General features: G+C 57.7%; 5 protein-coding genes and 1 long non-coding RNA gene across 6 annotated transcripts; 4 read left to right on the top strand and 2 right to left on the bottom strand.

The window, feature by feature from the left end:
- The first annotated feature begins 706 nt into the window (after positions 1–706).
- LOC116435412 (vasoactive intestinal polypeptide receptor 1-like) lies at positions 707–11,196 on the top strand. The gene is made up of 13 exons (XM_032091734.1): positions 707–979; positions 2,707–2,812; positions 5,602–5,709; positions 6,718–6,827; positions 7,012–7,109; positions 7,562–7,694; positions 8,290–8,443; positions 8,948–9,008; positions 9,382–9,448; positions 9,553–9,644; positions 9,839–9,968; positions 10,235–10,276; positions 10,460–11,196. The coding sequence occupies exons 1-13, from the start codon at positions 911–913 to the stop codon at positions 10,550–10,552; spliced, it is 1,263 nt and encodes a 420-aa protein (XP_031947625.1). The 5' UTR covers positions 707–910; the 3' UTR covers positions 10,553–11,196.
- Positions 11,197–16,983: 5,787 nt separating this feature from the next.
- Positions 16,984–58,775, top strand: SCN4A (sodium voltage-gated channel alpha subunit 4). Its single transcript, XM_032091691.1, has 26 exons — positions 16,984–17,164; positions 24,794–25,092; positions 25,381–25,499; positions 26,446–26,535; positions 27,176–27,304; positions 27,403–27,494; positions 29,041–29,370; positions 31,006–31,069; positions 31,663–31,804; positions 32,561–32,773; positions 34,802–34,957; positions 35,181–35,304; positions 36,444–36,682; positions 38,340–38,513; positions 38,788–39,144; positions 42,758–43,189; positions 47,541–47,670; positions 47,983–48,137; positions 49,290–49,463; positions 50,113–50,235; positions 50,468–50,746; positions 51,956–52,009; positions 53,472–53,609; positions 54,160–54,264; positions 54,939–55,209; positions 55,642–58,775. The coding sequence occupies exons 2-26, from the start codon at positions 24,829–24,831 to the stop codon at positions 56,829–56,831; spliced, it is 5,544 nt and encodes a 1,847-aa protein (XP_031947582.1). The 5' UTR covers positions 16,984–17,164; positions 24,794–24,828; the 3' UTR covers positions 56,832–58,775.
- A 2,530-nt stretch (positions 58,776–61,305) lies between these two features.
- On the top strand, positions 61,306–67,881 carry CD79B (CD79b molecule). The gene is made up of 6 exons (XM_032091706.1): positions 61,306–61,481; positions 63,265–63,306; positions 64,171–64,479; positions 64,998–65,116; positions 65,392–65,433; positions 65,756–67,881. The coding sequence occupies exons 1-6, from the start codon at positions 61,415–61,417 to the stop codon at positions 65,852–65,854; spliced, it is 678 nt and encodes a 225-aa protein (XP_031947597.1). The 5' UTR covers positions 61,306–61,414; the 3' UTR covers positions 65,855–67,881.
- Positions 67,882–70,615: 2,734 nt separating this feature from the next.
- LOC116435408 (somatotropin-like) lies at positions 70,616–74,897 on the top strand. Its single transcript, XM_032091733.1, has 5 exons — positions 70,616–70,722; positions 71,621–71,784; positions 72,428–72,544; positions 72,891–73,052; positions 74,644–74,897. The coding sequence occupies exons 1-5, from the start codon at positions 70,713–70,715 to the stop codon at positions 74,842–74,844; spliced, it is 654 nt and encodes a 217-aa protein (XP_031947624.1). The 5' UTR covers positions 70,616–70,712; the 3' UTR covers positions 74,845–74,897.
- Positions 74,898–92,852: 17,955 nt separating this feature from the next.
- Positions 92,853–94,265, bottom strand: LOC116435414. Its single transcript, XR_004236778.1, has 2 exons — positions 94,180–94,265; positions 92,853–93,421 (listed from the first exon to the last, which is right to left on the bottom strand). It is a non-coding gene; the product is annotated as an uncharacterized LOC116435414 (long non-coding RNA).
- Positions 94,266–97,800: 3,535 nt separating this feature from the next.
- On the bottom strand, positions 97,801–100,544 carry LOC116435427 (leucine-rich repeat-containing protein 37A3-like). Its single transcript, XM_032091764.1, has 5 exons — positions 99,705–100,544; positions 99,224–99,295; positions 98,978–99,049; positions 98,468–98,548; positions 97,801–98,190 (listed from the first exon to the last, which is right to left on the bottom strand). Exons 1-5 carry the CDS (start codon positions 99,830–99,832, stop codon positions 98,115–98,117), a joined length of 429 nt encoding a protein of 142 aa, XP_031947655.1. The 5' UTR covers positions 99,833–100,544; the 3' UTR covers positions 97,801–98,114.
- Between the last annotated feature and the right edge of the window lie 19,442 nt (positions 100,545–119,986).

Genomic DNA, 119,986 nt, shown 5'->3' with positions numbered 1-119,986 from the left:
GTGTTCCCTGCTCTGTGTCCATCCCAGGTTGTTCCTGGGGTCTCCCAAACCCTGCTCTGCTCTGGCACCGACCGCACCCGGCACCCACCAAAACCCCAAAATCATGACCCCAAACCCAGAGCTGGGCAGAGTTGGGGTCGTTTTGAGGAGCGGGTGGGGCTGTCACACCCCCAGAGCCCATCCCAGGACTTTCTGGGCAAGGGGGAGTTTTGGGGAGGGGTTCGGGGGTGTCCCCGGAGGAGAGGCAGGGTGGGCACGGGGACAGGGCTGCGACAGGGACGCAGCGCTGCCGGTCACCCTGGGGCCAGCAGATCCGCGCTGGGCAGGGCTGGAAGGAGCGTCCCTGTCCCCGCCTGGGCACGGATGTGACCCTTGGCACCCCTCACCCCATCCCGGCTGCGCCCCCACCTCCCACAGCCTTTCTCCAGCGCTTTTCCAGCCCGGCCGCACCCAGGGAGCCGGGAAGGGCTCGGTGTCCCCGCTGTGCGTGCCCCGGGGCCCAGCCGCGGGTCCCGTGTCGCCGGTGGGTGCGGGGGGCAGAGCCAGCCTGGGGGGCAGGACCAGCCTGGGGGGCAGGACCAGCCTGGGGGTCCCTCCCGAGCTGCTCCATCCAACCCCGGCGTGGGGAGGGGAGCGGAGGGAGGAGCTCCAGATCCCAGATCCCAAATCCCGGAGCGGTGACATCCCGGCTCGCGGACAGCCCCGGCAGGGGGGGACAGCGGCAGGGGACAGCCACACCCGGGCGGCACCGAGAGCCGCGGCAGGGAAGGGTCCTGAGGGCCACGGGGCAGGGCTGGGGAGGGAAGGGGGAGAGGGGAGGAAGGTGCTGGGGCACCCCCGGGTCACGCAGGAGGAGCCGGGCTGTCCCCAACCCCTCGGGGACACAGCCGGGACCGCTCTGGGTGCAGCCATGGCGGGTCCCTGGCAGCCCCCCCGGCCCCGCTCGCTGCTGCTCCTGCTGCTCCTCCCCACGCTGCAGGTGAGTGGCCCTGGGGAGAACGCGGGGACAGGGCGGGGGGACCGCCAGCGCCAGCCACCCCAGGGCCCGGGAGCGGTGACGGGTCCTCCTGCCCAGGGTGGGAGCTGCCCATCCCATCCCATCCCATCCCATCCCATTCCATCCCATCTCATCCCATCCCATCTGTTGTGCTCCCGACCCGGGGGACGCCCCGAGCCCCCCCTGGGCACTTTCCCACAGCTCCTGGGGACAATGAGGTGCCAAGGGTGGTGCTGGGACCCCGCAGGACCGGGCAGCGCTCAGGGCAGAGGTCCCAGGGGTTCAGATCCCAGGGGTGATCCCGTGGGAACGGATCCTCCATCCCACACCACTCCCAGGTCCTGCACCCCTCGGAGGAGCCCAAACTCCCTGGGGAGCATCCACAGGCACAAGGATTGGGGTGGCAGGGGATGCAGGGCACAGAGACAGCCATGGGTGTTCCCCATCCTGGGACAGAGCCGTGGGAACGGCTGGCACCAAATCCCTGCGGGAATGGGGGGGACATGGGGGTGGGTGTGCTGCCAGAGTGAGGGAAACACCCCTGAACCCAGGCTGCTCCAGGGGAAGGGGGGAAAGGGAAGGGAAAAGGGAAAAGGGAAAAGGGAAAAGGGAAAAGGGAAAAGGGAAAAGGGAAAGGAAAAGGAAAAGGAAAAGGAAAAGGAAAAGGAAAAGGCTGGGCTGTGGGAGCACTGGAGGCTTGGAGGGTTTTAGAGGAGACCGATGGCATCAGGCCCCTTCTGGGGGGAAACTGAGGCACAGCAGGAACTCCCTGCCCTGCAGGGAGCTCGGAAGGAGCCCTGCACGTTCCCTGCTCCTGCTCCAGCATCCAGGCCCTGCTGCCATAAACAGCAAGTCAAACCCAGCAGCTCTGCAGCCAAAAGGGGCTGAGACCCCTCTGCCCCATCCAGGTCCTCCATCACTGGCAGGAATTCCTGGGCCTTCCCGGTGCTGTGCCCGGAGCCATCCCCAAAATGCCTTTTCCAGGCTGGAAATTCCCTTGGAATCTTGTGTTCAGCAGGAAAAGGAAACAAAATCTCCTGGGGGAGGTGAAGGGACCCTAAGGAGTGGCTGCAGAGCCAGGACAGGGCAGGGCAGGGCTCAGCCAAGGGATGCTCCATGTTCCATGCTCCTCTCCCTTGGGAAGTTCATGGATCCACCCTCATCCCTCTGTTTCTCCAGCTTTTACATCTCTGCCCCCTCACCTAAAACAATTGGCACCCCAGTCCCAGGTCTGGGCCCCAAATCCCTGGCCCAGACATCCTGAATCCGGATGGTGCAGCCCCCACTGCATCGCCCTGGGCAGGGATGCTTGGGAATGGACACGGGTGGGAATAGGCTCGGGCATAGGCTCAGATCCTCAGGAATTGGCACTCAGAATTCCTGGCCTGCTCTCACTTCAGCCTCAGTCTCCCATTCTCCAGCTGGGAGCTGAGGAGGCAAATCCCAAAGTGGCGATTCCCAGACAATCCAATCCCTGCACACTGAGCCACCACAGCTCTCACATTTTTGGGATCCGGACGTTCTCCCTGGTGTTCCCATCACCAGAACTGGGAATGCGGGGTTTGCCATGCCCGCATCCCACTGGGATAGCGGGAGGTGCTGGTGCCCATGGCGGGGGGATGGAATGGGATGGGATTTGGGGTCCCTTCCAACCCAACCCATCCCACAGCTCCATGATTGTCCTGGCTGCCCTTTCCCCCTCTCCCAAGGTGCGAGGGACTCATCCCGACTGCTCCGTCGTCCTCCACTTCCAGAAGCGAGAAGCGGAATGTCTGGAGAGGATCCGGAGCGAGAGCCAAACCCCTGGGCAGGAAGGTGAGGCTGAGCCTGAGATCAGCTCCCTCGGGAGCAGGGAGGAATTCCTGAGGGGTCCCTGGAGGGTGATCCATGGCAGGGGATTGCAGAGCACGAATGGATGAGGAAAAGCAGGGATTTCCAGGAAAATGGAGAGCAGCACCAAGGCAAAGGTCAAGGAGAATTCCTGGAGAGCCCCAGAAACGCTGCTGGAATGGGATAGGGGGGATTGAGCAGCAGGGACTCAGTCCTGGTGGATTCAGGGAATCAGGGAATGGTTTGGGTCAGAGTGACCTCAAAGCCCACCCAGCCCCACCCCCTGCCCTGGCAGGGACACCTCCCACTGTCCCAGGCTGCTCCCAGCCCCAATGTCCAGCCTGGCCTGGGCACTGCCAGGGATCCAGGGGCAGCCCCAGCTGCTCTGGGCACCCTGTGCCAGGGCCTGCCCATCCTCCCAGGGAACAATTCCCAATTCCCAATATCCCATCCAGCCCTGCCCTCTGGCACTGGGATCCATTCCCTGTGTCCTGTCCCTCCATCCCCTGTCCCCAGTCCCTCTGCAGCTCTCCTGGAGCCCCTTTAGGCCCTGCAAGGGGCTCTGAGGTTTCTCACCCGCACAGGGAGGGATTCATGGAATATGGCAGTGCTGGAGCCCCCTCCACCCCCACATGCCAGGGCTGTGGCCACCAGCACCAGGGTCACTCCACGGTGTCACCATCCCACACCTGCTCCCCTTCCTAATTCAGGAAATTTTACTGCCGAACATTTTCTGAGCAACTCCATTTTCCCATGTCTGGGGTTTTCAATTCACCAATTCACCCACTGAAAACCCAATTTTCAAGTGCTGCTTTTGGACATCCTTTCTTCAATTGTGTCTCAATTTCCATCCAAAAGCAGAATGGCCCAAAAATCCCGGGCAAAAATTGTCACCTGGAGAATAAGGAATGCGTCATTCCAGGGGCTTCATCTCACAGCAATGGAAAAATTAAGCAATAAATGCAGAAGAAGGTGCGTAATTGCTGAAGTAACTCTGCAGAGATGTCATTCATCCTTCAGCTTAGCAGGGAAAAGCCAAAGTGATTGGAAAAGGTCTGTTCTGCAGCCCGGATTGTGCCAGCCAAGGGGAAGGAATCTCACTGCAGGAAAATATCCGAGAAGCAGGAATGCAGAATTAAAATCTGGATTCAATCCTGGGCTTCCTGCTGCCCCCCTGCCCACCCGAGCTGCATCCACCCCTTTCCCTGCCTGTGCCAGCGTGGGGAGCGTGACCCGAGGATGGGCTCAGATCCCATGGACAGGGTGGGAGGAGGCCTCTAGGATCTCCTTATTCCTGCCCAATATCCCACCCATCCCTGCCCTCTGGCACTGGGATCCATTCCCTGTGTCCTGTCCCTCCATGCCCTGTCCCCAGTCCCTCTCCAGCTCTCCTGGAGCCCCTTTAGGCCCTGCAAGGGGCTCGGAGCTCTCCCTGGAGCTTCTCCTCTCCAGGTGAGCACCTCCAGCTCTCCCAGCCTTTCCTCATGGCAGAGCTCTGCCATTCCCTGCACCTTTTCCATGGCATCCTCTGGGCTGTGGGGGCTACAAATTCCAGAGGAGGCTCTGGAGATGCTCCAAAGGCTCCTCTGGAGCCAGGCTGGGAGAGCTGGGGGTGTCCACCTGGAGAGGAGAAGCTCCAGGGAGAGCTCAGAGCCCCCTCCAGGGCCTAAAGGGGCTCCAGGAGAGCTGGAGAGAGACTGGGGACAGGGCATGGAGGGACAGGACACAGGGAATGGATCCCAGTGCCAGAGGGCAGGGCTGGATGGGAGATTGGGCAGGAATTGTTCCCTGGGAGGATGGGCAGGCCCTGGCACAGGGTGCCCAGAGCAGCTGGGGCTGCCCCTGCATCCCTGGCAGTGCCCAGGCCAGGCTGGACATTGGGGCTGGGAGCAGCCTGGGGCAGTGGGAGGTGTCCCTGCCAGGGCAGGGCTGGCACTAGGTGGGCTTTGAGGTCCCTCTGGCCCAACCCATTCCAGGATTCCCTGATTCCACAACCCCAAGAAAAGAAGTGACCGCTCTCAGTGATGATCCCAATCTCTGCTCACTTCCCTGATTCTCCAGAGCAAAAATTAATCCCCACCTTGGCACCGTGGATGCAAATCCCTCCCTGCCTGGACTGACACCCCCAGGCTGAAATCAGAGGAAACTCAGGGGCCTTGTCCAGTTCCACATTCCGTGGCTGGGAATGGGTGAGCTCCGGGTGGATAATGTGGATCTGCCAGGTCCAGAGCTGTGCTGGGACAGGAGCTGGCCTGGCATGGGATGTCCTTGTCACAGATTCATCCAGGCCCCGAGTCTGCCTGGCCGTGCTCATTCCCAAGAAAACTGGAGAGTGATTTAAACAGGAAATCGGTGCTGGAGAGGGAAGCAAAAGCTGCTTAAGCTGATCACTCACAGAGAGCCTTGCACGGCTCTCTCCTGTCCGTGGGGACGCGTCCCGAGCTGAGCTGAGCCTCCAGGTGCAAAAACCCAGCATAAATCTGCGTTATTTTAGGAGCCACGGGCAAATCCAGCCCAGCCCATACCCGGGGTATTCCCACGGGAGCTCGGTCGGACGCAGCCCCGGGAAACGCCGGGTCCGGGGCTAAGAGGGGGTCCCAGCGGCGGGGAAGGAGGTTCCCGGGGCCGGAGCCGGGATGGTCCCGGTTCCCGCGGGGCTCGGCCCGGCCCCGGATCGGGGAATGGTCCCGGTTGCAGCCGCGCGGGGCCGGGGCTGCGGGGTCACCCGCACGTCCCCTCCCGGTGTCACCAGCTGTCCCCTCCCTCCCCCCCAGGCTGCCCGACGGAGTGGGACGGGGTGAGCTGCTGGCCCGCCCTGCCTCTCGGCCAGTCCCGAGCTGTCGCCTGTCCTGACATCCTGCACGTCTTCAAGAATTCCAAAGGTCTGAATCCAGCCGGGATCGCTCCTCCCGCGGGACCCACCCACCCTGCCTGGGACCCCTGTGCCACCCCAGCCCTGACCCCGCAGCTCCTGCCCCTCCAGAATAAATGTCCTTGCAGCAAACTGCAGTCCAGGCAGGGGCTGGGAAAAGCAGAGAACCAGGGAGCTGCCGCAGCAGGACCCAAATCCTTCCATCCCTGTGTGGGTGGAGCCCGCGGGGACCTCACCCTCCATCCTGGTGACACCGGGACAGTCCGCAAATCCTTTGATCACTCTGTGGGAGGGCCTCACCCTCCATCCCGGTGACGCCAGGACGGTTCCCTTGCTGCTTGGTGCCCTCCTGTCCCACGCACCATCCCAGGGCTCCTGAGCTGCCTCCACCCCTCTTGGTGGAGACCCCACCCAGAGCACCCGAGCGCTGCCGCAGTCTCCGAGCGCTTCCTCGGAGAAAGAAATTACTCCTGTAATTTGGAAAATGTTGGAAAATGTTTGCTTTGGGGTAGGAACAGCTCGGGAGAGGCTCGATGGGGCCCTCACAGGATGAATGAGCAATTTTATAGCCTCAGTTCCCAATTCCCTCCCACTGCAGGGATCCGTGCTTGTTTTCACACCCTGCCCGAAGTTTTCCTGTCAGCTCCAGGCACGGGGCCAGAGGGGGTGATGGGATCCAGGAGGGATGGGGTAGAGATGGGATCTGGATGGATCGGGCAGTGATGGGATCCAGGAGGAGCAATGGGATCTGGGAAGGACAGGGCAGTGATGGGATCCAGGAGGAGCAATGGGATCTGGGAAGGACGGGGCAGTGATGGGACCCAGGAGGAGCAATGGGATCTGGGAAGGACGGGGCAGTGATGGGACCCAGGAGGGAGTGATGGGATCCAGTGGGGGTGGGCCAGCCGGGCCACTTGGGTTCCACGCTGCTGTCCCAGTCTGTCCCAGGCCGGGCACTTTGGGGATGCCACCAGAGGTGACACCCTCGGCTCCCCTGAGGTCCCTCCCTGTCCTGCAGGGCTGATCCAGAGGAACTGCACCGAGTGGGGATGGAGCCTCCCCAGCCCCCCCTACCACAGCGCCTGCCGGCTGGAGACCCTCGGCAGCAACAACGACACCGAGGCCACGGCACGTGGGACCCCTGGGGCTGCGGGGAGCTGTCCCCACGTTCCCCTTCCCCACACGGAGATGCTCCCAGGGTTTTCCCATTTGGCCTCATCCTTGGGGGGCAAGGGCTGTCACCTCCCTGCTTGTGCCACACCAGCCCTTCCCAGTCGGTGTCCCCTCACTCCGCTGGTGCTGTCCCTTCCAGAGAGGCCACTTTGTCACCATGAAGGTGCTCTACACCTGCGGCTACTCCACGTCGCTGGCAGCGCTGCTCCTGGCCATCGGCATCTTCTCCTGCTTCGGGTAGGGCTGGGAGCTGCTCCAGCTCCAGGGGCTGGAGGGACACGGGATAAATCCCCACAGGGGTGGCTGCCCTCGGCCTGTCCCCTCCCAGAGCAGCCAGGATCCATCCCTGCCGACAGGACCACCGGGAAGGCAGGAGAGGAACGGCAGCGTTGTCCTTCTCTGGTGGCGCAGACCAAACCCTCGGGTGGCCCTGTCGAGTTCTGGGTTTGCAGATCTCCCTGTGCTGCAGATTTGGGCTCTCCAGAGGTTTCTGGGATGTTCCCCTTGTCCCTGAGCAGCCCCAAGCACAGCACAGCCCCGTCCTTCCTGGTTTTAGAGCAGGAAAACTTCTCCAGGGCTTTGTGACCATCACCAGCAGTGACCCCTGGGCTGGGCTCCGGCCAGGGAAGGAGACACCAAAGCACCGTCTCTGCTCCTGCTCGGGCACAGCCCATCCCTCCCTCCTGCAGGAAACTGCACTGCACCAGGAATTCCATCCACATCCACTTCTTCACCTCCTTTATCCTGCGGGCCACCGCCGTGTTCATCAAGGACGGCGTCCTCTTCTCGGATGAGTCCATCGACCACTGCACGATGTCCACGGTAAATCCCAAACCACAGCCTGGGAACGGGGCAGGGAGAGCAGCAGGAGCTCGTGGGAAGGGCTTGGTGGGGCTCGGGGTGGATTTTGTATGGAAGAGGAGAGAGAGAGGCTCTGAGGTGGAGGAAATCCTGCCGTGGGGAGGTTCAGCATTTCTGCATTTCTGTCTGCACAGGGAACAGGTTCTGTCCCCAAAGCTGCCCCTGGCCTCAGGCTGAGTGTCCCCAGTGGTGTCCCCAGTGGGGCCAAAGCTCAGCACAACCCCAGCAGCACCAGGTACTGCTCAGATTTGGGGTTTTCAATCAAAACAGGAACCCCTGAGTGAGGATACGACACCGAGAGCACCACGGACACAACCACGGGGTTCTTAAAGGTCCCACAAAACCAGCCCGTGGTCACCTGCCCGTGGGGCACAGGCAGAGCAGAACCTGGTGCAGATGGTGTGAGGGACTGGGGCAGAGTCCCTGGGGCTGTACTGAAGGGTCATCACTGAAAGGTCATCACAGGTGTCCTCAGGAGGGGCATGGGGAGGGTGACACCCCCTGTGTCCCAGCACAGGCTCTGTGCACCCTGAGCGTCCCCCTCCTCCCCTGGCAGGTGACCTGCAAAGCAGCCATCGCCTTCTTCCAGTACTCAGTGCTGGCCAACTTCTACTGGCTGCTGGTGGAGGGGCTGTACCTGCAGACGCTGCTGCTGCTCACCTTCACCTGCGACAGGAGCTACACCTGGGGCTACGTCCTCGTCGGCTGGGGTGGGCGTGGGGACACCCCGGACACCCCCGGCACATCCACGGGCAGGAACCACCTGGGAATGGCCAGATCCGAGACCCACCTGGCCAGAAGTCGCCAGCCTGAGGTCCCATGGGCTGCTCCCAGCACGGCCCCACCCCAGCATGTCCCTGGCTGGCCTTGGTGGGCACCCACCCACTCCTGCCAGCCCCTGGAGCTGCTGGGGAAGCGTGGCCTGATCCAGGACAGGTCCTCCCTTCATCCCACACCCAGCCGGGGCTGGGAACACCCATGCCAGGCGCTGGGTGGGTGTGAGAGCACACGGGGGCAGGAGGGTGGCCGGGAGGTGACACAGACACAGCGCCATCAGTGGCACCATTTCCTTCTCCTGGAGAAGGTGGGAAGGTTGTTACCTTCCTGCCACATCCAGAACTGACCGGGACACGCGTTTCTGGGGACAGAGGGGTGGCACAGGGACCCCCCAGAGCACTGGAGGGACCATCCCTGCCTGTGTCCTGTCCTTGCAGGTGTCCCCATGGTCACAGTCGGGGTGTGGGTGATCACCAGGCTCCAGTACGACAACCACGGGTAAGAGCAGCTGCCCTCGGCCCTCTCCAGGCCACCTCGGCCCTCTCCAGGCCACTTCAGCCCTCTCCAGGCCACCTCGGCCCTCTCCAGGCCACCTCAGCCCTCTCCAGGCCACCTCGGCCCTCTCCAGGCCACCTCAGCCCTCTCCAGGCCACCTTGGCCACGTGTCCCAGTCCAAGTCCTGGGGGTGAACCTTTGGCTCAGGAGGGGAGGACGGGGCCAGCACTTTATGGAAATGTTATTTCTGTTCTCTGCTGGGTCCCGGGGCAAGAGGGGTGCAAAGGGGGCAGGGGGCTGGCCAAAGAGGTGGCAGAGGGACAGCTGGGCCACACAGGTCCCAGTGGGTGCCAGAGCCACCTCTCCTGTCCCGTAGGTGCTGGGATGACTACTCCAGCCCGTACTGGTGGGTGATCAAGGCTCCCATCCTCCTGGCCATATTTGTGAGTGTGTTCCCTGCGAGTCCCAGCCCCGAGCCAGGGGTCCCACAGGGCCGGGGGCCCAGCCAGGGGCTGTGCAGAGCCTGAGACGTGGCTTCCCGGGCCAGGTGAACTTCCTCATCTTCCTCAACGTCACCAGGATGTTGGCACAGAAGATCCGGTGCCCAGACCTCAGCAAAACCCACAAGCAGCAGTACCTGTAAGGGGCAGGGCTGTGCCCACCCGGGGTCTGGGCTCCCAGGCCAGAGGGACCCTCCTGGGAGGAGCACAGAGGACAATCTTGCAGCCTCCAAGGCCTGCCTTGCACACAGAACCCACTTGGGGTTAAGACCAAGATTTTGGGGAGGCCTGGTGGGGCAGCAGGAGCACCCAGACCCCTCTCACCCCCCACAGGAGGTTGACCAAGTCCACGCTGCTCCTCATCCCCCTCTTCGGGGTGCACTATGTGGTGTTCGCGCTCTTCCCTGAGCACGTGGGCGTGGACGCCCGGCTCTACTTCGAGCTGGTGCTCGGCTCCTACCAGGTGAGGTGGGCAGGGGAAGCCCCCATGCTCCCACCCCAAACCCCAGCAGGAGCCCCGGGGACGTGGGGCTTTGGCCCCTTTTGGGAGAGGGTGTCCCCCAACCCCTGGGGCAGGGCACAAGGGCTGGGCCTGGAGAAGCTGGCACTGATTTCCTCTGCCCTGGGGTGGGTCGGAGCTGTGGGAGGAGGTAAAGGCAGGGGGGAGACGAGCACAGAGGGGTCTGGCCCCTTCCTCTGGGTGAAAACTGCTCCTCCTGTCCTCTCCAGGGCTTCCTGGTGGCTCTGCTCTACTGTTTCCTCAACGGGGAGGTGAGTGCGTGTGTCCCCCCCCAAGCCCCGGGCACCACGGCGGGCACAGGGACACGCCGAGGGTGCCCCAAAGCCACACATGGGCACAGGGACACTTCCCCTGCCCCCCCGCCCCCCCAGCCCCCTCGGCTGGGTGCTGCCCGGTGTCCCTGGGTGCCAGCACGGCCCGTGGCATTGGTGCAGGTCCGGGCTGAGATCAGGAGGAACTGGGGCAAGTGGCAAAGGTCCATGGAGAGCAACGTCTTCAACCTGGCCACCCAGGACTTCACAGCGTGACTGGCACGGCACTCCAGGAGAGTGGAGCTGCTGGAGGTGCAGCTCCATGGCTGTGGTCCCAGAAAGACCCAAACCCCCCGATTTTGGCAGTTCTGGGTCTGGCACCCTCAGAGGGTGGTGAGAACAGCCATGGGAGAGGCTCTGCCCGCTCAGTGCTGGTGGATCTGGCACCCTGTGGTGGCATCTCACCCACCCGGAGCTCTCCTTGCTTCGGGGCAGAGTTTCGGGCAAAGGGAAGGGAAGTTCTCCACTTTTCTGGGCAGGAGACACAAAACCCCTTTTTCGAAGGACAGCTGGTGGGTTTTGCTTGCACTGGAAGGGAGATGAGCTGCCCCGACACTGAAGGGATTCACTGATGGATATTTTCCCCCTTCCTTGCTTTATAAAATCATTTCCCTGCTAGGAAGAGTCCTAAACACAGCCAGGAGCCACCCTGGGGATGGGGGAAGGATATGGAGAGAGGCAAAACCCCACAGCTCCACAGGAGCCCCCAGTGGCCTCAGTTCCTCCCCGCGTCCCTCCCTCCCGTGTCTGATTGAGCTGGAGCTGTTCCCTTGCCATGAGAGCTCTCCCAGCCCTTGAGGAATGGGACTCCCCTGGCTTCCCTGGGGTTCATTTTCCAGGGATAGGAAGGGTTTTGCCAATAAAATCTCGTTCTCAAGTCCCGCCTCACTTTTCAGAGGGTTGGTTTGCTCCACAAACCCGGAGAATTTGGGACTGGGGGTGCTGCAGGATGGAAATCCTGCCCATGGTGGAATGCCTGGAAGTAGCTCCCAGGCAATCTCTGCTCTTGCCCTGCCTGGTGAAGCTCACAGGGAGGAGATGGAGGAGGAAGGTGAGGAAGAGCCCCACGAGCTGTCCCAGAGGTCCTGGGGTACCCTGTCCCCTCTGGGCCAGCACTGCCACCACCACCCCCCAGCCTGGCCCTGTTCCCTCACTGTGAACATCCTTTGTCCTCCCAGACTGAGCTCCTGCCCTGGCAAACGGCGCCTCCAGGAGTGAGAGAGGCCCCAGATGCCCTTTTCCCAAACTTCCTGGCCTCTCCCATGCTCCCGCGACTGGAGCCACCCGATCCCGGCCTCGCTTCTCACTCTGCCTGGGCTGTCATTTCTCCGTGGCGCCACGTGTCCTTCCCTAAATAAACCCCACTCGCTGGCCCCTGTCCAGACTGCAGGATCTCCAGAGATCCCATCTGGGAGGGCACTGAGAGGGGAACGGAGCCCCAGAGCTGCTTTGGGGTGAGATGGGAGATGTTCCATTAGAAAACCCTCCAGAGCCAGCACATCCTGAACCACCGGGAAGCCTCCGGAGGAGCTCAAGAGCTGTCAAATAAATCCCCATCTGCAGCCAGGAAGGGACCTCAGGTGAACAGAACCTCTCTCCATCATCAGTGATGATGGCATGATTGGCAGGGATGGGGCAGCAGCGGGTTGAGCCAGGCCGGGGGATGCTCACTGGGAACATCTGCTTCCATAGGACTTTGAAAAACTCTGGATTTGCACCTATTTCCAGCTGCAAAGGGGCTTCCGGGGTGATAAATGACCCCAAAGGACCCTCTGGGGTTTGCTGGGCTCTGAACCCCATGGCCTCCATGCAGGACAGGAGCCCAGTGTGGGTCCAGGAGGGGACTGGGAATCACCCTCAGAATGCAGGGAAGGTTTTCCAAAGGCTCTTCAGCTGCAAAAGGTCATGGAAAGGGATCTTAAAGGGTTGGAAAAGACCTAAAAGCTCATGGGCAGGGACACCTCCCACTGTCCCAGGCTGCTCCCAGCCCCAATGTCCAGCCTGGCCTGGGACACTGCCAGGGATCCAGGGGCAGCCCCAGCTGCTCTGGGCACCCTGTGCCAGGGCCTGCCCACCCTCCCAGGGAGGAATTTCTTCCAAAGATCCTCACGATCTTAGGGATTTTTCCCAACGGAACCGATCCTGAGGCTGTGTTTGGGAGGGCTGAGCCCGGGCACAGCAGGGTCGCTTTCCCGCATCCCTTCTCCAGCGTGGCCGGCAGTGCCACAGCCCGGCACCCCCATCACCCACGAGGTCCCCGCGGGGCCAGAGCGGTGTCTGGGGACGGGGATGTTGTGCCTGGAGCCGGAGGGTGGCACTGCGGCCCCTCCACAGCGGCGACAGCGGCCCGGGGTGGCAGCGCTGGAGCGCGGTGTCCCCGCGGAGCGCGCCGGGCACAGCGGGGGCACCCCGGGGTGACAGCGACCACTGACCCCCGGCCCCGAGAGCCCCAGCGAGTGAGGTAAGGGTCACACTGCTCTGGCCACTCGGGAAGAGCTGGGACAGCCCGGCCAGGTGCGGGTTAACCAGCGATGGGAACGGGAGTGGGGCCGGGGGCTGGGAGCGCCGCGCCTGATGCCGCTGTCCGTGCCCGCATTCCCCGCTCCTCCGGAGCTGCCAGGGCTCCCTGCCTGGGCGCACAGGGTGCCCTGGGCTTCCGTCTACGCCTTCATCCCACTCCGGGATGGTCCCGCCTTCGCAGCTCGGGGAATTCGCCCTCCCCGTGTCCCAGCACAGCGGGAGCTCCCACCTTTCCCTGTGCGGGCAGCTCCGCCTGTGCCCAGGGACCCGCAGAGCCCCGGGGACGCTGCCAGTCCCACGGCGGGGACAGTGCTGGCAGCGCAGGAGAGCTGCAGAGGGACTGGGGACAAGGCATGGAGGGACAGGACACAGGGAATGGCTTCCCAGTGCCAGAGGGCAGGGATGGATGGGATATTGGGCAGGAATTGTTCCCTGGGAGGGTGGGCAGGCCCTGGCACAGGGTGCCCAGAGCAGCTGGGGCTGCCCCTGGATCCCTGGCAGTGTCCAAGGCCAGGCTGGACACTGGGGCTTGGAGCAGCCTGGGACAGTGGGAGGTGTCCCTGCCAGGGCAGGGGGTGGCACTGGAGGGGCTTTAAGGTCCCTTCCAACCAAATCCATTCCATGACCCTGTGGTGGATCCAGCACCGCAAGCCAGGGCACCCCAAACCACCCACAGTCCCCAAGGTTGGACCAAGCATTGCCCTGATCCCACCCTGGAAACACAAGGACACATTTTTCCCACCCGGATCAGTGCTGTCGGTACCTCTGGATACTCCAAGCTCCCATTCCCGTTGGGATTCAGTTGGTTTTGCCGACAGAACTGTGCCTCTGTGCCCTGCTGGGGACCCCGGGTGTCCCCACCATCCACAGGGCAGGAGCCACATCCCAGGGGTTCCACCCTCACTCCAGGCTTGCTTTTAGTCTGCGAAAAGCAAAAATGGATCTGCACAGCTTGAAAAGTCCTCCCGTGGTGACTGGGCTGGGCTTGGGGCAGCTGCTGGGAGCCACCAAACATCCCCTGAATTCCCTTGTGACCAACAGAGGGAGTGGAAATCCCCGCAGCCACAGCAGGAGGGTGTCCCTGTCCCTGTCCCCGTCCCTGTCCTTGTCCCCAACCCTGCCCCTTTCCCTGTCCCCGTCCCTGTCCCTTTCCCTTTCCCTGTCCCCGTCCCCATCCCTGTCCCTGTCCCTGCTGTCCCCCCAGCCAAGCCTGCTGGCCCGGGATGCGCAGGGAATGCTCCGTGCCCAGGGATCGTGGCTGTTCTGCTGCTGAGCCCCCAGCGGGCTCCCAGTGCCAGCCCTGTCCCACAGCCGCCCCTGGGAGCTGATCCCGGCTATTCCCTCCCTCCTTCCCTCGGCTTTATCCCTCCGAGCCTGCTCAGGGCTCCAAGCCAGCCAGAAGAGCCCTGATTTTGAACTGAAGAAATCCAAATTATGCCTCCCAAAGAACACCTTTGGAATCCCTGCACGGAGCGAATCCTGCACCAGTTTTCCCTGGAGAGCTGAAACAGCTCCGGCTCTGCCTCATTCCCACAGCCTCACACAGGAAAGGAAAATCACGGAGGGAGAAGCAGAATCAATCCAAGGAACTTCACTTCCCAGGTCCCCGGGTGTCAGGGCTGCGGGCCCAGCCATGGCTGGATGGATTGTGGAGGATGTGGGGAGGACAGGGGCGAGGGGCTGAGCGGGGCAGGGGATTCCCATGGGATTCCAGGCTGAGAAGGGCAGGGCCTGCAGCTCCACTGAAGCCACCCCAGCACTGGGAAGCTCCTCCGGGGTGTTTTGGGGCTGGAAAAGCAGAAATGATTCCCAGAGACAGTGGTTTTGGGGAGGTGACAAACCCCTCTGGCCAGGCTGAGTGTTGGGGTGGCTGCTGCACCCCAAACACGGCCCCGAGCACCCCAAAAGGGGTGACCCTGCAAGCTGGGTGCCCCTCCAGCCTCTCCTCCCGACCCTGGGTGCACCCCGAGCACCCTACCAACCCCAGAAGTGCCTGGGCTTGGCAGGAGCATCCAAAGGCCCTGTCAGGAAGGGCAAAAGGGGGGACAAATCCCTTCTTCTGTGTCACCCCAGTTCTGGCTCACGGGGGTCCCCGTGGGCAGGACATGTGAGGGACAGGGCCCTCGGACGCTCCGGGGATGTTCTGGTGCAGGAGGGTGGGCGGGGGGACAAAGAAGTGACAGTCACCCCTGGTTTGCCAGCGAGGGGAGGAGCGTGGCTGCTCCCGGGTGCTGAACAATGGCAATGCCGCTCCCGCAGAGCCACGGGCTCGGGGACAGAGGTGGCAGCGACCGTGGCACCGAGTGCCCCCCGCCCTCGCAGTTGTCCCCTGCTCTTTGCAGTCGCCTGTCACCGATGGGGAGGCGCTGGCCAAGGTCGCTCCCACCTCTCCTCCACCTCCCCGCGTCCCACGGGCGCCACAGCCAGCCCAGAGCCACCTCCACACCTGGGACACCGCGCTGTGCCCGGGCGGGCGCGGGGCAGGGGGGTCCCCGCGGGCAGGAGCCGGGGCCGGGGGCGATGGGGCCGCGGGGGCTCCGGGCCCGGCAGAGCCGTGATTGGCGCGGCGGGGGACGAATGCCACGGCTGAGACGGGCCAGGCTACCTGAAGGACCCCGCATGTCCTCAGGTTTCACTCATGACCATCTGACAGCAGCAGCAGCTGCGCTGCCAACTCGCCGAGCCAAAGCCTCCAGGAGCCGAAGGAGAGGGAAATTCGGGCCCTAAAAGGTCTCTCCGTGGGAATTCGCACTCTCCACCCAACAGTAAGTACTGGGGTCAGCCCTGGGCTGCTGCCAGGGCCCCCGGGCAGGGGCTGCAGGGCCTTGGTGTCCCCAGGTTTGTCGTTGCCACTGTGCCTGGAGTGGCACCGGCAGTGTCCGGGGGTTTGCGGTCCGAGCGCTGGAGGTGGATGGGACCAGGACAGACCCAGCTGTCTCTGGGGGTGTTTAGGGCTGGAGGCACCTGCTGGACCCCCCTGCATGGAAAACTGTCCGGGACAGGGGAGAAAGTCCCCACAAGGCTGCAGGCAGAGCACGGGGACGAGGGTGGCAGCAGCCAGTGGGCCCGTGGTGGCCACAGAGCTGTGTCAGGGTGAGAGGGGACAGTCGGGGACGTGACGGGCAGTGGGTTCCCGAGCCACCTTCCCTGCTGCAGTAAAGGAGCCACAGGCAGGGCTCACAAGTCGCAAGGCTCCTTTCTCCTGGCTTCTCCTCCTGGAGGTCTAAATATAAACCCCGGCCTGGGCAAGCCAAGGTTGCAGGAAAGGTCTGCGGGTGCTCCCAGTGTCTCCTTTCGGGAAGGGCCCTGTCCCTGCAGAGCCCCCGTCCCCCGTGGGGCAGCGGGGAGGGACCCCGAGGGCAGAGGGGGGGGATGGGACCCCTGTGCCGTGCGGGAATGTCGGGGATGGGGTGGCAGGGAACGGGAGGCTGTTCCCACACCGGGCTGCGGGTGCACAGGCACAACCAAAGGGTGCCAGGGTGAGCCCAGGGTGGGGTTCAGGGCTCAGATCCTCCCCATGGGAACCAGGCAGCGCCAGGATGAGCCCAGGGTGGGGTTCAGGGCTGGATCCCCCGTGGGAATCAGGCAGTGCCAGGCTGGGGTTCAGACCGGGTTTTTGGGTGCTGCATCCCCCCTGTGCCAGCTCCCATCACTCACTGCACGGGCAGGGCCTGCTGTGCACCCCAGAGCCGTTTTGGGGTTTATCCAGGGGCACTCAGCCCCCATTCCCCCCATTCCCCCCATTCCCCCCATTCCCCCCATTCCCCTATCCCGCACTCCCGGGCCGGTGCGGAGCTGCAGAGGGAAGTTTGCCGAGGAGCACAAGCATTTCCTGCCCTGCCCGCACGGGCACTGCTGGAGCTGTCAGGGATCCGCCTGCGGCAGGCGGGGGATGGAACTGCGGCTACGAGCGAGGAACAACAATTCCATAAAGCCCTGGGGACAGCAGGACATCCCCGTCAGTCCCGTTATCCCGGCGAGATCCTGGGTGGGCTGATGCAGTGCTGGAACTGCCTCCCCTGGTCCTTTCCAGGAAAAATGCAGGATTTATAATGGTTTGAGGGGGAAGGAGCCTATTTACAGGAGCTGATTAACGAGCACCAAGTCCCGCCTTGTCTCTGCTGTGCTAATATTTAAATAGCATTTTCTATTTTCTGATGCGTGCAGAAGGGTCCAGTTCAGGCAAAGGGCTCAGTGGAGTCCCTTGGGCAGCTCCAGCTGCACTCGGGGAAGTTTGCTGAATCTGGGCTAGGAGAGCGAGCGGCAGAGCCCTGAGGAGACGCCCAGGACCGCTTCTGTTCGCAGCAGGTTGGACTCACGAGGTTCTGTTTGCAGCAGGTTGGATTAATGAGGTGCAGGGGAGAAAGGGGGAGAAGGTGGGGGATGCTTCCAGGAGTTGTGAGGGAGAAGATCCCAATTTAGCTCCGGAGCGAGCAGAGGATGCTCAGCCACCACGCCTGTGCCTGTGCCGCTGCCCCCCTCCTGGGATTCATAAATCCCTGGGAACATCCTATCTTCGGGTCCCCCTTCTGCATTTCCAGGTGGAACTGAGTGAGATCCCTTGGGATGTGAGGCTCAGCATCTGGGACAGCTCCAGGTGCCCCGTGCCGGTCCTGGTGTTCAGGTGTCCGGTCCAGGGAATTGGGATCCAGAGGCTACCGTGGGAAAAGGGGCATCCTCAGGCCCCGGGAAGCTGCAGGACTCCCAATATTGCAAATCCCACAGGAGCAGCAGCAGCTCCTGGTGCTGTGTTGGGGATTCCTGCGGGAGCTGCTGTCGCTCCTGGCATCCCCCGGCGGTGGGGGCACCGCTGCCCCCCGTGCCCCCCGAGCCTGGCGGGCTGCGAGGGCCCAGCAGGTCACTCCAGCCCCACGCCATCCTCCCCTCCCCCACGCTGTCCCCTCGCTGTCCCCTCGCTGTCCCCTCGCTGCCTTCCCGGCACGGCTCAGATCTTTTCCGAGCCTGACATGGGAGCTGCTGGCAGGGAGGAGCCGCAGCTCTGGATGACACCCGAGTGCAGGGTGGGCAGGGGGCAAGCGCAGGGTCCCCACTTTAACCCTTCCCTGGCTGCTCAAGCCTCCAGCACTGCCAACCCCCCCCCCAAAATAACCCCAAGCCGCCACCCAGGCCGGTGTCCCCTTTCCAGCAACGCCCTGTCCCGCAGCCGGGACAGCAGCAGTGGGGCTGGGGTGGCATCCCCGGCTCCAGGCGGGAACGGGTCAGTGCGTGGCTGCAGGATGGTGCAACCTCCTATTTCCATCTGCGGCCGGGGAGAGTATCCCAGGATTTCACAGCTCCCGGCTGTGTGTGCCACCCCCGCCCTGAGCACAGCAGGTACAGCCTCGGGGCACCGAGTCCAGGGAACTCCCGGGCAGCAGCGACCCGGGAACTGTCGGGAATTCATTCCCGCGTGGGTTTGGTGCCGGTGCAGGAGCGGAGCCGCCTCTGCAGGGCTGGATTTTTGGGGATGGTGTCCCTGGAAGGGCTGATGCCCCCTTGGAGGTTCAGCACGGAGGATTTGGCTCTCCAAAGGATGATGGGCTGGGCGAGTCTTTGCAAGGAGGGAGCAGCACCGGTTCTGGCAGGTGCAGAGCACCCAAAGCAGCGCAGAGCCCAGGGAAGGTGCTGCTGGAACGGGACACAGGGAACTGTGCATCCATCCTGTGCCATGGAAATCCCCCAGAGCTGGCACAGCTGCTGGCTGTCCTCGTCCCAGAGAGCTGCCCGAGGCTGGAGCGGGTTGGCTGCTGCCAGGAAAAGGCTGGAGAGCACTGGGAGGTCTCCCCTCTGCTCGAGACGGGAAAAGAGCAGCAGAGCAGCATCGTTCCCTCGGCAGGGAATTCATTCTCCGTGTGCTTAAAACCATGGGATCAGGGAATGGGTTGGGTTGGAAGGACCTTAAAGCCCATCCCATTCCATGGGCAGGGACATCTTCCCTTTCCATCCCTTCCTGTGCCATTTAAGAGCTCAGGACTTCCATCCCTGGAGAAATTGCGGTCCCTTAATTCCACGCTGTAACTCCGCTATAAAAACCATCTGGAAAGATGCAGGAAATGTCCAGAATTTCCTTTTACACACAGATGGCTCTCAGGACACTGCTGGGGGATGCTGGAATTCCACCACCACGGTGCTTCTGGAGGCTCACTGGGTTTTTGGGCTGCTTTAAAGGCAGAGGGAGGGTGAGCACTGTCCCAGGCTGCTCACAGCCCCAATGTCCAGCCTGGCCTGGGGCACTGCCAGGGATCCAGGGGCAGCCCCAGCTGCTCTGGGCACCCTGTGCCAGGGCCTGCCCACCCTCCCAGGGAACAATTCCTGCCCGATATCCCACCCAGCCCTGCCCGCTGGCACTGGGAAGCCATTCCTTGTGTCCTGCCCCTGTTCTCATTCTCTCTCCAGCCCACGCAGCCACCCCAGCCCCGCTGTGCTGCTGCCCTGGGTGACCCGTGGGTGACACACAGTGGCCTCGGCTGGGGGCCTGTGGTGGCACCTGAGGAGCAGGAGCTGCTGCAGCACCTCAGCGTCCCTGCTCAGCTGGGAAAAGGCTCCCAGCAGTGCTGGGCCGGCTCTGGAATAATTTCCCAAGGGCTTCCAGCAGACATCCCTTTGGCTGGGAGGGGGGTGGATTCCAGGCGGCCCCGGGGTGACGGATGCGCTCGGAAACATCCCACATTCCTGCTGGCACTCTCGGCTCGGGCCACGCTGCAGGCAGAGCGACAACCCCCGCCCAGAGCCGGGTGAAGAGCCACGGTGGTGGCAGGACCCAGCACTGGGGACGTGTCACCCACGGGAGCCACCGCTGTGGGAGGGGTCTGAGCCACGCAGCCCCGAGCGCTTAAAAACCTCTGGAATTCAAAGGATGATGCTGGAAAATGAAAAATTAATTTTTTTTCTCACTTTCTCAGTCTTCTGAGCCCACCACTATCTTAAAATGGGGTGGGAAAAGGCTTGGGGATGACTTAATTTCCTTAATGGTGTTGTTTTCTTGTGAAAATCACCTCCCTCTGCCTTTAAAGCAGCCCAAAAACCCAGCGAGCCTCCAGAAGCACCGTGGTGGTGGAATTCCAGCATCCCTCAGCAGTGTCCTGAGAGCCATCTGTGTGTAAAAGGAAATTCTGGACATTTCCTGCATCTTTCCAAATGTTTTTTGTAGCGGAGTTACAGCGTGGAATTAAGGGACCACAATTTCTCCAGGGATGGAAGCCCTGAGCTCTTAAATGGCACAGGAAGGGATGGAAATTTGTTTATAAAACGGTTGATTTTGTCTGGCACGACTGAGGGTGTTTCTCCGAGTTCCTGAGAGAAATTCCCACAATCCTGAAAGTTCCAAAGCCCTGTCCCGCCCCTGGGAAACCGCAGGACCCGAGGTGAATCTGCCCCACCTGCAGGATTGAAGTTCCCCACCCCCTGTGGATAAAAAAATCCATTTCACGTCAGATTTTTTCAATCTTCTCCCTTTTTTTCCTAAAACTTGTGGGAAATACAGTAAGAACTAAACAAACAAACACCTCATAGGGTTTTTTTGGGCTGTGGCATCCCCAGGGCCATTCCAGGAGGGTTTTCTGCAGCCCTCAGGCTTCCCAGTGCAGCTCCTGTCACCTGCAGGCTCCTGGTGCCCTGACCACACCAAGTGCCCGGGTTTGGAGCAAATTTGTGTTTTCCTGGCAGCCTAATCCATGGAATTTGGGGGTTTTAAAAGCCTTTTTAATGCATGCAGGGGTGGAGAGGGGTTTTCATGGACACACAGCAGGGTTGGGAGAGCACGACCCATGGAATGGCTCAGGGATCTTAGAACCATGGAATGGTTTGGGTCGGAAGGGACCTTAAAAACCATTTAATTCCACCCCCCTGCCATGGGCAGGGACACCTCTCACTGCCCCAGGCTGCTCCCAGCCCCAATGTCCAGCCTGGCCTGGGACACTGCCAGGGATCCAGGGGCAGCCCCAGCTGCTCTGGGCACCCTGTGCCAGGGCCTGCCCACCCTCCCAGGGAACAATTCCCAATTCCCAATATCCCATCCAGCCCTGCCCTCTGGCACTGGGATCCATTCCCTGTGTCCTGTCCCTCCATGCCTTGTCCCCCAGTCCCTCTGCAGCTCTCCTGGAGCCCCTTTAGGCCCTGCAAGGGGCTTTGAGCTCTCCCTGGAGCTTCTCCAGGTGAACACTCCAGAGGGGCTCCAGCCCTGGAGCAGCTCCGTGGCCTCCTCTGGACCCATCCCAGCAGCTCCACATCCCTGTGATGTCGGGATGGATGCAGAATCCCCCCTCCCTTGCCCTGCTGCCCCGGGAACGCAGCCCGGGACAGGACCGGGAGGCGCAGCTGCTGCCGGCGGAGCGGGGATGTGCAGGGGAGGGGATGCTGTCCCTGGCAGCGCTGGGGACAACCCCGAGCTCCCAGGCTGAGCAGTGACTCAGCCCCAAACCCTGCGGGCCCAGCCGGGCCCCGCTGCCCCTCCCTGCCCCGCCCGGTGCCCTGCTGGGCACAGTCGGGGTGCCGAGGAGGGGTTTTCCTGCGGGCATCAGCCCTGGGCGCTGCTGGGGTGGCAGCGGTGCCTCGGGGAGCTTCTGGGAGCACGGAGGGGGTGCTGCGGGGTTGAGCTGGGCCGCTTTGGGCCGCGAGTGTGCCAGGCTCTGGTTTCCTGAGCGCTGAGCTCACACAGCTCCAGAGCGAGCCCAGCCCCGTGCCCGCCTGGCACCGCCTGTCCCCTTGGCCGCCCTGGTCACACGAGTGCCTTGTCCCACTAATCCCCGCCGCAGGGGCCCCGGCCTGGCTCTGCTGCTCCCACTGAGTGAAGCTCATTTACACCTGCTCGGGGCCGTGCCGGGGTTTTCTCTCTCGGGCTCGTGTCCGGGTTGGTCTCTCCGGCTTTTTTTCCAGAGTGTCTCAAGAGGATGAACTTTTCAGGGCAGGTTTGCAGGTGAACCACCTCCGAGCAGCTCCTTGAGCTGGGTTTGGACGGTCAGGGCATCCCACTGCTGTTCCCGATACCCGCGGGGCTGGGATCTCCCAGGAGCAGCCTCTGCCCTTGGGACACCCCAGATGTGCCCGTCCTCACCAGCCCAGCCCTGAGTGCGCTGAGGGAAGAGCTGCATCGCTCTGGGCTGGGTCCGAGGGAAACCCCAGCGTTGCAGATGCTCCCCCAGAGCACAGGAGACTCCAGGTTTGCAGCTGATCTCCCAGGAAATGCCTTGGGGAGGGAGAGGCTGGAGCCTGGATCAGGCGGGTGGGGGCAGATCCCAACCCCCCTGTGTCCCCCAGAGCCAAGAACGTTCTTCCCCAGCCCACAGGAGGTTATTTTCGGGGCAGGAAGGAAGAGTCTGGATGGGGTGACTCAGACAGGACCTGCCACCCTCTGTCCTGGTTATCCAGAACCCCTTACACCGCACCCCGGGGAGCTCCCAAACCAGCCCTGTTATTTTGGAGCCTGATTCCTTTGTGTGACCTCAGCGCAGCAAAAGTATCAGGGGGAACTGAATTTCTCTGCAAGTGCAGCCCAGGAGCTCCCGAGCCAGGAGCTGCTCCCAGTTCCCTGCTGGCAATTCCTGATGCAGGAACTGGGCAGGTGAGGTGTTCATCCAGGACATGCCACAGGCAGAGTGTCCCAAAGCCGCAGCTCACCTGTGTCACAGCAAAAGGAGCCATTCAGCTTAGCTGGGGGACCAGAATTTCAAAAGCAAATAAATCAATGCTTCATAGAGAGATTTGAAGTGATCGATTTCCCAGCAGGAAAGCTGATGGGGCAGGGATCTTCCCTAACCAGGGACTCTTGGAGGACTCAGGTCCTGGAGAGCCTGGCCAGAGCTCCAAGGGGCCTCGTGGGTGATTTGTGCCCAGGGCAGCACCTGTCACTGGGCCTGAGCTGCCTTTACCTATGGAGGCGCAAAGAGTTTGATCTGGGTTATTTATAGGAGCTGCTAAAAATGTGCCAGGATGTGCCAGGCCAGGGGCAGGGGCTGGTGCCAGGGTGGGACCCTTCCCCTGGGCTGGTGGGACCCGGCCGTGTGCCCCACACTGTGCCCGCCCCCACTGTGCCCACCCGTGTGCCCCACACTGTGCCCGCCCGCATTGCTGTGGGACTGGGCTCACTGGGGACAGAGGGCTGCTGGGCTGGGCCCCTCACAGAGCCTGGGCTTGGCTTTGGTTCCGAATTTGGGAAGCACCTAGAGATGCTGGTGGCTTCAGGACTGTGGTGTGTGGGATCTGCACATGGGATTGGTGCTGCTCCCTGGAGCCATCCCACCCTCTCTGGGTAGCCCCAAAGGGGTCAGAGCAGGACCAGGAGCTGCAAAAGACCCCAAAAAGCCACAAAGAATTCCCATGCCAGAGACAACACTCCCTTTGAGCCTCGCAGTGTGACCTCAGGCAGTGCTGCCCCACCGCAGCATCTCCCTCGGCGGTGCCAGCCCTGCTCCTGGCGCTGCCAGGCGCTGCTCCATCGGCCTGGGAGCGGCTCGGCGGCTCCAGCCCAGCGACAGGGAGAGGGGACACGGGCAGGAGCAGCGCTGGGGCTGCTCCTCCTGCTCCCGCCGGGACAGGAATGAGCAGAGTCACGGGGCTGCAGAAACCCGAGCCCGGCGCTGATCGCTGGTGGCAGCTGAGGCAGAGCCACCTCCGCCGGCGGGGACAGCACTGGGGGACCGGAGCGGCAGCACCGGGCGGGAGGGTCCAGGAAAACACGGACCCTGCAGCGAGGGTGGGACAGCAGCGCTGTGGCACGGCCCAGGGCACGGGCTGGTCCTGACAGCTCTGCAAATCCCCATCTCCAGAGAAACTGAGGCTGCCCAGAGCAGCGAGCTCCTGTGAGTCCTCAGAGCTGCCAGAGATGAGGCGGGAAGGGCCCCCATGGGCTCCGTGGGTGCTGCTGGAGCTGCTCCCTCTGGACTCGGTGATCCCGATGGATCCATTCCAGCTGGAGGTGCTCTGCGATCCCACGCACCAGCGCATTCCCGGTGGGATTTGGGGTGATACAGCCAGACACAGCCCTGGGCTTTCAGGCTTTTTTGAGCTCCCTGTCATCGAGGGCAAGGTCCCAGAGCTGCTCAAGTGGAGCAGGAACTGGGTGTGAGTCCAGAGTAACTCCATGAGAAGCAGCACTGGCGGCACCTCTGTTGCCCTGCTCGGGCATTTTCCCCACCCAGAGACACCTGGGGGCCAAAATTCCCTTTTCTTTGCTTTGATGAGGTCCCACCTCTGGGGTTCATCCCCCCCTCTGTGGGGGACCTGCTCCGGGCTCTGTTTTGCGGCAGTTCGGTCACAGGTTGGGCTGGAGCCGGACTCTGCTTTGCCGTGACGTGAATCAGTTTGTGCCATTAAATAACCCCGTTCAGCAGGGACAAAACTCTCCCTAAAACAGACAGAACCAGAGAATCCTTCAGGTTGGAAAAGCCCTCTGGGATCATCAAGCCCAACTGCTCTCCCAGCACTGCCGAGGCCACTGCTGACCCCTGTCCCCAGGTGCCACATCCACACGGCTCTTAAACCCTTCCAGGGATGGGGACTCCACCCCTGCCCTGGGCAGCCTGTTCCAAAGTCTGGCCAACTTTTCCATGAATAAATTTTGCCAATCTCCAACCTAAACCTCCCCTGGCCCAGCCTGAGGCCGTTCCCTCTCCTCCTGTCCCTGTTCCCTGCCAGTAGAGCCTGACCCCCCCCCCCCCGGCTGCCCCCTCCTGTCAGGGACTTGTGCAGAGCCACAAGGTCCCCCCTGAGCCTCCTTTGCTCCAGGCTGAGCCCCTTTCCCAGCTCCAAATGGGAATAGGGGTCTGGGAGGAGCAGGAACACACGGGGTGCCCCGTGATCCATGCGCGATAACCTTCCCTGCGAGATCAGTACTTCAGCCACAAACCCATTCGCTAAAACCCCCCTGAGATCCTGCCACCAAATGCCACCAAATGCCCCCAAGATGTCCCTGGCTGGTATTTCAGCCCCTTGTCCCCGCAGGCTGGGCGCGGCTGGCCCAGAAGCAGAATGAGAGGATGGCCGGCCTGCCGCACATCCCGGGCCCCGAAAACCTGCGCCCCTTCACCCCGGCCTCACTGGCCGCCATCGAGCAGCGCATGGCCGAGGCCGAGGCGCTCCGGATAAAGCGGCAGCAGGTGGAGATGCCCGAGGAAGAGGAGGTCAAGCCCAGCAGTGACCTGGAAGCCGGCAAGAACCTGCCCCTCATCTATGGTGACCCACCCCTGGAGCTCATCGGGATCCCCCTGGAGGACCTGGACCCTTTCTACAAGGACAAGAAGGTAAAGGGGCAGAGCTTTGCCCGTGGTAGGCCTGGCCTTAGGTGTAAGTCCCAAGCAAAAGACCCAAGCAGGACCTCCTGTGCTTTCCACTGTGCTCACCTGAGCCCATCCTGGTGATCCACCACCCCAGACTGCTGCGGTTGCTTCTCTTCCAAAGCAGAGAGCACCTCCAAGCCTTTGGAGCTCCAAACACGCAGCGAGATCTCCCCTCTGAAGGCAGCCCTTGGTCCGTGGTGTTTTGGGGGGTGCAGAAGGACTAACCCAGCCCCTCCTCTCTTTTCTCCACAGACGTTCATAGTCCTCAACAAGGGCAAGTCCATCTTCCGCTTCTCGGCCACCCCTGCCCTCTACATGCTGGGGCCCTTCCACCCCATCCGCAGAGGAGCCATCAAAGTCCTCATCCATTCATATCCTTGATCTCCGGGATGCTGCTCCACGGCCAGGTCAAATCCTGGTGCTCAGAGTCCAAACAGCCCCACGAGAGGGACGAGAGAAGGGGTCCATGGTGGTGTGGTGAGGAAACCTCCTGGGCCCCCACCACAGCCAGGACCTGCTGTCCAGTGCTCTAGTCTGAGGAGTAGGTGCTTGATGGGCATCTTGGTGGCACCAAGAGCTCGCTCTTGGTTGGAGAAGGGAGGAATCAGTTTGGATGGAGAAGGGAAGAAGCCCAAGCAGTGAAGCTTCCCAGGGAGAGGTTGAAGGGTTTTGAGGTCTGGGGAGACTTGGGAAGGAAGGGAGATGTTTATGGGTCAGGGGATCTGGTCCCACTGGGTGAGCAGGGCAGCTCCAAGGAGGCTTCGGGAGAGGGAAGCAGAAGAACCAGGACAGAGAGGGAAAGGCAGGAAAGGAGCCCAAGAGCACGAGGGGCACTGCAGAGTGGGTGGGAAGTGATCCCAGCAGAGCTCCGGTGGCACTGGGGGTTCGTGGCCAGGAGGGAGGAGGAAAAGAGGGAGGCTTTGTGGCAGAGGGGTCTCAGCCTAAGAGGTAGAGCTTTCTAGAAAGAGGTTGAAGGTTTCTGAGGTCTGGAGAGACTTGGACAGGAAGGGAAAGCTGTATCCCAAGGTGATGGAGAGGAAGGAGCACGGGGGGCAAAAAGGGAGGCAGAGCCAGCACCATGGAGCTGGGACGGGAAGCAGAAAGGAAGGGAAGGGGCCGGGACCATGCACGGGAGCAGAGAGGAAAAGAGGCAAGTGTGAGCACAGGACTGAGGCGGGAGAGCGGCAGGAGGGGCAGAGCAGGGTGAGGGACCACAGTGGCAGCCAGGACAAGAGGAGCAGGGACACTTGGCTTCCTGACCATGGGAAGGGGGGATCCAGGCACCATGCAGAGCATTTGTCCTTGACCAGGTTTTAAATTATTCAGCATGTTCATCATGATCACCATTTTAACCAACTGCGTGTTTATGACGCTGAGCAACCCCCCGGCATGGTCCAAGAACGTGGAGTGAGTCCTGAGACCTCCCCCGGCCATGGGGACAGCCCAGCCTGGCAATGTCCCCCACGAGGGACAGGACCAAGGCCGAGAGAGGGGGGTGGGGATGCAGGCACCCTTCAGAGCAGGAGAGGTGTCACTGGGCAGTGCTGGTGGCCCTCAGAAGGGATGTCCACGCTCTGCACTGGGCATTGCAGAGTGAGAACGTTTCAGCTGCCCAAAATCTGGTGGGGTGCCCGTGTCAGGAGAGCCCTGAAGAGCAGGTTGGGCTGGGCTGGGCCAGCACTGACAGTGTGGAGAGGCTGAGCTGATCCACCTGTCCAGGGACCATAGACGACCCACAGGACCGGGGAAATCCATCATTTTCTGCCGTGGTTCTGCACATTCAGATCTCAGCAGGGCTTTACAGAGAGCGTGGGGGTGGTGGGACATCAGCAGGGACAGAGGTGTTGCAGCAGAGTCACCAGAGGGATTGGTACCTCGAGATGTCCCAACCCACCTTACGAGGTGAGGTGAAAACCTCTCCCAGTGCTGAAGCACCCCAAAAACCCACCAGCCCTCAAACTCAGCTCCTCAAGATATTCCCCCTGGGAGGGGTGGACAAAACCCTGGACCCGGGCGAGCGTCCCCCGAGTGACCAGTCCCGTTTCAGATACACCTTCACTGGGATCTACACCTTCGAGTCTCTCATCAAGATCCTGTCGAGAGGCTTCTGCATCGACAACTTCACATTCCTGCGTGACCCGTGGAACTGGCTGGACTTCATGGTCATCTCCATGGCGTGAGTCCGGTGGGATGGGGAGGACAGGAGGGAAATTTGGAGGAACGAGGAGTGTTCCTGGAAGAGCCCCTGGAGCCCTTCCCTCTCCTGTCCCACAGCTACATTACCGAGTTCGTGGACCTGGGGAACATCTCTGCTCTCAGGACCTTCCGTGTCCTCCGTGCCTTGAAAACCATCACGGTGATACCAGGTGGGACTTAGAGAAGGGGCCTCCCCTCCGTGCCTTCCCCTGAGCTCAGGTATTTCCACCGTTCCCAGCAATTCCTGGTTCTTTTGGCAGTGCCAAGAGAAAACAGAGGAAATGAGGTATTCGATAAATTTTCCACATAATTCGGCTTTTGGGTCAGGTCCTGCTGATTTTACATCTTGACACCAGCTGCACTCACCAGGCAGCCCCTGTAGAGGCAGATGTGATGTTTTTAAGGCTCCTTGGAGATGAATTGAGGGAATTTGTGCTCCCGGTGGGTTTATGGGTTTGATAAACCAAATCACTCCATTTTTGAAGCCACAGGCTCAGTTTTGTTGGCTGTTCTGGTGCTGAGGCTGAGATATTTAATGGGTATTGGTTTAACATCACCCAAAACATCCAGACTCGTGTGAGGAGCACCTTATCAAATCCCTCTGATTGCTGATTTCCACATTTGATACCATTTCAACACCCTGCTTTCAACACCTGGTGCAAGCACACAGAAATCTGAGATTGAACTGAAAATGAAAATTCCTCGTGGTGAATAAATCCTCGTGGTGTCCCTGCAGGCTCCAGATCGTGAGGGTTCACATTTGAATGTTTTTTTCCTTCATCAAACAGGCTAAAAATTGCACTGAGCAAAACATAAACTGCTGCTTCTTTCTGGAACGACATCCCCAAGGGCTCTGCAGAAATAGCAGTGGCAAAAATAAGCTGGTTTAGAATATCTGACCTCGGTCAGGCCCTTGGTGAACAGGATTTTACCTAAATAGTTTGGGGAACGAGGAGCTGGCAGGAGGACAGGGCTAAAAATCATTTCCTTGGAGAATATCTCCATGTGAGAAAGCTCTGGGCTCAGAGAAGCTCTAAAGATCAACATTGGGATGTCCCAGCACTGCCCATCATCCATGTAGACCTTGGCTGATAGGATCCATCCTCCATGGAAAAATCCCACTGAGGATCTGTGGATGAGCCCCCTCTGGAGAGGGAACAGCGGTGTTGGGGGGAGAGATGAGTTAATGGAGATGCAGATGTCACTTTGTCACCTTCACTTGGGATTTTCCAGCTTGAAGGGATCAGGATGAAGGGTCTGGCTGGTCTCCCAACCACCCAGGGACAGCAGTTGGAACACGGAGGCTTTTCTGGAGCTGGGAGAAGTGCTCAGCATCATCCAACTGGGCCAGCAAAGAGCTTCTCCATGTTCCACTCTAAAGTGGTTCACTCCAGTGGTTTGGGACAAGAATTGCCAGATCATGGCATTTAGGGAAAAAAGAAACTCCGAAGGAACTGATGGCTGCGCAGCTGGCGTGGCTTTGGCTTGGATATCCCAAGGCTGGGATGGGGAAGTCACCAGCACCTAGGGTGACAGTTTTGGGGGGCCCAGCCATGTGTGGGACACAGCTGGGATGTGATGTGAGCATAGAGCTGGGGGCCTGAACTCGGTGATGACACCCGTCCCCACCAGAGCCAGCACCTTCTGGGGACACCACAGCCTGCTCCCCACAAGCGACAAACGAGCGCTCAGCTCAGTGGTGACGCCTCTCCCCAGGGCTGAAGACGATCGTGGGGGCTCTGATCCAGTCGGTGAAGAAGCTCTCGGACGTGATGATCCTCACGGTTTTCTGCCTGAGCGTCTTCGCCCTCATCGGCCTCCAGCTCTTCATGGGCAACCTCCGGCAGAAGTGTGTGCGGTGGCCACCCCCCAACATCACCTTCCTGGAGGATTTGGGATTGGACAACAACACCTTGGTCAACTCAACCTTCTACAACTTCATGGATGACTTCACCGAGAACTTCACTGGGGAATTCACTGGGAACTTCACCGGGAACTTCACCAGCAACAACACCTTTGACTTCGAGGCCTACATCAACGACGAAGGTAAAGCTCCTGCAGCCCCTTCTCCTCCAGCCCCTCACCCTGGTTTGCTCCTCAGGTTCCTGCTCTTCCTGCCCACTCCACGGCTTGCTCACACGGATCTTCCTGCCAAGGCTGGTGGGTGGAACAGCCCATGCACCCTCACAGAAGGGACAGATGAGATCAAATCCCCCTGGGCAGGGAAAACAGGGTCCAACTGGGCAAGCTGAGCTCTTCCAGGAAGGTTTCACAACAGGAAGGTTTGGATGGACCAGTGCCTCCATCTCTCTCACTTGCTGGTGAGGGTTGATGTCCCATCAGGGTGGTCACAGCAGGGAGACCAAACCCTTGAGGAGCAGGTGGAACTTTGGGTGGAAAACCAGAGAAAATGATGAAGGAATGACATTTTTAACCCACTTTTCACTATCTGGATCCTTCCCCAGGTACCACAGTGCCCAGTGAACCCTTTATGCAACACCACAAAAGCCACAGCGGGGGAGGGAGGGAGAGGTGGGACCAACACCCATGAAGTCCTCATGAAGGTCTCCAAGGTGCTCCTTTCCTACCCCTTCTTTGAAAATCTTGCCCGAAGTGTGGTGGGTTTTATGGTCGTTCTTCAGTTTTCAGTTTTTAAACTCCATGAAAATGTAAAAATCTCAGCAAATCTGCCTGGTAGAGCTGCAGGGTGTCAGGGTGCTCCACAGGGATGTTCCACATCTCAGGACACGCAGCAGAGCTCAGAAGGCTGGGTTGGGTCTCAGTGGAGCTACTTGGCCCATCAATCAGCTCTGGCCTTCATTACAGGAAGGTTTTGGTAGGGGGCAAGTTCAGTCCATAGGATCTGATGAGCTCCGTGCAAAGAGCAGCAGCCCAAGGCCACGAATGCAGCAGAGCAGCTGTTGGGGCCAGGCCAAAAACCTGGAATTGCACAAACAGGATATTTCCTCCCTGAGCCCCCACGGGATAAAGAAAAGCCTCATGGCAGAAGCCAGGCAGGGCCAGGGAGGGTCCAGGAAGCTCCAGAAGCCCCCATGTGGCTCCTGGGAGGGCTGTGCTGGGTGATGTTCAGGACTGGATCCAGCTGCCCTCTGCCACATCCAGGTGTGGGTGTCGCCAGGTGCGCCTCTGCATCCCTGGGGCAGGTGACCTGTGGTGGCACTGCTTGGCAGCTCCTGTGGCTCTGGATCTGTGCTGGAGCTGTAAGGAGGAGCTTTAAGGACCCCTGGTCCTTAAAGGACCGGGGATGGGAGCAGGAGCAGTTTTCCCAGGTTCTTCTGGGACTCCTGCAGTGCCCCATGCTTGGTGCTTCCTGGGAATGCCCCGATTTCCCAGGAAAACAGGCCAGCCCTGATCCTTTGACCTCATGTTAACCCATTTTCCAGGCAGCCTGGCCCTGGCCAGATCCAAAGCTGTTTCCAGGCTTGGGAAGAACCTGGCTGGATTGATGAAACAACCCCAGGAGCTCCCTGAGACAGAGCCAAGACAAACAGTGAAGTCAACAGAGAGTAGATACCCCTATGCCCGACACTGGGAGTCAGCAGGGTTGGGATTCAAGGGATTTCCCTGACAGGAAGTTGCACCCAGGAATTTGAAATCAATGTTTGTGCTTATTTGTTTGTTTGTTTGTTTTTATTCCTTGCTCTTTCCCCACCTGCAAAGGGAATTACTACTTCCTGGAGGGAGCCCTCGACGCGCTGCTCTGTGGGAACAGCAGCGACGCCGGGTGAGTGAGACCCCCTCCCTCTGGATCCCTGGGAGGGGACAGGGAGCTGGCACAGCTCGTGGGACCCCTGGGGCTTGGGATGGGGCAGGGTTGGGGTGGGAATGTGGCTCTGCAGTCCGGGAATCCCAATGAATCAGCTTGGGGAGCATCCTGAGGGTATCATCCCAATGATTGGATCATCCCAATGGTATCAGCTTGAGGGGGTATTGATTCAGGCATCCCAACTGTATCAGCTTTGGGGCTATCAGTCGGAGCATCCTGAGGGTATCAGCTTGAGGGGGCATCAGTCAGAGCATCCCAATGGTGTCGGCTTGAGGGTATCAGTCTGGGCATCACAACTGCATCAGCTTCGGGTGGAATCAGTTCAGGCATCCCAAATTCATCAGCTTCAGGGGCCTCAGTCTGAGCATCCTGCCTGTATCAGCTATGGGGGGTATCAGGGATCAGGTGGGGGCAGAGTGTATCAATCCAGGCATCCCCCTTGTCTCATCCTGGAGGGGGGGGGGGTCCCCCCGCTGCCCCCCACTCTCCAGGGATGGGTTTGGCTGCGGGGCTGTGCCAGGGTCTCATCCCTGCTGCCCCACCCCCGGCAGGAAGTGCCCTGAGGGCTACGAGTGCATGAAGGCCGGGAGGAACCCCAACTACGGCTACACCAGCTACGACACCTTCAGCTGGGCCTTCCTGGCCCTCTTCCGCCTCATGACCCAGGACTACTGGGAGAACCTCTTCCAGCTGGTAGGCACCGCCCTTCCGTCCCTGGGCAGGCATTCCTCTCGTTTCAATGCTGCCCCTGAGGGAAAAAGTCACTGACTGGAAGCTTGTGGGACCATGTCCTGTGGTTTGTGGATCCAGCCAGGGTCAGTGGAGATGGGGAAGGTCCCATCCACTTCCCTAACATGAGGGTGCAGTGTATTTCCCAGGGTGCTGTCAGCTCTATCACAGAAATCAGGGATTTAAAAGATTATCCAGAGCATCTCTGGCTCGAGCCGAGGGACGGGATAAGGAGGGGAAGCCAGGTCACTTGTCCAGTGACCAGGACAAGGCCATTGAGTTGTCCACCACAAAACCCCAGCTGATCCCAGCTCCAGAGGCTGTCCAGGTAAAAGGGATCCTACATCTAAGGCTACCCCTGTCCTCTGGCAAGGTGTGCCCAGATGATCAGAGTCAGAAAAGGACCACGTTGGCCTGAAGGTGAGACCTGAGAAGGTGGGGGCTGAGGGACATCAGCCCCTCCCAGCAAAGCGAGTCAGTGATGGAATATTGGTCCCACCTCCATCGCTCCCAACCCTCGGGAACCTAGGGAACCAAGGCTGCTCTCTGCCTCCCACCCAGTGCCAGGGCCTGCAGGAAGGTCCATTGGGCAACCCTTGGAGAAGACAGGAGCAAAATATTTCCCTCCTGCCACAACCGGGAGGGTGTCCCGGGGTGGCACCTTCTCTTGGGAGCGTCACCAAAGTGACATCGTGACATCCCTGCCACCTCTTCCCACAGACACTGCGGGCAGCAGGGAAAACCTACATGATCTTCTTCGTGGTGGTCATCTTCCTGGGCTCCTTCTACCTCATCAACCTCATCCTGGCCGTGGTGGCCATGGCTTATGCCGAGCAGAATGACGCCACCATGCTGGAGGAGCAGCAGAAGGAGGAGGAATTCCAGCAGCTCCTGGAGCAGCTGAAGAAGCAGCAAGAGGAGCAGGAAAAGCAGGTGGGTGGGAAGGGTGAGGGCCAAAATGAGGGAGGGGTCTTGGGAATAGGAGAGGGAATGGAGGCAGCAACAAGCATGGTGTAAAACCCAAAGAAAAACTCCGTTTGGTCAATAGCAAGTAAAGAAAAAATGGAGGAACTATTTTGGGCATCACATCTGAATCAAAAACCTGAGATACTCTCACGGGTAGGGACAAAAAAAGGCTGAAAAATCAAATTTCCACATCCAAATCCCAGCCCAGGGAGCACTGGGAGGCAGCAGAGAGGAGCAGCACAAGGATGAGGTGTTGTTTGAGAGGAAGAAGAGGCGAGGGACAAAAAAGGCCTCAGAAGTCCCAATGGATCTCCTGCAGCACAGCAGGAGGCCTGGCAGGAGCCCAGCTCGGTGTCACCAGGGCACGAGGGAGGCATCCAGGGAAGGTGGGGCAGCTGCAGCACAGCTCAACGTGTCAGCAAACCCGGGCTTTGGAGACAAAACCGAGGGCTCGAGACACCCCGAGCCTCACCAGGGAGGCCCTGGTGTCCTTACGGGAGCCAAGGAAACCTGGAACGGTGGAAGTGTCCACGCTCATTGCAGGAGGGTTGGAAATTAATCCAGGTCCCTTCCAACCCAAAGCACTCTAAGATTCCAAAAACACCAGGTGGGAAGGGACCTCCAGGATCATCTGTTCCAACCCTGCTCGGCCAAAGCACAACCTGGATGAGAGACGTCCCACTGTGGTCCCAGGATGTTACCTTCGTCCCTTTCCCATCCTTGGGAATGTTTTTCAGTACAACATTCCCATAAAAACATGGCCAAGAGCCTCTGGTGCTGCAGCCCAGCCGTTTTCCATCTCTCATCACCATTTTGGTCCACGTCAGCACCATCCGCAGGAGACATCCCTGGAAATCTCTCTGTCTTGGGCAGGACAGCACCTCCCTCACGTGTAGAGACACAAATCAGTGTTTGACTCTCTCCAGAGCCTCTTATCTCTCAGTTCTTATCTGTCCAGAGCCACAACACCCCCTGGGAAGTGGCTTCTTCTTCTCTGGCTGCTGCTGTTTGCAGGAAGGGTCTGAGCCAGCCCTGCCCGAGGGTTGGGGACTCTGGGGCTGGGGTCAGGCTGGTGCTGAGGCCCCTTCCCTGAGCAAAACAACCAGGGCAGCGCCCAAAGGCTTTGTTAAGGGATGTTTTCCTTTGGAGTCACACAGAGAAATGGAAAACACCGAGAGAATGAGGCTGAGAGCGAGGGCAAAGCACCCACAAGAAATGGGGGCTTGGATCTATTTAATATCCCATGATGAAAGGTGGAAAATGTCCTGGATTTCGGCAATGTGCTGTGAGAACAGAGAATTTCCCACTCCTCTGTGGCATCCTCAGTGCTACCAGAGGGTGTAATAAACTCCAAATTTTAATAGCACTGTTGGAAAGAAAAAGACAAAAAAAAAGATAAATAATTGTACATGCAATGGAAATGTGATAATACAGCATTTTGGGGGGAAAAAATTAGATTTTGATCCAAACATTCTCAAATTCAGTGCAAGCCCAAAACTCCTGGAGGCCACATTTCAGCAAGAGCCTTGAGGATTTTGCTTGTTGGCCATTTTGGATGAGAGCTCATTGCAAAGGGCAGAGTTTCCTGCTTGAAGAACCAAGGTTTGCTCAGTTTTGGCCTTAGGAATTACCACCCCTGAGCAAATCCCAACAGATCTAACTCAGCTGTGGAGTGCTCAGTGCAGGGGGAAAGGGAAAGGGAGAGGGAGAGGGGCAGGGAGAGGGAGAGGGAGAGGGAGAGGGAGAGGGTGAGGGAGAGGGAGAGGGAGAGGGAAAGGGAAAGGCTTGGAAATCCCAGGATGGTTTGGGTTGGAAGGGACCTGAAAGCTCAGCCAGTCCCACCCCTGCCATGGGACACCTCCCACTACCCCAGGTTGCTCCAAGCCTCATCCATCCAACACTTCCAGGGATGGAAGGAACCCCCTGGAGCCCTCGGCCACTGTGGGATGTCCCCGTGGCTGTGGACACAGGGCTGACGGGGCCGGGGTTGTGCAGTTGCAGGAGCGCACGTCCAGCAGCGATTCCCTGCCCAGCAGCGTGGCCGGAAAGGGGCACGACTCGGACCTCAACAGTGACCAGGACAAGGCCAAGGACTGCAACGGGCAGGTGGTGCCCAAGATCACCCTGCAGAGATCCAACACCGTGATCGATGTAGGTGCCAGCTCTGTCCCTGCCATCCCTGAGGGTGCCCGCCCTCACCGACCTCCTGAGGGGACAGGCTTGTGCCCACCTCGCCGTGGGTTGGGTCCTACAAGCCTTTTTGGGGTCCCCACCTTGCACCCGGAGGTGTCTCCAGACCATTCCCTGTTTTCTGCCTGCTCTGTCTTTCAGAGCATGGAATAAAACTCTGCATCCCTCCCTCCTCTCCTCCCAGTTCAACCCCACCTATGAGCCGGAGAAGTCAGACCTCAATCACCTCACTGTGGGCAACCAAGAAGGGCCAGGGCTGGAGAAGAGGGTGGGAAGTGCCATCAGTGTCATCTCCAACGCTGTGGAAGGTACGTCCCCCTGGCTGAGGGTCCTGGTCAGTGCTGGAGGGCCTAGGCTGGGGACAGTGGCCATCCCAAATTCCCAGCCCCATATGAGGGATGACTCCAGCCCCGGCGTCTCCGTACAGGGCCAGTGATGCTCATACAAGGCTTTTCATCCCAGCTCACTGAGATGATGCCTGGCAGCAATAATCCAATATCTCACACAGATTAATGGGATGGCAGCTGATTAGAGGAGTCTCCAGAGCCAACTGGGAACTCTTGAGCAGCTTCCCAGGAGCTGCTGGGTCAGCTTCAGCAGAAAGCACCATGAACGCAGCAGTTCATGCCCCCTGTCCCCCCTGAGAAGGGGCATGAAACCCTCTGGTCACCCCAGAGCAGTTCCCTTGGGTGTCCTGGCAATCTCAGGGCAGCAAGGACACCTCAAATCCTGCCCAGAGGCTGAGAGCAGGATTGGATCCACAGTTCTCTGCCTGATCTGCCTTTCCATCCCACTCCAGTTTGGAGGGCAATGGCTGCATCATCTCTGTGCCTGGGCACGGGAAGGCTCCTCCTTTTAGCCGCCATATTTTTTGGGTGCCAGAATACAAGAAAGACCTAAAACTTCTAGAAAGTGTCCAAAGGAGGGCTGAGAAGATGATGAAGGATCTGGAGGAGCCACATGAGGAGCAGCTGAGGTCACTTGGTTTATTCAGATGGAGAAGAGGAGCCTGAGGTCAGACCTCAGCTCCTCCCAAGGAGCAGCTCCAATCTCTGCTCCCTGGGACAGGGACAGGACGCAGGGAACAGCTGGAGCTGTTCCAGGGGGGTTTGGGATGGAGAGCAGGGAAAGGTTCTTCCCCCAGAGGGTGCTGGGCACTGCCCAGGCTCCCCAGGGAATGGTCCCGGCCCCGAGGCTGCCAGAGCTGCAGGAGCGCTGGGACAGCGCTGCCAGGGATGCCCAGGGTGGGGTTGTTGGAGGGTCTGGGCAGGGCCAAGAACTGGATCAATGATCCCTGTGGATCTCTTCCAGCTCAGGATATTCCACGATATTAACATCATAGATCGTCCAGAGCCAGTCCAGGGCCTCAGGAGAACTTCTGAGGGTCAGCACTTGCCCACCCAGGTGAGGACAAGATAATGCCACACTTTTCCTTTCCCGCCCTCAGAGCTGGAAGAAGCTCACCAGAAATGCCCACCCTGGTGGTACAAATTTGCCCACACATTCCTGGTCTGGAATTGCTGCCCTCCGTGGGTGAAGCTGAAGGAGTTTGTCAAGCTGGTGGTGATGGACCCCTTCGTGGACCTGGGCATCACCATCTGCATCGTGCTCAACACCCTCTTCATGGCCATGGAGCACTATCCCATGACGGAGGAGTTCGAGAACGTGCTGAGCGTGGGGAACCTGGTAGGGAGCTCCATCCTTCCCCTTTCGAGCCCGGCAGCCCCACCACCCGTCCTGGAGGGCAGATCCCCTGTGCTGGGTGTGAAACATCCCAGCCGCTGGCAAAGCCCCGCAGGGCTCTGCCCACAGCACCCTGCACAGGGCTGGGCTGCGCGACGGCCCCGACCAGGGGGATTGATGTGGGATTGGGATCCATCCTTCCCTGCTCCCCTCCTGCTGCAGTCCCTGCCTGGCTTGGCACATCCTGAGCCACCCTCTGCTTCACACCCCTGCTGCCAGCCCTGGGTGACACCACGGTGTCCCTGAAATGTTGGGAGGCCACGGGGCAGAGCGGAGGGTGCTCCGGACTGTGGGAACAAACAGGTGCCCACTGAGCAGGAAGCAACAATGCAGCATCAAAATTAACAATAACCAGGGATTTTCCCAGTGGAATGGCTGCAAACTCGGCTGCCCTGATTTTATAGGTGCATTTAGTGGCTGCTCCTGCTCGGAGAGCTGGTGACAAACGGCTCTGAGCTGGATGGATCTGCTGGTGGGACAAGCCCGGGAGCCCCCTGGCAGCGGTGGGAAATGCCCCAAGGAATGGGAGAGCTCCCCTCTCCTCTGCTGCCGCTTTGCCCTGCCCCAGCACCTGCCGGGCACTGGCAGCGCAGCCCTGGAGTGACAGACGCCGCTGCCCGGGCGGGCGGGACCGGCTCTGGTTTCATTCAGGAAATACAAGGGGGATTAATGGGCCGGTGCTCAAGGCACGGCCGGGCTGAGACGGCTCCAGCCCTTCCTTGGAGCCAGGAGCGGATTCCGGCTGCGTGTGCACCCCGGAGGGATGATCTGCTGGGGAAGGGCCAGGTGGGGATGGGAGCAGGAGGAGGAGATCCCACCGAGCCAGGATTCCCGCACATCGCCTGTCTGTGCCACCGCAGGGTGTACAGGACAAGGGTAGGAGTCAGCCGGGAGCAGCAGGACAGGGACACTGTGGGCTGGCATGGAAGGGACACGTGGGGACAATCCCCTGGGATACTGGAGCAGGACAGGGACACTGTGGGCTGGCATGCTGGGGGCACATGGGCACCGTACCCTGGGATGCAGGAGTAGCAGCCTCCCTGCTCAGCAAGGGACAGCCTTGTGTGTCCCCACACCATCCCCAGCCAGGGCAAATCTGCCCCCAGGCCCTCTGCATGTGCTGTGCCGTGGAATTGCAGTGGAGATGCCGATTGGCACCTGGCTGGGCCCTCTCTGCAGTGACACAACACTGCAGGTGCTGTTGAGGTCCCGGAAAGGAGCAATGTGCAAAATCCAGCTCAGCTGTCACAGGGCTCAGGGAGGGACAGGGGCGTCCCAGTAGCAGCCCAGTTCCCAGTGCTGGGCATCTGTGACTTCCCAGTCATTCCAAAGGCGTCTCTTTACCAAGGAAATTTTATTTTTAATTTCCAGCTGCCAACACTCGCCTTTGTGTCCCTCCAGAGAAATCAGCCACCAGTACTCCCAGTCTGGTTTCACCAGCCACACTGGGCAGCATCTGGGGAGCTCGTTCCCAACTGGGACTGGCCCTAATGGGGTGAAATGTTTTGGGAATACACCAAAAAAGAGGGATGCTGCCCACCCCACCCCCCAGCTCAGCCCTGGTTTACAAACAAGTGACCAAGGGTGCTGCTTCCCACAGGTCTTCACAGGGATCTTCACGGCGGAGATGGTCCTGAAGCTCATTGCTCTGGATCCCTACGAGTATTTCCAGCAGGGCTGGAACATCTTCGACAGCTTCATCGTCACTCTGAGCCTGGTGGAGCTGGGCTTGGCCAACGTGCAGGGGCTCTCCGTGCTCCGCTCCTTCCGCCTGGTGCGTGCCGGGGACACCTGGGGGGTGACAGGGTGGGGGTGGCTTCTTCAGCCTCCTTCATGATGGGAGGGACCATCTCGGCCCCTGTTAAAGAAAACAAACACTGATTCAAGTTAAATATTTAGGGCAGTCAGAGTCAGAGCAGCTGGGGGTTTAACCCCTCCTGCCTCGATCAAACAGCCCCGAGAGGGTCAAATGGCAGTGTCACAGCCTTGCTGGCACCTGGTGGCAAAGACACTGCCAGCCACCTCCCTTCTCTCCTCGCCCCCTGCAGCTGAGGGTTTTCAAGCTGGCCAAGTCCTGGCCCACCCTCAACATGCTCATCAAGATCATCGGCAACTCCGTGGGCGCCCTGGGCAACCTCACGCTGGTCCTGGCCATCATCGTCTTCATCTTCGCCGTGGTGGGGATGCAGCTCTTCGGCAAGAGCTACATCGAGTGCGTGTGCAAGATCTCGGTGGACTGCACCCTGCCTCGCTGGCACATGAACGACTTCTTCCACTCCTTCCTCATCGTCTTCCGCATCCTCTGCGGGGAGTGGATCGAGACCATGTGGGACTGCATGGAGGTGGCTGGCCAGACCATGTGCCTCATCGTCTTCATGATGGTCATGGTCATCGGGAACCTCGTGGTGAGCCTGGGGGCTGGGGGACCCTCGCTGGGGGAGGGACAGAGGGGGCTGTGGGGTGGCAACTGCTCTGTCCAGCTCAGCTTTTCCACAGGGCTGTGCCCGTGGGCAGGGTCTGGTGGGAGCTGGACGGGAGCACAGGGATTCTCCTCACTCCACAGGCCCTTGGGATGGGCTGTGCCAGCCCTGTGTGAAACAGAGGGGGAAATGATTCCTGAGGGACCTTCAGCTGAAATCAGACCAGGAACTGGGGGGAAATTGAGGCACGGAAAACAATAACGGGCTTTAGGCAGAGGCAGGAGCAACTCTGGGATAAAACAGAGCTCAGCTTCAAGCTGCCCTGTGTCCTCCACTTGGCTTTTCCAGCTTTCCTGCTCCACTTCCCACTCTCCTGATGAAGGATGGAGGCAGAGCTCCATCTATCCCTCCATCCATCCCTCCATCCATCCCTCCATCCATCCATCCATCCATCCATCCATCCATCCTTCCCTCATCCATCCATCCCTCCATCCATGGATCCATCCATCCATCCATCCATCCCTCATCCATCCATCCATCCATCCATCCATCCCTCATCCATCCATCCATCCATCCATCCATCCATCCATCCATCCCACCCTTTGCTCCAGCTGCTTTTGGGAGCAGCCCCCCCGCAGGCTCCTGCAGGTCCCCAACCCCCCCAGTCCTCACCGTGCTCGGGGTGGCCTCTGGTGATGCCCAACCTCCTTCCCTGTGTCTGTGGGACCCCCTGCTCCCCTCACCCCCGTCCTGCCCCCGCCCTCCCCGCTCCCCTGGCTGCCTGTGCTGCCTGAACCGCAGGTTCGCGGGTTCCAGGCGAGTGTGAAATCCTTTCTAAACTTGGTAACCCCTTCGCTGGCAGCTCTGGAGCTTGTTTTGCAGCCTGCGTGGGCCCTGCTCTCCCTTCTTGAGGAGCAGGGCAGGGGAGGGAAGCGCCGGCTCGCTCCTATTACTTGCCAGGGTTGTGTAATCCCTTTGGAATTTGCTTTGAAAACCTATCTGTCCCCGGGAGCTGCTGACCCCTGTCCCCAGGGAGGCTGTGAAAGGAGCCCGGGGAGAAACCCAGAGCAGCCCCCGGCTCGGGTCAGCTTGGAGTGTCCCACTTTGAGGGCAGAAAGTTGGGATTTGGGTGCTGCTTGGCGCCCCTGGCTCGTGCCGGGGATTTGGGGCTCTGGAGGGGAGCCCCTGGCTGCAGACCTCGCCCCAGGTCTGTGCTGGCTGGTGCTGGGCAGGTGAGGGGAGCAGCCCCGTGTCCCCCCGGGCTGCCCATCTCCCACCGGTCAGCAGTGGTTTGTGATCCACCTTTCCAGGCTGGGTCAGGCTGAAAATCACCCGTGAGGAGTGTAAGGAGCAGGAGTCTCTCCAGAACCATCTGCAGGGAGCGCAGGAGTTTGGACTGGGAACCCCAGCTGGGGCTCCGTGCAAAGCCCTCCCTAAAAGGGCTCTGGGAACTTTCCCTCGTCTGGAGCTCATTTTGGGAGTGGCCCAGTCCATCCACCTCTCCAGGAGACTGCTCTGGAGAAGACACGGGGGCAGCAATTTCAGCTGGTGGGGTCAGCAATAGCCCTCCCAGAGGTGCCGGTGCCCCAGAGGTGCCGGTGTCCCCCTCCCAGAGGTGCAGGTGTCCCTCTCCCAGAGGTGCCGGTGTCCCCCTCCCAGAGGTGCAGGTATCCCTCTCCCAGAGGTGCCGGTGTCCCAGAGGTGCAGGTGTCCCTCTCCCAGAGGTGCCAGTGTCCCAGAGGTGCAGGTGTCCCCCTCCCAGAGGCGCCGGTGTCCCCCTCCCAGAGGTGCAGGTGTCCCTCTCCCAGAGGTGCCGGTGTCCCAGAGGTGCAGGTGTCCCTACCCCAGAGGTGCCAGTGTCCCAGAGGTGCCAGTGTCCCAGAGGTGCCAGTGTCCCTCTCCCAGAGGTGCCAACGTCCCCTCCCAGAGGTGCAGGTGTCCCCATCCCAGGGGTGCCGGTGTCCCAGGGGTGCAGGTGTCCCTGTTCCAGAGGTGCAGGTGTCCCCATCCCAGAGGTGTGGGTGTCCCCATCCCTGAGCTGCACCCCAGTCCTCGGGGCAGCTCTGCAGCTCCTGCACGGGCTCCATTTACAGCCCAGCAGAGAAACACGGAGCAGAAACACAGCCAGAGCCCTCTCTGCCCTCCTCCTCCTCTCTGCCAGGCTCTCCTGGCCGCGCCTCAGGTATTTCCGAGTCCTGGAGCCCGTCCCAGAGGCTCCCGAGTGTCCCCGTGCAGGGAGGTGTGTGTTTCTCCGCGCTTCCCCTGCGCAGGAAGGTGACCCATCCTTTGCTGTTGATGACACTTTGAGCATTTCCTTTGGGGTTATTCAGGGAAAAGGGAGGAAGTCAGTCGGGTGACAAGGTAACAGAGTCCTGTCCAACAAAGCCAGAGCCAGCGGCACCCGTGAACTGTAACTGGTGCTTAACCAGGGCATTCAACTGCTGGGCCCGCAGGGATTTATTTAAAGACGTGGTTTAAGGCACATGGCATGAGCCATGTGAAAACAGCGGTGTCCTTGGATAGCAGCTAATTCCCGTCTCAGATGCGCTGCTGGCACCGCACAACTCAGCACAAACACCGACAGCTGTGGGCTGGCTCTGTCCCTGCTCCGCTCCGCGGGGGTGCCTGTCCCACTCCTCGGCTCCCGAGCTGCTCCAGGTTTCTGGCAGGCAACAACCCCAGCTGTGCCTGGCGAGGCTGTGGAGGGGTCCAGTCACGTTTCGGGATGGTGAAGTAGAAGGGGAAGCACAAGAGCCCATGCTTGGGGTTACACAGAGCATTTACTGGCTCGTGCTGAGGTGAAATATCACTCTGATGGAGCAGAGCAATTTCTGGGAGACAGGGATCAGGTCACAGCGGGGGCTGAGGCTCCTCCGTGGCTCCAGGGTGTTGGAGACCCTCAGGAGCTTGCTGAGCATCGGAGCTACCAAAGGCAGGGAAGAGGAGAGGACGAGCTGCAGCTGAGAGGACAAGCAGGAGATTTCATCCTGGGGAGAAAAGGGACAGAATCACAGAATCATGAAATCCCAGACCGTTTCAGGGTGGAAGGGACCTTAAAGCCCACCCAGATCCACCCCCTGCCATGGGCAGGGACACCTTCCACTATCCCAGTTTGCTCCAAGCCCTGTCCAGCATGGCCTGGGACACTGCCAGGGATCCAGGGGCAGCCACAAGAGCTGAGCTGCAGCCCTGGGGGTGCTGGACCCAGCACCAGAGGCTTGGGGAATCCCCCATGGGATTCCTGGAGCTCCAGGAGGCCAAAGGAAGGGACACACTCATGGATCCACAGCAGAGCTTGAAAGGAGCTGAAAGCGTGACTGGCATCACTTGCAGAGGGATCTGTAGGACCGTGGGAGCCCAGGGTGAGGTTGAGGGTGTCAGAGCCCAGGGGGGTTGAGGAGGAGCATGGCCATGTCCTCCAAGAACTGGGACTGGCACCTCTGCAGTGCCCAGAGCTGCTGAGGGCAGGGCAGAGCCCGTGAGACGCTCAGTGAAGGGGTTTCTCCACAGCCACGAGTGATCCCTGCAGCTCCAGAGGGAGATCCTGAGGCTCAGGACCTGCTGGACCTCAGAGCTGGCGTTCGCTTTGTCCCCCCAGGTGCTAAACCTGTTCCTGGCTCTGCTGCTGAGCTCCTTCAGTGCCGACAGCCTGGCGGTGTCAGACGACGACGGGGAGATGAACAACCTGCAGATCGCCATCGGCCGCATCACCCGCGGCATCGCCTTCGCCAAGGCCATGCTGCTCGCGCTGCTCCGCCGGCTCTGGAAGGGCAAGAAGGTGGCACCAGAGGAAGAGCAGGACCCCAGTAAAAGGGACAACTCCGTGCTCAACCATGTGGACACGGCCCCAGAGCCCAAGCCAGGGTACCTGGATGGTATCACAGGGAAGGAGCACATCTTCATGGATGAGCTGGACCACATGAACTTCATCAACAACCCCAACCTGACGGTGCAGGTCCCCATCGCCTCTGAGGAGTCCGACCTCTACGAGGAGACCAGCACCCAGTCCGACACCGAGGACACCACCAAGGTAAGGAAGGTGGAGGGAAGGGAAGGGTTTCACCCCAAAACCGTGACTGCCCCACTCCTGCTGCGCTGTCCAAGGAATGATGTTGGTTTGGGTCACTTTTCACTTCCTCACAGGGCCAAACTTGGGGCTTTCCAAGCTGGTATTTCCCAGTGTAAGCTGGAGTGGGAGGGGAGGGTCCGAGCAGGGCTTCGGCTGTTTTGGGTCAGACTGTGGGGTTATTGCCAGTGCCAGAGGGCCCCACAGCACCACAGGGGCGGTGCAAGGGTCAGAGTGCTCAGTTTGGGGTTAAAGATGTTGCAGAGGAATCCGATGCCTGGAAATCTGCTGATGGCACTATCATCGGATCCACTGCTAAGCCTCAGAAAGCATCATCCTGGGGGGCCTGAACCAGATGGAGGAGCTTAGCAGGGGTGAACACGAAGCGAGGGACGTGGGATCCAAAGCTGAGACAGCTGAGCCCGGTCTCCAGGGGACTGCTGGGGTCCACTGGGAGGGTGGCAGGGGCACAAGAAACTTGGGAACACCCAAGTGGACACAGAAGGGTGATGGTGTGGTGGGAAATTACTGCTCACTCCAAGGTCCTGGGGACGCAGGGGGCAGCTGGAGGTGCTGAGGGGGACAGGATCAGCCTGGGAAGGGGGTTTGTATGGACAATAGGACAACTCTGAGCAGGGATTTGTCATGACCGGATGACAAACGTGTGCCCAGGAGCTGAGGGAACTCTGGGAAACTCTGTCCCAACCAGCCCTGCCAGCTCCAGGGGACATCTGGTGCTGCTGAACACCTGGATGGGGCTGCACAGGGAGCCTTTTCCAGGCTGGAAAAGGAAGCAGAGCTCCCAAAACTGCAGAGCCTCTCCCCTCCCTCCCATCTGCGGGCTCCTCACAGCTCAGCACAGCAACAGGGACCCAGCTTGGAACAGCGTGGGGCAAGCAGAGGAGACAACCCCAATTATCTCGTGTTATCTGGGAAAGGAGGGGGTTTTCAGCATTTGGGGTGCAGGAGGGGCACAGGAGGAAAGGTGGGGCTGGCCATCGTCACTGTGAATTCACTGCCAAGCCCCACAGGGGGGACAAACGTGTGGAGCACCTTGCTCAAGGGAACGGGCCAGGGGGGTTGCTGCTCTCAGCTCCCTCAGTGTTGCCACCAGGAGGGCTGAGCGTTGGCATTTTCCCCCAAATTTTTCCTGCCACAACCCCAGTCCCACAGCAGCAGCGCCCAGCACAGCGGGTGCGCTGCAGAGGTGATGCCAATGCCAACCTGGCCACAATGGCAGGGGGGACCCCACACCCTGCCAGCTCCATGGGGTCCCCAGGGACCTCACCTCCCTGCCACCACGAAGTGCTTCCCAGCAGGTGGGAAAACCTTGGTGTGCAGCCATTGGCCCTGTCCTGGCACAGCTCTGGGCTGGGTTTAGCTGATGGCACCGGCTCCGAAATACTGCATGGAAAAACTCTGAGAGCCATCCCCGGCACATGCAGGGGGAAAAGAACACCTCTCAACCCGTAAAGACCAGTTCAGCCCATCGGGGCTGTCAGGTTTGGTGCCTAAATTCAGTCAAAGCTGACTCAGGTGGGAGCCAAGGGCGTGCATTAAAAACAGGGGCCCAGCCCAGGCAGGGGAAACGATGGGCTTCGATTTGTCATAGAATGACAAATTGGTCTCAAAGACCATCCAGTTCCAATCCCCTGCCATGGCAGGGACAGCTCCCACTGCCCCAGGCTGCTCCCAGCCTGGCCTGGGCACTGCCAGGGATCCAGGGGCAGCCCCAGCTGCTCTGGGCACCCTGTGCCAGGGCCTGCCCACCCTCCCAGGGAACAATTCCTTCCCAATATCCCATCCATCCCTGCCCTCTGGCACTGGGATCCATTCCCTGTGTCCTGTCCCTCCATGCCTTGTCCCCAGTCCCTCTCCAGCTCTCTTGGAGCCCCTTTAGGCCCTGCAAGGGGCTCGAAGCTCTCCCAGACCTTTCCCTGCTCCAGGCTGAACATCTTCCGCTCTCCCAGCCTGTCTATATAAGATGAAATGACAATTAGCAGCCAGGTGCTAATTGCTGGGAGCCCTGCGCTGTTCCGGGGGGAGTCGGTGCCAGCCGGGTGTGTTCACACACCGGGAATCAGCTCCAGATGGAGCCAGAGCCCCGCGCAGCGCCCGCTCCGGGGACACTCCCGCCGTGACGATCCCAAACCCCGGGGCTTCTCCGCACGGGCTGCTCAGACAACGCTGGGAAATCCTCTCCGCTTCCAGAGCAGCTCCTTTCCAAGGAAAAGCTCTTCTTCGGGGAAATGACAGCGGCAGGATCATCGCAGCTGCAATTTCGCAATCTGGCGGTGGATTTCTGTTTTGCAGCTCAAAGCAGCGAGGAGGCGCCAGCCCGGTCTGCGGCTCCGCAGAATCAGTGCCGGGGCCCAGGGCTCTTCCAGGGGCTTTTCCCCTGGGGATCCCACCCTGCAGGGCAGGGTGATGTGTCCCGGGATGTGGTGCAGCACAGGGGTGTTGTCAGTGGGGCTGAGGGAGCTGGAAAGGGGCTCAGCCTGGAGCAAAGGAGGCTCAGGGGGAATTTCTGGCTCTGCACAAGTCCCTGACAGGAGGGGGCAGCCGCGGGGGGTCGGGCTCTGCTGCCAGGGAACAGGGACAGGAGGAGAGGGAACGGCCTCAGGCTGGGCCAGGGGAGGTTTAGGTTGGAGATTAAGGAAAATTTCTTCACTGAAAGGAGTGTCCAGCCCTGGCACAGCTGCCCAGGGCAGGGGTGGAGTCCCCATCCCTGGAGGGGTTTAAGAGCCGTGTGGATGTGGCACCTGGGGACAGGGGTCAGCGGTGGCCTCGGCAGTGCTGGACTCGATGGTCTCAGAAGGCTTTTCCAGCCTGAACAATTCCATGATTCTCAGTGCTGTGGATTGTGGGGTCCTGGGGTGAGTCAGGGCGTCCAGCACCAAGGATGGGAAAGCTCTGCATTGGGGGAAAGCCCCAGCCGGGCTGGAGAGGCTGTACCGGGTGTGTAATGGAAATTGCCCTCCAAACCTGCTGGTTCCAGGAGTGGGACGGCTCAGGAGCCCCAAGGGATGGGTTTTATCCCTGTCCCCACCCAAGAGAACCTGCCCCGAGCTCCACCCACAGAACTCCTGGATTCCATGAGCCGTCCAAGGCCCTTTTGGACCTTCCCCCACATCTCCAGGGCAGTTGCACTGGTTTGTCCCCACCCTGACCTTTTGTAAGGCTTGTCCTGGAGGCAGGTGGCTCCTGTGTGTCCTTCCCTGGGGTCACAGCTTGCCTGGCTCCGTGCTGAGACTCCCAAATCCCCCTGCCCCTCCTGCCCCTCCCGCCCAGCCTCACTGAGGGTGGTCCCCGTGGCCCTTGGGAGCCACCAGCTGACAGCTGGTGCCACCCCTGCTGCTGTGTCCTCTCCTGCATGTCCCCAAAGGTCCCCAAAGCAACATCTCGCGGAGATGCGGCTGCGGCCCCTGAAGCAGCAGGCAGTGACGGTGCCTCAGTTTACCCCCAGGGCTTTTCCCTGGTTTTTGGAGGCTGGAGCAGCTCCTTTGTGCACTACCAAAAGCAGGAGCAGCCTGGGGGGAGGATTATCTCCTTCCCGTGTAAGCCAACACCTTCCTGTGCTGGAAATACCCACCCAGGATCCTCTGGTTCCTGCTGCTCCCAGGTAGGAGAGGCAGGGCTGGGGAATCTGCTGGTTCCTCTAGTGCTGCACGAGGGCTTCTCGGAACGCAAAAAAAAAAAAAAGGAGGAAAAAGAATCCCAGGGGATTTGCCAAGGTTTTCTCTTGTTATCAGCCCCTCTGGGCCTTGCTGAGTGGTGTCTGGGAAGGCAGCCAAGCGGAGTTGTGGAGCAGGATGGAGCTGGAGAGGTATTTGGGATGCAGGTTTTGAACTTGGGTGAACCTCGGGCTGAGGGCCCTTTGGCACGAGCCGAGCCAGAGGGAGGAGAGAGGAGAGGCTGCTTGGGTTTCTGCACCAAAGAGGGGCTGGCAGAGCAATTCCTGGATGGGGACACACAGAGGAGGAGGAGGAGGTGAGAAAATCAGCCTGAGGTGGTGGCACGGGTGGATGCGAGATGGAGCTGCTGTGCTGGGAGGAAGGCTGGGATCAGGGACCTTCTGTTCCTCTGAACCCGGGTGAAAAGCAAAGCTCAGATACCACCAATCCTCCAGGGTTTGCAGCCCTGGATGACTCAGCAGCTTCTGGGCTGTGTGTCCATGGAGGGGGACTCGGAGCATCCTCCAAACAAGGGGGTCCCAGCACCCACCTGGTCCTGCCTGGGCTCTCTGGGGGAGGAGGAGCATGGCTGGAGGCAGCCAAAGCCCCGGAGCCCAGCCTGAATTCCTGTCCCTCTGCAGAACCCCCTGTCCAGCGACAACGCCTCGTCCGTGTGCAGCACAGTGGATTACAAACCCCCCGCGCCCGAGGAGGAGGAGGTGGCCGAGGCGGCCGAGGAGAGCAACGAGCCCGAGGAATGTTTCACCGAAGGTGAGGGGCAGAGCAGGGCTGGAGACCCTGTGGGCAGGGGGAGATGGGTGTGGAGAGGGGAAAAGGGCGTGGAGGGGCCACTGCCAGCCCATTCTTGCAGCACAAGGACCCCCAGGCTCCCCGAGCTCAGCCAGAACTCCAAATCCTCCTGTACCACCACAGAGATGTCCCCATGGAGCTCCCCTCATGCACCCACCTAAGCCCAGCAGGATCCTGGTCCAACCTCCGCCAGGGATGGTTTAAAATGCCAATAAAACTGGGAATAGTGGGACCACCCTGGCTAGGAGTGACCCCCAGGCCCTGTGTCCCCAGGCTGTGTGAAGAGGTTTCCCTGCCTCTACGTGGACATCACCAGTGAGAAGGGGAAGATTTGGTGGAACCTCAGGAAGACCTGCTTCCGCATCGTGGAGCACGACTGGTTCGAGACCTTCATCGTCTTCATGATCCTCCTCAGCAGTGGGGCACTGGTAGGTGCCACCTTTCCCCCTGTCCCAAGGGCTCTGCAGCAGCTCCCCAGCCTGGGGGAGCCCAGGGAGGTGACAGAGCCCAGGACCTGGGCATCTCCTGTGCCGAGTGACCCAGCTGTGGGCAGATGTTTGACTTCAAACTCCATCTGGCTCAGGTCAGACCAAGGTACAGCCTTGTGAGGGGATCTAAACATCCTCCAGGAGTTGTGGTACGCCCTGGTCACCCCTCCCCAGCATCTCTGGACCATGTGGTCCATGGGCTTGAGGGGATGCCACTGCCTACAGCCCCCACTCCTGCTCTTATGCCAACTATGAACCACCTGAACCATTTATTCATCTTCGTGTGGGTCCTCATTTCACCACCGCCAGCACCGGCTGCTGGGAGGTGCTTGACAAGCAGTTCATGGTTTTTATTTTGCTGCTCAGCACCTCCATCAGCGCCTTGTGCCCCCTCTCAGAACCCAGGTGTTCCATTAAATCAGCCTAATTCATCATCTGTGTGTTGGCCTGGTGCTGGTGCCGAGTGTTTGGGCCGGATTTAACCCAGGAAACACCAACTTCTCTTCAGGTTTGGAGGTGAAGAGAGAGGGAAGGAGAACAGAGGGACTGAGAGGGTTTTCAGACACACTTTACATGTCTGCAGCTCGCTCTGAGGTGGTTTGGGGATGTCTGAGGTTGTAGCTGGTGCAGGAATTGAAAGCTGAGCTACGCCAGCTGTGCAACACCTGGTCACCACGCCCCTACCTCTGACTGCTTACCCAACACAGGGGTGTAGCACTCACCCAAACTCCTCAGGGCATTTTCAAACCTCCCAAAGCATCCCAAGGTGTGGGTAGGCATCCTGGGGTTTGAGTTGAGACACCCAGGAACTGGCTGCAGCTGGACTTTGGCTTCAGTGAAGCTTCGCTTTGGGTCCAACCCCACAAAGCCAACAGGGACTTGCAAACAGGAGTTGGACCCCACGTTGATCAGGTCCATGAATAAATGCCAGCCATCCTTAGGCTCCCAGCTTCCCGAGCCCTGGGGAAAGCAGGGGGATGCCAGCGGGGGTGTGCCCTGGGATGCCACAGGTCCCGTGGAAGGATGACTGTCCCGTAGCTCTGTGGGGTCCCGTGGAAGGATGACTGTCACATAGCTCCACGCCCCTTGCAGGCTTTCGAGGACATCTACATCGAGCAGCACAAGGTGATCCGCACCATCCTGGAATACGCAGACAAGGTCTTCTCCTACGTCTTCGTCATCGAGATGCTGCTCAAGTGGGTGGCCTACGGCTTCAAGGTGTACTTCACCAATGCCTGGTGCTGGCTGGATTTCCTCATTGTGGATGTACGTGATGAGCAGGGCCAAGCCAAGGGGCTTGGGGGCGTTGGGGGCTGTTGTAAACGAACCCAGATTGTATTCTGGAGGATAAAGGGGTGGCTGTGGAATGAGAGCTTAGAACATTACTTAAAATAATGGTCCCGACAGGAAGGACCACTTCATTCCACTTTCAAACCCTTCTGTTTTACACCCAAGCCAAGAACAGCCCCTGCTGTTCCACCAGAAAAGTAAAGCTGTGAAGAGACACAAGGGCTCCCAAGTGCTCCATGACAGAGCAATCTGTCCTTCCTGTCCTTTCTGTGTCCACATCAATTCCACCCTCACACTCAAGAGGTGTCACCCTGCCCCTGGATCCCTGGAAGTGTCCCAGGCCAGGTTGGACGGGGCTTGGAGCAGCCTGGGATAGTGGAAGGTGTCCCTGCCCATGGCAGGGGGTGGAACTGAATGGTCTTTAAGGACCCTTCCAACCCAAACCACTCTGGGATTCTGTGACCCTTGAGGTGTCTGGTCACCAGGGACCCCAAGGACTTGATGTCTGTGTCCTGGGGCTAGAGGATGACCACCAGCCTGAGGGACCCAGGAGAGAGGGAAGGGCAGGAGCTGCAGTTGTGTTTCCACCTGAGGTGCGGCTGATCACTTGGGCTGCTCCTTCCAGGTGTCCCTCATCAGCCTGACAGCAAACTGGCTGGGATACTCCGAGCTGGGAGCCATCAAATCCCTGCGGACACTGAGGGCTCTGCGACCCCTGCGTGCCCTGTCCCGGTTTGAGGGCATGAGGGTAAGTGCGTCCCCATGTGCTGCTGGCCCTGACAGGGACATGAGAGCCTTCAGCAGTCCCCTACACCAGGGACATCCCAGTTGGTTTTCAGGGGCCTCCAGATCGGTGGGATCAATGCTAAGGTCCCTTTGGTCCAGTCTGACCCCGCTCGGTGCTGCTGGGAAGGGCAAGGTTGGGGCATGGGAACATGAAGGCCCCATCCAGGCCCCCAAGGTGTTTTCTCCCCTTGCAGGTGGTGGTGAACGCCCTGCTGGGCGCCATCCCCTCCATCATGAACGTCCTGCTGGTCTGCCTCATCTTCTGGCTGATCTTCAGCATCATGGGGGTGAACCTGTTCGCGGGGAAGTACTACAGGTGTGTCAACACCACCACGGGCGAGCTCTTCGACATTGACGTGGTCAACAACAAGAGCGACTGCATGGCCCTGCTCCACACCAACGAGGTCAGATGGGTCAACGTCAAGGTCAACTTCGACAACGTGGGCTTGGGATACCTGTCCCTGCTGCAGGTGGTACGTCACAACATCCGGTGTCACCGTCCAAGACGCGTGGAGCCCTAGCAGGGCAGTGGGATGAGCATCAGGGCTGACGTGGGATGGGGTTTCTTAGCTGCTTCTTAGCTCCAAAGCTGGTTTTTAACACCAAAAAAAAAACCCTTAGGAAGGGGTTTTCTCCTAGCCAAGGAGGAAAAGAGACAGGGTAGAAGATGGGAGGGGAAGGTGTCACCAGGGAACTGCTACAGATGGGTGCAGACAGCACCAAGGCTGGCGTGGCAGAGCAGCCTCTGCACAGCACGGGGTGCAGGAGTCAGGAGGAGAGGCTCTGTCACCCCTGCACCCTTTGGAAAGTTCAGTCTGCTCCAGCCGTAGGTTGTGGGGCTTTGCGTGGGGCGGGTGACGACTGGAAAAAGGGCGCACGTGTCCCCTGTGGGCAGCCGGGTTCCACTGAACTCCCCACAGCTGGGCCGGGCAGCAAAGGGGAACTGCTCACCACAGCTTTAATAAAAATATAGGTGTGAGCTCTGTTATGGGGCGGGCTGGGGCTACTCCCATCGCATCCAGGGGAACTGGTGGCTGCAGCATCGGAAAATAACCCCAGCTGATGACCCTGCTTCTAAATTCAGCTTCCTCTTCAGCCTTGTTGTTCCATCAGATTCAGGAAACAAGATGTGCAGACCTTTTGTTTAACAAATCAGCAGCAAAAGGCTGTGAAGGACCCTGTAAAATATTTGGTGTAGTCCCCCGCCCCACTGGGATGGGGATCCAGCAGAACCAGAGCCAGGATATGGAAGTCAGGGCTATGGAGGTGGCACAGTTTGGGACTGGAGAGGAGGCAGCTGGCCCTGGCACAGCTCTGCCTTTGGGAAAATGACTTTGAAGTCAAGAGGAGAAGGGAGAGAAGAGTCAATTTCATCTTTTGGTTTGCAGTGGTGTTTTGGGAAGTCGCCGGTAGCCTCAGCCCCAGAACAGTCCATGAATATTCACATGTGAATTTCCATATTTCTGGGACGTTCTTCTTGTGGGTTCAACCCATGTCCCTCTCCTGCCATTCCCACAGAGAAGCAGGAGTGCTCAGAGCTAAACCCCACACACCCCCATCACCTTCCCTTTCTTCCCAGCCCCAAACACCTCCCAGAAAATCCATTCTTCTCCACTGTCATAGAATCACAGGATCCTTTATGCTGGAAAAGACTCCAAGTCCGACCGTTCCTCTTCCCACAGGCAACCTTCAAAGGCTGGATGGACATCATGTACGCGGCCGTGGACTCACGCGAGGTGAGGGGACACGCAGGGACACGTTGCTGATTCCAGGGGTTGGATTCCCCTTGGCAGACTGGGATCGGGGTCCCAGAACTGGGGCTGGGACGGATCCTTGGCTACAGCATCACCTCTGGCTCTGCCCTGTGGTGCTGGCGGCTGTCTGCATCCCACCCATGACCTCAGCCAGGCCGTGGGCTACAGGGTGGAGAAACCCCCAAAATGTATCGGCTCATGGAATCCCAGGACGGTTTGTGTTGGAAGTGACCCTAAAAACCATCCAGTGCCATCCCCTGCCGTGGGCAGTGACACCTTCCACTCTCCCAGGGTGCTCCAAGCTCTGTCCAACCTGGCCTCAGACACTTGGGCAGCCACCACGTCCCCCTGCTGAAGTGCACGGCCTCAAAAAGGGCAGCCACGTGTCCCTGTGCCACCCATGTCATTGTCACCTGTGTCCAGGCCCCACACTGGGCTCCCACCCCGCCCCAGAGCTGGGGCTGAGTCTGCTCAGCTTCAGTTCCAGGGGCCAAAATCCCTGCTCTGCCCCCACTGCTCCAACCTGGAGGGCTCATCCTTCCTTCTGCTGTGACCTGATGTCCTCCCTGACCCCTCCAGCTGGGAAAGCTCATCCCATCCTGGAGAAAGTGCCTGGCTTGCCTTGAGCAGTAATGGGTTATGAGAAGAGAGCAGCCAGCGTTCAACCACTGGGTTCAACCACTGGGTTCAGTGAGTTGTTAAAAAAGCCCAGGTGTTTGAAGAGTGTCGTGCAAAGGCTGTTCCTACTTTGATCCATCCCCAAAACTGTCCCCACAGCAGGAAGGGTTTCCTACTGTTCTCCAATCACACTGGGGGTCACCCCACACACCCACAGGCCTGAAGGGTTGTTTTCATTGCCTTTTTTAGCATCCTTCCATCACCCTCTGAAAATCCTTCAGGCCTCTGCCCCACCTGGGGCAAAGCTGGTTTGGGAGAAAATCCTCCCTGTTCTGCCAAGAGCTTTCCTCAAAATGGGGGAAGTCAATGGGGTCACCTTGGGATGTCTCTGGTCAAACAGAGAGCAGGATTAAGGGATGCTCCCCAGGATGAGGAGCATTGTGCAGGGTTGTGCCACCCCGCTGTGCTGGACATCATGTACACAGCCATGGACTCACCCTTTTCCTTTCCCCTCTCAGATAAATTTCAGCCGTTGATTCATAATCAGCTGATTAGAAACTCATTTGCTCATTAATATCACTGCAAAGGACATCCTTTCCCATTCCCCTGCCCGTGCTGTGGGATCAGGGGTCAGGATGTCCTTGGCCCTCAACCGGTGTCACATGGATGTCCCTCCCCATGGCTGCTCTCATTGGGAACACACGGCCAAAAGTTTTGGAGCAGCCACCCCCTGGCTCTCTCCAAACACCACAAGCCCTTGTCTGGGGGCTTGGGGACCACCTCTGGGGACAGAATCAGTCTCACTTTTCCCGTCTCTCCTGGCCAGATTGAAGACCAGCCGCAGTACGAGATCAACCTCTACATGTACATCTACTTCGTCATCTTCATCATCTTCGGTGCCTTCTTCACCCTGAACCTCTTCATCGGCGTCATCATCGACAACTTCAACCAGCAGAAGAAAAAGATGAGTATTTCCTGGCCCCTGAGGTGCTGCTCTAGGCTGGAGGGGGCCAGCACAGTGGTGGGGTGATGGGGCCAGGGCCACCATGCCCTGGATTAGGATGGATCCCAGGATTCTTATCCATTAGTGGCTTCCTGCACTGGACAAACGGCATGTGGGGCTTTGTGTCCTGGTCATAGCAGTTACAGAGGACTTAATTTATGGGTGCACAGGGAGGAAGCAAAGGGAGGCTGTGTTTTCTCTTGCCTGGGCCATCACTTTTATTTTCTTTTCCCACCCCGGGATCATTTTTCTGTGGACTAAGTTGAGACTCAACTTCTGCTTCCAAGCCAGCAGCTCAGGACTGACACCCCAGGGCAGGGATCAGGTGGAGGGTGGGCAGAGCTGAGCACACTGGTGGTGCTGAGCGAGGTCTGCAGGACACAGAGAGGACACCTTGCTCCCAGCAGGGTCTCTGAGGGGCTGGAGATACTTGGTGCGAAGGGACGTGCTCAGAGACGCTTGGTGGGAAGAGGAGAATTCCCGACACTAACAGCGGTGATTCCCTTTGTACTTTGGAGGCAAAGACATCTTCATGACGGAAGAGCAGAAGAAATACTACAATGCCATGAAGAAGCTGGGATCCAAGAAACCCCAGAAGCCCATCCCCAGGCCATCGGTACGTTGGGTTCATCCTCCTGGAGCGGAGCACGTGGGGAACACTGCAAGCCACCAGCTGTCCCAAAGGGAACAAGAAGGGTCCAGGGAAGACCATTTGCCCCATTGTGACTCTTCAGACAGGAACCAGCCAAGAGCTGGGGCTTCACAAGAGCCACCTCCCTTGGGTCTGCTCTTTAGCCCTGGGTCTGCTGGCAAGGGCAGTGATGGGGTTTCTTTCTCAGGAATTTGGTTTTTTTCCTAGTTTGGCTCCCCCCAGCTCCTCTCTGGAAGGGAGTTGGGCTCTAGGAAAGCTCAGCTTTCAACTCCCCAGAAGGGACCCTGGTCCAGCCAAAACACTCTCAGCTGTGCTTTGGGTTTTGTATCCCTGCACAAGTGAGGTCCTTCCTGTGTGTTAATTTGTGCCCTATCAGCTGTGGGTGTAATTAGCAAGGACTGCACCCTGTGCCCACTCCTCCTGGCCGTGGCATTCCCAGGGGTGCTCCATCCTGAGAGGTGCTGGGAATCCTCCCCCCGTAACTTTTGGGGCTGTGCTGGCCACAACCCTGAGGTTTCCCACACTTGCAAATATGGTTCCTTCTTCTCTTTCTGTTGTGTTTTTGTTTTGCTGTGTCTGTCATGTGTTCCCACCTCTTCTCTGGTGCTCCATCGTCACCCTCGTGTCCCTCATGGCAGAACAAATTCCAAGGGAAGGTGTTCGACTTCGTTACCAAGCAAGTGTTTGACATCACCATCATGATCCTGATTTGCCTGAACATGGTGACCATGATGGTGGAAACAGATGACCAGAGCGAGCTCAAAACCTCTGTCCTCTACAAGATAAACCTGGTCTTCATCGTCATCTTCACTGGGGAGTGCGTGCTCAAGATGTTTGCCCTGCGCTACTACTACTTCACCGTGGGCTGGAACATCTTCGACTTCGTGGTGGTCATCCTCTCCATCCTGGGTGAGTCCCGCTGCTCCCACCACTCCCTCAGGGATCCCACTGGACAATGAAGAGTGGCAATGGTCTCACCAATCCACAGCCACCAAGTTGTCACTGGACCCTGCTTGCACCGACCCTTTGAGCAGGGCCAAGCCCCCAGGACCCTGAGACATGACAGATGTGAGGCCACCCCAGGCCAGGGTGAGGGGCTGGGGATCTCTCTGCTCCTTCTTGGTGTTATTTCCCTTGGTGTTCTCTTTCTCTGAAACAGAGCAGCCGGAGTTTAACCCTTGGGCCTGTGCTCGGAGGTTATTTTTTAATGTTTTCCCTGTCACTGGAGGAGCTATCAGAGGTGGCCTCACCTCCCTATGTCTGCCCAGACAGAGCAGAGCAGCTCCCCCTCACCTCCCACTGGTGGCACAGCAAACTCACCTGTCCTTCATCCCTCCACAGGTATTGTCCTCTCGGACATCATCGAGAAGTACTTTGTGTCCCCCACCCTCTTCAGGGTCATCCGGCTGGCGAGGATCGGCCGCGTGCTGCGGCTGATCCGAGGAGCCAAAGGCATCCGGACGCTCCTCTTTGCCCTGATGATGTCCCTGCCCGCCCTGTTCAACATCGGCCTCCTGCTCTTCCTCGTCATGTTCATCTACTCCATCTTCGGGATGTCCAACTTTGCCTACGTCAAGAAGGAGTCGGGGATCGATGACATCTTCAACTTCGAAACCTTCGGGAATAGCATGATCTGCCTCTTCCAGATCACCACGTCAGCGGGGTGGGACGGGCTCCTCAACCCCATCCTCAACAGCGGCCCCCCGGACTGCGACCCTGAGCTGGAGAACCCCGGGAGTTCTGTGAAAGGAGACTGCGGGAACCCCTCCATCGGCATCTTCTTCTTCTGCAGCTACATCATCATCTCCTTCCTCATCGTGGTGAACATGTACATTGCCATCATCCTGGAGAACTTCAACGTGGCCACGGAGGAGAGCAGCGAGCCCCTCTGCGAAGACGATTTTGAAATGTTTTATGAAACTTGGGAGAAGTTTGACCCAGACGCCACCCAGTTCATCGCCTACAGCACCTTGTCTGACTTTGTGGACACCTTGCAGGAGCCACTCAGAATTCCCAAGCCCAACAAGATCAAACTCGTCACCATGGATCTACCAATGGTTGCTGGGGACAAAATCCACTGCCTAGACATCCTCTTTGCCCTGACTAAGGAAGTGCTGGGAGACTCGGGAGAGATGGATGCCCTGAAGGCCACCATGGAGGAGAAGTTCATGGCTGCCAACCCCTCGAAGGTTTCCTATGAACCCATCACCACCACCCTGAAGAGGAAACACGAGGAGGTCTGTGCTACCAAGATCCAGAGGGCTTTCCGGAGGTACCTCCTGAGGCGCTCGGTGAAGCAGGCGTCCTACATGTACAGGCACAGCCAGGACCCCCTGGGCGAGGACGCGCCTGAGAAGGAAGGGCTGATCGCCACCAAAATGCAGGAGATCTATGGGAACACTGGGACAGACGTGGAGACAGCCCCTGCCTTGGGCCTCGAGCCCATTCCCAGCTCAGAGACGCGCCAGGATGCTCCTGAGGAAGCACGAGCTTGGGATAAGGAACGTGTGGTGAAAGAGTCGCTGGTGTAGCACAAGGAGATTCCACCTCTGGCCCAGCCCAAAGAGGCTTCATCTGTGTCTCCTGTTCAAAGCTCTTCCATGCACAGATCTTTAGATCTTAGATATTGAGCTAATTTCAGATATTTCAAGCAACCACCTTGACTTTCAGAGCAGGATCTCCTCCTGATCCTGGGTTTTACAGCCCACTGCACTTGCAAAGAGTTTAATTCTTTTTCTTATGAGAACTCAAATGTGAAATCTGCTGTCAGTGAAAGAGAAACAAGTTAGTTTTGAAATGATCTCATCACGGTAACGATGTTTTTCAGACACGAACAGAAGAGTATGGTTGTCCTTTCACTTAAAGTAATTATTAATGTTATTTCACAGTTAAGAGATTTTCCTGTATTTTATTCTTCCACAGTGCAGCCAAGCAACCAGTGAGAGATGAGCCAAGTGAAATAATATTAAGAATAATTACGGAAAACACAAGGTTTTGTGAACAAAAATCTTCAAAGTCTTAAAGTAGCACCTTTCTTTTGAACCTCTGAATAAGCTTGATGATTATTTTTTGTTACGTACAAGAGAAAGTGCAATTCTGTCTTAAAAATTGGTTTGCAAAGCCAAAGCAAAGCATCTGCAGGTTTGTTCTCAGGGTTAAATATCAGGTTTTCAAGGTCTCTGAATATGCATTGAAACCAGAAATCATTCAGGTCTCTGCAGGACGAATGTAAACACTATTTATAGTCAGGTTTTACTCTGTTTTCCCGTTTCCATCCAGGGTTTGTGGCAGGAAAGCAAAGGTAGGGTTTGGAAAACGTCCTCCAAGAATCCCCAGTCCCAGGGACAAAACTCTCAAGGGTCTTTTTTTCTAGCCCTGTTGCAAGAGGAATGGTCCCACTGGAGCGCTCTTGGTTGGCGTTCCCAATGTCCTCTTCATTAGTATTAATTAATGAGATGGACCCCAAAGGATCGGAGCAGATGTTTGAACGATCTTTTCCACGAGCTGCTTTAGGGGTCCCCTAAATCCCACCCAAGCCCCAGGTGGCTCCATGTAATAAACGACCCCATTGGGGTGTGAATCCCAAAATCCTCAGGCAGAGCATCTTTCCCTAGGCTGGGGCTGTGGAGAGGCCCCTGTGGCACGTTCGGGACGGGCCAGGAAGGTCCTCACCAGGAAACCTCCAGGCAGAGGAGTATTTTCCCAGGGGGAAAAGGGACTTGCTGTTCTTCACACAGGTGAGCGAAAGGAAAGTAAATCAAGGAAAAGGGTCCTGGCACAGCCATGGCTGCCCCTGGATCCCTGGCAGTGTCCCAGGCCAGGCTGGACGGGGCTTGGAGCAGCCTGGGACAGTGGAAGATGTCTCTGCCCTTGGCAGGGGGTGGAATGGATGAGCTTTAAGGTCCTTCCAACCCAACCCATTCTGTGATTCTGTGAAAAACATGCAAAAGGCCCCAAGTTCACCTCTGACCACTTTCTGCCTTCAAAAGGGAAACTCCCCCACTCTTGAGATCAAAACAAACGAACCAAAACCTCTTCCAGTTCCAACAAGGGCTGTTCCTGAAGCCAAAGGCTCTGTCTTTTTGTACTCTGATGATTCTCTTCTCTTCCCGGGCTGCTTTGGGCGCTGCTGTTACGGATGCCCCGTGGCCAGGCTGGCCAGGAGAGGTGCTGAGCTTGGCTCGGAGCCATGAGCCACCAGCCAGGTGGCAGAGCTGGGGATGCTCAGCTCGCCCTTGTGCTCTCATTTCCATGTCGGTGCTCCCTGGAGCAGGAGCTGGAGCTGCTGTCGCTGGTGTTTCCATGGGAAGCATCCCTGGCACAGCAGTCCCTGCCCGGATCGTGGTTCACAATTGATGCTGCTTCTACGTTTGTGTCGTCGGGGATGGGGAAATGCCCCAGAGCAGGGTTTGTGTGAGCTAAAGCTGTTTTTCTTTGTACATTTCTTACAATAAACAACTGTAAATGATCTGTTATTACGATACTGGGTGTGCTGGGGGGGGAAATGTTTTCCCTGCACTGGGAGGGGTGAACACCCCTTCCCTTTGCTCCCTGTGCTTGGCCTTGGACCTGTCAACCTCAGCAGGGCCTGGGGATCTCATCCTGCACAGGAGGCCCCCAGGGCTGTCCCTTGGGACCTCCAACCCAGCTCCCAGAGCTTCTGCTCTGCTCATGTTCCCATCCCCTGGAGCCCTCGGTGCTCGTAGACTCCAGGAGCCACAGGAGATGCTGCTGTGGGCTCCCCCAAGGACAGAGGAGGGTTTGGAGGAGGTTCAATCCCCCCAAGCTGCCCCACACCAGGCTCCAACCCCACCCCAACAGCCACGTGGGAGCAGGTGAACATCACTGGGAGAGGACAGGGTGGGTGAAGCAGGTTCTGCGTCAGCGAGGAGCCGCCCCTGGGCCCCACTGACGTCCCCAGGGGCCACGGCTCGGCCTCACCACTGTTTTCATTGCTGCTGGAACAGCTCGTCCCAGGGCTGGCGTAATCCAGGTGCAGAGCAGCCTGTGCCACGCAGGGGCTGCAGGGGCAGAGCCCACCCACCTGTGGGTGAAACCCAAACCCCAATGCATAGGGATGGGCTGGGGACGGTGGGGAAGGCGCTGCTGCCGGCTGTGACTCTGCTCTGGGAGCTGTGGAGCCACAGTGGCCCAGGGGAAGAGGCGTGGGGACATGGGACACTCCCCGTGGGTCCCCCTACACCCCACATCATGGGTGCTGTAAGCACAGGGGCCTTAGGGGACACCGAGCCCCTCTGAGCCTTTCAAGGGTGCCAAGGAGCCCACGGGCAGCTCAGGGGGTGATTTGGCCACTGTCACTGCAAACCCTCTTCAGTCTGTGCCCCACTCCTGGTTTTACCCCACAGGGCACCTCCAGCATCCCAGCTCCCATCTGCAGCCCCAGAGCCTGATAAAAACCCCTGCAAAGCCTGCCAAGCACGTGGGCATCCCTTCCCTTTGCCCTGCTGGGATACCAGGGCCAGGCTCTGCTCCTCCAGCCAGACCCAGGGGTGGTGGCAGCAGGGATCCTGTACAGCACCAGGAGAAGGCACCTCTCCCATCATCTTTCCCTGATGGAGCCGTTTTTTCTCTGGAAAACTTTATTTGTCTGGCTTCCTGTCCCTTTGCATGCAAAGTCAGGCTGGGGCTGGTTCCTGGCACCCATCACATGCTCAGAACTGGCAAAAACCCACCCAGCTTGCAGAAGATGAAGGTTTGGGGAGGCCCCGGGCAGTGGCACTGGGCTCTGGGGACCAACACGACTGGCAGAAGTACCCAAAGGTGTTTTTCACTGGAGTTACAGTTCAGTGCTCACCCCCAGCTGGTAACGAGCCCAGCCAGGGGGGCAGGGCCTGGGGGAAACTGTTTCTGTTTCTGCACCAGAGCTCACCTTGGGGGGCTCCTTGTGCTTCCCTGGGGCCTGGCTGGCTCACAGGTTTCATGGAGAAGGCTCTTGGAAGTGGCAAATGGGGCGTGGAACACGGGTGGGCATGGCTGGCACTCAAGGGGCTCCTTATTTTGGCCATTTCCCCCTCTCGTCTTCTCCCTGGAAGCGCTCAGAACACGTGTGGATGAGGCACTTGAGGCCCTGGGTTAGTGGTGATCATGGTGGTGCTGCTGGGCTGGCGATCCTAAAGGCCTTTTCAAACCATAATGATTTTGTGATTGATTCACACTTCTGTGATTTTAGATTTCTGGAGTCCCTGGGCTGCAGGGATGGGAGCTGGGGGACCCATCCCGCTGCACCCCATAACAAGCAACCCCACAAACATCCCCTATTCTTATCCCATCCCTGCTGCAACCCTTGGCTACGGGGCCAGCATCAATCCCTGCCCATCCCCTTCAGGCCAAACACCCTGGGGGGGGACCTGTGGAGCTGGGGGGACACCCTGGGGGTGTCACCCCCATCCTGTCCCCACAGGGATGTGGCCAGGCAGCACCAATCCTGGGCACATCCCATGCTCAGCCCAGCTTTGGCATCCCCTGCTCTGCAGATGGGCTCACCCCCAGCTCCGCTGCAGATCCACACCCGCCCTGGCCACCTCCAGGGAATGTTGGCACCACAGGGAGCACAGCTTGGGGACACGAGGGTGGATGGTGCCCAGGGATGTGAGCATGGACAGTGCCCAGGGACACGAGGGTGGACAGTGCCCAGGGATGTGAGCATGGACAGTGCCCGGGGACATGGGGATGGATGAAGCCCAGGGACACAGGCTGGACAGTGCCCAGGGACCCGGGGCTGGATGGTGCCCGGGGACAGGAGGACGGACAGTGCCCAGAGACAGGAGGGTGGACAGTGCCCAGGGATGTGAGCATGGACAGTGCCCGGGGACCCGTGGCTGGATGGTGCCCAGGGACAGGAGGATGGCCAGCGCCCGCGGACCCGGGGCTGGATGGTGCCCAGCCCTCAGGCACGGCCGCCCCAGCGTCTGCACCACATTCAAAACCAGCCCCGAGGGAAAGTCCCCGGCGGGGAGGATTTACATGAGCAGGAAAGGGGCCGTGCACAGAGCAGCAGCTCTGCCGTTTTTAGGCACTGGGCCAGGGCAGTGGGAGCAGCCGCTGTTTCTGCAGAAGCAAAGCGTGGATGTTTCCCTGCCCCGGGCACTGAAATATGGCTGATGTGGGCACGAGGCTCTGGCTGCTCCCGGTGACCCTCGGGCTGCTGGCTCTGCTCACAGGTAGGCACCAAACGGGGTTTGCACGGAGCCAGGACAATGCCCCGGGCTGTATCCCCTGCTCGGGGGCTTGCCCCAGCTCTGCCTCTCGGGCCATTAATTTTAAGCTTTGTGCTGGTCTCTCCCAGCCCTGCTCTATGCTGGGAGGCTCCCGGGGAGCCCAGCAGGGCACGCAGGGCTCGGAGCCCAGTGCCTGCCCTGGGTCTGGGTTTTGCTTCCCTCGGGGTGCGTTCTGGGGCAGGCAGGTGGCTTTGGCCGAGCGGCTGCAGCGCCGGCGTGGCTGGGGCTGCAGGTGGCAGGAAAGAAGGGTTGTTGAGGTTTTTTTAACCATTTATTGCTCTCAGAGGCCTGGGGATGGGGCTGGCACATCGCTGAGGCCATGGCCAAGCCACATCTCTGCTCTGTGGGGTTCAGTGCCCACAAGCGGAGGAGAAATGGGAGGAAAAAGGCTTTTAGGGTGATTTGTGGGGTCTGTGTGAACATCCCTGCGCTGTTCCCCTTGGAGAAGCAGCAGCAAAACCCAGGACGTGGCTCCCATCCCCTTCCAGCTCCTCTTGCCTGGTGCAGGGACAGCCAAGAGAACCTGCAGAAGATCCCGCTCTCGGAGGGAAACGTGTGCCCACGGGACAAAGGGCATTTAAAGGGTTTCTGTAGTGGCCACACAAGTCCAGCATGGATTAGAGGCTGCAGGGTTTGAACTTGGCTCTCATGACGACTTCAGGGGAGGACGGGGGAAGTTCAGCCCACCTGTGGCTGCAGTGGAACTCCTGACTTGGAGGGGTGTGAGGGACCAGCCTGGTCCTCCTTTAGAAACACCAAGAGAACCTGGCTGGTGGCACTGCGGGTGACAGGGACACACACCCCATGCACAGCCAGGACAAAGGGCATCTCCCATCCTGGAAAAAAATGGAACGGGGCTGGAGGGGAGGATTTGCCTGCAGAGGTGTCAGTGCTGAAGGTGAACAGGGCAGCAGGGACCTGGAAGTGGCTCTGGGGAAATGAGAGGAGCCCCTGTCCAAGCCAGGAAGTCCCAGGGATCTGCAGGAGGGTGGCACAACCACAGGCTGGGGAATTGAACCTTTCTTCTTCTTCTTCTTCTTCTTTTTCTGTTCCTTCTTCTCCTCCTGGGGAGGGGGAGGTTTGCAGGGGAGGTTTGCAGGGGAGGTTTGGTGAATCTCCATCGAGAGGAGGGAGCTGGGCGCTCAAGCGGGGCAGTAAACAGGGCTGGGGCTTCCTGCCCAGCTGCAGCAAGAGGAACCAGGCCCAGGGGCACTGGAGCTGCAGGCAGGGCACCCGTGGGTGCTGGGGGGGTCCCCACCTCACCCCGCTTCCTGCAGTGCATGTCCCACAGCACCAACACACAGCCCTTGTCCCAGGGGGCTGCGTGGCCCCAGGATCTGTGAGCCCCTGGCCATTGCAGGGCTCCGAGCCCAGGAAATGCCAGCAGGGAAGGGTTTCTGGTTGGTTCGGAGAGTGGAAATGCAGAGCTGGGAGTATCTGGAACCTTCCCGAGAGGCGGCAGCCTCAGGGACATTATAGAGAGCAGGTTTCCCTGGGGTATCAACCAGGAAACAACCTGGAAAACTTTCAGGAGACAGGATGGAAACAGAAGGGTTTGTACCCAAATCTGCACTGCCCCAGGCCCTCTGAGCAGGGCTGCGTTGCTGCTCCTCAGAGCTCCGTCCGAGGTGGAGTGGGCACGAAGGGCCCAGGGCATGTCCATCCCCCTGGGGACACCCTCGTGGGCTCCTGGCCACAATCTCAGGGCCCTTCTCCTGTCTTGCAGGTGGGACCTCAGCAGAGAAGGACAACACCAGGAACAACACAGGTACCCTCAGATCTGCTGGGCTCTTCCCCTGCCTGTGTCCCCCAGGGTCCCTCCTGTCCCCTCACAGCCGCTGTCCCACCACCCACAGGCCCTGCCCCACACAGAGGCCATTCCCAGGCTGTGACATCCCCAACCCTGCACCTTCCTCTCCCTCTGCAAGGCTGGCTCTGTGTCTTTCCTGAGCACCAACAGGTTTTCCCTCTGCATGGGTCCCAAGCTGGGACCAGCACTGGGCTTGTGCCACAGCACTTGTGCCATTGTCCTTGTGCCACCCACAGTGCTCTAGGGGTGACCTCTGCAACCCAAACAGGCTCTCAAAGTCACCACCCTGGGACTAAAACATGGCCAAAAAAATACAAAATAGAGCAAAAGGCAAAAAAAAAAAAAAAAGTGGAAGCAAGAGAGAAACCAGCTGGGATTCCACCATCTGTAATTTTGGAGCTGGGATTAACTAAATGTGCCCAGAGAGGGGTGGAAGCAGGACAGAAGTACTGGAGCGAAGCTACTCCCACGGAAAATTGGAGTTTCCATTAAAAGCAGACTTCCACCAAAAGCCTCAGATTTTATAGAATCCTGGAATATCCTGATTGGAAGGGACCCCCGGGATCAGCCAGTCCCAGACTGGCCCTGCCCAGACACCCCAACAACCCCACCCTGGGCATCCCTGGCAGCGCTGTCCCAGCACTCCTGCAGCTCTGGCAGCCTCGGGGCTGGGACCATTTCCTGGGGAGCCTGGGATGAGGATAATTCACCAAAACCAAGCTGGATGCTCAAAAGCAGCATGGAAATGGGAAGCTCTTTGTTTGGGAGGTGCTGGGGGGGCTCTCATGGGGGTGGCCGCAGTGACAGCCCTGTCCCCTGCAGATGACAGGTGTCCCCCGGTGCACCAGAACCCGCGGTACGTGGCCATCAGGAAGAACATGCCCGTCCACTTCATCTGCTACTCCCAGGAGCCCCAGACCATGAAGTGGTACAAGACAGCAGAGGACAGGAATGACTTCTCTGTGCTGGATCAGAGCACGCCCAGCTACAGCATCGAGAGGACAAACAGCTCCATCAACCTCACCCTCTTCAGGGCCACCTACGAGGACAACGGGATCTACGTGTGTGACAGGAAGGACCTGGAGAAGAAGGAGGAGCTGCACTCATGTGGGACAGAGCTGCGGGTCATGGGTGAGCGGCAGCTCCCCGTCCTCCTGCGCGCCAGGAGATGCTTTTTCTCCTCCTCTCCCATTTTCCCCTCCATATGAACCCCATATGGTGCTCCCACACCCCCTCCCCTCCCTGTGCTGGTGGGACCCTCTCAGACCCAGCTGTGGGTGCTCCATGGCACTACAGAGGTTCTGTTCCTCACTGCTGGCCCCAAGGAGCAGGAGAACCTCCCTGGGTCTGCCCTGGCATGTCCATCCTGCAAAAAACACCCCCCAGGGACATGTTCTTCCAACAAATCCGGTTTATCCTGCTCCTGGTGACTGCTGGGTGCTGTCCAAGGTGTCCCACCCCAGAGCTGATCCCTGATGCCAATCCTGGGGGCAGCTGCAGGGCTCTGGTCTCTCCCAGTGCAGAGGACAGGTCACCCTGGTCCCCAGATCGCCCCTTGGTGACACACTCTGGCCGTGGCGAGCTCGTCCCTCTCCCTGCAGCCTGGCATAGAGGTGACACCTGGGCTCTCCCTGTGCTGTCGCTGCCAGGTACCAGCAGCATCAAGCAGGTCCAGAACAGGAACACGCTGAAAGACGCCATCATCATCATCCAGTCCATCCTGCTCATCATCTTCATCAGCATCCCCATCCTCATCTTCCTAGATAAGGTCAGTGGCAGTGCCTGCAGCAGAGGGGATGTCCCCAGATGCGCTCAGCAGTGTCCCACAGTGCATCCCAGGCACGCCAGTCCTGGGCATGGGATGGGGTTGGGGTTGTGGGTGGGAACGTGCATGTCTGAAGTGGGGAAAAAACCATCTCAGACGCTGTGTGGGACTCCATGGATTTGCCTGTGGAAGCAGTGGGACCTGGCCTGGAGGACCAAGGCTGGGGACAGGGGATCCTGGTGGGCGCTGACACCAACCTGTGACTGTCCTCTCTGTAGGGTGAAGAGAAGAAAAGCCCGGAGGAGGACCACACCTATGAGGTAATTAATGACAGGAGGACCTCCCTAATGTCACCGCAAGCCTTGACACAGGGGTGGTGCCCTTGCTGGGTGTCTGCTGGGGCCCCCTCCTTGGGAGGAGGATCTGGGCACCTTCCTCCCGAGTTACCCATCAGCTGTGACGAGCTGCCCCAAGGAGCACCCCGTGCACATCCAACATCCAAGCTCTCCATCCCCTCTCCCTGTCAGAAGCTGCTCCAGCCTCAGGGGGAACAGCCTGGGAGGGTCCCCAGCTGGGTGTCCCAAGGGATGTGCTGTGGCTGGAGCCTCCTCCCGTGTCTCACCCTCCTTGTGGTTGCTGCAGGGGCTGGAGGTGGAGCAGATGGCCACCTACGAGGACATCACTCCTTTCCGGGACGTGAAGGCCAAGTGGACAGTGGGGGAGCACCCAGGTGAAGAGTGAGGGGTCCTGCGCCCTCTGCCAGGCCCTGCCAGCACCCTGCCAGCCCCCGTGGGGACGGATCCCCCGGAGCACGGCTCTGCCTGGATCCCGGGCTGCTGTCCCAGGCTGCCAACACCTGCACAGCCCAGCTCAGGGCTAGGACCCTGCTGCCCTGGGGCGCTCACGTGTCCGGGCTGTGTACCCGAGGCTGCCCCGCCCCGGCTGTCGCTGTCCCTGCCCCGCTGACCAACCCCTAAACCTCTGTAGCAATTAGGAGCCACCTGTGATCCCCCCAGTAGCGAGCTGGTCCCACAGCCTGGGCAGCCCCACGCCCAGCACTGAGCTCCAGCCTGGTCAATGCCAGGGAAGGACTGGGAATGAGGGGTCTCCTCCAAGCCCACCACCCCGGGAAGGACAGGACCAGGCACTGCAAGGACGCTGCCAGCAGCACCGTGTGGGTGTTGTGAGAAGCGGATTTGGGGCCACTCTTCAGCTGTCAAAGCCATGGATGTGTCCACAGGCCCAGCTGGCAGAGGTGGAGGTGGAGGATCCTCCAAAAGCACCTCTTTTTCTCCAAAGACTACGGAAAAGCTGGGGAGAAAGGTCTCGCCCAAAGGCTTGCTGCTCCCCAGGCAAGAGCTGGCCCCTGTCACAAGGTCACCCCATGGTGAGGGACACTGTGGCCTCAGAACATCGGGGAAAGTTGGAAATTGTGGGACACAAACCTCCAACTGCTTTCGAAGCCCTAATAAAGGTAATGGGTAAATCCTCATCCTGCTCCATCCTGCCGTGCCCCTTCCAGGGGTGTCCCATAACCCTGGTGCTGATTTTTTGGGAATGACGAGCGGCTTTTAGAGGGTCCAGCTCAGCTAGAAACCAAACTTCACCCCTTCAAACTTCCCCCTGAGGGCGGGCAGGGATGGAAAACCAAGAGCAGACATGAGGCTCCTGAGGGGGACCTCCACAGTCCCAAAACATCAGCTTGGGATGAGACAATCACCAGGATCCAAAGCAGGAGAATGAGGCCCAGGGCCAGCAGCTCCACTCTCAGCTACATCTGGTCTCGAAGGAGAAGCTCAAAAACATCTGGAGACTGGGTTTGTAATTAAATTATCTTGGTGTGGCAGCAGCAGCTGAGGGTGGTGGGCTCGGGGCCAGCTGGGCACCCAAACCAGGGCTGGGGGGGCACAGTGGGGTTGGGGGCTTGGCTGGACAAGGGTGACAAGGGCATTGTGGCTAAACTGTCCCCTCTCAGAGAGCCCAAGGCTTCTGTGCCCTGATGGTTCATGACATTTTGGGCTCCAAGCAGCTCCTGCAACTGCTCTGCCCCACAAAAACAGCCAGAGAAGGGTAAAATTCCAAGCAAAAAGGGCTTTTCAGAAGTAACAGGATGGTTCTTGTTTACCTTGGTGGAAAACTGGGATTCAGTTTAAACTGCACAAAACCAGCATTTTAAAATTGATTTTTACTAGTTCAATAAAACTACCCCAAATTAGTTCTGCCACATATATATATAAGTAATTCAGGCATATTTTACTTATAAAATTGGTTAATTAAAAAAAGGAGCATTCACACAGAGAGAAAAGAACTGGCTGTTCCTGGTTTCCACGTTTGCCAAGATTTTAAGACTAGCAGAGCTCATCCCTGCATTCCTTGTTTTCAGTTTCCAAATGGAAGAGGGAAGTTTTTTCTGGCCTTCCCAGCTCCCAACAGACTCCTCAGATCTGTGTAAACAGCTCACTTAAGTGACTGAACAGAATGATACAAAAAATAGAGAAAATTTGCTGTTTGCACCTGGTGAGGAACCCCTGGTGTCAAAAGCAGTTTTGGTGAACCCAGTCCTGCTTTGCTGCTCCCTCAGCCCAGGGCTTTGGCTTCCTTTAAAATGCCAGAAGTAAATAAATATTTCTGTAGTGTTGTTGGTTTATTTGAAATGCTTGGAGTAGTTTCTAAGGAGCCTGGAGATGGGGTTTGGTCTCATTCTATACTGAGAGTGGCCTGTGTTTAAAACACATTTAATGTAAATAAATATACCAGGATTTACAGTCCAGGCTCTGTATTTTGTCCTGATTCCTGTCACAGAATCATGGGATTACTCAGGTTGGAAAAGCCCTCCAAGATCATTGTGTCCCCCATCACTGCCGAGGCCACCACTGACCCCTGTCCCCAGGTGCCACATCCACAGGGCTTTTAAATCCCCCCGGGGATGGGGACTCCACCCCTGCCCTGGGCAGCTGTGCCAGGGCTGGACACCCTTTCAGGGAAGGAATTTTCCCTCATATCCAACCCAAACCTCCCCTGGCCCAGCTGCTTCCTCTTGTTCTTGGGAGAAGAGATCGGCCCCCCCCCCCCCCCCCCCCCCCCCCCCCGGCTGCACCCTCCTTGCAGGGAATTGTAGGGAGGGAAAATCCCTGTTTCCCATTGGGGTGCTCAGGCAGGGTTACAGTCCTGGGGAACTGAACCTGGCGGTTCAGCCTCATCTTTCCACATGAGTTCAGTGAAACCCGGCAGTTCCAGCTCCGGTAAATAACCCCCGTAAAGCTGAAATGGAATTTCCCCTCGGAGCAGTGAGTTAGGAGAGATAACCCCCAACACCCTGAACCCTCTGCAGAGCCGGGCTGTGGGCCAGCAGCAGCTCCTCGGTCGGGACTCCCCCCGGCTGGGGATCACCAGGATGCCGGGAGCGCACGGTGCCTCCAGGAAAAGCTGTTTCTCTTGTTTAAATGCAAGGGAAAGGTGGGTGGACACGGGACCATCCTGAAGAGAACTGAAGTTTTTTTTCCTCTTCCAAGGAATGCGGAAATCACGGCGTGTGACGCTGCTTTAGATGGGATGCTCTGGGTTGGAAATGCAGGAATTGGAGAGCCAGAAGATGGCCCGGCTGAGGTTTGAGAGCCGCTTATGCAACCGCGGCTGTGCCCGCGGCTGTGCCCGCCCGGCGCTCATCACGCGCTGCCCGCGCCGCTTCTGCCTCACTGACTGCCCAGACAGCGCCGGGGACAAACCCAGCCTCGGGGAGCCCGGCCCGGATCAGCCCGGCCCCTCCGTGCTGGCTGCGGCACAAATTATGTGGATTTAGCACCGCTGTCACCGCCGGAGCTGCGCAGGACACGCAGGAGCTGCGGTGACACAGCACCGCCACCCAGGGCTGGGCTGCGAGCTGCGGCTCGGCTCGTCCCTCACCAGTGCTGGCAGATCTAAACACGACCTGGAGTAGAAAACACAAAAACACGCCCAGATGTTGCCGCTCCGGGGTGACGGGACACCTGATAGCGGCAGGACCCGCTGTTCCCTCTGCTGCCGGCACTGACATTTCCCTGTGACACCACCGCGTCTCCAGCAGCAACACCCGGGGGCTTCTCGGAACAGCCCCGCTCTCCCTCATGTTTATGGAGCAGCTCTCCACCCTCGGCTCCAGCAGCTCCAGCCGTTCCGGGGGTGATGCTGCTGCTTGGAAACCGGAGCCACACACAGCAAACGCGGGGCCTGGGGGAGCCAAATGACCTCCCGACACGGGACAGTCCCTGAACACCAGACAAAGGCCAAAGCAGTGGCGGGGGGAGGGGGGGCTTTATGGGGAGCAAAAGTCCTTTAAGTACTCCCTAGAGCCGCCCATCCCAGGTTCTGTCTTGTTTTTCTCAAAAGCAGGGATGGATGGGCTGTGTCCTCTCTCATCCAAGGTCAGCTTGGCCGGGGCTGGGAGCAGCCTGGGACAGTGGGAGGTGTCCCTGCCCATGGCAGGGGTGGCACTGGGTGGGCTTTAAGGTCCTTTCCAACCCAAACCACTCCGTGATTCTCTGATTCTCTTCCCCATGTCCTCTTCCCCATCCTTCCTATCTCCTTTCCACACCATCCCCCTCCTTAATCCCATGGTATTTCACGTTTGCATCTCAGGCAGCAGCAGGAAGATGCTCGTGACCAGGTTTTCCCACAGCCTTGTCGAGCTGAGGATCAGAGAAAGCTCCCTGAGCTCTGGATTTGCACTGGGCAGGTTGGAATCCAAACCAGCCCCAGGGCAGGAGCTCCTTGTCACACCTGTGACAAACCAGCTCCCCTAAAGTGTTTGCTGAACTTCTGACATTTTGGGAGAAATTGGAAGCAATTCCTTGGCAGAAAGGGGATTCATCTGACAACATCCAGCCAGCTCTATCCCCATGAACAACAGAGAGTAAAACATCACAGAATTATGGAATCCTTTAGGTTAGAAAAGGTTTCTGAGATCATCAGTCCAACCATTCCCAGCACTGCCGAGGCCACCACTGCCCCATGTCCCCACGTGCCACATCCACACAGCTTTTAAATCCCTTCAGGGATGGGGACTCCACCACTGCCCTGGGCAGCTGTGCCAGGGCTGGACACCCTTTCAGGAAGAACTTCTCCTTAATATCCAACCCAAACCTCTCCTGGTGCCACTTGCCACTTGCTTTGAGCCAGAAATGTCCCGAGCTGGCCGGTCAGCCCCGTGAACTGCGGGCCAAGGCTGAAGAGCCAGGCAGCAACATCAGGAGGACACAACCAATTCCACCATGATCTGATCTGGGATGGGTCTTGCCGTGATGAGGAAACTTTTAATTGCAATAAACAGGAGAATATGGCGAAATCACGGAGCACTGGTCTCAGCCCGAGGCAAACAAAGCTCCCCAAGCTGCACATCTGTGAAAGTGCCTGTGATGAGGTAGCACCGCCGTGAGCACTTGTGCATTTATGCAGGGGGAAAGTGCAGAGCTGTTGTTGTGAGCATGGACACACAGATCCATTTTAAACAGATCCATTTTAAACAGACCCCCTGCTATATAAGGGGGGCTCCACAGTTTCCTTCACCAGGTGAAAGGAGGAAACATTCACAACCAAGCCACACCTGAGCAACTCACCAGCAGAAATGGCTCCAGGTATTTTTTATTTCCGTTTTAAGGGATTCCCAGTGCTGGGTGTGTAGGGTGACAGGAGATGATGATGACGGGCTGGTTCTGTGGTGGGCTGCACACACTCCTTGCCATCCCTAAATTAAAATATGGCAACTTCTAAATCCATGAAAAAGAAAACATTTCCCTCCAGTGTGACTTTAATCCATGAATTAATCTTTAACCTAAAGTGGGTAAGGAGAGTGTGAAGAGCTTGAAGATCAAGCCCCAGTTATAATAGTTATTATTACAAATAATTGTATTATTATAAATATTGGCAGGGATATTAAAACTCATATTCCAAGCTTCAGACAGGGATGAGGATGATGTCTAACGCTTATGTCCAAGTCCTACAGGCTCCGGGGCATTCCCCCTTCTAAGGCTCTTTGTTTGAGATGAGCTTTGTGGTCTGTGTGAGCGCAGGAGGCACCTGTGTTGGATGTCACGGGCTGAAAACCTTGAGGCTTGACCAAGATCCCCAAATCCTAAAGGTGTGGCCCAGGGATCAAAAGCAGCTGGTCACAGGACAGGTGATGCCACCAGCTCTTGTCCCAGAGAGGGCAGGGACAAGGCCTAGGGGAAAACATGAATGTGTCAGGGAAAACCACAGGGACACCCCTTGGTTTTCACAGAGCAACCACAATTCCAGCCAGGAAGACGTTGCTGGTCACACTGGGAGCAGCCCCAGCCCCGAGGGCAGGTCCAGTGAAAGGGTCTCCCTCGATTTTGGGGAGGGCGGAGCTCACCCATAGTGTCCAACAGGGCACCAGGGAAGGTGAGCATGGATCCAGCATGGGCAGAACAGGCTGGGAATGAATCCCCAGGTGCCACCTTGTCCTCAGAACAGTCCCCAGGGACTCCCAACACCTTCCTCTCCACTTTGCAGGGTCCTGGCTCTCTCCTCTGGCCATTGCCGTGATCACCCTGGGCCTGCAGTGGCCACAGCCAGCTGCCACCTTCCCGGCCATGCCCCTCTCCAGCCTGTTTGCCAACGCTGTGCTGAGGGCTCAGCACCTTCACCTCCTGGCTGCCGAGACCTACAAGGAGTTTGTGAGTGCTGTGGCCTCAGGCCACCTCCTCTGTTTGCCTGATGGCTCCAGGACTGTGGAATCCCAGAGAATTCCCAGCTGTTGGTGTCTTTGCCACCTCTCAGGGAGGAGAAAGAATCTTAACAGGATAGGGCAGGTTGTGTCCCAGCAGCCTGGACACTGTCACCTCTCTGTCCCCCCTCTGACTCCTCCTTGGGGCCATTCCCACCTGCGTCCAGACCCTGCACAGGAGCAGCTGGGAGGTGGCACAGATATTTTGCAGGACTTCCCTGTGTTGGTCACCTCTGTCCCTGGGAGGGTCTGAGAGCTTAAAGCCACCAAGTGTCTGCTGCTGCCCAGGAGCTGGCACGGGCTGTCCCTTTGGCACGGGCTGTCCCTGGGGATCATCTCCTTCTTGGGAGAGCCTGTCCCAGGTGTGTTCTGTGCCCAGCACCTTGCCCTGGGCAGAGGGAGACCTTCAGGGCAGCTGTTGTGCCAACACACAAACTCCTGTTTCCCAGCTCTCCACCCTGGCCAGAGGCACCTCCTGTCTCCCATTTATTCCTTGCTAAGAGGAATGGTGCAGGAATTCAGCTTGGGAATTCTCTGTGCTCTTCTCCAGTCCATGGGCAGCAGACCTGAGTGTATCTGGGATGTCTCCACAGGAACGCAGCTACATCCCAGAGGACCAAAGGCACACCAACAAAAACTCCCAGGTAGCCTATTGCTACTCGGAAACCATCCCTGCTCCCACAGGGAAGGAGGATGCCCAGCAGAAATCGGTGAGTTCTGACCTGGGGCAGGCACAGTCCTGTTTGAAGAGTCCCTACTGCAGGATCAGAGGGCTTCCACCTGTGAGACCTTCAGTGTTTCTGCCCTCCTCTCTCTTCTTTGCTATTTAAGCCCTGCAGACTCCTCTGGGCTATGCCACAGATCATATTTCCAGCTGCAGGATGGGAACACTGCTGTCTGCACAGGACATGGGGCTGGGGGTGCCCTCAGCCTGCAAACCGAAGCTGCAGGAGCAGTGTCCCCCTCTGGGTCACTCCGGGCTGCTCCAGAAGGAGCAGGACACTTGACCAAACACCACACCTACTCACCTTTGACCCCTTCCTGCCTCAATTTCAGGACATGGAGCTTCTCCGGTTTTCCCTGGTTCTCATCCAGTCCTGGCTGACCCCGGTGCAGTACCTGAGCAAGGTGTTCACAAACAACCTGGTTTTTGGCACCTCAGACAGGGTGTATGAAAAGCTAAAGGACCTGGAAGAAGGGATCCAAGCTCTGATGAGGGTAAGTCCCAGCATGACTGTGGAATAACAGAGATCTCCCAGGCACGGGGCACCCTCAGGGATCCACAGACCATGAGAAATCTCCCTGCCTTCCACAGGGCATCCTTTGGACCTGGCTTCCCTTTAGATAACAAGATCATGACCCCCCAGTGCACAGGTCCCATCACTGGGGAGGGCAGGACACAGGACAGGTGTCACCAGCACTGCCACAGCCCCTCAGGGAGCAGAACCCACCAGGAATCACAACCTTACCAATCCAAAATCTTTCCAAACCCAGCACCAAAGAATTCCCAGTTGCTGGAATCCACCAGACAAGCAGCAGCTCAATATTTGTTTCATCTCCAGGCAAAGTACTTTGAAACAGGGCAAATTTTGCAAGGTTTGCAACCTCACAACATTTTACAAACATTTTTGTGCAGGGAAGGACTTGCTCTGATGTTTCCCCCTTCCATTAATACAACACCCAGGGAGCTGAGGGCTGGAGGGCGATCTCTCTAAGGAAGATCTTGTCAGAGAATCCCAGAATGGATTGGGTGGGAAGGGACCTTAAAGCCCACCCAGTGCCACCCCTGCCATGGGCAGGGACACCTCCCACTGTCCCAGGCTGCTCCAAGCCCCATCCAGCCTGGCCTGGGACACTGCCAGGGATCCAGGGGCAGCCACAGCTGCTCTGGGCACCCTGTGCCAGGGCCTCCCCACCCTCACAGGGGGGAATTTCTTCCTGAGGCTTAACCTGAATCTCCCCTTCTTTAGTTTAAAACCATTCCCCCTTGTCTTGCCACAATCTGCCCATGTAAAAAGTCACTCTCCCTCTCCTCTATAAGCCCTTTTAAGGTCTTCTTAATTTTGCGTTTGTTGTTTTAAATTAAGTTGCCCATTATCTGCCAGGACACCCTTCAGTTATGCTTATTCTGTAAGTTTATCTGCCAGCATCACCCTGAAGCTGAACTGTGAGAAATGAGCCTGGACAGTATTTGTATCATCACCTAGCAGTTCAGTAACCCTGCAAGTGAGGCCCTGTGAGCAAACACAGACCTTCTGTGCTGGAGAAAGCACCAAAGGAGTCAGGACCACTGCAGATTTTGCTCTCCATTCCATGTGTGCTTGGGCACTGGGAAGCCACACGCAGAAACGACACAGATCTTCCTATTTCACCCATTTATGACACTTTTTACTCCACCAAAACCATTCTGTTGCTGAGCACAGCAGGGCAAGAGGCTGATTCAAGTTCTCCAGATGGAGATGTGGGGCTGGCTCAGAGCTTTGGGAAAGTCGGGGAAGAGAGAATTATTTGTGCACTTGCCCATCTCCTTGGCTGGAGGGGCTGCACAGACACCCTGCGATCTTGCCTTTATTCTAATCCCCCCCGGACACTCCTCCCTCCCCGCAGCCCCGCGTGTGTCCCTGGCACACCCAGCGCAGCATCACCCGCGGCACCCCCTCCACCTGTGCCTCCAAAACCACCCCTGAAATCCCATTCAAGAGCGGCGGGGAATCCCCCTGACCTCTCCCAGAGCTCGGCGGGAGGTTTATCCCTGGGAGCTGCCCCTGCCCGGGCCCGCCTCTCACGGAATGTCCTCGTTGTCCCGCAGGAGCTGGAGGAGCAGGGCCCGCGGGGCGCGCAGGTGCTCAGACCCACCTACGAGAAATTCGAGCTCCACCTGCGCGGCGAGGACGCGCTGCTCAAGAACTACGGGCTGCTGGCGTGCTTCAAAAAGGACCTGCACAAGGTGGAGACCTACCTGAAGGTGATGAGGTGCCGGCGCTACGGGGAGGGGAACTGCGCCCTCTGAGCCCGCCCCGCTCCGGCGAGAGGAAACTGGAGAATAAAACCCGCTACTGCCCACACGAGTCTGGCTTTTGGGGGAGACGGGATGTTCGAGGGGGTGGGAGGAGTGAGGTGCCGCCAGGGTATGGGGGGATTTGGGGCTGGGGGTGGATTTGAGGCTGGGGGCTGAGGATTTGGGACCGGGGGATGAGGATTCGGGGCACGGGGAGGGGGATTTGGGGCTGGAGGGTGAGGGTTTGGGGCTGGGAGGTGTATTTGGGGCTGGGGAGGGGGGATTTGGGTCTGAGAATTTGATTGAATTTGAAGCTGTGAGGAATTTGGGGTGGATTAGGGGCTGGGCAGAGGATTTGGGCCCGGGGGATGAGGATTTGGGGCTGGGAGGTTGGATTTGGGGATAGAGTTGGGGCTATGGGGTGGATGGGGGGGGCACAATTGGGGCTGAGGGGAGTGGATTTGCAGCTTTGGGGGGGATTTGGGGGTAGATTTGGGACTGGGTGGTGGATTTGGAACTGGAGGATGAGGGTTTGGGGCTGTGAGGGTGGATTTGCGGCTGGGGGGGATTTGGGAATGGATTTGGGGCTGGAAAGCAGATTTGGGGCTGGAAGGATGAATTATGGCTTGGATTTAAGGCTGGGGCAGAGTTGGGACTGAAGGGAGTGAATTTGTGGCTTGGGAGGGATTTTGGGGTAGATTTGGGACTGGGTGGCAGATTTGGGGCTGGGAAAGGGGATTTGGGGTCTGAGGAGGGTGGATCTGGAGCTGGGAGGTGAATTTGGAAGGAGCTGAGTCCAAGATGGTCTTTCTTGGTTGGTGGTGCTCACGAGGTGGGTGCTGGGGCCAGCCTTGGCACGAGCCAGCCTTGAGCAGAGGATTTTCCTGTCACTGAGTTTAGGAACACCACAGCTTCCCTGGGCAGTTTTGTGCCCAGAGCCTGCTCGCCTGAGCAGGTACAGGCACTTCTCAACACAAACCTCATGGCAAGGGGGGAAAAGCTGACAGCAAGGGAAGCCCTGGCCTGGCAGGGTCCTGTTTTGTTATTAAAGGAGCTGAAATGAGGGCACAGAGAGGCATCCCCAAATCCCCTCAGTTGTTGTAGCTCAGTCCCAGAGCTCAGCTCCATCACTGCTTGCTCTCGCAGTGTCATTTACTGAGACCCTGAGGTGCTTCCATCTGTCCCACAAAATGGAGGGGTTGCATTTTCTTGTCTGCTTGGAAGGAGCCAAGTCCAGGGTGGCCTTGGCTTCTCTGGAGCTGGTCCTGCCGTGAGCCAGCCCTGGGCACTGCCCAGGCTCCCCAGGGAATGGTGCCGGCCCCGAGGCTGCCAGAGCTGCAGGAGCGCTGGGACAGCGCTGCCAGGGATGCCCAGGGTGGGGTTGTTGGGGTGTCTGTGCAGGGCCAGGCTGGGACTGGCTGATCCCGGGGGTCCCTCCCAGCTCAGGATATTCCGTGGTTCTGACTCCTCCTGCAGTTTGCCTGGAGCAGTGTCTGCCCAGCCCTGTGACCCCCCCCCCACCCCGTTCCCTGTGGTGACACTGAGTCACCTGCTGCCCATGGGCACAAGTGGCCCTTCCTGGAGAGCAGCAGCAAAACTGGAGCATTTTGGGGTGTGACACAACCAACACCCATCAGATTTTTTTATCAGTTAAGATGAAATTTCTGCTGGTTTGCTGTCTCTCCACTCCCCCTCATGCAGCCCCTGCTCTCCAGCCCCTTCCAAAGGCACAGAGAGCTGACCTGACTGACTCCTGCAGCAGCCATCCCTCAGCTCCCTGCCTGCTCACTTCCCTTGTGACTGTGGCAGAGCGTGGGAGGGAATTCGGCGCTCGCTCTCCGATGGAAAGGGGAACAGACAGGGATTTGGAAGGACTTGCTCGGGATGAGAGTGGCTGGGTGTCCTTCTGGCTCATTGCCTCGTGATGTCAGTCAGTCTGTCCAAAGCAGAAACATTCCAGTGGTAAATTCCGGGGAAGCTGCCCCTTATATATGACAAAAATATGTGCATAGAGATGAAGCTGAAATACATTGTAGAGAGAGAAAATTACCCTTGATTTCTCTTCCAGGCCAACGAATTGTCCTTGGAACAGTTTGATGTTTTGTTTGATCTCAGTTGTAATGATGCCACTGAATTGGAGCAGCTCTGTCTTCATCGTTTCCCAAAGTTTTGCAGTGTTTTATTAGGGATGAAAGTTTAATGTCGTGAGACACCACGTGCGTCACCTCCAACGTCTGCTTCTCCTCCAAATACATAACAGCAACAGAAAAGGGCAATAAACCAAAATACTACTAAAATTAAGCCCCAAAATAAATGCTGGTTTTGGAAAGGAGGTGTTTTCCTGTCAACTTATTGAGGTCAGCTAAATCTGGAACCAGCAGAGCTGCAGTATTATTTTGACAGAGTATCAGATGTGTGCAGCACTTCCAGAAAAACAAAAGGAACAAGCCCTCCCTGCAGGAGCCCACGTAAAGCCCAGAGCTGCTCTGAGAAAGCTGAAGGTAGAAGGTGTCTCACCAGCAGGAGTAGCTGTGGGACTCGTTTGCACAGGCACAGAAAAAGTATTTCTCTAAGGAGAAACAAATAAGTCTTGTAATAAATGTGTCGAGCCACAAGAGCCTCGTGAACCCGAGGTGTTGAAGCCCAGGTAGCTGGGGCATTAACATTACGTAAAACAAATGTTCCTTCTACTTTCAAACACGTTTTCCATTAACTGAAATAAGATTTTGTAATCTGGTAATGAATGAACATCAGAGGCAGCTCAAGCAATGGGAAGGGGCACCATGTGCACCACATCATGAAGGGAGAGTGGGTGTCTTATTTCCTAACAAACTCCTGCCAAGGTATTTTGACCTCTCTTTGGAAAAAAAAAGACAACTGAAAACTGGGAGAGCTCAGGGATGAGCCCCAGGAATGGTGTGAGATCCCTCCTGGAATGAGAGAAGTGTGGCCTGTTTAACAAAAAAGAGAGGAAAGGGGTGATTTGCTACAGGAGAAATCACCTGGCACTGGCTGAGCTTGAACCACAAAGGCAAAGGTAAAGCAAAATCCAGTGTCTGGACACAGAACTTGGAGAACTCCAAGTGGGAAGATGTGGTGTTTCACAAGGGGAGAGAGCAACCAGGGCCTCTGTGGAAGTAAATCCCCGCTAGGGCAAGCTCTCCGGTGGAAACGCTATTTCTATATTCTTATAAATGCATCAAAATACGAAATTATCACCATCCCCAGCAGCAGGACCAGAGGGTGACAGGGGGATTCCGCCCCTCTGCCCTGCTCAGGTGAGACCCCACCTGCAGAGCTGCCTCCAGCCCTGGGGCCCAGCACAGGAAGGGTGTGGAGCTGCTGGGGAGTCCAGAGGAGGCCACAGAGATGCTCCGAGGGCTGGAGCCCCTCTGCCATGGAGCCAGGCTGGGAGAGCTGGGGGGGCTCACCTGGAGAGGGGAAGCTCCAGGCAGACCTCAGAGCCCTTTCCAGTGTCTAAAGGGGCTCCAGGAGAGCTGGAGAGGACTTCGGACAAGGGATGGGGGGAATGTGTGGCGGTGCAAGTGACCATCGGCCAGGATCACTTGTGCCTCTCCATGGGAAGTCTAGACAACCTGCTGTCGACATGCCTGGTAGGGGTACCCCTGAAAGAGCATGAAATGCCATTTTCTAGCCCAGGGAAAAATTCGGACAAATGGTTTGGCGCCCTACAGGATGCCAAAGAGGAACCCCAAGAACTGGACTTGTTGTGATCCGCTAAAGCCGAAATTTGTATTAATTGGGATTATAAATTACTTGTAGGGACGTCATACGATTGCCTAAACATCATAAAGGCAAAGAGTAAAGTATACACAGCACTTGAGTGGTGCGATAAAACAGCAGTTAAGTCACTATCATCTTCCTGGCACCCAAAACCAGGATTTTTTCTCCTGTGTGGTAACAGAGCCTGGGCCGGCATTCCATCCTGTCTTTTGGGGGGACCTTGCACACTTGGCCAGCTTACACTGTTTACTCCAAATAAAAGCCAGCTCCTTTCCTGGCAAAACAAAACCGGATTGGCACGTCAAAAGAGAGAAATCAAGCAATTGGACCCAAATTGTGATGATGACATCACCAATTGGCCACACTGGAAGAGGGCAATGGCTTCCCTGCTCATCCCGTGGATAGCCGTCACTAAAGCCCTCAGGGATCTTTCCCACCTGGAGTGTTGGGCAGTTAAGCAGGCCAACCTAACCTCCAAAGCCCTGAGCGAGCTACTGGAAGAAGAGGAGACCACCAGGCATGCCACCCTGCAAATTAGGGCAGCAACTGACTTCCTGCTGCTAGCACATGGACATGGCTGCAAGGACTTTGATGGATTCTGTTGTTTTAACTTATCATCTAAAAGCAAGAGTATCCACGCGACGATTCAAGAAATGCAGAACCACATCAGCAAAATCCAGCAGGAGACCGGAGGATGGACGGAGAGTTTATTTTCAAACTTTGGGTTATCAGGGTGGGGGGCTTCTATTATTAAATCCATCATGTGGTTTGTGTTGGTTTTCTTTCTGATTATCTTTGTTTTGAGCTGCTTTAAGAACTTTCTTACTTCAGCAGCAACCCAGTCACTGTTAAAAACAAAAAAAAAAAAAGGGGAGATGTGGCAGTGTAAGTGACTGCAACCACCCTGACTGCTGAGGACTACACTGATAACAAGCTGTGGTGGTCAGGCCCTGAGGTTCAGCAACTCACTCTGAAGTTACGTTGAGAATCCACAATCCCCCAGTTCGCTTAATTACATACTTTTGTATGGTTGGTTAATGTTCTCCCCTCCCTATTTTATGTATAATCCCATGTATATTTGTAGGAACCCAGAGTGCCAAGAATATTTCTCTGCCTGTTTTTAAGGGTTCTTAGACCCCTGAACAACATTCTTTTAATCTCCAACCTTGGAAAAAATTACCAACGATTAAACAAGAACTAGAAAATACAGTGGTGTGAATTAGGTGATAGACTACTATGTAAGATTGTCACAGGGTGAAAAATTTAGAGGTTTTGGGCTTCTCTTTGTAGTAAATAGATAAGAGTAAAAAAGATCAAAATGGAGGATTGTTGTTGCTCTCTAAACCTTCTTCTCCTTCTTCTGCTATTCCATGTTCTGTAGTAAAAGTAGTTTGAAATGACTGGATAGAGAATTCCGCAGTTCCTGCCTGTGTTACTGAATAATTGGTAGGAAAGTGAAAATAATATATGTTTTTAGTAACTATTGGTGAAATCGTCTTTAAAAGGCTGTGTAAATCTTGGTAATTAGACTTCTGTCCTGCTTTCTGTGCTCTATACTGTACCTGGGTCAGGCTAGTGGCTCTGTTCCTCTGGTAAGACTTAATAAACAACTCTCTGGCAGCATTGAAACTCCAGGAAAAGTCTCAGTTTATTCTTTGAAACTCCTTGCAAGGACTTCTAGAAAATTCTCTCCCATCGGGAGGGATTTGATTTATGGCACGGTTCAGTGTCATATATTCATGTCCCTTAATTTAATATGTATAAGTTCTAGAAGCTTCTGTGGTACTCGACACCCCATTGGTTCCTCCTCTAAGTCCCTCCCATGTGTTAATCCCATTGGTTTCCTCAGCCTCAACCCCGCCTCCTATCCCTTATCCCACTGGCTGTACCCCTTATCCCTGCCTTTCCTATCCCCCCTATAAAATCCCTGGACACCCTCAGATGCTCAGCACGCTATCCGCATATCTTCACTTCGATAAGCCTGCTGCGTGGCACTTACACGCAGAGTCCCCTCTCTCTAGACTTCTTCTCCTCTGCCTGCGTGCGCTCACATCGGCTCAAGGGGAAGCTCCCTCGGGTGAGGAGCGCACCCCCGTCTGCCTGCTCTTTGTGTGCGCGTGCGCCTGCCGTAGGGCAGTCGGTCCGTGGCCAGACCTCCGGGCTTTCTTTGGGCTAGCGCGCGACGTGACAGCAATGGCTTCCCACTGACAAAGAGCAGGATTAGAGGGGACATTGGGAAGGAATCCCTCCCTGTGAGGGTGGTGTGGGCCTGGCAGAGGACTGAGCAGTCGGGGCAGGGCAGGCTCCAGTCATGGTAACAGAATCACAGAGTCACTGAGGTCAGAAAAGCCCTCCCAGATCACCGAGTCCAACCTGTGACCAATCCCCACTTTGTCACCCAGCCCAGAGCACTGAGTGCCACGTCCAGCTTTGTCTCAAGCACCCCCTCAGACAGTGGCTCCACCACCTGGGCAGTCTGTTCCAACGTTTAATACTCCCCTCTGTGAAGAAATTCTTCCTAATGCCCAGCCTAAACCTCCCTGGCACAACTCGAGGTCATTTCTTCTCCTCCTGTCCCTTGTTCCCTGGGAGCAGAGCCTGACCCTCCCTGGCTGCCTCCTCCTGTCAGGGAGTGATGGAGAGCCACAAGGTCCCCCCTGAGCCTCCTTTTCTTCAGGCTGAACAGCTCAGTGAGAGACGAGAAACTACTTTTACAAATACATCAGCAACCACAGGATGAACAAAGAGAATTTTCATTCAGTGGGGTTTTCATTCTCAGTGGGGTTTAATCCACCAGCTCCATCCCAGGGGTTTAATCCTTGCCAGTTCAAACGGGAGTCCTGCTTCTGGCACCAGATGTGAAGGATTGGTTACGTGAGAAAGGGCATATAGATTCTTTGCAGCTTACTGATCTGAGGAGCTGGCTACGTGAGAACGGGCACATAGACCCTTGCAGTTAGCTGAGCAAGGTCTCACAGAACACTGCACCACACATTATGTGTAACAACTGAAGTTGCAGAATATCACATGTATCTTGCTCAATAACTGAACCACCATTGAGTCTTATTGCTGAGCTATAGGTTTATCTGCAGAGTTAGCAAGGATAGGTTTTGGCAGCAAAACAATGGACATCTGTGGTTAGAAGGCCAGAGAAAAAGGAGAACTGCTGACCACAGAAGGGGGACTAAAAGAGGGGTTAGAGATCGGCTTAGACAACGTGAACCACTTAGAATGTGTCTTTTACGAATATGCATGAGCCTATTATTGATAGTATATAAGGAGCTTTGGTACAATCAATAAATCGAATTCCTGTTGATCACTCATATTGAGCGTCTGGGTTTTCCCTCTATCGTGACATTCTGGCGCCCGAACAGGGACAGAAAAAGGGACCGTAGAGACGGATAACCTGCGTCCGTCAACCTGCGGGGAATAGGGGACCGTAGAGACGGACAACCTGCAGCCACGGCATGATGGAGAGTCTGCGTCGGTCCCGTAAGCAGCTCGGGAGGCTGCAGAGGTGGTGAATAGTCCACATCTCCGAGCTCAGGAGCACCTACAGAGGAGTCCTGCTGGCCACGCACCGCCGGGTCTTGCAAAGGCTGCAACAGTGCTGACGTTTAGGTATGGCTAAGAGACAAGCGGTGTATCAATTGCTCAAATGCTTTTTAGAAAAGCGGAGCATGCCAGGGATAGATTGCAAAAAAGATCTCCCTGGACTTTTAGATTATGGGGTTGCTAAGGGTTGCTTCATTGATCCAAATGAAGTTTTTGAGAGAGAGCAATGGAAAATGTTTGGGGATAAGATTTTTGATGCAGCTACGCAGGATGATAAGGTGGCTAAAAAGATGATGAAACCGTGGCGGGCAGTGAGTAATGCTTTAGAACAGTATGAGGCAGAGAAAAAGGCTGCAGCAGCAGCTGCGCAGCGCTCGGGGACACCGCTGACTCGGGAGCAGGACATGGGTGAGAGTAGCTGCCCATTACCCCCCTCTGTGAGTACTTTTACTATGCAAACGGGGAGGGCAGCCTCAGATCCTGTTTTTTCGTCTCCTGCGTCTCCTCAAGCTGTTAGTGCACCATTAGCACCTTTAGAGCATGAGATAGTGCCTACAGCTCCTTTGTTAGAGCTGCCCACAGCCTGAGAGCCGGTCGGCAGCACGTTCACTTCCTTCTGAGCAGGCTAATAGTTCGCTTTGTGTAAAAACAAACTCAGAGAGTCAAGAGATAGCTAAGGAATGAGAGGAATTTTGGAGGGAGGTTGCTAAAAATATTGCTGCTGAGGGAGACATAGATATTGCCAGAGAGCTTGCACATGCTTTTCCAGTCGAATTTTCACCCCCTAATGCTCAAGGACAGGTTACTGTTAATATTAAACCTTTAGATTGGAAATTGCTTACCCAACTGCGAGCCACTGTTAATGAATCCGGGATAAAAGGGGAACCAACTCGTCAAATGCTTGATTTCTTGTGGGGCTCTACGCTCTTGCTACCGAATGATGTTAAAAATATTACTAAGCTGATATTAACACATCACCAGCGTCTATTGTTTGGAGCTTTCTGGCAGACTTTATGCCAGCAGTCGGTAGCAACGCAGCGGGGAGCAGCAGATCCTTTGCATGGGGTAACTCTAGATGAATAACGGGTACGGGAAATTATACGCGGATAGAGACACAGGCTCTCGTAGGTCCTGACAAGGTCCGGGAAAGCATGCAGCTGGCTCGGCGAGCAATAGATCAGATTAAGGACTCAGGAGGATTGCCATCATATATGAGTATCAGACAGGGAAGAGAAGAACCATTTGGTACCTTTATCGATCGAATAGCAAACGCTATTATTGCAGCCGGGGTTCCAGAAGCTCTGCATGGTGCCTTGCTTAAACAATGTGTCATTCAGAATTGTAACCCCACTGCACGTAGTGTGTTAGTTACTCTGCCTGCTACTTGGACGATTGAGGAGGCATTAGAGAGGATGTCACAGGTCCCTGTAGGTCCACAAGCTATGCTTGTTAATGCAATAAAGGAACTTGGAAAAGAACTTGGAAAGGAACTTGGAATAGGGATGAAACAGCAGGTTGAGGTAGCTCAGAGGCAGATTGAGGCAAATCAGAGTCAGGTTCTAGCTGCCCTTGCACCTTTGCAAAATCACCGGAGCGGGTCTCGACGACAGACCACCCGACTGCGGTGCTTCCATTGTGGAGTCTCCGGTCACATGAGACGGGATTGCAACTCTGGCAATGTCTGGTGTCAGCAATGCCGGTCGGACACCCATGCCAGTGCTGCCTGCCGGAGGGCAAAGTCGGGAAACGGGAAGCCGAGCGGGAAGGCCCGCCCCGCGATGACACCAAAAGCGGCAGCATACCCAGCGACCCAGGAAGTCAACACCTGCGCACGTCTACCAGCACTGAGCAGCACTTTCGTCTCCAACCTGCAACCCAGGGGAGCCTCGGGTTGGACCTGGCAATCTCAACAAACTGTACTCTTATAGATAATCGACCGCAACGTATCCCCACCGGGATCAAAGGACCTGTAGTTATAAATGGGAAAGCGGTCGGAGCACTTTTAATTGGACGCTCATCAGCTTCTATGCAAGGATTACAAATACTTACAGGACTAATTGATGCGGACTATACTGGAGAAATTCAAATCATGGTACAGACTCTTTTTCCACCAATGTTCATAGAAAAGGGCACTCGACTAGCCCAATTGGTGCCTTTGCCGGTTCTCACTGAAGGACTATCACCCATACACTCAGACCCCAGGGGCGAGGGAGCCTTCGGATCTACGGGACCGGCAGCCATGCTCACTGTGAGCTTGAAAAGTCGGCCACGCCGCCAGGTGACAGTAACATACCAAGGACAGACTGTTACCCTGACAGCACTCTTGGACGCTGGCGCTGATGTATCCATCATCAGCAGTCACCACTGGCCTCAGCATTGGCCCACCTTTGAATCTGGATCTACAGTCACCGGAGTGGGAGGACTTACCCTCGCTCGCAAGTCCCCTCCATTGCAATGGACTATAGCTGATCAAGTGGTAAATTGCAGTGTGTCCATCATCCCACTGCCACTTGGTGTCGTTGCTCTGGTGGGACGAGACATACTCGCTCAAATGGGCATGGTTCTTACCACAGACCAAAATTTTTAGGAGTGGCCATTGCTTGGACTTTCCCCATCCCTATCCGGTGGAAAACAGAACATCCGGTTCGGGTTGAGCAATGGCCTCTAAAGCGGGAAAGTCTTGAACAAGCACATATTCTGATTCAAGAGCAATTTAATCACGGACATTTACGACTTTCTACAAGTCCCTGGAATACTCCAATTTTTGTTATCAAAAAGAAATCAGGAAAATACAGACTGTTGCATGATTTGCGAGCTGTTAATCAACAAATGCATGATATGGGGGCCCTCCAACCAGGCCTACCAAACCCTTCCATGCTACCAGCAGGGTGGTCGCTACTGATTGTCGACCTCAAGGACTGTTTCTTTACCATTTCCCTGCATGAAGATGACAAGCAGAGATTTGCTTTTACTCTGCCAGCCATTAACAGAGAAGCACCTGCTCAACGCTTTGAATGGACAGTGCTTCCTCAGGGTATGCGTAACTCACCTACCCTTTGCCAACTTTATGTTGATTCAGCACTGCAACCCATTCGAAAAATGTTTCCGGATACCATCACTTACCATTATATGGATGATATCTTGCTAGCGCAAGAAAACCCTTTCACCGCGCAGCAGAAGGACATACTGCACAGGACATTGAATGATCGGGGCCTACACATAGCTCCTGAAAAAATTCAAACCTCAGCTCCGTGGATTTATTTGGGTTGGAAAATCACTGACAGCACTATCCAACCTCAAAAGCTTACCATTCACACAGACATCCGTACCCTGCATGATGCGCAGAAACTTATGGGAGGTCTGCAGTGGCTTCGCCCCATAGTTGGCATTCCTAATGAACTGCTAAATGAGCTTCGTCCACTTTTGAAGGGCACCAACCCTGCACAGTCAGTTACGCTGACACTCGAACAGAAGGCTGTGTTACAGACTATTGCAGAGCAGATCACTATAGGCCTTACTTCAAGACGGGATCCTGCATTGCCCTTGGACATTACAATCATTTGTGGCCCAATATATCTGCTTGCTGCTATTACCCAGTGCAAATTAATAAAAACGGGGGAGCCACCGAAGGATATCAGGGTCCTAGAATGCATTGCACCACCATTGCAGCCCAGAAGGACAATACAAGAAAAAGTGGCAACTTTAGCAGATTTAATTCAAAAAGCGCGCATCAGAATTTTGCAGGCGGATGGAACGGATCCAGGGACGATCTGGATACCTATATCGCCCACGGATCTAGAATGGTTCCTGCTTAACTCACCAGAGCTACAGCGAGCCCTCTTGAGTGGAGGACCTAATTTGGTAGCAAAGCCACTACCAACACCTACACTAGCATGGATGTCTAATCATGGGTGGATTTCTAAACCAAAAAGAGCTCAAGAACCGCTGGACAATGCGCTCACCATATTCACTGATGCCGGAAGAAAGTCACGGAAAGCAGCAATTACGTGGAAAGATGATAACACCTGGAAGCACCGGATTCTAAAAGCAACACCAGAGGATTCATTACAAACATTAGAACTCTATGCTGTTGCTTGGGCCTTGGTGCGATGGAAGGACGCTCGCCTCAATATTGTTTCAGATTCTCTATATGTAGTAGGGGTTGCGAATCGCATTGAGGATGCAACACTGCGTGACATCAAAAATCAGAGATTGGTAGCACTCCTTGTCAGCATGCAAATAGCAATTGCTAAACGAACTGAAGCATATGCAGTGCTACATATTAGGAGCCACATGAGCACAGATGGCCTAGGGGAAGGAAATGACCGGGCTGATCAGCTAGTGGCAGGAATCATCCAGCCCCCACTACCGGTTCATCAACAAGCGAGAGAGGCCCATGCCACCTTCCATCAGAATGCTAAAGGACTTGCACGAAGCTATGGCATTTCCATAGCTGAAGCACAAGCAATTGTCAAGGCCTGTCCGGTGTGCAGTTTCCATAATAGTGGAATTGGAATTGGTTGTGGAGTTAATCCCAGAGGACTTAAAGCTAATGAACTTTGGCAGATGGACGTTACGCATGTTCCAGCATTGGGCCGCCTGAAATATCTCCACGTCTTCATTGATACTTATAGTCATTTCGTTTGGGCTACACCACAGCCAGGCGGAAAGGCTAGAGACGTGCGCAGACACTTAACTAGCTGCTTTGCAGTGATGGGAGTCCCGAAAGCCATCAAGACGGACAATGGCCCTGCTTATGTTAGCAAGACCATTCAAACGTTCCTGCAAACATGGAACATCAGTCACACCACGGGAATCCCACACTCCCCTACTGGGCAAGCTATTGTAGAAAGAGCCAATGGGACTGTAAAGAAATATTTAGAGAAATTTAAAGATATTTTAGATCCAAAAGAAAGAGTAGCAAAAGCTTTATTTGTATTAAATCATCTTTGTATTTTTGGTGATGAAAAGGAGCCCCCTGCAATAAAACATAGAGAAGGGGCTCCACCAGCGCAAAGAGGGACTGGAAGCTATGTTCACTTTAAGGACATGGCTACTGGGGAATGGAAAGGCCCTGCAGAGGTGTTATATTTTGGTCGTGGATATGTTTGTGTGCTTACTCCTACAGGTCCGCAGTGGATACCCAGCCGCTGGGTCAAACCTACACCGCGCAAGCCTGGAGCCTCCAAGATATCACCTTCTGGAGCTGAGCCTGTTTCGGCTACATCTAGTAGCTGATCCAGTGCTCGCGCTTCTTGCTTAGCCAAACATGTAGAACAGTTAACTCAGGGAGTTTTGCTCGCTCAAACTAATAAAAACGGGGGAATTGTGAAGGATTGGTTACGTGAGAAAGGGCATATAGATTCTTTGCAGCTTACTGATCTGAGGAGCTGGCTACGTGAGAACGGGCACATAGACCCTTGCAGTTAGCTGAGCAAGGTCTCACAGAACACTGCACCACACATTATGTGTAACAACTGAAGTTGCAGAATATCACATGTATCTTGCTCAATAGCTGAACCACCATTGAGTCTTATTGCTGAGCTATGGGTTTATCTGCAGAGTTAGCAAGGATAGGTTTTGGCAGCAAAACAATGGACATCTGTGGTTAGAAGGCCAGAGAAAAAGGAGAACTGCTGACCACAGAAGGGGGACTAAAGGAGGGGTTAGAGATCGGCTTAGACGACGTGAACCACTTAGAATGTGTCTTTTACGAATATGCATGAGCCTATTATTGATAGTATATAAGAAGCTTTGGTACAATCAATAAATCAAATTCCTGTTGATCACTCATATTGACCGTCTGGGTTTTCCCTCTATTGCGACAACCAGACACACAAACACACACACACACACAAAAAAACCCCCATGTGCACAGCCCTGAACACACGCAGGTATTTCTCCCCACTCACAGGACACTCTGGCTGCACAAAACCAGCACTTACAACATCCAAGGAAAGAATCATGAAGGAAGTAAAATTCAAGGAGAGTCCAAGAAATAACAGTAAGGAAATAGCCAAGGAAATAGCCTCCAAGGCAAGAACTAGGATCCAAGGTGATAGACAAGGGAATAACAGTCAAGGAAATCGAATCAACAGAAAGCTTCAGCAATTCCTATACTGTCGCTGTTGAGACGGGTACGACACATACAGAGCCCGGAACAGTTCCAGGCAAAAGCCTGTTTATTCTATGAAGCCAGTGTCATTTCTAAACTTTTGTGTATTTATCATTCATGTCACTTATCCATTCGTCACTTAACTACTACAATAAACTTCTTGGCTATTATGTAACTATAATATACCAGTGTTGGTTCTATGCAGCATAAGCATCCTAAGCATTCTAAGGGTCATCTATGAAATGGAGTGTTGGCCTTTGCATATTAAGTGTTTTCAACTTGTAATTGTTAATTGTTTAATTATTGCTTATTCAAATTACCCATCAACCCAGTTAAGAGTTATTAAGTTCCAAAGTTATTCCCCTTGAGGTAAAGAAATTCAGCCAAATTAAATTTAATAAAATAATAGATTTTATTCCGCGACCAAAAGATCGGTCACATAGAAAGCCACGATCGAGAAAAGCAGCTCCAAGCCCGGGGTCGGAGCTGGGTGAATACGCATAGATCTGATCTCTATCGCACCAGACCTCCCAAGTTCACGACTGCTGCTTCGGCTGGTCCCTTCTTATACAGTTTTTGGGCAGAGTCCAAATTAATTCTATTCTTCTCGTAATTTTAGCATATTCATGAAGTTTTCTTGTCCCGGAGTTGGGCTGCACAAAGCCTTTCCTGGGTCCGATGAATTGTCCATCCTGGGTGATGAGTGGGCCATTTCTGGTGATGGAAGGGCCATCTCTGATGATGGATGGGCCATCTCTGGTTCCTGGAACAGTTATTTTTAGTTCCTGGAATGTTCTATTCTTTATCAGATGAGATGTAGATATCAGAAGGTGGTGATCAAGTCGTCATGGTGCAAATGTCCTGGTGATAAGATCCTACCCCACCTAGGTGGAATCCTCACTTATTGTGAGACAACTTCTTTTAGTGTTGTGAAATTTTTCTATCAGACAGGCTGGTGGAGGGATTTTGAAACTGTCTCTACATGGTCTGATTACATTCTAGTTTTATACATAATAGCACGAATTACATACTTTATTTATAACACGCTGATTAGTTGATTAAAGTGTTTAAAAATCCCTTGTTAATAAAGTTCCGCAAGTTTGTTCCCCTCTTGAGTCCCTAAAAAGTGTCAAAGCCCACAATGTCTTAATTCCTGTATGTGTCCAAGTTAATTACCCTGTTTTTAAGAGTTCTCTGAAATACTTATAGCCCAGTTTCAAACCTTTTACCAAGTGTTCTTAACCTGTGTAAGTTTGAAGTGAGTTTTGAGCTTTGCCAAAAAGCAGACCTTCGAACTGACAGGGAGCTATTTTTAGAACCTGGCCGTTGGCCTGCAACTCAGCACCACGGCAACCTGGAATACTAATGAGGACTTCTCCTGCCTTTGGAGCCGATGGCATTTTTCCCCGAGACAAGAGGGAGCCATTGGCAGACTGAGATTACCTCACCTCAAGACACCACCAATCATCCAGGACCATGGAGGCTGGACAGTGGGCGGTCACGGGCAGGACCCGGACTTGATAAAGCTGCTGGACACCAGCTCAGAGGTGCCATTCACCTCAGATGAGCTGCTGGGGAAGCTTGATGCTGGGAGCACAGGCCTCTACCTCTTTCAAAAGGCAATTTAACCTTTCTGACTTTGGGCTAGCTGAAGTCACCCCAGCGTTAGAAGGTCTCTGCTTTGGGACTTTTGAGCTGCTTCGGCCAACAAGGTCTCTAATCACTGCAGACTCGGGGGTTTTTTGGCCTTATAATTCTTCTGTACTTGCAATTTTTTTTTTTTTTTTTTTTTTTTTTTTTTTGTGGTTGTTCTTTTCATAAATTGTTCTTAATTATTGTAATTAAGAACCAAGGGTTGTCTCATTCCTCACACTAAGCATTCAGAAAAACACCAGGTACAAGTTTGTTGCCATTCTCTCCCTGCATTGTTTAGATTTCTTGCTTTTGTTTCTCACGGGTACAGACGGATTGTGCCAAGATCAATGTCGGAACCAGACAGGCTTGCTGACCTGCTGTTAATTCCCACGCCATATAGGTACAAGAGCTGGAGAAGAAGCGTTGGCATCTGAGTTCTTCCCCTTCACTCTTGTGATTCACATTTTCTCTCTTCCTGGGAGACATCTGCGTTCTCCTTCTGCGTCTCTTTCTGCAAATCTTGTTCCTTTTTATCTAAGACATCCAAGATATATTGAACAATCAGCAAATCAGCTTCGGTGAGCTCAGGCAAGTCCTGGAAATTGCCATGGAAGACAAAGATTTGAAAAGGTGAGGAAGAGCAGGTGGTGCAGGCAGAGGAGCAGCACTGGCACCTGCTCCCTGCCCTCACCTGCTCTGCATGCTCTGCCTCCCTGTACTTCTTCTTCCTCCATCTCTGTTGCAGTTTTACAGACAACCTGAAAACCACGGAAAATAAGCGGGGAGGTTTGGCCAGGGAGGGCTGCAGGAGGTGCAGCAGCACCTCTCCCTGCTCGGGGGCATTTCAGCTGAGCCCAAGGAAGACGGGGCCCCCAGAAAGGACATCCCCGGCTGGCCCAACACATCCACCCCATCCGGGGGAGCACTGCCCGTGCGGGAAGGGCTGGTTGGGCTGGCAGCTCCCAGGCGTGCCCAGCGCTCTCGCTCGGGAGCCCCTTTCCCGGGGCTCCCCCAAACGCGACAGGTTTGAAACACACGCACGCACACCCCAAAGCCCTGGGAGAGCGAGGGGAGCTTCCCGAAAGCCGGGAAAAGCCCGGAACGTCCGCCGGGAGAGCCTGAGGGAGCCGCAGCGCCAGTGGCGGGAAGCGCCGGGAGCCTGAGGGGCGGCAGCTCCGCCTGAGCGCGGCGGCCCCGGCAGCGACCCCGGTGCAAAAGGAGCCGCGGGCGGCTTTGGGAAGCCCGGCAGAGCCCCGCAAGCAGCGCGCAGAGAGGCGGCCCGGCCCCGGGCGGGCAGCGCGGCCGCTCCGGCGCAGAGGCAGCTCCGGCTGAGCGCGGCGGCCCCGGCAGCGGCCCCCCCGCCCTGAGGAGAAAGGCGCGGGCGAACAGCTCGGGCCGGGGCGGCTCCGGCAGCGCTTGGGGCAGGGCGGGCTCCAGTCGTGGGCACAGAGTCGCGGAGTGTCAGAGGCACCGGAAAGGAAAAGAGCTCCGGGTTCAGCGAGTCCATCCTGGGGCCGATCCCCGCCTTGGCAGCCAGACCAGAGCACTCAGTGCCCCGTCCAGCCGTTCCTCGGACAGCTCCAGGCATGGGGAGCCCACCACCTCCTTGGGCAGCCCCTTCCAAGGCCTCACCGCTCTTTCCATGAAGAAATTCCTCCTGATGTTTGTGTTTCCTGTCCCACCCACCTGGACGCTGTTTTAAGGCTGGTCTGAGCTAGATGAAACAAAGGTGCGTTTCACGATTTTGCATTAAGCCTCCCTGAGAAGATGATTCTGCTCGATGACAGCAGCCCTGCAGCAGGAGGCACAACAGTGCAACCATCAGCCTGGGAGCCGGGCGGGTGTGAGGGAGGGCAAAGGGAAGGAGGAGGAAAGCTCAGGGGTGTAGAGGGGACAATGCTGCTTGTGCAGCTCCAGGCCAGCACCATGGGAACACCAGTGCCGTGGCCTCTGCAGGAGGACACCGGCCATTCCCCTTCCCACCCACCACCCGGAGCTCTTGTGCTCGCAGGAGACATTTGTAACACAAAAGTGTTGATCCTGGAAAGCTGCCCCCAGGCAGGGGCCTGGGGATGTTTTAGAAGCGCTACTGCAAAGCCTCTTATTTTGATATCCAAAGAGATATCCAGGAAGGCCTCTTTGGCATGGGAAAACACTACAGGGAGTGCTGGAGCGGGGCACTGGCACTGGGCTGGCAGAAATAACACCAGTGTGAGGTATGGCCAGCTGGATGCTCTTCTCAGCCCAGTGGCAGAGCTGAAGGGGGAAGTGGAAAGTTAAGGAGTGTTGGGGGAGTAGGAGAGGGAGAGGGACTGGTGGAGTCACTCTCCAGCAGCCACTGGACAAATGTCCCAGATGGACAAGTCCCAAGAAGCAGAGGATCCCCAAGGCTGTTGCCAGCAGGCAGAAGGAGGGGACTGAAGAGACAGGGGGAATGGAGACAGGTCCCTGCTCGGGGCAGCAGGAGAATCCCCTCCTGGTCCATCTCAGCTGCCCGGCTCCCTCTACACAACAGGGAGGAGGCTCTGGGCCTCTGGGAACGGGACAGTGACGATGTGGACGAAGGTCCATCCAGGTGGGAGCGCTTGCCCAGGGTGAGTCAGTCCAGCCACGCTGGTCGAGAGGCTCCCCTGGGACGCTGTCCTGAGGGGCAGAGGAGTCCAGGGAGGCTGGACATTGTGCAAGGAGAGATCCTTGAAGGCGCAGGCAGGAACAGGCCGTGCCCGTGTGCCCAAAGACGAGCTGGCGGGCAAGCAGAGCGGCTGAGTAGGAAGCTTTGGCTGGGACTCAGGGCAAACACGGAATTTACAGCTTTGGAAGAAGGGCAGCACCGCAGGAGGACGGCGAGGATGTCGTTGGGAGATGCAGGGCGAAAGGCAGAAAGGCAAAGGCCCAGCTGGAACTGAATTTGGCCAATGCCATAGGGGAGAACAAGAAACGGCTTTTACAAATACATCAGCAACACCAGGAGGAACAAGAACAATCTTAATTTTTATTGAACGCAGGGGGAAACGTTGCCACAAGGCATGAGGAAAACCCTGAGGTACTGATGTCTTCTCTGGGTGTCCCGAGCACCCACAGCACCCTCTGGCTTTCCCTCAGCAGTGACAGAAGGAAAATAACAGTCAAGGAAAAAGCGTCCAAGGAAATAACAACAGCGAATGAAACAGCATCCAAGGAGAGCCTCAGCAGTTCCTGTAGTAGAACAAGAGGCGAAGAGTTGTTGGAATCCCATTAACTTCTTCAACCTCTTGAAACTCTTCCAGTCATGCAGGTTCTTCACATTATGTCTCTTCCTGGATTGCTTTTCTGTCAGCTTCAGCGGAATCCGGGATGAATTGAACCAATGCCAATTCAGGTTTTCTGAACAGTGAAAAGCACTTGTACGTGCTGTGGAAGGGAAGGACTCTGAAAGGTGAGGATGAGCAGGCAGTCTGGGCAGATGGGTGACACTGGGAGGAGCTCCGTGCCCTTTTCTGCTCTACATCCTGTGCCTCCTTGCACTCCTTCTTCCCTTTCCATGGCAGTTTTACACCGCACCTGAAAAAACCAGAAAGGGAGAATGGGGATAAAAAGAGAAGGCAGCTGGTGATGGAGGCTGAGGGCAGCAGGGCTGCCTGTGCTCTGCCCTGTCTGGGAAGCAGCCGCTGGAGGAGTTGGGAAGTGGCGTTCCCAGCGCTGCAAACCAATGGAGTGTGCAAGGTAAATGGGGAGAAAAAAGGCTTTTTGGCACCACATCCCCAGAAGTCCCTGCTCCCGGGCCATCAGCAGTGAGGTCTGGCCAGGGAGGGCTGCAGCAGGTGCCAGCACCTCTCCCTGCTCGCGGGGTGTGTCAGCAGAGCCTAAGGAAGAGGGGGAGCCCCAGCAGGGATGGCAGTGGCTGGAGGAGCTGGGAATGAGGCCTGCATGCAAAGGGCACCTGGAGAGGATGGGAGTGAGTTCTTCACCAGCCGTTGTGGGGACGGAGCGGGGAAAAACAGGGCAGAGCCATCAGCAGAGGAGACTGTTGTGGGAACAGAGAGGCGTTTGCTCGCGCTCACAGAAAGTTGGGACCGCACTGGAGCCCAAGACATCCATCCCAGCAGTGGCGTGGGAAGGGCTGGCAGCTCCCAGGCGTGCCCAGCGCTCTCGCTCAGGAGCCCCTTTCCCGGGGCTCCCCCCAAACGCGACGGGTTTGAAACACAGCCGGGGGAGTCCTCGGAAGCAGCACCCGCGCGGCTGCGGTGCTCGGGGAGGAGTTGCTCTTCACAGGAAAGACTCTTGGCGGCACAGCAGTGGCACGGGCAGGGAGCAGTTACCTTCTCAGGCAGAGAGTCCTGGTGTGGCAGGGTTGGGAATCAGCTTCATGAGACAGGAAGCGCATCTGGGGATGGAGAATGGGAGATTTGTTAGCATCAGTTTTCCTGTAATATTCTGCCAAAGAGGAGAGGGCAAAAGCTCTCATTGCTGCGTGGCTGAAGGCAGGAGAGCAAGGCAAAGCTTTGGGGAGAGCTGGGACAGAAGGCAGGCCAAGCTTCCCCCGGGCAGGCTGAACCCCGCTGAGCTGGGTGCTGTGGATGCTGCCACATGCTGCAGGCTTGGGAAAGCATCTCCTGTGGTACCCAGCACGTGCAGGGGCATCCGCAGCAGCACCTGGGGCTCGTCACCTGGGCACTGCAGCTACAAGACAGACAGCTGGAGTCAAACAAGATATTGGCTTACGTGGAAGACAGTCTTCAGCATCACAGCAATGATAATGAAGACAGAACACAAAACCACAAACATGATCATTTCCCCTGTCTGCTCTGCCTTCTGTTCAGAGAAAAGGAAAGTAGATGATGGGGGGAAAGACGATTGCTCCTTCCATTCTCTTGCCCAGAAGGACACACACAGCAGTGCCCAGCAGCTCTCCTACCTTCCCTGTGGCTTCCTTGCCCTCCCCCAGGGCCATGCGTCTGGACAGGTCTTGCAGGGGACACTGGCCCTTGCATTCAGAGGCTCCCTGGTTCTCTTGCCTCTCACCGAGCACCTTTAGAAGCAGCCCAGTCTTTGAGACCATCTTGGCACAGGCCAGCTGGAGCTGGGGCAGGCTGCAGTCCGTCCTCAGGGCTCGCTCCACATGGGCCATGAACGTCCGCAGGCCTTTGTCCGGCACCAGCAAGCGCAGGAAACGATCGACCGTGGTTTCCAAGCGCTCTCCTGGAACCAGCGCAAGGTCTGGGCCTTGGGGGCTCCCAGGTTTATTGAGGAACCTGGAGCCTTCTTCCTGTTGCTTCCAGTGTGTCTCTGTGGAGTCAGGGATGATCAGGAGGTGCCCGCCCAGAGAGGACTGCCCCTCTTCAGCCGTGGCCTCTGCCCTGCTGCTCGCAGCGGGGCGGCTCTGAACCAACGGGTCAGAGAGAAAATCCAGGTTCCTGTTTAGACGCTGGTCGACTTTGGGCTCTCCCACTGCTTTCATAGGGCCCATGACCTGGTAGAAAAGCTGATTATGTCCAACCCAGTACTGGCTGTCCTGCTGCTGATTGTGAGTCATAATGAAGTTCTGCCTTGGAGCTGGATCTTGCTGCTCATCTCTGTGGTGTCCAGCGATAGAGGCATCGTCACTGGGGTTTAACCCACCAGCTCCATCCCAGGGGTTTAATGCTTGCCAGTTCAAACGGGAGTCCTGCTGCTTGTGATGCCAGCTTGAGGGTGTCTTTTCCTCCACATCCTTCAGCCTGGCAGGCTGGGGCTGCTGTGGGACAATGCTTTTAACAGTCTTGATGCTTTCAGCCTTGTCCACCTTCTTCTTGAGCTTGGCTCTCAGGTCATCAACGCTTGTTTTGCCTTCATGCCCTGAGAGGTGCTGAGGGGGATGTGAATTTGTTCTGGAATTGGCCAGGCTGCTGACATCACCCTCAGTGCTCTGGGTCAGGGCAACCGCAAATGTTACGGTTCCATGATCTCCCAGGGAAGGCTCCTTGGGCTTGAGGCTCAACACTGGGCTGGTGTTCAGCTCTCTGGGCAGTTGCGTGTCCATTATTTCTCCCCGTGTCTGAAGCAGACGAGCTGTGTGAGCTGGAGAACACCAAGAGAGCAGATCAGAGCTCGGCACAAAGCCCGGCTCAGAGGTTACCCCGAGCAGCAGGAGCTCGTCTCAAGGCCAGGGAGCAGAGTGGGGGATGTGTCGTGGACAGGATTCCCTTCCAGCCATGCCATTATCCCCTCAGGGCAGAGCAGAGAGCTGGTTCTTGGCTGGTGTCTCTCCCGGGGCTCTGTTTGGGTGGGAGGGAAACATGCTGGGGGAATGGGTTTGGTGTCAGAGAGTTTCCCACAGCTCCAGAGGAGCCAGGCTTGGGTCGCTCTGCAGGAGCCAGTGAAGAGCCAGAGAGCCCAGAGGAAAGATCAGCGCTGCAGCGGAGGCACAGACTGGCACGGGAGAGAAGCCCAGGGATTGCTTTGCTCCAGGGCCGTTCCCAACAGCAGCCGCTCAAGCTGTTACACCATGAAAAACTTCCTGAAGGGCACCGGAGCTCTGGGACTGTGCCGTGGGAAACGTGGGGCTGAGGCAGTGAGAGAAAGGAGCTTCCTGGGGAGCCTGGAAACCTGGCTGTGTCTGTTTGCAGAAGTCCAGCTTGGCCCTGCTGTGGAGAGGAGGTTCCCTCCCCTGTGCCCAGCTAGAGCAGGACAGTGCTTTGCTCCCCCTGCACAGGCCAAGGAGGGAATAACGGTGCTCAGTGTTCACCCTGCAGAGCACATCGGGGTCCCTGCCCTCTCTCCTGCACGTGGCAGTGGGGTGGCCCAGTGAGCTGTTCCTTCTCCAGACAGTATTTGACACACAAGATATGAGTAATGCCCAGGAACTTTTCAACCCAAGGTGTTTTGTGCAAGTCCTGGACTCCAAGGGGAGGCCAGGAGCCCCAGCACGGGGCAGTGCTGCAGCACCTCCCCAGGCTCAAGAGAGGTGGCAGATGTGAGCTCCCCCCAAGCCCCTCCAGACACCAACCGCACTGCGGGGCGCTGGTGCTGCACAGCTTCTCGCAGAGGAACTGGATGGTCCTGCACGGGCTCTCGGCGAGGGGACGCTCCTGGCACAGGCAGCAGGCCACATCCTTGGGCACTTGGCTAAAGACAAGAGGGGATTATTGGAGGAACAGCCGGCCACCCAATCCATGTCTGCGAGCCCAGCTCAGGGAACAGACGGATACCACGCGTGGGGGCTGTGCTTCACGGTGTGCCACAGCTCTGGCAAAGTCCCCTCACTCCCAATCCTAAACATCAAAAGGGGGTTTCACCCTGGAAAATGCAACTGCTCCCTAAATACCACTTGACACACAAGTGCACTCGCCTGGAGTTGAAAGTCCCCTTTGAAAAGCCTGCAGCAAGTCACCCAGAAGATGAAATTGTGCCTCTGAGCTGGTGAGTTTGGCAGAAGTTTCCCAGAAGGAAACAGCAACCCTTGAGCTTACTGGGCTTGTTCTGGTTTTGTGGCCCACGGATTTGTTTTGCAAGCAGAGCCCTTGTCCCAGCACTCAGGGCGTGCTGGTGGCTGGGGCTCAGTCCCACACACTCACAGGCTTTCCAAGCTCACTGTGCTCTGCAGGAACAGCAGCAGCGTCTGCGGAGTCACTTGGGTGGCACTCAGGTCTCTGCAAGCATTTGAAAGGGCTCATTAAATTCTGCGGTGACATGGCCAGAACTCTGCTCTGAGAGCAAGCCCGGGGCCCTGATGATGGTGGTGCTGTTGGCAGAGGGATGCACTTCTGCCTAATGCAAGGGAAGCCGTTCCAGAGCCCAGCTTCTCTGTGCCTTGGCCTGCTCTGAACCAGGGCGTCACAATCAGGAGGGCAATCCTGCAGCTCTCGTGGCAGACAGATGCCACCGGAAAGGACTGCCCCTCTCCCGACCCTCCTGCTGCTCTCCCCTGAGGGCAGCTCCAGTCCCTGAAGAAGGCAGGAGCCTCGAGCTGCTGGCACGAGTGCTCCAGCGGGAGTGCAGTTTACTCCCAGAGCCCTGCGGCCCCTGCAGGGCCCCAGAGCTGGATGGGCTCTCGTCTCTGAAGGTTTGTGTCCCAGTTCCTGGGTTGCTTTGCAGCTGGGGACACACCAGCCCTGCTTGGCCTTTGCCTTGCTCTGCCGGGGCCAGGGGTATTTGTGTCTCCAGCAGACTCAGGCTGGGCAAGAGGGAGATTTGCTCCTGCATCTCTGCTTTCCTGAGCACAGGGCACTCGAGAGAGACACAGCTCTCTGTTGGTCTGCTCCAAAGGAGCCCATACTTACAGAGAGCTCACTGCGGGCAGCTTGAAGAACGCAGCGTCAGCAATGACAGCCAGCGGGTTATGGCTGAGGATGCTGAGAAACAACAGAGCTCTGTGAGGGCTGATGGCAAGGACGGGAGCTGGGTGTGCCGGGCACGTGGGGATGGCCCGGCCGCTTTCAAGGAAGCCTTGCAGGAGATGAGCAGGGCAGGGGAAAGGGCCCTTCCAGCTGCACACTCCGGGCGCTCCCTGGCTGACACCCCCGGTCAGAATCAGGACTTTGCAGAGGGCAAATCTGCTCTTGCCCGCTGACCCTGCAGAGACCCTGCAGAGACTCGCTCTGCCCTGCCTTGAGCCCTGGTCCCACTTACAGCTCCTGGAGAAACTGCATCCCGTGCCAGGCCTGGAAAGTGCCGCTGCGGATCTGCGTGAGGCCATTCCCGGAGAGGTTTCTGGGGAAAGAGGAGGTCACACAACGGAATCGGGCCTGTCCCACAGGAAGAGGGGCTGAAGCGGGATCCCTTGGCAGGAATGGTGCAAATGCAAGGTGGAAGAGGGGGGAAGCTGCTGCTTTCTCAGTGTTTGTAGCCTGCCCAGGAGGGGAAGGGAAGGGCCCAAGGGCTGACTCTATTTCTGTGCCAGCATGCAGCCGAGCCTGCAAGAACTGGCTGCTCTGATGGCTGCGTGTGGACGATCCCGCCGGGGTCTGTGCCCCCGGCGTGGCCCTCCAGCCATCGGCACTGACCTCTGCAGCTCAGCTGGGCCCTGAGCAGGGCAGATTTAGGGACTGCTGGGAAAAGAACGGGAGCATTTTCCGACACAGGAAGGGTGCCCAATGCAAAGACTTCACTAAAACCCCAGGAGGAAACTTTATCACTCACAGAAGCTTCAGGAAAGGCAGTGGCTCGAAAGCACGTTCCTCAATGGACACAATCTCATTGCCAGACAAATCCCTGTTCCAGTCAGAACACCAAATGTCACTTCCATTTGCCCTGTTGCTTTTACTTGCCTCTGCAGCCTGCATCCCCGGAGGGACCAAGGCCACTTGCCCGGGGCTGGGCTGAGCAGCAGGGCCCCAGGGAGGGGCAGGCAGGAGCCCCCTGTCCTGGGCAGGGCACGGTGCTTACAGGTGCTTCAGCAGGAACAGCCCCTGCAGGGAATGGCTCTTCACTGCCCGCAGCTCATTGTCCCTGAGCACTCTGCAAGGGGACACGGGGACATTGTGACAGCGGCCGCTGGCCAGCAGCAAATGGGATTGTCATGGGAAAATCTCCTGCAGCAGCTTGACTGGAGCATCTCCTTGGGTCCCTGCAGGCATCGTCCCCACTCCTGGCCAGAGCAGGCGCTTGCTCCTGGCCGGCTGAAGCTGACCACAGCCTGGTCCCCGGGCAAACAGACACCGGGTCGGTGCCCTGGGCTGCAAGGGACGTGGCTCACGGCATTTCCTGCCATCCTGGGAAGCCCTGGCCATTCACACCCCTCCTTGCAGAGCAGCCCAGCTTTGAATTCCAGTGGAAACGCGTGGTGTGGGGGCTGCTGCTCCAACCCCTGAGCAAAGCATGGAAAATACCCAAAGTCCTGACATTTGACATGCTGCAGGGCACTTACAAGGTCTCAGCCCACGGGTAGTTCTTCCAGGCTCGTTTTCCAATCTCAGCAATGGAGTTGCCAGTGAAATCTCTGCAAAGAAAGGAAAGACACCGCTCCCCCTCGGGAAAACCCATTTCCCTGCCCATTCGGCTGCTGAGCTGGAAGCGGGCTTTGCCTGGAGAAGGCCCAGGGTACCCAGCCTGGCGTCCCCCTTGTGCTGAGCGCGGGCCCCCAGCCCGCCCTGTCTCCTGCCAGGGAGTCCCCCGGGTGTCCCCCGTGGGCTTTGCAGCAATAGGGAGCTGAGGAGGGGGAGCTGCAGGGGTCTGTGGGGCGGCCCCTACTCACAGCACGGCGAGGGCCCGGCGGCGGCTGGCCGGGGGCACGGTGGCCAGGCCGGCGTGGCGGCAGTCCAGCAGCCCACGCCCTGCGCAGCGGCAGGGCTGTGGGCAGAACTCCTTGGACACTCCTGGGGAGGGGGCCACTGCCAGCAGCAGGGCCAGCAGCAGCAGAGCGCGCACGAGACGCATCACCAGGTCCATGGCGAGGCAGGACTGGCTGCAGTCGCCTGGGACACAAACCTGAGGTGTTGGTGTGGCGGTTCTTGTGTCACAGTGGTGCTGCCCATGTCACTGTAGCAGTGCTCGTGTCACTGTGGCGGTGCTTGGCATCAGAGCTCTCAGCAAACCAGAGTTCAGGTGATGCTGTCACCTAATGACTCTGTCACAGAGCCATAAGTCTGTAGAATCATGGAATGGATTGGCTTGGCAGGGGCCTTAAGGATGAGCCAGTGCCACCCCCTGCCATGGGCAGGGACACCTTCCACTATCCCAGGTTGCTCCAAGCCCCGTCCAACCTGGCCTGGGACAGTGCCAGGGATGGGGCAGCCACAGCTTCTCTGGGCATCCTGTGCCAGGGCCTCCCCGCCCTCACAGGGAAGAATTTCCCCCCAACAGCCGATCTAAGCCAGCTCTCCGTCACTGTGAAGCCATTCCCATTTGGTTTGGGCTTGTGTGGGCAGGTTTTGGTAGCAGGTGGGTGGCTGCAGGTGTTGTGTTGTTGAGATTTATTTTGGTTCTCATTATCCTGCTCTGCTTTTGTTGGTAATAAATGTAATTAGTATCTCCAAGTTCCGTCTGTTGTGTCGCTGACGGTGATCGGGGAGGGACCTCTCCCTCGCTTTCTGTCAACTCGTGAGCCTTTCGCTGTCTTTATCTGCCCTGTCCACTTGCGCAGGGCAGTGAGAGCGCCTTTGGTGGGCACTCGGCATCCAGGCAGGGCCAAAGCCCGCCATGGCGCTGGGAGAGCGAGGGGAGCTTCCCGAAAGCCGGGAAAAGCCCGGAACGTCCGCCGGGAGAGCCTGAGGGAGCCGCAGCGCCAGTGGCGGGAAGCGCCGGGAGCCTGAGGGGCGGCAGCTCCGCCTGAGCGCGGCGGCAACAGCAGCGGCGGCGGCCGGCCCGAGCCCGCTGGAAGCGCCGCTGCAGCCGAGGCCTGAGGCGAAGCGCTCCGGCAGCCGGGCTCTGGAGGCGGCAGCGCGCCGGGAGAGCGACGGCAGAGCGACGGCAGAGCTCCCGACGCGGCCGGAGCTCCGCGGCAGCGCCGGCACAGCCCGAGGGGCAGCGCGGAGCCCCTGACGAGCGGCAGCTCCGCCTGAGCGCGGCGGCCCCGGCAGCGACCCCGGTGCAAAAGGAGCCGCGGGCGGCTTTGGGAAGCCCGGCAGAGCCCCGCAAGCAGCGCGCAGAGAGGCGGCCCGGCCCCGGGCGGGCAGCGCGGCCGCTCCGGCGCAGAGGCAGCTCCGGCTGAGCGCGGCGGCCCCGGCAGCGGCCCCCCCGCCCTGAGGAGAAAGGCGCGGGCGAACAGCTCGGGCCGGGGCGGCTCCGGCAGCGCTTGGGGCAGGGCGGGCTCCAGTCGTGGGCACAGAGTCGCGGAGTCTCAGAGGCACCGGAAAGGAAAAGAGCTCCGGGTTCAGCGAGTCCATCCTGGGCCCGATCCCCGCCTTGGCAGCCAGACCAGAGCACTCAGTGCCCCGTCCAGCCGTTCCTCGGACAGCTCCAGGCATGGGGAGCCCACCACCTCCTTGGGCAGCCCCTTCCAAGGCCTCACCGCTCTTTCCATGAAGAAATTCCTCCTGATGTTTGTGTTTCCTGTCCCACCCACCTGGACGCTGTTTTAAGGCTGGTCTGAGCTAGATGAAACAAAGGTGCGTTTCACGATTTTGCATTAAGCCTCCCTGAGAAGATGATTCTGCTCGATGACAGCAGCCCTGCAGCAGGAGGCACAACAGTGCAACCATCAGCCTGGGAGCCGGGCGGGTGTGAGGGAGAGCAAAGGGAAGGAGGAGGAAAGCTCAGGGGTGTAGAGGGGACAATGCTGCTTGTGCAGCTCCAGGCCAGCACCACGGGGACACCAGTGCCGTGGCCTCTGCAGGAGGACACTGGCCGTTCCCCTTCCCACCCACCACCCGGAGCTCTTGTGCTCGCAGGAGACATTTGTAACACAAAAGTGTTGATCCTGGAAAGCTGCAGGGGCCTGGGGATGTTTTAGAAGCGCTACTGCAAAGCCTCTTATTTTGATATCCAAAGAGATATCCAGGAAGGCCTCTTTGGCATGGGAAAACACTACAGGGAGTGCTGGAGCGGGGCACTGGCACTGGGCTGGCAGAAATAACACCAGTGTGAGGTATGGCCAGCTGGATGCTCTTCTCAGCCCAGTGGCAGAGCTGAAGGGGGAAGTGGAAAGTTAAGGAGTGTTGGGGGAGTAGGAGAGGGAGAGGGACTGGTGGAGTCACTCTCCAGCAGCCACTGGACAAATGTCCCAGATGGACAAGTCCCAAGAAGCAGAGGATCCCCAAGGCTGTTGCCAGCAGGCAGAAGGAGGGGAACTGAAGAGACAGGGCGAATGGAGACAGGTCCCTGCTTGGGGCAACAGGAGAATCCCCTCCTGGTCCATCTCAGCTGCCCGGCTCCCTCTACACAACAGGGAGGAGGCTCTGGGCCTCTGGGAACGGGACAGTGACGATGTGGACGAAGGTCCATCCAGGTGGGAGCGCTTGCCCAGGGTGAGTCAGTCCAGCCACGCTGGTCGAGAGGCTCCCCTGGGACGCTGTCCTGAGGGGCAGAGGAGTCCAGGGAGGCTGGACATTGTGCAAGGAGAGATCCTTGAAGGCGCAGGCAGGAACAGGCCGTGCCCGTGTGCCCAAAGACGAGCTGGCGGGCAAGCAGAGCGGCTGATCAGGAAGCTTTGGCTGGGACTCAGGGCAAACACGGAATTTACAGCTTTGGAAGAAGGGCAGCACCGCAGGAGGACGGCGAGGATGTCGTTGGGAGATGCAGGGCGAAAGGCAGAAAGGCAAAGGCCCAGCTGGAACTGAATTTGGCCAATGCCATAGGGGAGAACAAGAAACGGCTTTTACAAATACATCAGCAACACCAGGAGGAACAAGAACAATCTTAATTTTTATTGAACGCAGGGGGAAACGTTGCCACAAGGCATGAGGAAAACCCTGAGGTACTGATGTCTTCTCTGGGTGTCCCGAGCTCGTGGCCACCCACAGCACCCTCTGGCCTTCCCTCAGCAGTGACAGAAGGAAAATAACAGTCAAGGAAAAAGCGTCCAAGGAAATAACAACAGCAAATGAAACAGCATCCAAGGAGAGCCTCAGCAGTTCCTGTAGTAGAACAAGAGGCGAAGAGTTGTTGGAATCCCATTAACTTCTTCAACCTCTTGAACCTCTTCCAGTCATGCAGGTTCTTCACATTATGTCTCTTCCTGGATTGCTTTTCTGTCAGCTTCAGCGGAATCCGGGATGAATTGAACCAATGCCAATTCAGGTTTTCTGAACAGTGAAAAGCACTTGAAAGTGGTGAGGAAAAGAAGGACTCTGAAAGGTGAGGATGAGCAGGCAGTCTGGGCAGATGGGTGACACTGGGAGGAGCTCCCTGCCCTTTTCTGCTCTACATCCTGTGCCTCCTTGCACTCCTTCTTCCCTTTCCATGGCAGTTTTACACCGCACCTGAAAAAACCAGAAAGGGAGAATGGGGATAAAAGAGAAGGCAGCTGGTGATGGAGGCTGAGGGCAGCAGGGCTGCCTGTGCTCTGCCCTGTCTGGGAAGCAGCCGCTGGAGGAGTTGGGAAGTGGCGTTCCCAGCGCTGCAAACCAATGGAGTGTGCAAGGTAAATGGGGAAAAAAAAGGCTTTTTGGCACCACATCCCCAGAAGTCCCTGCTCCCGGGCCATCAGCAGTGAGGTCTGGCCAGGGAGGGCTGCAGCAGGTGCCAGCACCTCTCCCTGCTCGCGGGGTGTGTCAGCAGAGCCTAAGGAAGAGGGGGAGCCCCAGCAGGGATGGCAGTGGCTGGAGGAGCTGGGAATGAGGCCTGCATGCAAAGGGCACCTGGAGAGGATGGGAGTGAGTTCTTCACCAGCCGCTGTGGGGAGGGAGCAGGGAAAAACAGGGCAGAGCCATCAGCAGAGGAGACTGTTGTGGGAACAGAGAGGCGTTTGCTCGCGCTCACAGAAAGTTGGGACCGCACTGGAGCCCAAGACATCCATCCCAGCAGTGGCGTGGGAAGGGCTGGCAGCTCCCAGGCGTGCCCAGCGCTCTCGCTCGGGAGCCCCTTTCCCGGGGCTCCCCCAAACGCGACGGGTTTGAAACACAGCCGGGGGAGTCCTCGGCAGCGGCACCCGCGCGGCTGCGGGGTTCGGGGAGGAGTTGCTCTTCACAGGAAAGACTCTTGGCGGCACAGCAGTGGCACGGGCAGGGAGCAGTTACCTTCTCAGGCAGAGAGTCCTGGTGTGGCAGGGTTGGGAATCAGCTTCATGAGACAGGAAGCGCATCTGGGGATGGAGAATGGGAGATTTGTTAGCATCAGTTTTCCTGTAATATTCTGCCAAAGAGGAGAGGGCAAAAGCTCTCATTGCTGCGTGGCTGAAGGCAGGAGAGCAAGGCAAAGCTTTGGGGAGAGCTGGGACAGAAGGCAGGCCAAGCTTCCCCCGGGCAGGCTGAACCCCGCTGAGCTGGGTGCTGTGGATGCTGCCACAAGCTGCAGGCTTGGGAAAGCATCTCCTGTGGTACCCAGCACGTGCAGGGGCATCTGCAGCGGCACCCGGGGCTCGTCACCTGGGCACTGCAGCTACAAGACAGACAGCTGGAGTCAAACAAGATATTGGCTTACGTGGAAGACAGTCTTCAGCATCACAGCAATGATAATGAAGACAGAACACAAAACCACAAACATGATCATTTCCTCTGTCTGCTCTGCCTTCTGTTCAGAGAAAAGGAAAGTAGATGATGGGGGGAAAGACGATTGCTCCTTCCATTCTCTTGCCCAGAAGGACACACACAGCAGTGCCCAGCAGCTCTCCTACCTTCCCTGTGGCTTCCTTGCCCTCCCCCAGGGCCATGCGTCTGGACAGGTCTTGCAGGGGACACTGGCCCTTGCATTCAGAGGCTCCCTGGTTCTCTTGCCTCTCACTGAGCACCTTTAGAAGCAGCCCAGTCTTTGAGACCATCTTGGCACAGGCCAGCTGGAGCTGGGGCAGGCTGCAGTCCGTCCTCAGGGCTCGCTCCACGTGGGCCGTGAACGTCCGCAGGCCTTTGTCCGGCACCAGCAAGCGCAGGAAACGATCGACCGTGGTTTCCAAGCGCTCTCCTGGAACCAGCGCAAGGTCTGGGCCTTGGGGGCTCCCAGGTTTATTGAGGAACCTGGAGCCTTCTTCCGGTTGCTTCCAGTGTGTCTCTATGGAGTCAGGGATGATCAGGAGGTGCCCGCCCAGAGAGGACTGCCCCTCTTCAGCCGTGGCCTCTGCCCTGCTGCTCGCAGCGGGGCGGCTCTGAACCAACGGGTCAGAGAGAAAATCCAGGTTCCTGTTTAGACGCTGGTCGACTTTGGGCTCTCCCACTGCTTTCATAGGGCCCATGACCTGGTAGAAAAGCTGATTATGTCCAACCGAATACTGGCTGTCCTGCTGCTGATTGTGAGTCCAAAGGAAGTTCTGCCTTGGAGCTGGATCTTGCTGCTCATCTCTGTGGTGTCCAGCGATAGAGGCATCGTCACTGGGGTTTAACCCACCAGCTCCATCCCAGGGGTTTAATGCTTGCCAGTTCAAACGGGAGTCCTGCTGCTTGTGATGCCAGCTTGAGGGTGTCTTTTCCTCCACATCCTTCAGCCTGGCAGGCTGGGGCTGCTGTGGGACAATGCTTTTAACAGTCTTGATGCTTTCAGCCTTGTCCACCTTCTTCTCGAGCTTGGCTCTCAGGTCATCAACGCTTGTTTTGCCTTCATGCCCTGAGAGGTGCTGAGGGGGATGTGAATTTGTTCTGGAATTGGCCAGGCTGCTGACATCACCCTCAGTGCTCAGGGTCAGGGCAACCGCAAATGTTACGGTTCCATGATCTCCCAGGGAAGGCTCCTTGGGCTTGAGGCTCAACACTGGGCTGGTGTTCAGCTCTCTGGGCAGTTGCGTGTCCATTATTTCTCCCCGTGTCTGAAGCAGACGAGCTGTGTGAGCTGGAGAACACCAAGAGAGCAGATCAGAGCTCGGCACAAAGCCCGGCTCAGAGGTTACCCCGAGCAGCAGGAGCTCGTCTCAAGGCCAGGGAGCAGAGTGGGGGATGTGTCGTGGAGAGGATTCCCTTCCAGCCATGCCATTATCCCCTCAGGGCAGAGCAGAGAGCTGGTTCTTTGCTGGTGTCTCTCCCGGGGCTCTGTTTGGGTGGGAGGGAAACATGCTGGGGGAATGGGTTTGGTGTCAAGAGAGTTTCCCACAGCTCCAGAGGAGCCAGGCTTGGGTTGCTCTGCAGGAGCCAGTGAAGAGCCAGAGAGCCCAGAGGAAAGATCAGCGCTGCAGCGGGGGCACAGACTGGCACGGGAGAGAAGCCCAGGGACTGCTTGGCTCCAGGGCCGTTCCCAACAGCAGCCGCTCAAGCTGTTACACCATGAAAAACTTCCTGAAGGGCACCGGAGCTCTGGGACTGTGCCGTGGGAAACGTGGGGCTGAGGCAGTGAGAGAAAGGAGCTTCCTGGGGAGCCTGGAAACCTGGCTGTGTCTGTTTGCAGAAGTCCAGCCTGGCCCTGCTGTGGAGAGGAGGTTCCCTCCCCTGTGCCCAGCTAGAGCAGGACAGTGCTTTGCTCCCCCTGCACAGGCCAAGGAGGGAATAACGGTGCTCGGTGTTCACCCTGCAGAGCACATCGGGGTCCCTGCCCTCTCTCCTGCACGTGGCAGTGGGGTGGCCCAGTGAGCTGTTCCTTCTCCAGACAGTATTTGACGCACAAGATATGAGTAATGCCCAGGAACTTTTCAACCCAAGGTGTTTTGTGCAAGTCCTGGACTCCAAGGGGAGGCCAGGAGCCCCAGCACGGGGCAGTGCTGCAGCACCTCCCCGGGCTCAAGAGAGGTGGCAGATGTCAGCTCCCCCCAAGCCCCTCCGGACACCAACCGCACTGCGGGGCGCTGGTGCTGCACAGCTTCTCGCAGAGGAACTGGATGGTCCTGCACGGGCTCTCGGCGAGGGGACGCTCCTGGCACAGGCAGCAGGCCACATCCTTGGGCACTTGGCTAAAGACAAGAGGGGATTATTGGAGGAACAGCCGGCCACCCAATCCATGTCTGCGAGCCCAGCTCAGGGAACAGACGGATACCACGCGTGGGGGCTGTGCTTCACGGTGTGCCACAGCTCTGGCAAAGTCCCCTCACTCCCAGTCCTAAACATCAAAAGGGGGTTTCACCCTGGAAAATGCAACTGCTCCCTAAATACCACTTGACACACAAGTGCACCCGCCTGGAGTTGAAAGTCCGCTTTGAAAAACCTGCAGCAAGTCACCCAGAAGGTGAAATTGTGCCTCTGAGCTGCTGAGTTTGGCAGAAGTTTCCCAGAAGGAAACAGCAACCCTTGAGCTTACTGGGCTTGTTCTGGTTTTGTGTCCCACGGATTTGTTTTGCAAGCAGAGCCCTTGTCCCAGCACTCAGGGCGTGCTGGCGGCTGGGGCTCAGTCCCACACACTCACAGGCTTTCCAAGCTCACTGTGCTCTGCAGGAACAGCAGCAGCGTCTGTGGAGTCACTTGGGTGGCACTCAGGTCTCTGCAAGCATTTGAAAGGGCTCATTAAATTCTGTGGTGACATGGCCAGAACTCTGCTCTGAGAGCAAGCCCGGGGCCCTGATGATGGTGGTGCTGTTGGCAGAGGGATGCACTTCTGCCTAATGCAAGGGAAGCCGTTCCAGAGCCCAGCTTCTCTGTGCCTTGGCCTGCTCTGAACCAGGGCGTCGCAATCAGGAGGGCAATCCTGCAGCTCTCGTGGCAGACAGATGCCACCGGAAAGGACTGCCCCTCTCCCGACCCTCCTGCTGCTCTCCCCTGAGGGCAGCTCCAGTCCCTGAAGGAGGCAGGAGCCTCGAGCTGCTGGCACGAGTGCTCCAGCGGGAGTGCAGTTTACTCCCAGAGCCCTGCGGCCCCTGCAGGGCCCCAGAGCTGGATGGGCTCTCGTCTCTGAAGGTTTGTGTCCCAGTTCCTGGGTTGCTTTGCAGCTGGGGACACACCAGCCCTGCTTGGCCTTTGCCTTGCTCTGCCGGGGCCAGGGATATTTGTGTCTCCAGCAGATTCAGGCTGGGCAAGAGGGAGATTTGCTCCTGCATCTCTGCTTTCCTGAGCACAGGGCACTCGAGAGAGACACAGCTCTCTGTTGGTCTGCTCCAAAGGAGCCCATACTTACAGAGAGCTCACTGCGGGCAGCTTGAAGAACGCAGCGTCAGCAATGACAGCCAGCGGGTTATGGCTGAGGATGCTGAGAAACAACAGAGCTCTGTGAGGGCTGATGGCAAGGACGGGAGCTGGGTGTGCCGGGCACGTGGGGATGGCCCGGCCGCTTTCAAGGAAGCCTTGCAGGAGATGAGCAGGGCAGGGGAAAGGGCCCTTCCAGCTGCACACTCCGGGCGCTCCCTGGCTGACACCCCCGGTCGGAATCAGGACTTTGCAGAGGGCAAATCTGCTCTTGCCCGCTGACCCTGCAGAGACCCTGCAGAGACTCGCTCTGCCCTGCCTTGAGCCCTGGTCCCACTTACAGCTCCTGGAGAAACTGCATCCCGTGCCAGGCCTGGAAAGTGCCGCTGCGGATCTGCGTGAGGCCATTCCCGGAGAGGTTTCTGGGGAAAGAGGAGGTCACACAACGGAATCGGGCCTGTCCCACAGGAAGAGGGGCTGAAGCGGGATCCCTTGGCAGGAAAGGTGCAAATGCAAGGTGGAAGAGGGGGGAAGCTGCTGCTTTCTCAGTGTTTGTAGCCTGCCCAGGAGGGGAAGGGAAGGGCCCAAGGGCTGACTCTATTTCTGTGCCGGCATGCAGCCGAGCCTGCAAGAACTGGCTGCTCTGATGGCTGCGTGTGGACGACCCTGCTGGGATCTGTGCCCCCGGCGTGGCCGTCCAGCCATCGGCACTGACCTCTGCAGCTCAGCTGGGCCCTGAGCAGGGCAGATTTAGGGACTGCTGGGAAAAGAACAGGAGCATTTTCCGACACAGGAAGGGTGCCCAATGCAAAGACTTCACTAAAAACCCCAGGAGGAAACTTTTATCACTCACAGAAGCTTCAGGAAAGGCAGTAGCTCAAAAGCACGTTCCTCAATGGACACGATCTCATTGCCAGACAAATCCCTGTTCCAGTCAGAACACCAAATGTCACTTCCATTTGCCCTGTTGCTTTTACTTGCCTCTGCAGCCTGCATCCCCGGAGGGACCAAGGCCACTTGCCCGGGGCTGGGCTGAGCAGCAGGGCCCCAGGGAGGGGCAGGCAGGAGCCCCCTGTCCTGGGCAGGGCACGGTGCTTACAGGTGCTTCAGCAGGAACAGCCCCTGCAGGGAATGGCTCTTCACTGCCCGCAGCTCATTGTCCCTCAGCACTCTGCAAGGGGACACGGGGACATTGTGACAGCGGCCGCTGGCCAGCAGCAAATGGGATTGTCATGGGAAAATCTCCTGCAGCAGCTTGACTGCAGCATCTCCTTGGGTCCCTGCAGGCATCGTCCCCACTCCTGGCCGGAGCAGGCGCTTGCTCCTGGCCGGCTGAAGCTGACCACAGCCTGGTCCCCGGGCAAACAGACACCGGGTCGGTGCCCTGGGCTGCAAGGGACGTGGCTCACGGCATTTCCTGCCATCCTGGGAAGCCCTGGCCATTCACACCCCTCCTTGCAGAGCAGCCCAGCTTTGAATTCCAGTGGAAACGCGTGGTGTGGGGGCTGCTGCTCCAACCCCTGAGCAAAGCATGGAAAATACCCAAAGTCCTGACATTTGACATGCTGCAGGGCACTTACAAGGTCTCAGCCCACGGGTAGTTCTTCCAGGCTCGTTTTCCAATCTCAGCAATGGAGTTGCCAGTGAAATCTCTGCAAAGAAAGGAAAGACACCGCTCCCCCTCGGGAAAACCCATTTCCCTGCCCATTTGGCTGCTGAGCTGGAAGCGGGCTTTTCCTGGAGAAGGCCCAGGGTACCCAGCCTGGCGTCCCCCTTGTGCTGAGCGCGGGCCCCCAGCCCGCCCTGTCTCCTGCCAGGGAGTCCCCCGCGTGTCCCCCGTGGGCTTTGCAGCAATAGGGAGCTGAGGAGGGGGAGCTGCAGGGGTCTGTGGGGCCCCTACTCACAGGACAGTGAGTTCTTCCTCTGTTATCTCCTTGCTGTTACTTGAGTGGGAAGCGCCCCAGAGAAACAGCAACAGTGAGGGGATGCCGTCACCCCAGGACGAGGTGCCTGTGCCCAGTCCCTGCGGTGCACCCCAAGAGCCGCCGCATTTACCCCTCTCTGCAGAGGAGGGTGCTGTGGGTGGCCACGAGCTCGGGACACCCAGAGAAGACATCAGTACCTCAGGGTTCTCCTCATCCCTTGTGGCAACGTTTCCCCCTGCCTTCAATAAAAATTAAGATTGTTCTTGTTCCTCCTGGTGTTGCTGATGTATTTGTAAAAGCCGTTTCTGTTCTCCCTTATGGCATTGGCCAAATTCAGTTCCAGCTGTGTCTTTGCCTTTCTGCCTTTCTCCCTGCATCTCCCAACGACATCCTCGCCGTCCTCCTGCAGTGCTGCCCTTCTTCCAAAGCTGTAAATTCTGTGTTTGCCCTGAGTCCCAGCCAAAGCTTCCTGCTCAGCTGCTCTGCTTGCCCGCCAGCTCGTCTTTGGGCACACGGGCACGGCCTGTTCCTGCCTGCGCCTTCAAGGATCTCTCCTTGCACAATGTCCAGCCTCCCTGGACTCCTCTGCCCCTCAGGACAGCGTCCCAGGGGAGCCTCTCGACCAGCGTGGCTGGACTGACTCACCCTGGGCAAGCGCTCCCACCTGGATGGACCTTCGTCCACATCGTCACTGTCCCGTTCCCAGAGGCCCAGAGCCTCCTCCCTGTTGTGTAGAGGGAGCCGGGCAGCTGAGATGGACCAGGAGGGGATTCTCCTGCTGCCCCGAGCAGGGACCTGTCTCCATTCGCCCTGTCTCTTCAGTCCCCTCCTTCTGCCTGCTGGCAACGGCCTTGGAGATCCTCTGCTTCTTGGGACTTGTCCATCTGGGACATTTGTCCAGTGGCTGCTGGAGAGTGACTCCACCAGTCCCTCTCCCTCTCCTACTCCCCCAACACTCCTTAACTTTCCACTTCCCCCTTCAGCTCTGCCACTGGGCTGAGAAGAGCATCCAGCTGGCCATACCTCACACTGGTGTTATTTCTGCCAGCCCAGTGCCAGTGCCCCGCTCCAGCACTCCCTGTAGTGTTTTCCCATGCCAAAGAGGCCTTCCTGGGTATCTCTTTGGATATCAAAATAAGAGGCTTTGCAGTAGCGCTTCTAAAACATCCCCAGGCCCCTGCAGCTTTCCGGGATCAACACTTTTGTGTTACAAATGTCTCCTGCGAGCACAAGAGCTCCGGGTGGTGGGTGGGAAGGGGAATGGCCGGTGTCCTCCTGCAGAGGCCACGGCACTGGTGTCCCCGTGGTGCTGGCCTGGAGCTGCACAAGCAGCATTGTCCCCTCTACACCCCTGAGCTTTCCTCCTCCTTCCCTTTGCCCTCCCTCACACCCGCCCGGCTCCCAGGCTGATGGTTGCACTGTTGTGCCTCCTGCTGCAGGGCTGCTGTCATCGAGCAGAATCATCTTCTCGGGGAGGCTTAATGCAAAATCGTGAAATGCACCTTTGTTTCATCTAGCTCAGACCAGCCTTAAAACAGCGTCCAGGTGGGTGGGACAGGAAACACAGACATCGGGAGGAATTTCTTCATGGAAAGAGCGGTGAGGCCTTGGAAGGGGCTGCCCAAGGAGGTGGTGGGCTCCCCATGCCTGGAGCTGTCCGAGGAACGGCTGGACGGGGCACTGAGTGCTCTGGTCTGGCTGCCAAGGCGGGGATCGGCCCCAGGATGGACTCGCTGAACCCGGAGCTCTTTTCCTTTCCGGTGCCTCTGAGACTCCGCGACTCTGTGCCCACGACTGGAGCCCGCCCTGCCCCAAGCGCTGCCGGAGCCGCCCCGGCCCGAGCTGTTCGCCCGCGCCTTTCTCCTCAGGGCGGGGGGGCCGCTGCCGGGGCCGCCGCGCTCAGCCGGAGCTGCCTCTGCGCCGGAGCGGCCGCGCTGCCCGCCCGGGGCCGGGCCGCCTCTCTGCGCGCTGCTTGCGGGGCTCTGCCGGGCTTCCCAAAGCCGCCCGCGGCTCCTTTTGCACCGGGGTCGCTGCCGGGGCCGCCGCGCTCAGGCGGAGCTGCCGCTCGTCAGGGGCTCCGCGCTGCCCCTCGGGCTGTGCCGGCGCTGCCGCGGAGCTCCGGCCGCGTCGGGAGCTCTGCCGTCGCTCTCCCGTCGCTCTCCCGGCGCGCTGCCGCCTCCAGAGCCCGGCTGCCGGAGCGCTTCGCCTCAGGCCTCGGCTGCAGCGGCGCTTCCAGCGGGCTCGGGCCGGCCGCCGCCGCTGCTGTTGCCGCCGCGCTCAGGCGGAGCTGCCGCCCCTCAGGCTCCCGGCGCTTCCCGCCACTGGCGCTGCGGCTCCCTCAGGCTCTCCCGGCGGACGTTCCGGGCTTTTCCCGGCTTTCGGGAAGCTCCCCTCGCTCTCCCAGCGCCATGGCGGGCTTTGGCCCTGCCTGGATGCCGAGTGCCCACCAAAGGCGCTCTCACTGCCCTGCGCAAGTGGACAGGGCAGATAAAGACAGCGAAAGGCTCACGAGTTGACAGAAAGCGAGGGAGAGGTCCCTCCCCGATCACCGTCAGCGACACAACAGACGGAACTTGGAGATACTAATTACATTTATTACCAACAAAAGCAGAGCAGGATAATGAGAACCAAAATAAATCTCAACAACACCTGCAGCCACCCACCTGCTACCAAAACCTGCCCACACAAGCCCAAACCAAATGGGAATGGCTTCACAGTGACGGAGAGCTGGCTTAGATCGGCTGTTGGGGGGAAATTCTTCCCTGTGAGGGCGGGGAGGCCCTGGCACAGGATGCCCAGAGAAGCTGTGGCTGCCCCATCCCTGGCACTGTCCCAGGCCAGCTTGGACGGGGCTTGGAGCAACCTGGGATAGTGGAAGGTGTCCCTGCCCATGGCAGGGGGTGGCACTGGCTCATCCTTAAGGCCCCTGCCAAGCCAATCCATTCCATGATTCTACAGACTTATGGCTCTGTGACAGAGTCATTAGGTGACAGCATCACCTGAACTCTGGTTTGCTGAGAGCTCTGATGCCAAGCACCGCCACAGTGACACGAGCACTGCTACAGTGACATGGGCAGCACCACTGTGACACAAGAACCGCCACACCAACACCTCAGGTTTGTGTCCCAGGCGACTGCAGCCAGTCCTGCCTCGCCATGGACCTGGTGATGCGTCTCGTGCGCGCTCTGCTGCTGCTGGCCCTGCTGCTGGCAGTGGCCCGCTCCCCAGGAGTGTCCAAGGAGTTCTGCCCACAGCCCTGCCGCTGCGCAGGGCGTGGGCTGCTGGACTGCCGCCACGCCGGCCTGGCCACCGTGCCCCCGGCCAGCCGCCGCCGGGCCCTCGCCGTGCTGTGAGTAGGGGCCGCCCCACAGACCCCTGCAGCTCCCCCTCCTCAGCTCCCTATTGCTGCAAAGCCCACGGGGGACACGCGGGGGACTCCCTGGCAGGAGACAGGGCGGGCTGGGGGCCCGCCCTCAGCACAAGGGGGACGCCAGGCTGGGTACCCTGGGCCTTCTCCAGGCAAAGCCCGCTTCCAGCTCAGCAGCCAAATGGGCAGGGAAATGGGTTTTCCCGAGGGGGAGCGGTGTCTTTCCTTTCTTTGCAGAGATTTCACTGGCAACTCCATTGCTGAGATTGGAAAACGAGCCTGGAAGAACTACCCGTGGGCTGAGACCTTGTAAGTGCCCTGCAGCATGTCAAATGTCAGGACTTTGGGTATTTTCCATGCTTTGCGCAGGGGTTGGAGCAGCAGCCCCCACACCACGCGTTTCCACTGGAATTCAAAGCTGGGCTGCTCTGCAAGGAGGGGTGTGAATGGCCAGGGCTTCCCAGGATGGCAGGAGATGCCGTGAGCCACGTCCCTTGCAGCCCAGGGCACCGTCCCTGTGTCTGTTTGCCCGGGGACCAGGCTGTGGTCAGCTTCAGCCGGCCAGGAGCAAGCGCCTGCTCCGGCCAGGAGTGGGGACGATGCCTGCAGGGACCCAAGGAGATGCTGCAGTCAAGCTGCTGCAGGAGATTTTCCCATGACAATCCCATTTGCTGCTGGCCAGCGGCCGCTGTCACAATGTCCCCGTGTCCCCTTGCAGAGTGCTCAGGGACAATGAGCTGCGGGCAGTGAAGAGCCATTCCCTGCAGGGGCTGTTCCTGCTGAAGCACCTGTAAGCACCGTGCCCTGCCCAGGACAGGGGGCTCCTGCCTGCCCCTCCCTGGGGCCCCGCTGCTCAGCCCAGCCCCGGGCAAGTGGCCTTGGTCCCTCCGGGGATGCAGGCTGCAGAGGCAAGTAAAAGCAACAGGGCAAATGGAAGTGACATTTGGTGTTCTGACTGGAACAGGGATTTGTCTGGCAATGAGATCGTGTCCATTGAGGAACGTGCTTTTGAGCCACTGCCTTTCCTGAAGCTTCTGTGAGTGATAAAGTTTCCTCCTGGGGTTTTTAGTGAAGTCTTTGCATTGGGCACCCTTCCTGTGTCGGAAAATGCTCCTGTTCTTTTCCCAGCAGTCCCTAAATCTGCCCTGCTCAGGGCCCAGCTGAGCTGCAGAGGTCAGTGCCGATGGCTGGAGGGCCACGCCGGGGGCACAGACCCCAGCAGGGTCGTCCACACGCAGCCATCAGAGCAGCCAGTTCTTGCAGGCTCGGCTGCATGCTGGCACAGAAATAGAGTCAGCCCTTGGGCCCTTCCCTTCCCCTCCTGGGCAGGCTACAAACACTGAGAAAGCAGCAGCCTCCCCCCTCTTCCACCTTGCATTTGCACCTTTCCTGCCAAGGGATCCCGCTTCAGCCCCTCTTCCTGTGGGACAGGCCCGATTCCGTTGTGTGACCTCCTCTTTCCCCAGAAACCTCTCCGGGAATGGCCTCACGCAGATCCGCAGCGGCACTTTCCAGGCCTGGCACGGGATGCAGTTTCTCCAGGAGCTGTAAGTGGGACCAGGGCTCAAGGCAGGGCAGAGCGAGTCTCTGCAGGGTCTCTGCAGGGTCAGCGGGCAAGAGCAGATTTGCCCTCTGCAAAGTCCTGATTCCGACCGGGGGTGTCAGCCAGGGAGCGCCCGGAGTGTGCAGCTGGAAGGGCCCTTTCCCCTGCCCTGCTCATCTCCTGCAAGGCTTCCTTGAAAGCGGCCGGGCCATCCCCACGTGCCCGGCACACCCAGCTCCCGTCCTTGCCATCAGCCCTCACAGAGCTCTGTTGTTTCTCAGCATCCTCAGCCATAACCCGCTGGCTGTCATTGCTGACGCTGCGTTCTTCAAGCTGCCCGCAGTGAGCTCTCTGTAAGTATGGGCTCCTTTGGAGCAGACCAACAGAGAGCTGTGTCTCTCTCGAGTGCCCTGTGCTCAGGAATGCAGAGATGCAGGAGCAAATCTCCCTCTTGCCCAGCCTGAGTCTGCTGGAGACACAAATATCCCTGGCCCCGGCAGAGCAAGGCAAAGGCCAAGCAGGGCTGGTGTGTCCCCAGCTGCAAAGCAACCCAGGAACTGGGACACAAACCTTCAGAGACGAGAGCCCATCCAGCTCTGGGGCCCTGCAGGGGCCGCAGGGCTCTGGGAGTAAACTGCACTCCCGCTGGAGCACTCGTGCCAGCAGCTCGAGGCTCCTGCCTCCTTCAGGGACTGGAGCTGCCCTCAGGGGAGAGCAGCAGGAGGGTCGGGAGAGGGGCAGTCCTTTCCGGTGGCATCTGTCTGCCACGAGAGCTGCAGGATTGCCCTCCTGATTGCGACGCCCTGGTTTAGAGCAGGCCAAGGCACAGAGAAGCTGGGCTCTGGAACGGCTTCCCTTGCATTAGGCAGAAGTGCATCCCTCTGCCAACAGCACCACCATCATCAGGGCCCCGGGCTTGCTCTCAGAGCAGAGTTCTGGCCATGTCACCGCAGAATTTAATGAGCCCTTTCAAATGCTTGCAGAGACCTGAGTGCCACCCAAGTGACTCCGCAGACGCTGCTGCTGTTCCTGCAGAGCACAGTGAGCTTGGAAAGCCTGTGAGTGTGTGGGACTGAGCCCCAGCCGCCAGCACGCCCTGAGTGCTGGGACAAGGGCTCTGCTTGCAAAACAAATCCGTGGGCCACAAAACCAGAACAAGCCCAGTAAGCTCAAGGGTTGCTGTTTCCTTCTGGGAACCTGCCAAACTCACCAGCTCAGAGGCACAATTTCCCCTTCTGGGTGACTTGCTGCAGGTTTTTCAAAGGGGACTTTCAACTCCAGGCGAGTGCACTTATGTGTCAAGTGGTATTTAGGGAGCAGTTGCATTTTCCAGGGTGAAACCCCCTTTTGATGTTTAGGACTGGGAGTGAGGGGACTTTGCCAGAGCTGTGGCACACCGTGAAGCACAGCCCCCACGCGTGGTATCCGTCTGTTCCCTGAGCTGGGCTCGCAGACATGGATTGGGTGGCCGGCTGTTCCTCCAATAATCCCCTCTTGTCTTTAGCCAAGTGCCCAAGGATGTGGCCTGCTGCCTGTGCCAGGAGCGTCCCCTCGCCGAGAGCCCGTGCAGGACCATCCAGTTCCTCTGCGAGAAGCTGTGCAGCACCAGCGCCCCGCAGTGCGGTTGGTGTCCGGAGGGGCTTGGGGGGAGCTCACATCTGCCACTTCTCTTGAGCCTGGGGAGGTGCTGCAGCACTGCCCCGTGCTGGGGCTCCTGGCCTCCCCTTGGAGTCCAGGACTTGCACAAAACACCTTGGGTTGAAAAGTTCCTGGGCATTACTCATATCTTGTGCGTCAAATACTGTCTGGAGAAGGAACAGCTCACTGGGCCACCCCACTGCCACGTGCAGGAGAGAGGGCAGGGACCCCGATGTGCTCTGCAGGGTGAACACCGAGCACCGTTATTCCCTCCTTGGCCTGTGCAGGGGGAGCAAAGCACTGTCCTGCTCTAGCTGGGCACAGGGGAGGGAACCTCCTCTCCACAGCAGGGCCAGGCTGGACTTCTGCAAACAGACACAGCCAGGTTTCCAGGCTCCCCAGGAAGCTCCTTTCTCTCACTGCCTCAGCCCCACGTTTCCCACGGCACAGTCCCAGAGCTCCGGTGCCCTTCAGGAAGTTTTTCATGGTGTAACAGCTTGAGCGGCTGCTGTTGGGAACGGCCCTGGAGCCAAGCAGTCCCTGGGCTTCTCTCCCGTGCCAGTCTGTGCCCCCGCTGCAGCGCTGATCTTTCCTCTGGGCTCTCTGGCTCTTCACTGGCTCCTGCAGAGCAACCCAAGCCTGGCTCCTCTGGAGCTGTGGGAAACTCTCTGACACCAAACCCATTCCCCCAGCATGTTTCCCTCCCACCCAAACAGAGCCCCGGGAGAGACACCAGCCAAGAACCAGCTCTCTGCTCTGCCCTGAGGGGATAATGGCATGGCTGGAAGGGAATCCTGTCCACGACACATCCCCCACTCTGCTCCCTGGCCTTGAGACGAGCTCCTGCTGCTCGGGGTAACCTCTGAGCCGGGCTTTGTGCCGAGCTCTGATCTGCTCTCTTGGTGTTCTCCAGCTCACACAGCTCGTCTGCTTCAGACACGGGGAGAAATAATGGACACGCAACTGCCCAGAGAGCTGAACACCAGCCCAGTGTTGAGCCTCAAGCCCAAGGAGCCCTCCCTGGGAGATCATGGAACCGTAACATTTGCGGTTGCCCTGACCCTGAGCACTGAGGGTGATGTCAGCAGCCTGGCCAATTCCAGAACAAATTCACATCCCCCTCAGCACCTCTCAGGGCATGAAGGCAAAACAAGCGTTGATGGCCTGAGAGCCAAGCTCGAGAAGAAGGTGGACAAGGCTGAAAGCATCAAGACTGTTAAAAGCATTGTCCCACAGCAGCCCCAGCCTGCCAGGCTGAAGGATGTGGAGGAAAAGACACCCTCAAGCTGGCATCACAAGCAGCAGGACTCCCGTTTGAACTGGCAAGCATTAAACCCCTGGGATGGAGCTGGTGGGTTAAACCTCAGTGACGATGCCTCTATCGCTGGACACCACAGAGATGAGCAGCAAGATCCAGCTCCAAGGCAGAACTTCATTATGACTCACAATCAGCAGCAGGACAGCCAGTACTGGGTTGGACATAATCAGCTTTTCTACCAGGTCATGGGCCCTATGAAAGCAGTGGGAGAGCCCAAAGTCGACCAGCGTCTAAACAGGAACCTGGATTTTCTCTCTGACCCGTTGGTTCAGAGCCGCCCCGCTGCGAGCAGCAGGGGAGAGGCCATGGCTGAAGAGGGGCAGTCCTCTCTGGGCGGGCACCTCCTGATCATCCCTGACACCACAGAGACACACTGGAAGCAACCGGAAGAAGGCTCCAGGTTCCTCAATAAACCTGGGAGCCCCCAAGGCCCAGACCTTGCGCTGGTTCCAGGAGAGCGCTTGGAAACCACGGTCGATCGTTTCCTGCGCTTGCTGGTGCCAGACAAAGGCCTGCGGACGTTCATGGCCCACGTGGAGCGAGCCCTGAGGACGGACTGCAGCCTGCCCCAGCTCCAGCTGGCCTGTGCCAAGATGGTCTCAAAGACTGGGCTGCTTCTAAAGGTGCTCAGTGAGAGGCAAGAGAACCAGGGAGCCTCTGAACGCATGGGCCAGTGTCGTCTGCAAGCGAACATCTCCAGACGCACAGCTTTGGAGGAGGATCAGGAGCCCACAGGGAAGGTAGGAGAGCTGCTGGGCACTGCTACATGTGTTCCTCTGGGCAAGAAAGAATGGAAGGAGTGATCCTCATGCTCTTTGTGACCTTTCTTCTAATCCCAGCCAAAGCCAGAGACCATGGATGACACGATCAAATTTGTGGTTTTGCTGTCTGTCTTCGTTATCATTGCTGTGATGCTGAAGGGTGTCTTCCACGTAAGCCAATATCTTGTTTGACTCCAGCTGTCTGTCTTGTAGCTGCAGTGCCCAGGTGACGAGCCCCGGGTGCCGCTGCAGATGCCCCTGCACGTGCTGGGTACCACAGGAGATGCTTTCCCAAGCCTGCAGCTTGTGGCAGCATCCACAGCACCCAGCTCAGCGGGGTTCAGCCTGCCCGGGGGAAGCTTGGCCTGCCTTCTGTCCCAGCTCTCCCCAGCTTTGCCTTGCTCTCCTGCCTTCAGCCACGCAGCAATGAGATTGGGAGCTCTGGAATTTTGGAATGTTCTGGAGGAAGGGAGAAAGAGGAAATTGGGAAGGAAGGACAGGTTTTTTTCTAAAATCGCTGCTGCTGGCACAGACTTGCACGTGTGTAGAACAGACTGGGTTGGATGAAGGATGTTTTGGTCTCCCATGTTCTGTAGAGTATGACAAGAGAACTCTGGCATTACAAGTCTCTCTCCTTCCCCAGGTGTGTTCCCAATGTGCTGCAGTTCTTTGCCGACAGCTACTCAGCAGGAAATCGTGGCTGAGAAGGTAACTGCTCCCTGCCCGTGCCACTGCTGTGCCACCAAGAGTCTTTCCTGTGAAGAGCAACTCCTCCCCAAGCCCCGCGGGTGCCGCTGCCGAGGACTCCCCCGGCTGTGTTTCAAACCCGTCGCGTTTGGGGGAGCCCCGGGAAAGGGGCTCCCGAGCGAGAGCGCTGGGCACGCCTGGGAGCTGCCAGCCCAACCAGCCCTTCCCGCACGGGCAGTGCTCCCCCGGATGGGGTGGATGTGTTGGGCCAGCCGGGGATGTCCTTTCTGGGGGCCCCGTCTTCCTTGGGCTCAGCTGAAATGCCCCTGAGCAGGGAGAGGTGCTGCT

The sequence above is a fragment of the Corvus moneduloides genome, chromosome 26 (genome assembly GCF_009650955.1).
Source record: "Corvus moneduloides isolate bCorMon1 chromosome 26, bCorMon1.pri, whole genome shotgun sequence".
Classification (NCBI taxonomy): Eukaryota; Metazoa; Chordata; class Aves; order Passeriformes; family Corvidae; genus Corvus; species Corvus moneduloides.
Note: the sequence above shows the minus strand (reverse complement) of the source record. Positions and strands in the feature narration are given on the sequence as shown.

Bases quoted from the DNA above. Each gene is read 5' to 3' on its own strand.
- LOC116435412 (XM_032091734.1), top strand. From the start codon at position 911: ATGGCGGGTCCCTGGCAGCCCCCCCGGCCCCGCTCGCTGCTGCTCCTG. The intron at 2,813-5,601 runs GTGAGGCTGAGC...CCTCCCCCCCAG, and splicing joins CCAAACCCCTGGGCAGGAAG to GCTGCCCGACGGAGTGGGAC. The intron at 9,969-10,234 runs GTGAGGTGGGCA...TGTCCTCTCCAG, and splicing joins TGGTGCTCGGCTCCTACCAG to GGCTTCCTGGTGGCTCTGCT.
- SCN4A (XM_032091691.1), top strand. From the start codon at position 24,829: ATGGCCGGCCTGCCGCACATCCCGGGCCCCGAAAACCTGCGCCCCTTC. The intron at 50,236-50,467 runs GTAAGTGCGTCC...CTCCCCTTGCAG, and splicing joins CCCGGTTTGAGGGCATGAGG to GTGGTGGTGAACGCCCTGCT. The intron at 55,210-55,641 runs GTGAGTCCCGCT...ATCCCTCCACAG, and splicing joins GGTCATCCTCTCCATCCTGG to GTATTGTCCTCTCGGACATC.
- CD79B (XM_032091706.1), top strand. From the start codon at position 61,415: ATGGCTGATGTGGGCACGAGGCTCTGGCTGCTCCCGGTGACCCTCGGG. The intron at 63,307-64,170 runs GTACCCTCAGAT...TGTCCCCTGCAG, and splicing joins CAACACCAGGAACAACACAG to ATGACAGGTGTCCCCCGGTG. The intron at 65,117-65,391 runs GTCAGTGGCAGT...TCCTCTCTGTAG, and splicing joins TCCTCATCTTCCTAGATAAG to GGTGAAGAGAAGAAAAGCCC.
- LOC116435408 (XM_032091733.1), top strand. The intron at 72,545-72,890 runs GTGAGTTCTGAC...CCTCAATTTCAG, and splicing joins AGGATGCCCAGCAGAAATCG to GACATGGAGCTTCTCCGGTT. The intron at 73,053-74,643 runs GTAAGTCCCAGC...GTTGTCCCGCAG, and splicing joins GGATCCAAGCTCTGATGAGG to GAGCTGGAGGAGCAGGGCCC.
- LOC116435427 (XM_032091764.1), bottom strand. From the start codon at position 99,832: ATGGGCAGGGAAATGGGTTTTCCCGAGGGGGAGCGGTGTCTTTCCTTT. The intron at 99,050-99,223 runs GTAAGCACCGTG...TGACTGGAACAG, and splicing joins CTGTTCCTGCTGAAGCACCT to GGATTTGTCTGGCAATGAGA. The intron at 98,191-98,467 runs GTAAGTGGGACC...GTTGTTTCTCAG, and splicing joins ATGCAGTTTCTCCAGGAGCT to CATCCTCAGCCATAACCCGC.